Source organism: Sciurus carolinensis, chromosome 5, assembly GCF_902686445.1.
Source record: "Sciurus carolinensis chromosome 5, mSciCar1.2, whole genome shotgun sequence".
NCBI lineage: Eukaryota > Metazoa > Chordata > Mammalia > Rodentia > Sciuridae > Sciurus > Sciurus carolinensis.
Window position 1 is genome coordinate 41,174,433 of NC_062217.1, and position 102,029 is coordinate 41,276,461.

Genomic DNA, 102,029 nt, shown 5'->3' on the forward strand with positions numbered 1-102,029 from the left:
GGATATAATTCAACCCATATCACTATCTATTCCTGTTTTTTGAAGGTTTTTTATTTTTAGGTATTGCATTTTGTCATGTCATTTTTCAACCTTTCTTGCATAGGAATTTCCATTTTTATTCTTGATGGAGTTTGACCAGTTAATTTTGAGTTTCTTCCATTGTTTTATTTTGGCACCATCTTTTCTGGTTTAATGATCTGGTAATGCCAGGCTGATACAATAATTTGTGAATTGCTCCCTGCTTTGCTCCTTCCCAGATGTGATTGTATAGGATTGCACTGAGTCATCTTTAATTGTGCAGTAGAATTCTCCAGTGATATCGTCTATATTCAGATATCACTTTGGAGATTTTAAAATTAAGAACATAACTTCCTAATTGTCATTGGGTCCTCGAACGTTGATGTCCTTGGGGTAGTTCATGCTTTTCCAAAAAGTGCTTTAATTCATAACAATTGTAATTTGTGGGTTCTGTTCTTCAGGTGTACTACTCCATTTTCTATTACTCTTATGAGAGTAACAAGTTCTCTCTAAGTGGCTCAGACTTGGAGGGAATACATGATCCCCTGCCCCAATGTCTGGAGCAGAGAGGCGTACAGCCTTTTATGCTTTAAATATGAGGTGTTTCCCAAAAGCTGCTGTGTTAAAACATGAATGTTCAATGGGAAAATGACTGATTTGCAAGAGCTATACCAAATCAGATCCTTCTTTTTTCAATGAACTAATTGGGTGTAAACTGAAGGCAGGTGGAACGTGACTAGAGGAGGTGGTCACTGGAGTAATGCCCTGAGGAGGTGCATCTTCTCTGTGTCTCCTTCCACTTTTCTGCTCCCATGTTACCATGAAGCAGCAACTTTCCTTTGCTTTTGGCCCTTGCCCCATGATGTGCTGCCTCATGTTGGGCTCAAACAATGTTTTAGGCTCTCTACCAAAGGTAACCTCCGAATTCCCAATTCACATAAAGTTTTTGTCCCTTTGTTGTTCTTGTTGGTATTGTGGTTATAGCACCAAATAAGGCTAACCAAAACTGAAATTGGTACTGAGAACTTCACTACATCTGCTCATGCCTGACACTCTTGAGGATGCATTGGAAAACAAGGAACTAACTAACCTGGCAGGGGAAATTCAGGACAGCACAGCTTTCAGTTACTGGCATGGATAATGCTGGTAACTTTAAGACTGATTTACTCTGAGAATGGGAGAGGAAAACAGAGCTAAAAGAATTTTAAACTTGTAGCCTGGACAGACCTTGGGAAAGGGAGGAGTTGACTGTGACCATTTGCTCTTGGTAACGTGGCATTTCCATCCTATGATTTTCTTTTCATGTCTGTTAATAGCTGCAACCTGCTAGTTTTGCCTCTGTAATCATGCTGGCCCAGCAGCTGTGGCAGGAATGAGACCTGCCTGGAGGAAGAGGGTGAAATCAAGAAAGCCTGGAAACCCCGTCGGTACTGTAAGAAAGATACTGAGAACAAGTTCTATGCTCAGCCTTTGGGAAAGACGCCACTGGGCCCACATTGGTGCTGAGGAAACCTGCTCTTCTGCACCTCCAAGTGCTGCTTGTCTCTTTCCAGTGCCGTCATGTTCCCTATTTTCCACAGCATTGGCTTGCAGACATGAGTACTTGGTGCTTTACAAGGTCATTCTCAACCCTGAAATTCACACCCAGTGCTGAGGACACCAGCTCTCACTCATATTATCCTCACTTTTACATATTTTACATTTACAACTCTTTTACTTTTCACAAGTCCCTCACATGGTAGGTGCTAGTCCCTCCCCCATTTTATAGATGAGGAAACTGAGACACAAATAGTTAAATCACGTCCCATCATCGCAGGACTAGAAAATACAAGAACCAGGATTAAAATCCTAGTGTTCGGAACCCTGATGTTCTTCCCCACCCCACCCTCCAGCTCCTCCATGACTAAACACAGTCACAGCAGCATTATGACAACAAAGACAATTGGGATTAACAGGAAGACACTCATAGTACAGTACTGTGCTTTGAAATGATCAAAAAGGTAGGAAAAAAAAAAAACCAACTTTTTATTTGAATAAAGAGGCATGTTGTCCCCATGAGAATAAACAAACTCTGGTCAATTTGTTTAGTAAAAAATTACTCAGTTTAGCCCAGTTTCTTTAACTAGATCCTCTGTGGTATAAATGAGGAATGCATTGTGTGTTGCATTATGGAAATGCTTCATGGTTTCATAGGGGTATTCACTTGACTATATATATTTGTCAAACTTCTTAAAAATGCACTTAAATGTTATTTTGTGGTATGTAAGTTTTAACTCAATATAGTTAATTTCTTTTCAATGTTCTGTATGTGGGTCCTAAAAAAAAAAAACACACCATCACCAGAACTTTCTAGACAGCCAAACAGAGCAGTACCCTGTTAAACAGTGCTTCTGAGACAGTGAAAGTTTTAGTGTCCCAGTTAAGAATTCAGCTGTCATGCACACACATACAAACTGAGAACTTGAGATTTCTGCCAAGAAGTCAGCCTGAACATAACTTTTCTTTTATATGTCCCTCTAATGAAAGAGCAAAAAGATTGCTCAAAAACAACAATTAAGGATTAAAGACCTGAATGGATGGTCTATTAGTAGGGTTCCCTAGAGGAAAAGAATCAACAGGATTGTAGAAAGGGGCTTTATTAGACTAGCTTACACAACCAGAAGCTGGGAGCCCACAATGGCCTTCTGCAGGCTATAGAACTAGATGAACCAGTATCTGTGTTGTTCAAGAGGTTGAAGCCACAGAGGGATCAAATATGCTAGCCATGTCTGAGACCAAAGCTTTCCGCTAACTCCCCAGAGAATCACAGGCAGGGTCTGCTGTGGAAGAATAAAGAGTCAAGAGTCTGATGTCCTCAGGGGATCACAGTTGCAATCAGGAACCCATTCAAGAAGAATGGTTCTTGCATCTGCTGCTGCTTCTTTGTTCTTCCAACTGTTATTCTAGCCAAGCATTCAGTCCATTAGACTGTGCTATCCCACATGCCAAACATTCCTAAAGTCACCCTCAGTGACATACCCAGAAGCCTCTTAATCTGCAGCATCTCTTAATCCAATCACATTCACCATGACAGATGGGGAGGAGATATCACCAAGAAAACTCAGGGAGGTGCAAAGCCAGTATCTATGCCTTAACTGAACCTGCCATGTCTGGAGCCAACCTCCCATTGTTGTTGCTTTTCTTCTCTGCAGGGAACTGCTGGGGAGGTGTGGAAACCCAACATGGACCAGCTACCTGGAGGGGCGAGAGGTGGGGGTCTGGCAGGGGGCATCTAGGATCAGTCCTGCCAGTTTGGCCATCTGGGAACTAAAACAGAGACACCATGTCACATGCTCATCAACTTCAGGATGGGGAGGAGAAGACGTGGTTAAGAGAAGGGACCTAAAACTTGAGGACAGCCTTCCCAACAAGGAGAACTCTGTGCAGATCCACATGCCATCATCATGCACAGTTGGCCATGGCCACCGTGAGCAGCCCCCTGGCATAATAACTGGCTAAGAAGTGACAAGTGCCCTGGAACACTTAGCTAAGGAGAAGCATCCATCCAGCTTCCAGGACAGTTCAGGCTTGCCAGAAATACACAAGGATTACACAAGACATACTCATAGTAAAATCATACTCATTTTTCTGATGTTCAAATTTAACTGAGTGACCTGAATTTCCCTTTGCCAAATGTGGCAACCCTGATAGGACCTGTGCACGACCCACCCCAATTCATTAATTCAGAGGTGAGGGGGAAGATAGGTTGAATGTGGACAATCTGGGTTCCAACAATGACCAAAGGCTGCCTGAAAGTGGCTGAGGGAATCCAATGGCAATTTACTTGTGCTCTGAGGTGAAAACCACCAGGGCCAGGTTTTCATCAGAAGGGAGTGACTAACTCTTCAAAGTTACCCCTTTAGTTTGATTTCCATTGTGACACTTTCACTTATATAAACTTTTCACTTACATGACTTCGATGCCCACACCGCCCTGCAAACTCGGTGCAACATCCAATGTCAAAGCCTCAGAGAGGTCAGGTAACTCGCCCCAGCTGCACTACTGCAGTGTCTGAGCCCCACTTGACTCATGGGTTTCCTGACTGCTAACCTTCTGCTCTGTGTTCTCACGATGCTCAGGCCAAAGAATCACCTTCACATCCCAGAGACAAGTTCTCAGGGGGAAAGGAGACGTTGAGTCACGGATTTCCTTCTTATGGAAGACTCCTAGGGTCAGGTCAGAAGGAGGGAAGGACAGGGATTGAGATGTGGGAATTAAACCAGGACTGAATCAAGAGGTGAGGGAGAAGGTCTGACATGGGGCTGGGCAGCAGGGCTGGGAGGCCAGAGGATGAACCCTGAGTTTTATATACAAAGTGCTAGACATTTTTCATACATTACATTATTAATCTACCCCAACCGCTGCTGAGATAGTTATCATTATTGTACAAGTAACCAACCTGAGTCTCCAGAAATTTAGCAACCTATCACAGGTCACTGAATTGGAAGGGGAAGTCCTATCTCATTCTTAACCTGGTCACTGTAACTCACTATGTCCCAAAAGAATCTGAGTGATGATTTGAGAGGAAACCGTGGAAAGGGCAAGAGGAAATTACCAAAGAGGTACCTGATAGTGGAAATTTGGGAAATTTGGTTTTGTTTTTGTTTTGGGGGAGCACTGGAGATTGAACTCAGGGGCCTGAGGGTCACTGAGCCTCATCCCCAATAGTGCCTCATCCCCAGCACTACTTTCTATTCTCTTTACAGACAGGGTCACACTGAGCTGCTTAGCACCTCACTTTTGCCGAGGTTGACTTTGAACTCCTGCCTCAACCTCCTGAGCCACTGGGATTACAGGATTGTGTCACCACACCCGGTGAGAGTGGAAAGTGTTTGCATGTCATTCATAAAGTAAGAGAAGCAGGAGCTTTGGACACCAGGCAGCACCTCCACCATCATACCACTAAAGTTGGGGTTGAAGGTGGTACCCAAGAGAGGACAGAGAAATGGAAGCATCACTTCTTTTAATGCAGCTGGCGCACTGAACTCATCCTTAACGTGTTAAATATTCTGTACAGTAAAACTCAGAAAATTTCTGACAATAATTCTAATCCCACTTTACAAAGAATTATAGCAATTATTAAAATATGGGGAACTTCAAGCCAGGCAGAGTGGTACATGCCTCCAGTCCATGCTACTGTGAGGCTGAGGCAGGAGTGCCTCAGCCTGGAATAATTAGGGACCAGCATGGGCAATAGAGTGAGACTCTATTTCTAAAAATAAGTACATATAAATAAAACATGGTGAATTTCATAGTAGCTAGCCTGTCTACTCTGTTTATCATTATGTGTTTTTACAATGGAATTTGATGGTAATTTTTTTTTAAGGAGAATGCAGGTAACTGTGGCAGATATTCCTGAGACAGAGGCAATGAAGCGACTGTTGGATTTGGTCCTGAGGGCATTATTAGTGAACTGCACATTCTGATGGGACAGGTGAGACAAAAACTCTAGTGGAACATGTTGAGAAAAAAGGAGGCGTGGAAGTGAACACAAAAGCACAGACTTCTTTGAAAGTGTTGCTACACAAAGAGCAGAGTAGTGGAACTGAAGGTGACTGAGGGACAGGGAGCTGCCTTCCCTCTGCTCATTCACTGGTTTCCAATATGAGGAGGTCCAGACATAGTGGGTAGAGGTAGGAGCTCTTGGAGTCTGTGTGCTGCTAGGATTGACTGTTTGTGTCCCCACTTATGCCCAGGTTGAAATCCTCACCTCTGAGGTGACAGTATTGGGAGACAGGACACCTTTGGAAAAGTAATTAGGTCATGAGAGCAGAACCCTCCTAGGTGGATTAGTGCCCTTACAGAAGAGGCTGCAGTGAGGCCTGTGTCCCTTCCATGAGGTGAAGACCCAGTGAAAAGTCAGAAAGCAGACCCTGAGCAGACAATGGTCATTTAAAGGGTATTCATCCAAAGCTGGCAACCTGCCCCTTCAAGGCTTGGTGAAGACACCAAGATAAAATAACTATGTTATCCAGGATTTTCAGGGATATCCAACTGCCAATAAATAAAGCATCCTGTTTCAAATCCCCAGAGTGGTGCCTAGAAGCCTCCAGTCGCTCCATAAACTTACACTCAGCCTGATTCCAGGAACCTCAAAACCTTACACACAGATTGCCCTCCTCAGTGGGAGCTGTTGGTCCATCATGGGAACCAAGGTTCTCCCTCTAAACACAGGAATCATCTCAGGGAACCCACTTACACCTTTGAGTGATATTGATGACTTCTCCAGACCTCAAATAACCAGACTTGAGATAGTGATCAACCACACCAGTTTGACCAAGACTGCTTACTTATGCACACAGCTCTTGGCCTGTCCCAATGCTTCCTCTATTTAAACATGAAGCTCTTGTCAGTATCCCCAATGACAGGGTTAAAGAGGCTGGCCCCTTGTCTCCCAGTTCAGTTCTACAGATGTAAATGCCTTTCCTGCCTTCACCACTGCTCTTTGATTGGCATGTTAGCACAGGAAGCAGAACCTAGTGTTTTGGGACCTGCTGGTGCTTGGACCTTTGCCCTAAAACTCTCATAGCAAAGGCTCTGAGGAAGAATCTCTTCCATGCCTCTCACCCAGCTTCTAGTTGCTGCCAGCAATTCTTGCTATTCCTTGGCTGGTTCATATGTCACCCAGTCTCTGACTCCATCCCTCTCTGTATCTTTTGTATCTAGATCTTTGAACCAAATCCCCTCTTCTTATAAGGACACCAGTCATTGGATCAAGGCTGATCCTAATCCAGTATGACCTCACCCTAACTTAATTAACTCTGAAAAGATCCTAGTTCCAAATACATCAGGAAAAGGTGCCTGGAGTTAAGGACTTCGATATATTTGGGAGACACAATTCAACACACAATAGCAGGTAATGTTCTAATCTTTAAACTGTGGACTGTAAACTGAGAGACAGTAATTTACCTGCAGATATCCAAAATAGATGGCTCAGATTTTAATCTTTCTCTATCTAATTATTTTGGCTTATTGGGATCTTGCTGGTCGTAGGCCCTCTCCTGGGTGATTCATTTCCATTTCTAATCCTCAAACAACTGAATATGATTATTATTCCTCAATTTTATAAACTGAGGTCAGACCACCGAAGAAGCTTGACCAGAGGTACACAGGTAGGAAGCAGGATATCTGGACTCAATCCAAAGTCCTGGCCAGTAATTCCCAACCAGGTCAACATAGCAGAATGTCTTTGGGAATGCTTCCCCTCTCACCCCACACCCACTTCTTCAAAGTAATATAGCTCCCCCCTTCCTACAGGTGAGAATCACAACTGTAAGAGACACCTTACCAGAACTGTCCAAGAGACGAGTGTAGAGACAAGAAATTCATCATTGAGGATCACAGCACTGCAACCCGACGCCTCATGTGTGTGACGATCTGATGGGAAACCTCAAGTACTCATCCTCCTTACAGAAGCCAAGGGGGAATTCAATGCAAAGACACCAATGAGTAAATCTCAATAAGCAGCAACACAGGCCACAATTAATCACACCCCTACTGAGTGCTGCACACATACTGAGGATCACTTCTGTCCGGGCTCTTCAAACAAGCCTCAGCCTCAGCAGCTCCCTTAACACAAGGGAACAATGGGAAAACACCCCACCCCATGCCAGCAACAGAGGCTTGACTAGCATGAGTTAGAGTAGGATCCGCTTAGATTATCTCAAACAGAGCCCACAGAAGTTGGGGCTGGGAACACAAACTTTGGAAGCAGGCAGACTGGAATGCCAAAACCAGTCCTAATATGCACTGACCAGGAGAACACAGCCCAGTTACTTCTCCTCTCTAAGCCACACTTTCCATACTTGCAAAATGGAGATACTCACACTTGCCTCAGAAAGGTGTTCCCAGGGATACAAACGTGCCGCTCTGACCCTTGATTCCCAACACAGAATATGAGCTATGCTAAGAATGAGACAGTGCTTGAAATTTGATATTATTTCCCTATGTGCCTAAATTTCTACTTAAAAGAGAATCTGGTTCAAGGGAACAATGTGAACACAGCTTTGGCTGAAGGACTGGAGATGATGAGAAAACAGCTCAATGAAAAGTCACCAGACTGATAAAAGACACTCAGTAGCCTTTCAATAGTCTTAATATTGTCTCACTGAATACAACACACACAGGGCTGGGCAGGTGTAGGGGACAACCTGTAGCACTTTACTGCCTGCCTGGGCTGCTTGAGAAGCTCATTCAGAGGAACTTTACCCAGGACATGTGGATGCCAGGGAATACCACGCCCAAGTCTGACATCAAGAATCACTTGGTCTGAAGATGTCCCAGGAAGGGACCTGAGGCTGGGTCCCTTTCTCAAGTGGGTGAATGTAAGCAGGAGACAAAAAAGAAGTTCACAAAATTTTCTGATTCACCTAATTTTGTTAATTGATACCTGTGATTTTAATGTCATTACTAGAATCACATTGTTCATTAAGAGTATTTTCCCCCAGTTTTCTCAAGTCCTCAAACACCCATGCTTGATTTTGTGTCTATGTTCCAAAGAGCAGGGATGAAGTTTTACTGCCAGGTCTCCCTTGACTTAGCAGGAACTCATGTGGAACAGAGATGGCAAACAGGCTGTGTGTGTGTGTGCCATTGCAACACTGCCACCTGGAGGCAAACACGTCTAATTGCACCTCTGGACCCTCATGCGCATGCTAAGTCACATGCACTTTGGAAGCAAAACCTGTAATAGGTATGGAAGGCTGACAGGATTACACAACGGCATTTAGGTAGGAGTCTGTTTCTTGAAGGAAAAAAATCTTGAGCAAACAGATTTTGGGTTGCATTTTTGTTCATTGAAAGTACCAGTTTCACCAAACAAGCTTTAAAGAAGAGGCACCGAGGAATTCATCTGGTCACTTACAATTTATACAAGAGGCTCTGAGAGTAACTAAAGACAACTATTACAATACAACTTATGAATTGTCCAAAAAAACTCTTAAATAATCCTAGCAGCAGCAAAAATGTCACACGTGTAAACACACCAATATATTACTGTGTAAACACATACTAGTAACAAAAATATGCTTCATAACAAGAATTCTGCATTTTTAAAACATTAAATATGTACATGTATGTACATAGTGAAGTGAATTTGGCCCATCATTTTCCTTAAATTTAAAATTCCTGATACCAAAAACGAAGTGACAGTAATAGACACAAGTCGTTTTTCTCATAAGGCATGTTGAACGATGGCTCGCAATGCTCAGGGTCATCATGTTGCTGCAGAGGGCAAACTTTCCAAGAGTCTTCTCCGAGTGGTGATCCTGGCACATCGAGGGCACCTGGAGGACTGGAAGCACTGTTTGTGAAAGCAAGCCCTGCATGCTGCAAGCAAGAAGATCAGTTGTCAGCAAACGCACCGTCTTGTTTTCTCATATATGAACAATGCTCATTCCCCTCCCAGGCAGGCAGGGGTGTGAATCAGAACCCAGAGTCTTGCAATAGGTAATCAGTCAGGTTAAAACTCACAGGGGTTATAAATTACCCAACAAGTTAAGAATATGATGCCCAGAGGGTCTGATGGACATAGAAGATGCCACACAGTGTCCTCAGATCTTCCCAAGCATGGAGGCACGGGTTCCCCCAGCCCTTAAGAGAATTGGTGGCTGATGGCCCTTGGGAGGTGGCACTACTTCACTGGCAGTGGCCCTAAATGGGGAGAGTTGCCTCATTCATCATGCCTCCTTCCTGGCAAGAGCCTGCATCAAGTGACTGGTCACTGTGCAGCTCGGGACCCAGCCAGCTCTCTGTCCCCAGATTGGGACAAGGCTGAAAGGCACCCCAGGTCCAGAATTCCCCATGGGATGGGCTTTGGCTTCAGTGTAACCACGTGACACTTCAACTTTTCCCCTGTCCACTCCCACTGCCTTCATGGCTCCCATAGAGATGTTTTCAATGCAGATTCCTGCCTCTGAGTCTCTTGCTGGGGAACTGTCCTGCAGGCCTCAACACTGCTTAAACGGATAGGAGACACCACCCTGGGATGGCCTCAGAGGAGGGTGCACCCACACTGAGGGACTCATTGCTAAAATCTCTCCTGTAAAACATGAATCCAGAGCACAGGATTCCCTTGGGCACGGACACCCTAGAATAATCAATCACCTCTGGTCTTTTTATAAAGACCAAAAAGTAAAGGCCATGTGGCTCTATAACAGCTCCTCAACTCCTCCAACAAGACACAAATGGAGCAGGAGACAATACTTCAATGTTCAAAGTGGCTGTGATCCAATTACAAAACAGGGGCAGGCCCAGGCAAAGGCAGGAATGTGTCCTCTCTCCAAGCCCCCAAGAGACCTCATCCCTGTTCCACCAAATACTCCTCCTGTGTACCCCAAACTGAGTCATCCCCAACCTACAACACAGCCACACACTAGGATCATTGTACTTTTAAAACATACCTGTGCCCAAGTTAGTAAGCTATTATGCAGCTGAAGTTAACTTTGTGATTCAGTCATTAAACTTAAATGAAGTTTGCAACAAAGCTAAGCTATTAGTAAGCTGGTGCTCTCCACTCATTAAAATACCTGAACATCTTCTACAGGTTGCCGTCTGAAAAGGGAAGATGACAGATGTGCTCCGGCAAAATTCGCAAATGAAGCCCTTTCCCTGACAGAGCTGTAAAAGAAGGCACCAGAAAGTCAGGAACTGGAAATGCTTCTCTTGACGCAGAAACTGAGTTGCCACATTACAGAACTTGATAATTGTCAGTTTATGAATGTCTATGATTTTAGCCTCTAAAAGAACAGATCAGAACCGAAACATAAAAGGGCACATACATCGATTTCTCAAGAAGACACTTTGAAGCAGAGAAAGATCATGATTTTATTATTCATGTGTCCCTTCTAGTTGCCCAGGCTGGCCTCAAACTCCTGGGCACAAAGGATCCTCCTGCCTCAGTTGGGACGACCGACGTGTGCCACCACACCTGGTGCTAAACTTGTGTTCTTACAGGATGGCATTTCATTTCCATGCTACACTTGAATCCTCCAGTCCATGTAGACACAGAGCTTCCTGCTCTGTTACATCCTGAGTCCACGTGGCTACTTCAAGCAGATTGGGATCCAAGCAGCACCAGCACCCAGACTAAGTCACAAGGCCTGGCTTGCAGCCCAACTCTAGCAGTAACCAGCAGGATGATTGGGGCCTGTTACTTCACAGCTCTGAATGTCAGTCTCCTCATCTGTAAACAACATCCAGGGCACTGCATTCTGGGTTTGTGGGAGTTAGTGGGCTCATGTACTGAGCATGCTGCACAGGCCCTACCTAGCATGGGAACAGGTCGGGGACCCACCTGCTTCAGGAAAACCCTCACCTCACAGTCAGCCACGTGCGCAAGGGCTGCTTTCAGAACGTCCTTGAGCCAGGGTGCCAGCAGCCCTCTCTTGGTCCTGAGGAGGTCCTCCAGGGAGAACAGGTGGAGCTCATCAGTCAAGTGTCTGGGAACCTGCTCCAACTCCTTTAATGCACTGCCAGAGAGGAAGCAGAGGAATTCAGGAAGCCACCCACACAGCACACAGGGATGGGAAGGACAGGCCACGTGCTTTTACTTAGAACTCACCACAAATTTTTTTAATCAATTTTTTTAAATTGCCATGAGAACACCAGTGAATCTTGCGTACCACTCTACTGAATGCAAGAGTGCTTAGGTGGCCGGGAGAAATTGAAATTGCATGAAATGTGATTCCCAGAAAGGAATGAACAGAAAATGCAACTCTGGCAGGTTGTTCAAGTTCTCGTTGCCCAGGAGAAAACAGAACTTGATTTTATTTTTCTTTCTTTCCTTTTCTTTCTTTTTTCAATTTTTTTTTATTTTTACAGACTGAATTTTGAGTCACTGTACACAAATGGGGTATATCATTTCGTCTCTATGGTTGTACATGATATAGATTCACACCATTTGTGTAATCATACATGTACATAGGGTAGTGACGTCTGTTTCATTCCACCATTTTTCATACCCCCACCCCCTCCTCCCTCTCATTTCCCTCTATATAATCTAAAGCCCCTCCATTCTTCTCTCACCCCCCAAGCCCCCACCCCTATTACATATCATCATCCACTTATCAGGGAAAACATTTGGCCTTTGGACTTTTGGGATTGATACTGGAGATGGAACCCAGGGTTACTGTATCACTGAGTTCCATCTCCAACCCTTTATATTTTTTATTTTGAGATGGGGTCTAGCTTATCTGCCAGAACTGACTTTGAACTTGTGATCCTCCTGACTCTGCCTATAGGATTACAGGTATGTGCCACTGTGCCTGCTGGAACAATTGATTTTCAAGGCTTAAAAATACGTAGCTAGGGGCTGAGGAGATAGCTCAGTTGGTAGAGTGCTTGCCTTGCAAGCACAAGGCCCTGGGTTCAATCTCCGGCACCACAAAAAAAAAAAAAAAAAAAAATACGTAGCTAGTACCTCTTGATTATCATGAAATCAAAATGTTCACGCCAACTTGATCCCAAGGCTACCAGTGCCAGTGACGGTTGTCTCAGCCGGCAGGAGAATGACTGCTCACAAACAGGTGTGTGACTCCAGAGTCACGAGTCCAGCACTGGACCAAGACTCAGGCATCCTAGTGCCAGCAGTCATGGCCACCGGAGTGTCCCAAAGGCAACTGAGCCTTAACCTGCTCTCCTCCTGAATGTCCTATATCAGTCGTGATGGCATGGCTCAATGTCTTCCAAGACAGCCAGGGTCTGTGCTGCACCTGGAACTCTATTAACGCCATAGTGGCCTTAATTCCCCACCCAGCATGGGGCACTCACCGACGCTGCACCCTTCGGGGAAGGTTCTGGATCCCTCTTTTTCATTCCTTCTTACCCTTCAGGCTCAGGGTTTTCCCCCAGGAAGCCTTGCCTGCTCCCACCCCCACTCCACCCCTGAGTGAGCTCCATGCTGCCTCTGTGTCCTCAGGGCACCAGGAACACATGTGTAACACGCAGTCTGACAAGGAGCTGTCTGACTTGCCCCCTGCTGCTCATACAGATTTGCTAATTTTTTAATTTGAAGCATGGAATTGCTACTCCAGAAGGTTTCATAGGAGGGAGAATGTGGGGGTTCTGCCAATGTCATGAACGAAAACAAACGGAGGCCCTGAGAAGCATTAACCCGTCAGGCTCCTGTCCAGCAGCCACGGATCCACACACACAGTCCTTCCAAGGAAATTAAATCCAAAAGCAACCTATCACCATGAACAAAGCTATAAATCTAAAAAAAAATATTTTAAAAGCCTATGACCTCATTTATTATAAGGAACATCTTAACCCCCTTGACTCACTGACTCTTCTTCCACTTAAAAATCAATTGTGTTCCTATACATCAGTGATGAATCAACCAAAAGCAAACTTAGGAAAACCATCCCATTCACCATAGCCTCAAAAAAAAAAAAAAAAAAAAAAATCATTGAGAATCCTAACAAGAGAGGTGAAAGACCTCTTCAATGAAACAACAGAACACTAAAGAAGGAAATTGAAACTTTAAAAGACAGAAAAATCAGGGCTGAGGAGATAGCTCAGCTGGTAGAGTGCTTGCCTTGCAAGCATAAGGTCCTGAGTTTGATCCCCAGTACCGCAAAAAAAAAAAAAAAAAGACAGAAAAATCTCCCAGGTTCTTGGATAGGTAGAATTAATATGTTCAAAATGACCAAATTACCAAGAGCACTATGTAGATGTAATGCAATCCCTATTAAAATTCCAATGATGTTCTTCATAGAATAGAAAAGGAAGTCATGAAATTCATTTCGAAAAGTAAGAGGCAACAAAGCAATCCTTAGTGAGAAAAGTGAGGCAGGAGGTATCACAATACCAGACCTTAAATCATACTACAGAGCTACAGTAACAAAAATGTCATGACGAGGCACAGTGACACATGCCTGTAATCCCAGCAGCTCTGGAGGCTGAGGCAGGATGGCCAGTTCAAAGCCAGCCTCACAAAAGCGAGGCGCTAAGCAGCTCAATGACACCTTGTCTGTAAATAACATACAAAATAGAGCTGGGGATGTGACTCAGTGGATGAGTGCACCTGAATTCAATCCCCAGTACCCCCCAAAATGGCATTGTATGGCACCAAAATAGACATGAAGAACAAAAGAGAAATACACATAGATACTGTTCTCTCTAATAGACAAAGGCGACATTAACATACATTGGGAAAAAATAGCCCCTTCAAAAATGGTGCCAGTAAAACTGGAAATTCATATAAAACAAATAAAATTATACCCCTATCACTCACCCTACACAAAACCCAAATCAAAGAGGATCGGGACATAGGCATTAGACCAGAGACTCTGTGCCTACTAGAAGATAAAATAGGACCAACTCTCCATCATGTTGGATTAGGAACTGAATTCCTCAACAAAACTCCTGAAGTGCAAAAGGTAAATCAAGGATCAATAAATTGGATCGTAGCAAACCAAAAAGATTCTTCACAGCACAGGACACACACGTGAAGAGAAAGTCCACAGAATGGGAGAAAATCTTTGCTACCTGATCCTCAGATAAAGCCTTAATCTCCAGTGTATTCAAAGAACTCAAAAAACTGAACACCAAAAAAACAAACAAACAAACAAACAAACAAATAAGCCTATCAATAAATGAGCGAAGGAACAGGCACTTCACAGAAGAAGAAATATGATCAATCAACGAATACATGAAAAAGTATTCAACATCTCTAGCAACTAGAGAAGTGCAAATTGAAACCACATGAGATTCCATCTCACTCCAGTCAGAATGGCAATTATCATGAACACAAGCAAGCAACAATAAAAGCTGTCGAGGATGTGGGGAAAGAGGTACACTCATACATTGCTGGTGGGACTGCAAATTGGTGCAACCATTCTGGAAAGCAAAGCTTGGAATGGAACCACTGTTTGACTGAGTTATCCCACTCCTCAGCATATACCCAAAGGACTTAAAATCAGCTATACTACAGTGATGTGCCACATCAATATTCATAGCAGCTCAATTCACAATAGCTAAGCTATGGAAACAACCCAAGTGCCCCTCACAGAAGAATGAATAAAGAAAATGTGATTATATACATACAGATTATACATATATACAATGTATATACTAATTGTAATTAGTATATACAATTGTATATACTAATACTCAGGCATAAAGAAGAATGAAATTATGGCATTTGCTCATAAATGGATAGAACTGGAGAGTATTAGGCTAAGCGAAATAAGCCAATCCCAAAAACCAAAGACCCAATGTTCTCACTGATATGTGGATGCTAACACTAAAGGGGGAGAGGGATGAATAGAAGTTGATTGGATTCAACAAGGGGAATGAAGGGAGGGTGGGGCGATGGGAATAGGAAAGAGAGTGGAATGAATCAGATATAACTTTCCTATGTTCATATGTGCAAAAATGATCAGTGTAACTGCACATCATGCACAACCACAAGAAAAGGAAATAATGCTCCACGAACATTTACTATGTCAAAATACACTCTACTGTCATGTATATCTAAAAAGCACAAAAAAGGAAAACCTCTCAGGGAATTCACACCTAAACCTTTACTGACCGTTTGGCATTTCATCCTATGAAATGTATCAGTGTGAGTACCATCCTATAACTGAACACCTGGCAGATTTTTAACATAATTTCGTATTCTAAAAACTACATCAAAGTAAAACCTCTGTCCATATCTGCAAGCATATGTTTAGGATAGGCTTCTAGAAGGAGAATCATGAGGCTGTGATCCCGCCCAGGTTTGACGTGCCTCCTGCCTCTCTGTCTGGGGATTTATACAGGCCCCACGCTCATAGCAGCAATATTCATAAAGGAGGGAAGCCACCCAAGTGTCCTCAGTGCATGGTTATAGACACACAGGAATATTGCTCAGTCTTATAAAGGAAGGAAATTCTTTTTTTCATATTCTTTTTTTTTTTCATACCTGCATTTTATTTATTTTTGCGTGGTGCTGAGGATCCCACCCAGTGCCTCACACATGGTAGGCAAGCCTTGTGACTGAGCCACAAGTGCAGCCCCAAAGGAAGGAATCCTGACACATGCTACAGTATGGATGAACCTTGAGGACGTTATATTAAGTGAAATAAGTCACAAGAAGACAAACACTCTAAGATTCCGCTTATCTGAGGCACTGAGAGTAGTCACATTAATGGGACATAAAGCAGAAAGGTATTTTCTAGGGATCAGGGTGGAATGGGCATTGTGTTGATGCATATGTAGCTTCAAGTTTGCAAAAGAAAAAGAGTTCTGCAGACGGACAGTGGTGATAAGAGCACAGCAACGTCACAGACTTAGCACCACTGGACTGCACGTTTAACATGATCAAGGTGTAAACATGAGGTCATATATATCTACCACAATTTACTCATAATGACTCAAAGGCCACTGGCTAGAGTTGCTTCATTCTTATCCTGACCCACTCTTCTTACTCCACTACTGATTTAGCAATTTTGAGAGGTGGTCTGCGATCCCAAGGACAGCCATGAGGTAATCACTGTGCTAAGAAGCCCTGTGAACTGGGGAGCAGGTCCCCAGAGGCACACAGAGGACCAGCAGCTGAGGAGGGAACATGGACTGTCCCAGGCAAAAATCATACCTGGCAGCAAACCTGCAAGTCTTCAACAGCTTCTTGATATGAAAAAGCTGTTCCTGGAAGTCCTAAGGTGAGAAGCCAAATGAGGGGAGTTAGATATGGTCAACAGCACTGGCAATGTATGTGTCAAAGTGAGAGGCTACTTCTCACCACTGAGGAATGCCACCCCTGGAGAAAACAAGACTTTAAAGCAAACTCTGTCTATAGCAGGGATTCAGAACAGAGTTTACGGATCCACAGAGGATTCTGCATGGATCCAGGTTTTGTGGAGCCTGAACTTAAACAACTTTGGGACTTTCCTCAAGAAAGACACCAACTATGTATACGTGTAAAAATTCAGGATGGGGCTCCTTAGGAAGAAGCCCATGTAGGTGAGGGACCACAAAGACCAAGCTCCATTTACTTCACAGTTCATTGGCCTTTCAGAGGACCTGCCTGGGATTGCCCTGAAATTAGAGAGAGGTACATTTCCTGCCTTGGGACATTTAGCAAAGCTCACATCCCCTGCAGAGGCACCTGCTCACCTTCACCCTGTCCAGTTCCTTGACTTTTGCAGACAGGTTCTGGCTGACACTCAGCAGATTGAAAATGGGTCGGTGCCATATGCTATCCAGCAGCTGTTTGGAGAAATTGCTGACAGGGTACTTCCTGAAGTCCCACATCTTCAGGATCCGTGCAGGGATGCAGGACTCTGCATACGAGTGGCAGCAGTCACAGAAATACTTCCCCAGGTATTCACAGTACCGGAGCCTCTTCACAAACTCTGCCAAGCACATCAGAGACTTAGTGTCACACACCAAGGCTGGAAGTCCACCCAGATCTGCCTGCTACCTCCAATTCCTGTGCAAGGTTCACAGACTCCAATGGCTGTTTTTAAGGTGGTAAAGCCATACTTGACCTCATGGCAGCTGGGAAAATTCTGGCAAGACTTGGGAATTTAAATTGTGGGGAACGGATGTTGAAAAAATAGAATCCTCCCAAAATACTCCTGGATTAGGAAGGTGCACAAAGCAAACTGTAATGTAGCAAAGAGAACATTCCATTTGGGATCTGGAAATTAGGTTGGGAGAGCAGACTCCACCTGCCACTAACAGGAACACTTAAGACAGATCAGAATCTCTTCAGGTCAATTGTCCTGAAACCACAAAATGCAACTCAGAACTAGATTCAAGATCACACACAGGAAGAGTGCTTTGTAAATACTAAAGCAGTGCACATACAATGCCAGGAAGCAGCATCCAAAAAAGTTCCCTGACACATCAGAGAAAAATACAAACCTGAACAAAGGATGGGAACAGGTCATATATGGAAAGAAAGGCAGATAACTAATAGAGACATATAAAATGATCTCCATAACAGTTAGGGAAATGCACATTAAAGCAGTGAGATACTCTGTTATCCTCTGTAGGGTCACACATCTAGAAGATCCAGGGCAAGTGAGGTGCAGGGAGGCGGCTGCAAATCCCTGCTGCTGAGGGAATGACCTTTTAGGAGGACATTGCTGGGCACGTTTCCCTGTCACCTGTGCAGCAGTAATCCCACTTCTGTGACTCCATCAGACAAATGCCAACAGGCACATGGAGACACACAAAGGTACTCACTATGGTACCTCCAAGACTGGGAACGGGGCTGGGGGATGTGGGCAACCACAGAGTGCATCCAAAGGTGACTTGCTGCATATGTGCAGCGCTCTCAGCGTGAAGTGCTACAGCCCAAGACCGAGCGGGTGGTCTCAGGAGGCGCACCCCCGTTACAGGTAGACATACTGTGGTCTCAGTCTTGTTTTTAAATAATACATACATACGCAGTCTAGATGACCACCAAAAGCCAATGCTGAGAATTTCTGGAGAGTGGGTGAAAGTGATTGGTGCTCTTCACACTTTTTATTGCTGAAGCGCACAGGCTTTTTTCAAGAAACCCCTCTCATAAGACATCAATAAACGAAAGATGTAGAGATGAATGTGACAAATGTGCCCACGCTTCCACTAAGAGGAAAACGGTCCAGCTGGAGTCTCCTAGGTGCCCCTCCCTCACACTAGGGTCTGACTGAGCCCGGGTGGAGAGTTGGGTATTTATCATCCTTGGTTTGACTCCTGCCTCTTTCCAATTAGCATGCCTTGAGGGGAATACCAGGTGACATGCTCACTGACCTACACTGAGAGAATTAATGAAATAATGATTGGGAAAGCAGCTACCACAGCACCAGCACACTGCAGATTCTGAGTAAGGTCCCCAAAGAGTGGCCTGGAAAATGTCCAAGGCCCAAGGGCCACAGGAGCAACCTTTCTCCCATACTTCCTCTGCGCCACACACGGCTTGAATATCGGACATACCTTCTATCAGACTTGAAACCGTGTGAGGTAGGGACTGTTATCTCCTTATTTCACTGATGAGAACACAAATAACTGGAGTCAAGTCAAGGCAGGGGAAGCAAGCAGGAAGCAGGCAAGCAGGATTCTAATCCAGGCCTGGGCCGCCATGCCCGCTCCTCCTGGGCTGCATCTGGTGAGGGAAGGGGAGGAGTTGGCACTCCTGCATCTGCCCACACTATCCCTCAGGCCCAGGGCACCCGAGAGCTGATTTTTAAAAGCAAGCTAATACAGCGGGTCCTCACCGTGGGCACTGGTGTGCTCCACAAGGTGCCGTGGTGCTGAATTCGCCAATGCTGAACCCCTGCTCCTGGGGAAGACAGGCCAGGCACTTATGAGCAGCCGGTAATCACGCTTCCAGCAACTGATCAATTTATAACCTTATTTCATGTATATTTCTGTTTAAAGACACCGTAGTTAATATATTTTGTTGAATCATAACATTGAATCCAGGGCAAAAGCATTGTAAACCGCATTTTCTCTGTAAGTATAGTCCTAACCTTATTGTGCTTAGGGACACTATTTAGCATCTCAGCACTATGCTCAGGGGTCATTTGAAAAAAAAATCAACAACAGCAACAACAACAAATCACAAAAATGCTACAAACATGGCAGGAAGTAACTACAAAAGGTATCTTCTGGCCTCTGCACTCTACATTCCTGATCAAACTTGACAAGAATGGAGAAGAAAATGGGAAACAATGAACCAATAAATTTTTCTCATGCAATTCATCTTTCCCTAACATCAAAGACTCTAACCGCTCCATATCTGTTCACTCATTCATCAAACTCCACTGACTACATACTAAGTATTATACTACTAATACAGAATAAATTATGCTTATTTCTTCTGGTCTCCTAAGACTTTTAATTAAAACAGAACAAAGTGTCCTCAAATTGTGGCTCTCAGACCTCCAGGGACTTTTGGAAATACCTGGAGACATTTTCATTTGTTACCACTAGGGGCTCCTACTGGCAAGTTATGCTACAAAATATCCTACAAGGCACAGGACATTCCCCACAACAAAGGCAACAGCACTGAAGAAGAGAAATCCTGCTCAAAGAGACAACTGCTCTTCTATCATGAAAAGTTTATAACATGGAAAAAAAGAAGGGAAATATTCTAAAACAGGGTTGTCCAAATAGAACTTTCTGGAAATGGTTTCTATCTGTGCTTTCCAATACCTTAGCCACATATTACATGTGATAGTCAAGCAAGTGTGAGTACGGAACTGGACTTTAATTTTACTAAGTTTAAATTTAATTTTATATAGCCACATGAGCAAGTGACTACCTTATTGGGTACAGAAGTTCTAGAATACAGCTAACTAAAGAGAGAAGACTAAATGCATGCTGTGAAATTCAACTGAAATCTGAATGGAAAACAGACATAATTGAAATCTTAAGAGCAGCAAATAAAAATGGATTATTAGCTGACAATATTTTTTATTATTTGTTTTGGTGTGACAATTGTTTATCATCCTCATTTTTAGGATATGTTGCAATAGTAAAGGGTGAAATGTCACATTCAGATTGTGAAACTGGAAGAATGACAACTAAATTCAGTGTGATATTCTGCAATGGTTTCTGCAAAAAAATAAAGGACAGTGGTGAAAAGACTGAAAAAAAATCTGTAAAATCTGTAATTAGTGGGATTGCACCAATGCTAATGTCTCAGATTTAATAATTACACTCTGATTATATAAGATGTAGACACTGGGGGAAGCTGGGTGAAAGGGATTTGGGAACTCTCTACTATTCTTGCAATACTTTTACATATCTAAAATAATCTCCAAATATGAAGTTAAAAAATTATCTCAAGAGCTAGAGGAGGTTTGCAGGAAAAGCCCCATTTGTTAAGGTCACTCACAACCAAGCCCATAGTTGTGAAAGTCATCTACGATCTGCCCCTGTCTACCTCTCCAGCATGCATTCTCTCTCATTCACACTCTCCAGTCACGCAGGGCTTCTTTTCAGCTGCCACACACACTCTGTTCTTGTTGAGCACCCACCTTCCAGAGGACAATCCCTTCCTTAAACCTTTCATTCCCAGCACAGCCCCCCTACAACCCTGATTAAGTTTCCTTGCTGTAATGGAGTTTTACTCAGCCACAAAGAAGAATGAAATTATGTCATTTGCAGGACAATGGATGGAACTTGAGACAATTATCTTAAGGAAAATAAGCCAAACTCAAAGTGAAGAGCCATTATGTTTTCTTTCATATGTGGAGGCTACAGAGGAAAAAGAAAAAGAAAGGTGAGGGCTGGGGACATTTCATAAAAATCAAAGGGAGATCTGTAGAGGATGGGAAAGAGGAGGAGGCAGAAGGGGAGGGAAAGGAGAAATACTGGCGAGTGATTGGTCAAATTATATTGTTATATCATGTGCATTTACAAATATGTAACAATCAATCTCACCATGATGTACAATTATAATGCACCAATTATAAACTATGGGAAAATAGTTCCTTTGCTGTAAAATCCCAGAATAGTCTCGCCTTTCTCTTTCCTTACACATAGCACCCTTGGTTTTCCTTGCGTGGCTGATGATTATGTGGACTCCATGAAGGTAAGACCTTGTTTAAGATTTGCCACCGTGCTGATTCTGTGGACACACAGCTCTGTATTTAAACAAACTCAGAAATACTTAAAAAGTTAGTGGGATTCACAGTCACATGTCTAGTTTCTGACTCATGACTCTGATATTTACTAAGGCACCAGGACACAGCAGGTAACCAACAGACATGGTCCCTGCTAGACTAACTGGGTAAATGAGTCAGTTAAAGAAAACAAGATGTAACTGTGATGCCTGTCAGCACTGTCATTCAATAGAGTAGAGGAAGTCCAGACAGATTTCTGCTTTCTATTTTTATCTCTTGAGGGACAGTCCTGATTGGGTGAAAGGAATTCCCAGTCCCAAGTGCAAAACTTGCATTTCCAGCTGGGGGAAGCCTGACTTTGTAGGCCTCAGCCCAGAAATGATTCCCTCACACTACCTCCCCAACTCTCTCCAAAAAGCAGGCCAGTTCCTTGGCAAGACATTCATTCTGTCAACAGAAAACCTTTGAGGACCAGCTATGAGCCAAGCACTCTTCTGCAACATAACTGCCTTGCAGATTATAATCTAGTGATGGAGATAGTTAATGAGACAAATCAGTGAAATCAAAGTATTCTAGGAAGAACATGCTAGAATAAAACATAATGACAGTTAATACAAAGTATTCATGGAATTGCTTATAGCCAGTATGGAAAGCTGGGCATTTTCCATAGGGCAGCCAGGGAAGACCCCAAGATTTTTCAGCAAAGATGTCACAGAAGTAAAAGAATCAGCCATAAGTATGTTGTGGCGTGGGGTGGACGCTGGAGGGAGAAATCCAGACACGCAAATCCCTAAGAGTGAGCTGGTACAACAGGGAAGCCATGTGACTGGAGCCAAATGCTTAATGGAGAGACAGCTAGGACTCTGGTCCTTCTGGTTCCTAGTCGATCACACAAACTCGTGGTTGCTCTATCATCGCCGAATGGACAAGCAATCCATTATGTATACTTACTAGGCTCTATTGGAGTTCCACAGCCAGCACAGAAAAAATTCTGGGCCACTATCACCAGCTCCCTCCTGAGGACAGAAAATGGTTAAAATTACATTTCAGAGGTGGCCAATGGAACATTTTTCACCAATGGACTGCATGATGTGTTTGTAAGCTTGGGACCTTAATTTTGTCACCCTTCCTTTGGGAAAAAAGTTAGATTTACTCAGTAAAAATTTCTAATTGAACTATCTGCATCTTTTAAAGCTAGAACCCTTTAAAACTCTCTTCTTTCCTTAATGTAGGAGTCAGAATCACACATTTCTATTCTACCAAGGGGTCTTTAAGAACTTCTCACTACCAATGCACAGAAGTCTATCTCCACATTACAGTGGAAGACAGCTCAGGAAGAAGGACACCAAAAGATGATATCTTTGCAAAAGTCACAAATGGATCCAGAGAAATTCAATGAAAAGAAGTAATGCAAGAAAAAGGTATCAAACATTTCTGTGAAGAATTATTCCATGGGAGTGCTTTTTATTGAACTGCTATGCACAATTTCACCTGGGATTTGGAATACAGACAAAGTGGTTAAAATTCAGTTGTAACTCAATGTCAGCTAAAATGGCTAATGCAAAAATATGCTGTCTCTGTCCATATGTCTTAGTGAAGACCTAGAGAAACCGTAGAGAGAAGACACTCCGTGCAAAGAAAAGTGACCTCTCACAAGGTCTAGAGAGTCAGAGAGGACTTCTGCCCAAGCAGCTCCAGAGACCTTCTTATATTCCTCTCTAAAGAAAAAGACAGAGTGAGAGCCTTTCTGACCAGAACAAGCTCCAAGTCCTGGAGCCAGCGCAGCACAGCGTACTCTGGCACACAAGCAGCTTCAGGGACTAGGATAGGGCAGCCAGAGACCTCCCCAAGTAGCCTGGACCCCTGCGGTGGGAGGTGCCTTTCAAGGCTAGCTTCTCAGACCAGACCGCCCAGTGAGAGGTTTTCTACATAGAACCAGCCACAAGCCCCCGAACCAACGGAGAGCTTCGATCCGCAAGCAGCCTCTGGGATCAGGGCAGGGCAGCCAGAGACCTCTTCAGGCGGCTCTGCCCACTCTGGCCGCAGGCTCTCTTCACGGGGCGATTCAAGATGGCGGCCTAGAGGGTGACTGCACCCCCAGTCGCTCCAGAACCCAGGAGTTAAGAAGGGGAGGCATTGAGAGACTCGGACTGAAATAGAGCCACAGGTGAGTCTGCCCACTGGGTAAAGCTCGGCCCGGTGGCAGGCCCAGATAGAGGTGGCTTATCGGAGCCGGGCAGGGCAGCTAGAGTCTTCCCAAGGTAGCCTTCCACACTCCGGCAGTGGGCTCCTCCCACACGGCCAGCTGCACAGTGCAGGCCCACAGTGAGAGCCTTTCCGCACAGAGCCAGTTCCAAACCGTGGAACCAGTAGGGGGCTAGGGGCAGTTTTCTTCGGATGCGCTGCTTTATCAGATTCCTCCAAGACATCAGGCTACTGAAGGCTGGGAGGTGATACACTGGAAATCTACCAGGACACTATAAGCCAATAGCGGAAAACTGCAATATCTCAGGGTCCCACTGACAGCTGACCAATATGAGAAAACAAGGGAAGAAAATGTCCCAAACAAACCTAGATACTACATCAATAAAACCCAATGACAGCACAGCAGAAGAAATGTCAGAAAGGGAGTTCAGAATGTACGTAATTAAAACGATCAGGGAAGCTAATGAGGAGATGAAAGCAAATGCAGGCATTGAAGGAGGAGATGAAAGAGCAAATGCAGGCATTAAATGATCGCACCAATCAACAGTTAAAAGACCAAATACGGGTAGCAAGAGATCATTTCAATAAAGAGTTAGAGATACTGAAAAAAAAACAAACTGAAATACTTGAAATGAAGGAAACAATAAACCAAGTTAAAAACTCCATAGAAAGCATAACCAATAGGATAGAACACCTGGAAGACAGAGCCTCAGATATTGAAGACAAATTATTTAATCTTGAAAGCAAAGTTGGCCAAACAGAAAAGATGGTAAGAAATCATGAGCAGAATCTACAAGAATTATGGGATATCATGAAAAGGCCAAATTTAAGAATTATTGGGATTGAGGAAGGCTTAGAGAAACAAACCAAAGGAATGAACAATCTATTCAATGAAATAATGACAGAAAATTTCCCAAATCTGAAGAATGAAATGGAAAACCAAGTACAAGAGGCTTATAGAACTCCAAACATACAAAATTACAACAGACCCACACCAAGGCACATTATTATGAAAATACCTAACATACAAAATAAAGACAGAATTTTAAAGGCTGCGAGAGAAAAGAATCAAATTACATTCAGAGGGAAACCAATAAGAATATCAGCAGATTTTTCAATCCAGACCCTAAAAGCTAGAAGGGCCTGGAACAACATATACCAAGCCCTGAAAGAAAACGGATGCCAACCAAGAATCTTATACCCAGCAAAACTTACCTTCAAATTTGACGATGAAATAAGATCCTTCCATGATAAACAAAAGCTAAAGGAATTTACAAAAAGAAAGCCAGCATTACAGAACATTCTCAGCAAAATATTCCATGAGGAAGAGATGAAAAACAATGATGCAAATCAGCAACAGGAGGCGCTAGCCTAAAGGAATAGCCAAATAAAGGAGAAACCAAATCATGTCAAAAACAAATATGAGTCAATTGACTGGGAATACAAATCATATCACAATAATAACCCTGAATGTTAATGGCCTGAATTCATCAATCAAAAGACACAGACTGGCAGATTGGATTAAAAAGAAAAATCCAACAATATGCTGCTGCAAGAGACTCATCTCATAGAAAGAGACACCCATAGACTAAAGGTGAAAGGATGGGGAAAAACATACAATGCACATGGACACAGCAAAAAAGCTGGAGTATCCATCCTCATTTCAGATAATGTGGACTTCAAACCAAAACTAGTCAGAAGGGATAAAGAAGGACATTACATGCTGCTTAAGGGAAGCATAAATCAGCAAGACATAACAATCATAAATATCTATGCCCCAAACACTGGCTCATCCACGTACATCAAACAAATCCTTCTCAATTCCAGAAATCAAATAGACCACAACACAACAATACTAGGCGATTTTAACACACCTCTCTCACCACTGGATAGATTGTCCAAACAAAAATTGAATAAAGAAACTATAGATCTCAACAACACAATCAACAATTTAGACTTAACGGACATATATAGAATATACCATCCAACAAAGAACGAATACACTTTCTTCTCAGCAGCACATGGATCCTTCTCTAAAATAGACCATATTTTATGCCACAAAGCTACTGTTAGCAAATACAAGAAGATAGAGATACTACCTTGTACTCTATCAGATCATAATGGATTGAAATTAGAAATAAATGACAGAATAAAAAACAGAAACTTCTCCAATACCTGGAGATTAAATAATACACTATTAAATGATGAATGGATAACAGAAGACATCAGGAGGGAAATAAAAAAATTCTTAGAAGTAAACAAGAACAAAGACACATCATATCAAAATCTCTGGGACACTATGAAAGCAGTACTTAGAGGAAGATTTATTTCATGGGGCGTAGTCAAAAAAAGAAGTAGAAATCGACAAATAAACGACTTAACACTACAGCTTAAAGCGCTAGAAAAAGAAGAGCAGACCAATGCCAAAAGTAGTAGAAGACAGGAAATAGTTAAAATCAGAGCCGAAATCAACGAAATCGAAACAAAAGAAACAATTGGAAAAATTAACAAAATAAATAGTTGGTTCTTTGAAAAAATAAATAAAATTGATAAACCCTTAGCCACACTAACAAAGAGAAAGAGGGAGAAAACTCAAATTACTAAAATTCGGAATGAACAAGGAAACATCACAACAGACACGAGTGAAATACAAAACATAATTAGAAGCTATTTCGAAAATCTATACTCCAACAAAACAGAAAACCTTGAAGACATCAACAAATTTCTAGAGACTTATGAATTACCTAAACTGAACGAGGAGGACATACACAACTTAAATAAATAAATTTCAAGCAATGAAATAGAAGAGGTCATCAAAAGCCTACCAACAAAGAAAAGTCCAGGACCAGATGGGTTCTCAGCCGAGTTCTACAAAACCTTTAAAGAAGAGCTCATTCCAATACTCCTCAAACTATTCCATGAAATAGAAGAGGAGGGAACCCTCCCAAACTCGTTCTATGAAGCCAATATCACCCTGATACCTAAACCAGACAGAGACACATCGAGGAAAGAAAATTTCAGACCAATATCCTTAATGAACATCGACGCAAAAATTCTCAACAAAATTTTAGCAAATCACATACAAATATATATTAAAAAGATAGTGCACCACGATCAAGTGGGTTTTATCCCAGGGATGCAAGGTTAGTTCAATATTCGGAAATCAATAAATGTAATTCACCATATCAACAGACTTAAAGTTAAGAATCATATGATTATTTCAATAGATGCAGAAAAAGCATTTGATAAAATACAACATCCCTTCATGCTCAAAACACTAGAAAAAATTGGGGTGGGGTAGTGGGAACATTCCTTAACATTATAAAGGCAATCTACGCTAAGCCCATGGCTAATATCATTCTAAATGGTGAAAAACTGAAAGCGTTCCCCCTAAAAACTGGAACAAGGCAGGGATGCCCTCTTTCACCGCTTCTATTCAACATCGTCCTTGAGACTCTAGCCAGAGCAATCAGACAAACCAAAGAAATTAAAGGGATACGAATAGGAAAAGAAGAACTCAAACTATCCCTGTTCGCTGATGACATGATTATATATTTAGAGGAACCTGGAAATTCCACCAGAAAACTTTTAGAACTCATAAGTGAATTCAGTAAAGTAGCAGGTTACAAGATCAATGCTCATAAATCCAATGCATTTTTATACATAAGTGATGAATCTTCAGAAAGAGAAATTAGGAAAACTACCCCATTCACAATAGCATCGAAAAAAATAAAATACTTGGGAATCAATCTCACAAAAGAGGTGAAAGACCTCTACAATGAGAACTACAGAACACTAAAGAAAGAAATTAAAGAAAACCTTAGAAGATGGAAAGATCTCCCATGTTCCTGGATAGGCAGAATTAATATTGTCAAAATGGCTATACTACCTAAAGTGCTATACAGATTCAATGCAATTCCAATTAAAATCCCAATGATGTACCTTGCAGAAATAGAGCAAGCAATTATGAAATTCATCTGGAAGAATAAAAAACCTAGAATAGCTAAAGCAATCCTCAGTAGCAAGAGCAAAGCAGGGGGTATTGCAATACCAGATCTTCAACTCTACTACAAAGCAATAGTAACAAAAATGGCATGGTATTGGTACCAAATAGACAGGTAGATCAATGGTACAGAATAGAGGACATGGACACAAACCCAAATAAATACAATTTTCTCATACTAGACAAAGGTTCCAAAAATATGCAATGGAGAAAAGATAGCCTCTTCAACAAATGGTGCTGGGAAAACTGGAAAACCATATGCAATAGAATGAAATTAAACCCCTATCTCTCACCCTACACAAAACTCAACTCAAAATGGATCAAGGACCTCGGAATCAGACCAGAGACCCTGCATCTTATAGAAGAAAAAGTAGGTCCAAATCTTCAACTTGTTGTCTTAGGATCAGACTTCCTTAACAGGACTCCCATAGCACAAGAAATAAAAGCAAGAATCAACAACTGGGATAGATTCAAACTAAAAAGCTTTCTCTCAGCAAAGGAAACTATCAGAAATGTGAAGAGAGAACCTACAGAGTGGGAGAATATCTTTGCCAACCATACCTCAGATAGAGCGCTAATTTCCAGAATCTATAAAGAACTCAAAAAACTCTACACGAAGAATACAAATAATCCAATCAACAAATGGGCTAAGGAAATGAACAGACACTTCACAGAAGAAGATGTACAAGTAATCAACGGATATATGAAAAAATGTTCAACATCTCTAGTAATAAGGGAAATGCAAATCAAAACTACCCTAAGATTTCATCTCACCCCAATTAGAATGGCGATTATCAAGAATACAAGCAACAATAGCTGTTGGCGAGGATGTGGTGAAAAAGGAACACTCATACATTGCTGGTGGGGTTGCAAATTAGTGCAGCCACTCTGGAAAGCAGTATGGAGATTCCTCAGAAAGCTTGGAATGGAAACACCATTTGTCCCAGCTATCCCACTCCTTGGCCTATACCCAAAGGACTTAAAATCAGCATACAATGGAATATTACTCCGCAATGAAGAATGATAAAATTATGGCATTTGTAGGCAAATGGACGAAATTGGAGAATATCATGCTAAGTGAGATAAGCCAATCTCCAAAAAACTAAAGGACGAATGATCTCGCTGATAAGCGGATGAGGACATATAATGGGGGGGTGGGAGGGGTTAGCATTAGGTTTAGGGTTAGGTTTAGGGTTAGGGATAAGGAGAGCGGTAAGAATGAAGGAAAGAAGGACTGTATAGAGGGAAAAGAGGGGTGGGAGGGGTGGGAGGGGTGGGGGGGAAGGGAAAAAAAATAAACATCATTGCCCTATGTAAACGTATGATTACACAAATGGTATGCCTTGATTCTATGTACAAATAGAGAAACAACACGTATCCCATTTGTATACAATAAAAAAAATAAATTAAAAAAAAAATAAAGAAAAAGACAATAGACTGAGTCTATGAGGCTTCTCCATGGGGCCAAGTCAACAAGGCTCCACAGTCCCTTTATGACCCTCTGGAATGTGCTTGTCAAATTTAACACAAACCAAAGAGGAGTAGGAAAATGACCTGGTGAAATGTTTATCCTGTAACCTTTGTGTATAATCTCATATACTCTAAGAACAAATTAGAATTAAACTACTACTAGAGTGTGTGTGTGTGTGTGTGTTTGTGTGTGTGTGTGTGTGTGTGTGGATGTGCACGCGTGCATGCACACTATCATGTGAATGTATGATTTATTTACTTTTCTGCATCATTCTAGATGTTTAGTCTTTTTCAGAATCACTATTTCTTAAACACTGAAGATATTTTCATTAACTATATTAAATGTATTAATATATAAATATATAATATTTAAATATATAAATATAAATATATTTAATATATTATATGTATATATAAACATATATATTAAAAATATATATTATTTTCAATTATAGGAATACTCCTCAAGATTAAATCTTCCTTTTTGAAAAGTTACTCATTCATTTTTAGGACACACTAACTGCACTGGAAAAATGAAATGGTCCAGTCTTTGCAAGTTGTAATATTTGATTTTTTTGTTTCATTATTAACCACTTTAAAATCTCCTTTCAGCTTCCTTAATGTGCAGTTACTATGGAATACTCATGGTTAAGGATGCATAGGCTCATTCTCAATTTGTCAAAACTCACAGAGCCCCAAAAGGCCCATGATAAACAACATGTCAGAAAAATAAAGCCAGAAGGTATGCACAAATTTCCTTTACCAATTTCCCTGTGTCCCTCAGCATATTATTTTCTCATTCCTCTACTTCAATAAAAAATTGGTATAGCCAGGCATGGTGGCACTCGCCTATAATTCCACGGACTTTGCAGGATGAGACAGGAAGATCACAAGTTCAAAGCCAACCTCAGCAACCTAGTGAGGCCCTAAGCAACTTAATGGGAACCTGTCACAAAATAAAAAATAAAAAGCGCTGGGGATGTGGCTCAGTGGTTAAGTGCCCCCAGATTAAAGCCCTGGTATTGAAAAAGAAAAGAAAAAACAATTGGTGGGTTCTCTCACATTCCGTTTTCATGGACTGGAGTCCAGGCAGCAGTCTATACTTACTTCAGTGGTGGATGAAGATTAAGTATGATTTGAAAACTAGGGGGGTCCCAGTCTTCAGTCCCTCTGATCCTAGACTTAAATTTAATGTCCTGTACTATATCCACACTGGATTCAAAGTCTTTTCGAACATTTTCTTCATTTACAACCTGCATAACACATAAGAGAATTTAGGAAAACCTTAAGTAGGCATATTTTAAGAGTTTAAATAAAAAGCATTCAAATGTGTTTCCTATATTAAAATATATCATGACAAAAAGAGTTTAAATAAAGCACATACAAATGTGTTTCCTGTATTAAAAGGTATCATGAGAAAACTGTTTTTACCTGAACTATGGCAAGGGCCCTGCACCTCCACCTCACCCCCATCTACTACTACTAAGCTCACTTTTCTTAGTAGTACACTTTTAGTTTCTTCCAGAATTGGAACTACTGCAACTGGGTCATTTTGACCTGGAATTCTTTTCAGAAGACAACAGAAGCCTCCCTCCCTCAGTCAACAGACTGGGAGGTGCTGACAATCAGCATCCTCTTGTGGTCTGATTCCCTAGACACAGCTCTGTTCAGATGCTCCTGCCCTATCAATGTTCAGTGGCTCCACTCTGAAGCATTACACTTTCCCACTGCCATTCCTCAGATTAGCCTCCTGAGTCCTGCACAATGTGACCACAGCCATTCCATTCTTATTCCCATAAGATCACCGCCCCTCTACCCCGACCCACAGATGCACACAAACATGCATTATCAAACCACAAGTCACCGTGCTCAGTAGGATACCAGGTCTCTCCACTGATGCCCTTTGCCTAAAGTACCCATCATCCCATGCTCCTACCTGCCATAGTGTGCTCCAGACTATTAATCGCCAATCAGCCTTCCCAGGTTTCCCTGATAAGATTAAATTCTCCCTCCCCAACATTCCAGAGTGCTTTCTCCCTCCTCTTATTTTAGCCTTTGTCACAAAGTGCTCCACCACCACCCAACTGCATGCTCAGAGGTACTATGTGCTACAAGGAAGCCAGCCTGCATTTTCAAATCAGGCAGCCTGGGACATGACTCCTGCTTGACCACTGACCAGCCCTGCTGAGGTCCAGGTCCAGCATTTTAAAATAACAAAGATAAGAGCATCTACCTGATAGGACACATGGGATTAAAATGTGACTCACAAGCACAGTCCCTGGGCCACAATAAGCACTCAATAAATGCTGGTTTCATCTTTGGTTTCAAGTCTCCCCCATGGGGCAGACCATATAAGAAAACATAAATATTTGAAATGAATGGGCTCCGTAAATGGAGAATTTAGGAATTTTTAATTGAAGGTCAATTTACTTTAATACTTACTACTGAGTCACTTGCATTCAGGGAATCTGCCCGCTGACACTTAACTGCTGACAACATGCAGCACTTCTGGAATACTCGGTACAACTCTTTGGCTAACACCTCAGCAGAATTGAAGTCTGTCTCATAAGAAACACTGAAACAAGAGAAGTAAAAATTGGGTGACTATGGACATGAGGCACAGGCTCAGAGTCTTCCTCAGGTTTCCAACAGTTCTTTCTACCTGCAGCTCCAGGGAGGTTGTTGGGTGAAAGCACTATCAATCACTGGTTGGGTATCTTAAGCAACACAGATCATTCATACGACATGCACAGAGCATCATTTATGTATTAAGGATCCTAAGAATTGAAGGTGAAGAAAACACTAAATTTCAAGTCACAAGGTCTGAGTGAAGCCCCACTTCAGCTATATAGCAGCACTGTGACCAGAGGCACATCCTCTGTGGCCTTAATTTCTATGTCTATAAAATGAGGTTTAAAAATAAGAAACCTGGCAAGCCCACTCATGAGGATCAAATGAGAATGTATACAACAGCCTCACACATGCTGGAAAACCTCGTGGAAACTTTGGGACTTGCATGACTTGAATATATGTAGAGTCCTCCAATGGCTAAGGCCTTGGCCCCCAGGGTGGCACTACAGTAGAGGCATGGGACTCTTGGAGGGTGGAGCCTACTGGGAAGTCCTTAGGTCACTTGGGGTGTGCCCTCAGAAGGGAGTGGGACCCTAGGCTTAAGTTGTGAACGTTCTCCCTGACGTACACTTCCACCATGCTGTCCCTCCTTCCACCTTCCTCACCAGAGGACTGTGCAGCTCCCATGCCTTTCAACCTCTCAAACTGTGAGTTAAGTAAATGTTTTCTAAGTTAGTTGACTTGGCTGCTTTGCTGTAGGAACACAAAGCCCCTAACTGGGGTGGTGGGGAGGGGTGATGATTTATTTAGATGGTAACCCCCATCTTCAGAGCTGGCTAAACTTGGTCTAAGACCCAGTGTTCACAGAGCCTCCAAGATACCCAGCCAGGGGCCTCAGTGCCTATGGAGGACAGTTACCTCTTAGAGGACCTGTAGGAACAGCTACAGGTTTCTCGGATGTCATTAAACTCTCCAACTTCTGTGGGAAAATGAAAGAAAGAGTAGTCAGATAGTTCAGTCTGTTTTAGTTAATAATAGTCAATTTTGCAAGAAGAACACAAGAACAACTCCCTGCTTCTCAGAAAGAACCAATTATTCCCCGTCTCCATAGTTTAGTTTCTTCTGAGTTTCTGTTATGAGACTCCGGCCAATGATCATAGATGGGATTTCATCTGAAATCTCACCAGAATACAATTGAGAGATCATTAGATCCTAATGAATATCTGCTTTTTTATTCAATTCTACAAGCAGGATGAGGGACTAGCTATGAAGACATTCAAACAAGACAAATAACTTTTAAAAATATCAGAGACATAATTTGCTTTTGGGAGACGTTTCTTTGCACGCCCCTACAGTGGGGTGCTGTAATACGTGTTAGTAAGTGTGTGAAGAGGGGTGTGGGGATGGCAGCCAGCAGAGCCAACGAGATCCAAACCTTACCTACAATAACGAACCCATCAGAGTCGCATCTGCAGGCCTCTTGCACCACATTATAGTGAGAAGGCGTTTCAACAGTCGAGCTGACCTGGAACACCGCACAACCTAGAGAAAGGAGGGAAGGGGATTTTCACCATCAAAAAGAGAAAGAGGGATTGGGGATGTAGCTCAATGGTAGAGCACTTTCCTAGCAGGTGAGGCCCTGGGTTCAATCCCAGCAGTACAAAAAATAATAAAAATAAAAGTGCAACCTGTAACACTAAATTAAACAAAAGAAAGGAATCAAAGAGCCAAGAGAAGAGATTACTTTAAATTATTTTTAAATTCATTCTAGAAATAAAAAATCAGGAAGCTATTTTTGTATTCTTCTTAGATTCACAATTAAGAGAAACAGACTGATTTGTAATTCAGAGTTCCTAACAGTAATCTACCTACTTTTGCATATGTTTGAAATTTTTCTTAACATAAGGTTTTAAAAAAAATGAAAGAGGGTTTAAAACTGTCAGCTTCACAGGAAGGCAAACATATAAGTGATGTAAATACTGTACTGGATTGAGTAGTGTGCCCATCAAAATTCATGTCCACCTAGAACCTGTGGATGTGCTTTATTTGAAAAGAGTCTTTGCAGATGTAATGGTGGAAAAATAAGCTTCAGTTTTGATTTTTTTTTTTTTTTTTTTTTTTTTTTTTTGGCAAGGAAGCAGGTTGTAAGGGAGTATAAGATGACTAGTTGAACATGTTCTGTGAGAGGTTAACTATGCCCACTATGATTATATTATATTATGATTATATTATATTATATTATATTATATTATATTATATTATATTATGATTATGGCCATAAAGAAAGTAGAATGTTTTTAAGTCACCCAGAAATGAAGTGCAACATTACAAGCTCTGGGGGTTGACCAGATGGACAAGTTCATTGGGTCCCAGCCTTATGGAGCCAACACGTGGAAGAGAGGTGCAGGACAGAAAACACAAATTTGGGAGACTGCAACGGAGAGGAAGTAACTGAAGCTGAGCAGTGACTGTCAGGAAGCCAGATATGGTGCTGAATGCCTGTAATCCCAGTGGCTCAGGAGTCTGAGGCAGGAGGATCACAAGTTCAAAGCCAGACCCTCAGCAATTTAGCAAGAACCTAAGCAACTCAACAAGATCCTGTCTCAAAATAAAATATAAAAAAGGGCTGGGGATGTGGTTCAGTGGTTAAGCACCCCTGGGGTGAATCCCTAGCACCAAAAAGAAAAAATAAATAAATCTGCCAGGATGCAAATATAGAAAATAAAATAGGACTCAGTGCAGGATTCAAATTTAGGAAATGCTATGAGAGTAACAATGCTCACATCAGCTGCCAGCTTAGGGGCCCTTTCCTCCTGGAGAACTCCTGGACCCCACAAGAGGCAAGCTGCTCCTACTCAGGGGCCATGTGCTGAGTCCTCCCCTCTGCCCAGCAGGTGAGCTCCTGGAGGGAAGGGTGCACCCTGTCCACAGCTCACCCTCAGCACCCACCCACCCACCAAGCACGTCACAGGCTCACTGTTTGCTGAATGAAGGAGAAAGAACTACTTGGAAAATGATAAAAATATATAGATAGAAAGCTAAGAGAATGCTCTGTGGGAAAGAAGGAAAAGGAGGAGGGGGTGGGGGAGGAAGAAGAGGAGGAGAAGAAGAGAAAGGACAATAGGCACTGAAAAAAAGAAATAGAAGTCCAAGAACAAAACAAAACAAAACAAAACAAAACACAGGATCTGAAAATTGGATGGAGCGTGATAACCAAGCCCAAGGCAAGATGGCAGCCATGCGAGGCTTACATGGGGTACTCAAGAAGTTTTGAACAAAAGGTTGAAAATGGACATACTTCAGCACAGAGGGGAGGAGAAGAAGACGGAGACAGCAGCATCAAGGTTCTCGCATCTGCCCAACTTGCCTTCACAGCCACTGTCGGAGGAAGGGGAAGACCCGGATTCTTGCTTTGGGTTGGTATAAAGGGTCACTTCAGAGTCAACTTGGTCATTCCCAAGGGACTCGCTGGCTTCCTCTATGCTCCAGCTCTCTGCCTGCTGTTGACTCACGATGTTGCACTTCATTTTCTCCATGGCTGATATAATCATATCAGCAACATGAAAGTGGGCATTCTCCTGCAGAGATAAAAATCAATTGAAATATTCACAAGTAAAATCTACATTTTTAAATGGAAAGTATGTTAGATTTGAAAAATCTAAAAACTCCACTGAAGTGAAGTTAATGTATGTTTAACTAAGTGTTTGTAGGTCATCTATGGCTTATACCCACATCATCCAGAGACATACATCTGCCCCCTGTAGTCAACAGATGACCCGAGTTGAACTTGTTATCATCCTGCTTCAGACTCTTGAGCCACTGGGGTTACAGGCATGCACCACCGTGCCTGGCAATTAACATTTTTAATGGAGAGTATATTCAATCTAAAAAAGCAAAAAACTCCACTGGAGTGAAGTTAATATGTATCTTTTTTTTTAAGCAAGTGTTTATCGTACATCTATGGCTTATATCTCATCATCCAGGGACATACATCTGCCCCCTGTAGTCAACAGATGACCCGAGTTGAACTTGTTATCATACGAAACCCTGCGTTGGTGGTGGCCCCACAGCTGACATTACTCATCAAGCATGGAGGTTTTTCCAGCTGAGCAGACCCTGCCTCCAAGCCTCTGCCAAGCACTCTGGCATCCTCTACAGATCAGACTTTGAAATGAAACCTATTGGCTATGCCTCACCAGGGTGGAGCTTCCAGATTGAAAACAGAACAGCACTGCCTAAGGGATTAAGACTGGGTGTTCAAACAGAGGCAGAAGAAGAAAGCATTCACCTTTTCTATGTCAGCAGGCAGCACAAATGGCTCTGGTGAGAAGGAATTCCAAGAAATGGCTCCTCCCCTGATTTGAACAGCACCTGCAATACAGCAAGTCATTGGAAATGGAGGAAAGGAAGTTCAAAGATTAAGAAAACAAAACAATCCTAGGGCTTAGGTTTAAAGCACTGCAAATAAATAAATAAATAAAACCTAGAACGATTCTATAATAAATGAGGGCGGCAGCAGAAGGACCCTTGTTGTGGGAGTTCTTGCAGGTTTTGCATTAATGGGAGGCTATTGAAGGAACTGGAGGAACTGGGAGGAATCCCCAGAGAGCGCGCAGGAGAGCCACTGGAGTGGAGAACAATGAGACAAATGGAGAGAAGAGGAGAGGAGCCACGAGGTGGGAAAGTCAGAGGAAACATTCCAGAAGCACACTATGAGAATTACGGTTCACGTCTTTGACTTACCCCAATTGACCCCAAACTTCCTGCTACATACACAAAACCATCTGAAAAAGATCAGCATTGCTTCTCTAAAATGGTCTTCCTCCGGTTACAACCAAGAAGAAAGTGCAGAAGGTACCTCCTGCTGAATCGTCCATTCTGCACCCTTAGCCCCTCCATTCCTGGCAGTGACCAGCCTCAAACAAGCACATTTCTGCCATGTGCTTTCTTACTGTGGCACTGAAGGCAAACATTTCTGTGACAGTCACAGGAGTGAGTGTCTTAACCTGCTAAATGAGAACAAAATGCTGCAAATGTCCTGCTAATCATCCACTTCAGGATGACAACCAGAGGCAAGTGGGATCACTCAAGTGCCTTTCTTCCTGTTCAAGAAAGAGGCTGATGCATGGAAAACTGGGGCCTTTGGGCTTTAGAAGGCCTTCTGGTGCTGGCGAACTTGTTTTGGTGAAGGACTAGGTAAGTGAATGTTGTAGGATTTGAGAGCTATACAGTATCTGTGGCACTGTAATAAGAAAGCAGCTATTGAGAAAACGTTTTTTGTTTTTTTTTTTTAATAAAAAAAGGAAGCTCACAGGGTATGGTTGTGCACACCTAAAATCCCAGTGACTTGGGAGACTGAGGGAAGAGGATCACAAGTACAAGGCCAGCCTCAGCAACTAAATAAGGCTCCAAGCAACTTAGCAAGACCCTGTCCATAATAGAAACTAAAAATGGCTGTGGATGTGGCTCTGTGATAGAGCACCCCTGGGTTCAATCCCCAAAAAAAGAAAAAAGAAAAAAATAGAAGCTGGCAGAATTTGGCCCACAGACCATAAGTGTAGACCCTAAGTACAGAAGAAGCAGAGAAGAATCAGACAGAGTGGATTCCAGTTCCAGTTGTTCATTAGCTGTGCCTCGGCCATGCATTTGCTCATCTCTTAAATTGGGATTATCACCTATTAGAACATTAAGGAGAAAAGGAATGTGAAGGTGTTTTGTAAATGTGCAGATCTTGTGCAAATAAGAAGAACCAGGGGATTGTTTCCTACAGCCTCAGGAAATGCTTTCAGGTTCAGGGAATTCCTGGAAAAAGAAAACTCCCTTGCTGCCATTTGAGGTGCCCTGGTCCTAGGAATATCCATGTCCTGCTGGCCAGTACCCATTTTCCTCCTTGCCAACCCAGTACCAAATGGAGTTAAGAACCAGATCATCAGGACTTTTCTTTCTTAATTCCAGGGAAGGAACCCCTTTACCAAGTTTAAGAGAGACTTTCAAAACACTAAATGGTTTTTAGAATCACTGAGAAGGAAGCTGCGAGTCCTTGTGTGTGGACAAAAGGGATTGTTGGCATCTGCATTTTTCTCAGGAGAAAGACAAGAATATAGGATAATTTTAAATTGCAGAACTACTTCCTATAGAGGGGTACAACAAATGGTTTGGGACAGGAGTATTCCAGGCCCTAAAGATCTTCCTCAGTCAATGACACTTTATAATTTGTCACTCTGATGGTTTGTGGGGAAAAGGGTTGCCTCCATAAGACACTCTAACAGGAGACTAATCTCTTACTCAGCAGTCCCTAAATCTTCAAGTGGCTCTCCTGACAGGTGGGCAAAAGACAGAAAAAAGGCCTGTAATGAGAATTATTTTGTTCAAATTTGATTTTCATCTCAAATTAGAAATTGAAAGACTTTCCAAAATCTATTCTTGTTATGAATAATGTGTTGAAGATTATCATCATCTTTGATTTTTTCCAATATTTCCAATAGAACAAACAAACCCCAACTTTTGAGGAAGGTGGAAAAAGGGTTCCTGCTAGGGAGAAATACACAAAGAGGCATACAGGCAGCAGGGAGACAAACAGGTTTTAAAATTATTTTGAAGAATAGAAACCTAATGCAGAGCATGAACAAAACATAATGGATGTTTAAAAATAAAATGAGCACTCCACACTGAGTTGAGAGAGAGTAAATTGACTCACAGACAATTTCATAAGCTGTAAATTCCAAAGTAGACACAAGCTCAAAGATGGCACGTGGCATTGATTATCAGCTATGTTGAGCTAAAAAGATGACTCCTATATCCCTAGAAGAAAGCAAATACTTGATTCTCCTGTTGTGACCATGCAGGTGTCTGAGCTTGTGATAATGTTAAACAAGCTAATGTACCAGCTTCTTGTCAAAGTGGAAGCCCATGAACTTTTTTCTTATAGGGAAGACAATAGACAGACTTTTGACCCAAACCAACAAGCATGTGAGCAGATGGGAATAAGGGAAGTCACTGACTAAATACCTTCATCAGCAGAAGCAGTCAAGTGGGAAGACTCAAAAGCAGCACTTTCGATTTCAGGAAATGGGGCAGACGCCAAAGTCGCAGGGCTTTTGAGCAGAGACACTTGCTGAGAAGGTGCTGCGAATGCCTGCAGCTCTTCTCTGGCGGTGAAGAAGTGGCTCTTCTTTTCACCTGAGCCCACGGAGTCCAGAGTATCCTCAGACAATGGGGTCTCTGCCAGGGGATCCCCAAGAGATGATGGTGAAGGTCCCAAGGAAGAGGCAGCATCCACCACAAAATGCTTCCCACTGGTCTCCACTGCTGACACCTGGTGGGGTAAATCCGGCAGTTGTTGCTGCACACACTGGGGGTTAATCCAGGCAGCTTTGTGCCTTGTAAGCCTGATGTCTAATTGGCAAGGAGGGTGGTCAGTGTCCAGGAGGTTGGGTGAGCCGTCAGTGTCATGGCTGATCCCTTCCCAGAGGTCTGCAGGAGAATCCCGTGGGCCTGTTGACTGTGACACCATCTTTCCAGGCTTGGAGCTGGTGTGGACCGGGTCGGAACAGACAGGAGTTCTCCGATGGCTGTGGTACTCCCTGATCAGGTCTCTGAACTCACCACATGGCCAGCTGGAGGTCTGAAGAGCTGGCCTGAAATGAGCAAGAACCATTCAAGATCAATAAGGGTTCGATCAATTTTGATTTCAATTTATTGTAAGGAGGCAAAAGCCAAAAATTTAAGTTTGTGCTTTGCTCTATAGACAAGGTAAATTCCACTTGTATTTACAAGTCAAAAATAAATATTAAATACATCAGCCAGAAAATTAGCTGCAAACCTATAAGACTCAACATTGGGATACGAAAATTTTGCAAAGCATAAAAATAATTGAAGAAGCAACAAAGATCAACCAAAACGTATAAAAATAAATTTCCATATCAGAATTATTCCAATAAATTTAAATGAAAGTACCTCTGCTCACTTTTAAGCTCAGTTTTAGCTACAGTAAATAATATAACGAATATATATTAGTAAATAATATAAAAAATATAATAATATAAAAATAATATAAAAAATGAGTTGCACAAATAAGAAGCAGTCCTGTCACTTTGAGCATAGACTCGGCAAATTGTTTCTTTTTACTGTTTTCCCATTGTACTTGACATCGTGAAGTTAAAGGCAAAAGCAACTCCAGCAAAGGAAAAGCCTAGAGACAGAAGTGGTCGGTCTAGGTAAGTCTAGTCCAAATGAAGGGTGGCATAGCCCATGCCCAGCAGTGAACATGAGACCATGGAGTCAATTCAGGGCATTAAATACCATCACTACCTACATCTTCCCTCCAGACCACCCCCGAACTCCAGGCTGGCATATCTTACTGCCTATTTGACACCTGTCCAAGATACCTCAACCTGATAAAACTGATTTCCCCCAAAATCTGCTCCTCCCTTGCTTTCCTCATCCCAGGAAACACATCCCCTGACCTGTGTTTCTATTCTTCACTAACTGTCCATCTGCAATCCATCAGCTCTGCTACCCCCCTCTTCTGTCACCTTCTTCTTCCGCCTGGACATTCATCCATCCTTCCCAGTGCGTTCCCCTGCTTCTACTCTTGCCCATCCATAGCAACAGATATTCAGAGAGATCTTTCATAAACTGAAACCAGCAGGTCATTCCCCTAATTAAAATCCCCCAATGGCTTCCCATCAAATGCTGGACAACATTCATACTCCTTACCTCATCCTTATGGCTTGACATGATCCTGTCCCTGCTGACCACTCTCATGTATCTTCACCAGGGCTCCTTAAGTCCCAAACACACAGCAAGTGCTTGAACTTGACACAATTCTAGTTCCCTCTGCCTGAAATGCTCCTCCTCCAAATGATCACTCACATCTGGTCTCTCTCGTCATGTATGCCATGGTTTCTGAATTTACTTCCTCAAAGAAGTCTTTCCTAATTACCACTATAAAAGCATTTCCCTGCTCTCTCCCTATCACATCACCCTGTCTAGTTGACATCACAGGAGTGCTCACTTCCTGATTTTTTCTTTACTGTCTCCTCTCACCTCTGCCCCTGCCTGATGGGAAGTTCCAACAGAGCACGGGGGTCGTCTGTTCTCCACCAGCTTGCATCCCCGCACCTAGAGGTGCAGAGGGGGCTCAGTTAATGTTTACAGATAAAATGAAACCATCCAACAGAGAGGAAATTAAGTCAACAGATAGAAGACCTCTGGGTAGAAACAACTGTTCCACTATTGTGAAAGAATTATTCATTCAGGGCTGGGGTTGGAGCTCAGGACTAGAGGGCACGCCTGGCATGTGTGAGGCAGGGTTCAATCCTCAGCACCGTATGAAAGTAAATAAAGGTATTGTGTCCATCTACAACTGAATAAAAATGAAAAAAAAAAAACCAAAAAAACTAACATATTTTTTAAAAAAGCATTACACATAAAGAGATAGAAGAGAATCCATGCTTCCAAGAGATATGAATTTTTTCTCAGCCCATGCTTATATTGCTGCAAGTTCAAATTACCCCAAAGGAAACTATGTATGAAAATTGTTCTTATAAATTCTTCAGTTTTCTTTATTTGGGAGTCCTGTATTCTAGGTCATTCCTTTTGGAGTGATATGATATATATATGTATATGTGTGTGTGTGTGCATGTGTGTATACCCATATATACAAAAATACACATATATCTCCTGAAAACATTGTCCAATCCCCAAGTCACCATTCATAGAATATCATAGGATGAGGGCACCGATGTCAACTGCCAGAACTCGCTACCCCAAAGTGCCTCATCTTCCTTCTCCTCGCTCGATTTCCATCTGGTGCTCCAATTTCTCTTAGCCACACATCTTTTTCTCTGCAGTATTTTTGGATTTTAAAATTACAAAAGGAAACCATGATTATGTCTTCATAAAAACTCCCAAACATGGAAACCTAGAGCGAAAAGGGAAGGGCTTCCAACACACCCACCCCCATCAACCCTAGGTCATTCTCAGAAATAACACTGTTAACCATTTTATTTCTTCCTGACCTTTTTCTATGAATTAACATACTTAGGTCAGATCCAAAGATCTGTTTTATTTTCTCTTTTAAAAAAACACACAAGATCATATTGGATACATTCCATAACTTATCTTCTTTTTCTCAGTAGTGGCTCTGGAGGGTATAACATTATTCTTAATTGTTTGATCACTTTCTGTAGTACAAATGTACTGGCATTTACTTAAGCAGATCCTATGGATACAAATTTATTTCTAGTTTTTCACTATTATAAAATATACTTTAGTAAATATCTTTGTTTAGGACATTTTTTTTGTTGGCTTTTCCTTAGTAGTTCCAACTTAGTCTGAGTCCATAGTTTATGACAACCTCATTATTTCCTAAAAGGTAAAGCTAAAGTCATGGTTTACTCTTAATTTTCTACACATCACCTCTTGTTTTTGTGGTATGCAAGGGGAGATGATTATAGATGTAAAACCACATGAAAAATATACTATCTCAAATGTTAAGTAATCCCAGTGTGTTCTTTAAAAAAAAAAAAAAAAAAAAAAAAAAAAAGACTAATGTCAATAGTTAAAAGAGAATGACATTATTTGCAAGCTTCCCATATATGGAATTGACCTCAATGCACTAAGCAAAAACAGACTTCCTTAGAAAAAGCAATTTTCAGAAGTAGGTGCTTGTTCTGCTTTCTTCTATAAAGGTATTTTTGTTTCACACAAATAACCAGCGAGTGTTGGCTTGGCTGGATTATAAAATCAGAGCACATTAAAGCTGGGATAGGCCCACAGAGCTTCAGTATCTGATGTCACAGCTGGGCAGTAGCAGAGAGAGGACAAAAAGCCAGATTGTACACTCATTGGGGACTTGAGTTTCTCTGCAAAGCAGATTTGGCATAAAGGAGAACGATAAGATTGGACAGAAAGTCCAGGCCCTGGTGACAGGAGATCAACAGCTCCATTTCTTTCATCTTTCTGGGAGCAAGTAATTCATGAGGTTCTATCACATAGCTGCTGGGTATGGTGCTTGTCAAACTGCTTGCAGTCTGTTATGCAATTAAAAATACAATGGTGGTGACTGAGACAGGGTCCCTGCCCTCTGGGAGTCTCTGTCCTCATGGTGTAGGGAGAGAGGGCAAGAAGTAGACACAACATTCACACAGTCAGGGACTGACAGGAGGAAGGTAATATGGGTCTAAGCAATACCTGGCATCTTCTTAGAGTACCTCCCTCTTCATAAATGAGGTCCTCTGACTCAGAGATGCTCAGGTACACGGACAAAATCCAATTCCCAAAGCATTTTAAAGGAAGAGAAGTCAAGTCTCAGAGTGTACTGTCATTCCTACTGAGATTTTCATATTGGGACCAAAGGGTAAACACAGTCCAGACTACTAGTCAATACTTGCAGCAGCAAAAGCCCTGACAAAGGACAGAGGACAGAGGACAGAGCCCGGGACTCCCCAGCCCAGCCACTGTGACTCCATCAGGGTAGATGCCCCATGCAGAATGACTACAGCACTAGAGCCACCACAAAGACGCAGCAGCGACTTCAAAGATGCAAACTTTGCAAGAGGGGCAGATGCTGCAGTTAGGCACAGCCACCACGGCTTCTACAGTGACCTCACAAAAGTCTCTCAGATGATAAGCAGCTAGCACTTAGGCGGCAGAGGAGCTTTAGCCCTAATACCCTTAACAATCTTAAACTCGCTTCATGAATAGGCACAAGCATATCCGATTTAGGATTTAGGATTTTCTCCGTCCCATACCTAACTACTCATTGGATACATAATTGGGAGCACTGGAAAGAAAACCCATCTTAAATGTCACCTTTTCAGCGAGGCTTCCCTGGAGACCCTACCCTATAAAAAAGGGCAAATTCCCCTCCCCAACGGGTTCATCCCCCTTCCTAGTTCTATTTTTATCCTTAGCATGAATTCCTGTTTTACCTAACTTCAATCATGAGTCCTCCTGGGAATGTAAAATTATGAAGGCAACTTGTTTAAAGTTGTTTTAACTTGTTCAAAGTTACTTTGCCTGCCGCTGTTTCTAGAACCTAGACACCTGCACATAAGAAGTGCTTAATAAATGCATTAAGTGTTTTTTTTAGTTGGATAGTCAAGTTTATTTGTCAATTTAGTCAACACACATAACTGACCTGAAAACTTCAATAAAGGATAAATTTAAAAACCATTTGGAAGGCCATCTCTATACAAGGGAGTTTCCCAGGACAGTAAATAACCAGATGTAACCTAGCTCAACACCATCTTAATTTGCAGAGATCCAGTAAACCTGGAGCTGCCTGCTCCTCCCCGCAGCAAGTTTACACTGAACTCCACAAGGAAAAAAATCAATCCTTGGTAATATTTCCTCTTAGAGGAAAACCTAGTTCTGAGAACAACTACGACCCAATGAAAAGCTGAACTAAATTGCCGCATCTATTTCCTACCACTCCAACACTTGTCACGATTCTGTTGGAGTAGAGGATTCAACACTTGAAACAGTTCTGCTGAGAGATCATCCTCCTCTTGGGGGCCATAGGTGTGGCATGTCTCCATGTGCAGTTGCTTTTAATACTAATAATCAATATATCCTTAGATTCAGATTATAGAGTATACTGGGGAGATTTCATGGTACTGAGACACAAAATAACATACAATAAAGTTTAATTTAATACTTAGATGAAATAATAAGCAATTATGATTTTCTCAAATTTGTAAGGAGCCTGTGATTTCTTTAGTGTATAAATTCTCTAAAAGTTTTATATAGGTATATGGGAGTATATTCCTCTGAGCTTTGATGTGGTGTTTGGTCTTCATTGCTTTCTTAGTGTTTATGATTAAGTTTAAGGATATTTTTTCCACCTAATAAAAAAAATAAGTAGGTTAATCGTTAAGTATAATTTGTATTCTTTCTATGTCTAGTTCTTTAAAGATCAAAATAGAGTTTTAGTCCGTCATTAAGTATATGAAATAGAATAAATAGTAACTATAGGCTGATTCCACTATTCTCTGTTAGTAATAACAAAACCTTTCCACTGTTAATAACTAACATTAGAGTTCTTGGAAAGGGTAACTTCTATAGAAACTTAATGACGTATTCTTTCAGGGAAATTAAAACTAAATGGAGCAGGGTGCCCTCTACCTTGCTGGGAACTGGGTTTTTTTTATTTAAGCTATCATACAGTAAGAATGTTTCTTGAATAAGATCATTAATTATACTCCTGAGGATTTTTTACTTAACCTTTCATGGTATTAACCATGAAATGATGTAACCAATACCAAAAAAAAAACATACAAAAAGATTCTGTGAACAATAAAGATTCAGACTCAGCCTCAGAACACTTGGTGTCTCTGTGTGCTGTTTCTCCACCAGGTTGACGCCCCCCATCTACCTAGGACCCCAGACTGCTGCTAGGGCTGGACCCCGGCACTAAATAGAACATTAGTTAACAGAGGATGCTGGTGTGAATAACTTATTTTATTTAAAGCCCTTATAAATAAAATACCCCAGTTAGTGTATGTCTTATCAGCTAGAGGGTTAGTTAATGTGGTAGAATGAGGACTTATGCAAGGTATATTACACGTAGCATTTTACTACTAGGAAAATAAGTGCAGTCTCTAGTTAGGAGAAAACTGGACTCTAATTTACACACACCTTAATGATAAGATTTCCGACCATGTATGAATATAAAACATTTAATTTTAAAATTTGACACTATAATATATAAAATAGCTATTATAAATGCACATAGTGTATTTTATAGCTGCCAGGTTTACTTTTATGGGGGGGGGGTGTTACTGGTTGTAAGTGACACTGTGGTTAAGACCTGTATCTTCATCCTTGAAAACGCCCACATTCTATCACAGCAATGTGTGGGACAGCCCCAACTGTTAAACACTTGGATCAAGTCATAACCAGTATTATTGCAAAAGAACCCTGTTCATATTTATCAGTCCTAGTACCACAGCAGCACCCTACAAGTCATTAACATACAGAAACATGCATCATGAGAAGAATTATCACCCATCCTTCTGCACATGAGCAACCTGTGACTCCTGAGCAACAGGGCTCAATCACTGAGGCCTGTCAGCAGTCACTTTCCCCACTCATCCTGAGTGAAAGATGGAATGACTGAAGTACAAATGCAATATTATAAACTATTTCTTACTCAAAAAAAGTCACAAATTAAACCGAAGTACTTTACAGAACTTACTACAAAACGCCATAAAAGCTGCCTTCACTTAGCTTTCTCCCCCGTATCCGGCGAGCCACCTGGGGGTCTCTGGGCATGATGGGGCTCTCTTAGGAGGGTGGCACGCAGATTAACATCTTCAGACACACCCACTAGGAGGCTCCGTCAGCCTCCCGACTGTGCCAGTGGCTGCACTCTGAAGCCCCAAGTCGGTGTTGAATCCCGGAGGATCCCTCAGCCACATCTGGAGAGGCAACTTCGGGATGAGGTGCTGGGTGGATTCCTGGTAAGGACGAACCTCCCCTGGAAGCGCCTGTCCCGGGCCCCCAGCGGAGAGGCCGCTTAGCCCGCCGGTAGAGGGCGCGCTCTTCCAGACAGCTGGGCGGCCGGGTGTCTGCAGGGCCCTTCTGCTTGGATCCGGCCATTTTCTCTGACCCAAACCCAGTTTGAGGCCGCTCCTCCAAACGGGGTGCCCAGCTGCTGCCCCAAGACCCCCAGCTGCGGAGGGGAAGAACCACGCGACCCCAACCGACGACCAACGGTTCTGTGCGCTCCTGAGTGTTTTAGTGAGAGAAAGAGCAAACGAATGGAAGGCACCTGGGCAGGTTATGTGGGTTATATCTGCTGCCGGCCAAAGGAATTCAGGAATAGATATCACTGGAGAAGAAATTCAACATCGTGGCCTGATGCCTACTAAGTACTTCTTTAGAATAAAAGAAAGGATGGAACACAAATCACAAAAAACATATTCAGGGTAAAAGATAAAACTCATTTTTAAATGAATAGATAATTAATTTTGTTGTGCTACTGGGGTTGAACCCAGGGACACTCTACCACTGAGTCACATCCCCAGCACTTTTTATTTTTTATTTTGGGACAGGGTCTTGGTAAATTGCCCAAGCTGGCCTAGAACTTGCCATCCTCCTGCCTTGACTTCCTGAGTTGCTGGAATTACAGGCATGTGCCACAGTACCCCGTGCTAAATTTATTTTGAATTAACAAAAAATGCATATATTTATGGTGTACAAGACAATTTTTTGAAATACCTATGCATTATGAAATGGCTAGCTTGAGCTAACATATACATTCTCACAGACTATTTTTTATACATGTGATGAGAACTTTTAAAATACACTCTTTTAGCAATTATATAGTTATTAATTGTAGTCACCTGGTTGTATAACAAATAGCTGGAATTTATTCCTTCTAACTAAAATTTTGTACTTTTTGATCAGCATCTCCCCAATTCCTTTCCCTCCCTCGGCCCCTGATAACCACTATTCTGCTCTTTGCTTTTAAGTGTTCCACATTTTTTAAATTCTACATAGGAGTGAGATCTTGTAGTATTTTTCTTTCTGTCCAGATTTTTTTCATTTAGAAAAATGCCCTCTAGGTTTATGCATGTTGTCACAAATAACAGGTTTCCTGTTTTATGGTTAAATAGTATTCCACACTGTATATACACTACGTTGTTTTTATTCATTCGTTGATGGATACTTAGGTTGATTTCATACATTGGCCACTCTGAGTACTGCCACAGTGAACAGGGCAGTACAGACATCTCTTTGACATACTGATTTCATTTTCTTCAGATATGTATCTAGAATTGTTACTAGATCATTCGGTAGCTTTATTTTCGATTTCATGAGGAAAATTCCATAGTCCATAGCAGACGTACTAAGTCACATTCCCCTCAACAGTGTAAAGGGATCCCTTTTCTCCATGTCCTCACCAATGAAATTCATTGTAACCAATTTTATGATATCTTGCTAAGTACATCCACTTCTAAACAAGTGCAAGTGATCAGAGAAGGAAATCTTACCAAACCCTGTGAGCTTATTGTTTAATGCAGTTCCTCATAACTTTTTTCCATCTCTCTCTAGATCTACTTCCCTTTTTGCTCTGACATGAAGCAAAGATTCACATCCCCAAAGATGCCAACAGGCACAAAAATCATCATACCTTATGTCAAAGAGAAACCATGAAGATGCCCAATAACATGTCTCCACAGCTTCCACAGTGACAGCCAGGAATCGGGGTAAACTGATTTTCATACAGTCGCAACTTCACCACAACATGTGAACAGTGTTGCAACAAAGGCAGCAGGAAGGACACAGCGCCCTATTGCAATGGTGCCTGGGTGCTGTCAAGAGATTCCTGACTGATTTAGTCTTCAGCAATGACTCTTAACCTTGACGGTTGAGAACACCAAAGGACAGAAAGCAACCAAGAACAATAGGCACAGTGGAGTAAGGAAGGGAAGACCCAACAAAGACCCAGATCAGCGAACACTAAATATTTCACTTAACCACAGATTGCCTACGACACACAAATGACCAACTTCCTATGGTCACTGCATGGGTCATACTTACCACTCTCATTCTGCACCATGAAAACTCACATTTCAGGTGATGATGTGCTAATTTGAGAAGTGAAATGGATACCACTAAGGAACTTGCCCAAAGTTTCACCATTAGTAATGAGCAGAAGTAGGACAAAAATAAAAGTCTGACACCCGATTCAATGCTCTTTCCCCTGGAATTCACGTTGCAAGTGGGCTGAAATTAGAAGATTATCTTCAATTTCATTGGCAAAGTATTTCCAAGAACTTTTCTATCAGATTTGTCACAAGACAGGATTAAGAACTACGCAGCTATCTGGTGTGGCAGGGCCCACTGCCTGGAGTCCACAGCCTTGAAAGGCTGAAGCAGAAGGATCACAAGACCTCATATCTCTCAATGTGTCTCTCTCTCTCTCTCTCTCTCTCTCTCTCTCTCTCTCGCACACACACACACAAAAAAAAGACCTACAAAACTATATTTGAATTCATGTATCTGTAAGAGTTGACCCCAAGATTTTATGATTCTTCCATTCTATTTATATAAAAACAAAAAACCTTGAAAATAAAACTGTAATATAAGAATATTTACAAATCTTCTACCTTTACAGCTATTAAAGACACTACACAATTGTAAAGCACACATGAAATAGTATTTTGTTCTTACTTTCCAATGAACTCTCTAGCAAGGTTCATACTTTCCACTTTGGGGACCACGGCTCAATTAAAAGCATTACATCTACTTAAAAGCATTACAACACGTGCACACACACATGCACACACACACATCAGTAAACAAACAACAGCAGTGACAAAAACCGGAAAAGAACATTTTAGAGGAGGAAAAGTTTATTTGGCTCATGTTTACAGAGGTCTCAGTCCATAGATGGCCAATTCGACAGCTCCGGGTCCAAGGTGAGGCTCAACATGAAGATGGAAGGGCCTGAGAGGGGAAAGCAGCACAGAAGATAGGAAGCAGAGAGAGAGCTCCCCTCAGCAGGGACAAAATGCATATCCCAAAAAGGCACACCCTTAATCAATGCCCTCCTTCAACCACATCCAACCTGTCCTCAGTTATCACCCAGTTAATCCCTAGCAGTGGATTAAGCCATCAGTTAGGATAACCTAATCATTTCTCCTCTGAATGTTCTTGCATTGTCTCACACAGGAGCTTTTGGGGGTCACCTCACATGTAAACCAAAACAAACATATTTACATAACTAAGATTTTGAAAAATAGGTATTAATCCCAAAATTAACACAAAGTAAGGGTAGATACCTACACTTGAAAGATGGCTAGATTTCCGTGTATGGGAAAAATAAAATGAGATGCCAGAAAACATCTGGCAGTTCCAATAGTTAACATAGAGCTGCTACTTGATCTTGCAACTCCCCTCATGGGTATACGCCTACAAGATATGAGAATATACGTTCACACAAAAACTTAACCCTGAGTATTATAGCAGCATTACTCATTACAGCCAAAGAGTGAAAACTACCCAGAAAATGTCCATCAACCAAAGAATGGGTAAACACTGTGCTATGTCCATATAATGTAATGTTATTCAGCCATAAATAAAAATGAAGTACTGCCAGGTACAGTGATGACATCTATAATCCCAGTGGCTTGGGAGGCTGAGGCAGGAGGATTGAGAGTTCAAAGCCAGTTTTAGCAACATAGCCAGGCCCTAAGTAACTCAGCAAGACCCTGTCTCTAAATAAAATATTTTTAAAAAAGGACTGGAGATGTGGCCCAGTGGTTAAGTGCCCCTGGGTTCAATTCCCAGTATCAAAAAAAAAAAAAAAATGAAGTACTATTTATGCTAACCCAGATGAGCACTGACACATGATGTTAAGCTAAAGGAGCTGGACACAAAAGACATTTTTTATTTTATATATTTATAAAGCATCCAGAATAGGCAACTCCATAGAGACAGGGAGTAGATCAGTGGTTATTTAGAGTGGGGGAAGGATCAGAGTAGCTAAAGGGCACCAGGTTTCCTTCTGAGGAGATGAAGATGTTCTGAAAACCATGGTGGCATCAACTGGTGAATACCATGAACATAACTGACCATGCACACTAAATCATACGGCATGTGAATTCTACCTCAATCTCAATAATGCTATTTTAAAAAATGAAATGGGGAAAGTGTTCATCTCTCTTCAAAAAAGACCTAGGAAGTCTAGAGTGAGTTGGTGTTCCATGGGCTACACCAGGCAAAGAAGCACCAGGTACAAATTGGACTTTGAACAAAAACTCCAAAAGGATGGGAGAAAGCTAAAAGGTGGGGGAGAGTAGAGAAAAAGGAAGGCTAAATACATGTCTAAAATTGGTCTGGAGAAGAGAGGAAGTAAAAGTGAAACTTCCACAGAACCATCTAGAAAAAGAAAAATACATCATGGACTGGTAAGGCAACATCATCAGTGCAAAGTTTACCTATCAGGCACCACCACAGGAGGCTAGATGGTCTGACTTACAGATGGGAAGCAAGGCCAAAGAAGTGAAGTGTTGTGGTTCTGTTTTGCTAAATACCTGTCTTGTAGAAATCTATGCAGAACAATTTAGAAGTAATTGACAGGATTTTTTGAACTTGCTATACAATAATGCCAGCAAGAAATGAGATATGAATAAAACCCAACTGATTGGGTTGATAATTGCTAAAGTTGGGAGAAGGGAGAGAGTTGCTTGTTATATTATTCTTTCTACTTTTTAAGTGTGAAATTTTACATAAGAAAATTCCAAAAGTATGTTATTTAAAACTTTCAGCATTTGCTAGATGTGTCCAATATGCCCCAGTGTGGCCCCTCTGACCTCCCTCCTTCTATCTGAACACCACTGTACCTCTCTCTCTGTACCCACTGCTGGCTCTTTATTTAAATGCTATCTGCTGACTGAGATTTTCCCATCATGCTTTTCAAAACTACATCCTTCCAGGTATATGCTATTCCCATTTACTGCCCTATTTTCCCTACAGCACTCATCTTCCCACATGTCCTCCTCATCTGTTTATAACTAACATTTCTATGGCATCTATTTTGTGCCAGGCACTACTCTGAATTTTACAAACACACACACACACACACACACACACACACATACACACACACATACACACACTCACATATTTCCTTATTCCTTGATTAGGTCAGACCCCCTTCAAAGTGTTTCAAATTAGTACCAACTTAGCCCAGCCCTCAATTCAAAATGAACTCCCTTGGTTTCTAAATAGCAACCTTCAAAGGGGAACTGCAGGATGATGATAAGGTAAAGATTATTAAAGAAATTTAATTAAGTAGTAGTTGATATGTGAGCAAAGCCCACAAATCCAAGGGGCATTGTTTGGAAAAACAGCAAGAAAACTAACGTCTTTGTCCTCCTGGAAGAGAGAGACTTGAAGTTAATAACAATTGGTCCTGTATTAAGGCAGTAGCCAATCTGCTTGAGGGCCGGTTTTCAAATGAGTAAGACTCAGAAGGGCCCATCTAAGCTCATCCAGCTTTAATTCCTCAGGAATAGGGGGTGAAGGGAAGACCTTTAAATCTCATGATCCAAACATCTCTCCAATATACCAGTATTCACCAAGCATGGAGCAGGCTGCCTACAACTTGGCAGTGTCAGACATTAACAAGTTTACTTCCCTGAGCCTGAATCTCCACAAAATCCAAAGTGTAAGAGTGAAGTTCCCCCCACCAATCCAGATTTTATATAGGTCATAGGACAACTCAAATGACTTGATAATTTAACTGTATTATAAAATACTCTTTAAATATGCATATATAAAAATTCAAGACTCCTTACCAGAGTTAAAGCAGCCATCCCAAAAGCTGTCTTCTAAAAATAATTTCCAAATAAAGCAAGAGAGTAAGGAAGTACCCTACATACATTTTCAGAACTCAGTTTTCAGATCCACTGGAAAAAAGTGGAGAAGCATGAGGAGAAAAAATATCTCCACCCTCCAATTTTCATCACCTAATATCACCTAGAGATAGATAATATTACCTGCCCACCAGGCAGGATTTTCAATGTTATTGCCCAAACAAAACAAAACAAAAAGGTCTAATTTACATAATTCTCTTTTAATAAATGTAAAACTAAGGATCGGATACCAGAATTCAAGCATTGTTTTAAAAAAGACAATTTTGAACCTAAGTGTTAAGCAATTCACATTAAGTGTATAGCTTTTCAGCTTTTATTTGCCATTTTCCAGCTTCATGTTACAGATGACAAACACACTTGAATCCAAAATTTCAGATTACATTCTGAGAAGTTTTCTTCTCAGTTCATACTTCATGTTCCATTAGAAATAAAGCATTCACTCATTATGAGATTATTACCACTATTTTGTGGATCAGAAAATGGAGACCCAGAAAAAGTGATTATTACAGTCACTCAATGGGCTTCTCAGGGTGCAAACCCTGGAACCTTGCTCCACAGCCCCTGGTCTCATCCTGTATACCACCTTCCCATGAGTAATAAAACCCAGTGTAGAAGTTAAAATACACACACACACACACACACACACACACACACACACACAACCAACCTAATCCATAATTTTATGTCAAGGGCCAAAAGCTTGGGCTTATCTTAGTAGAAGAATGCTTGCCTGGCATACACAAGACCCTGGGTTTGAGCCCCAACCACACAAAAAATAATGATAATAATTTTATGCCAATCTAGGTAAATCACTTAGCTATGTAACCTTGAGCACTTAACTTCTCTGAGCTTTAGTGTTATTAAAGGATTATTGTGAGAACCAAATGAACTGTAGCATATGTATCTCAGTCTGGTACACAATATTCTGTAAAAGTTAACTTTAACATCATCAGCATTATTAATGCATAAAGACTTACAGTTTAGTATAAGAGCACAACTAAGGAGGCCTAGTTTTATTTCCCAACCTCTTAACTGAGTCATCCTTTAACTCCTTTTTAATTACAATGGAAAAATCAATCAGAGATCTGATCAGGTACCACGAAAAAGCACAATAAAATTGAGAGGCACCAGGGTTGCTTAAATTTATTATCTCTGGGAGTCAGAACCCACTTACTTAAAAAGAAAAGCTTAAATTTTAACAATAACACAACCAACCATGTGAATCTCTCCTTTCCATTTAGAAAAATGAATCTAGATTTAGTAACAAAGGAAAGTATTCAAATTTGTCAGTGCTATTATCTCTGCACCTTCAAATTCTGGGGTGGGAGGGTAGGGAGATTGTAGGGTGTATCTGAAAGCAATGCATTCTTTTCTTAGCTCTTCTCTTATCTTCCCCTAAAGACTAATGAAAATGCTTACCCTTGAATGTTTCTCCTTGGCTCTGATAGAACTTCGCTGTGTCAGAAAACAAGAGCTCAGAAAGGGACATTTTCAGAGTTCAATTGTTACATGAAGACTATATCTAATCATATTTAAACGCCAGGGTCCATGACCTCAATTTTCAGCAAGGATCCTAACATCTCCCGTACTTGGTACAGATCCTAAGGAAGTTGATGAAAAAGCCAAAGTTCCTGTCTTCTGATGTCACACTGTGATGAGCAGTTTCAGGTGGCAATACGAAAAGGAACTTCAGCGATGGAGAAACTGGTGCTCCCTGACACTTAGGTAATTATGAAAACCCCAGCGTTACCATGAAGTCGCTGCCTTTAACCTCTCTCCATAGGAGGTTGTGTTGGAAGCCGGGAGGAGAGCGGTGTGGACAGAACATGGTGATACCCTCACTTCTAGAGACCATAATTCATACTTTTGAAAAACACCTCTCTCCCTCTAGTCCATTTATCTTTTAAACTCCGGATCTTTCCTCACCTCACGCAAGGAACAAAATTTCTAGGACCTGTCAAGACCTCACGGCTATCTGGCTTCAGGACTAGGTGTGAGGAACCCAAATTGGCCAGTTCTCAGTCCTCCGCGCTTCCCACTACGTGTCACTTCAGGCATCCTTCCAAACTCCATGGTCAATAACAGTGCAAGCTGCTTGAGCATGCTCTTTCCTTTGGCTCTTAATTCTAATTTAGGGCAAAAGAACCCCTCCTCTGAAGGTTCTCTTCTTCAAGCAGACTGACAGCCTTCACAGCGTCGCCGGGCGGCAGGGGTGGGGGTGAAAGCAGCAGTTCCGCGTTCCAGGCTGCAATCTCAGCAGGTGGGTTTCCCCTGGGGGCGATCTGACCCAGCAACATGCCGGTCTTCATACTCCCACCTAGCTCCGGCTTAAGTCGCAAAATGCTTTGCTGCCATCGCCTATGCATGGGTTTGCGAGTGGGGTGGGGGTCGTCTGCAGGCCTCCGCTGTCTCTTGGGGGAACCGAGAAAAGCCACCACGCCGGGAGAGCAGCGCCCGGAACCACGCAAGGCGCGGGCTCCGCTCTCTGAGTCGCCCTGCCAAAAGTATCCTGAGGCCGGACTCCTCCTGCTGCACCTTCCCAGCCCGAGCCACGCACAGGGTCGCCCTCGCTTTGCAAAGTCAACGCCGCAACAATCCGCCTCCCCGCGACGATCCCCTTCCAAAGGGCCCCTGCCGTTGCCCCGGCCCACCCTGAACTCCCAGGTCTGCGCTCAGCACCGGGCTCGCGGGCGCCCCTCCCGCCACCCCACCTCCTCCGCGGCCTCTCCATCCCCATCTGCCAAGCAGGGATGCCTGGCCCGCCTCACCCCGGCCCGGAAAGCTGCGCCAGGTGAGCGCTGCGCGTCGGGTCCTCGCTGGCGCGGCTCCCAGCAGCCTTCAGTGGTCACAGCGTCGCCCAGGGCTGGGGGGAGACCTAGCGACGCCGGATGGCCGCCGCGCCCCCCGCCACCCTAGTCTCTCCTTGGGGGCTGCCGCAGCGATCCCAGGGAAGCGAAGCGCCGCGGCCGAGCCTGCTGCACGCAGGGAGATGCGGCCAAGCCTGAAGGCACGTGGGTCCCCCGTGCCCCCACACCCGCCCGGCGGCGCCCCAGCCATGCGCGACGCGGCAGGCTCGCAGGAAGCACCTGTGCGCCCCTCTTCCCCTCCTACCCCCGGAAATCACGCTCTGCCCTCCCGCGGGCCCAGAGGCAGCCGCCCCTCAGTGGTGGAAATGAGAGGACCCGGCAGAAATGAGTTCCCAACCCCGAACGCTCCAAGCAGCGGTATGTAGCATTCGGTACAAACGCTTGAAATGAAGAACGAGTGGCCCAAGTTTGTGCTGAAATCAAGCGGCCCAGCGGAGACCGGCGACTCACTCACCCAGAACGTCGAGCCTCATCATTCAGACCTCATCTGGCTTCTCCACCCGCAGCCCGACCCAGAGCTTGGTCGTCAGCGTTGGTCCAACCTAATCGTCACCGTGTCCTCTTGCACGAGAGTTTGGAACACCATCACAGGGGTGCCGCAGATAGCTCCGAGATCTTGATGGAACTGAGAGAAGCTGCCAGTGAATACAGAAAGTTTTTGAAAATAGAAACAACCCTGCCTGATAGTGGGACTGAGCGCAAGGCGTCCCTCCGCCTCTAGGAGGCTTAGCGCGCTCTCCAAGTCCCCTGACCCCTGTAGGGAGGGGATCGCTGAGCCACCTGCAAGCTTAACCGGCCCTGGCTTTCTTAGAGGAGTCCTTTCTGCTTGGTAAAACCAAACTGTCTCACTCTCCTTGTTTCCTTAGCTCTGTCCTTTCTCATTTCCAGGTTATGGAAAAAAAGCACTGGTATTTTGGGCATTGCTCTGCCCCACTGCCTGGCACATCCTGGCATGGAGTGGTTAAGGAAAGGCATTGATTACTAGTTTCTGCCTTCTTCAGAAGTTAGAAATCACTGTGACAAAAATCGGGGGAATACTAGCTACCAGTCACTGCCTCCCGCTTCTGTTGTGGGCAGTCCGTTTGGGGCCTAGGCAAGCCGAGACCTGAAAGAATTCTGAATTCTTGGGGTTCTCCCTCAGGAATTCAGGTCAGCTGAATGCCACCTGAGAAGAGCTTACATTAAAAAGAAAAGAGCAAGTGAGTGCTAACATTCGCCCAGTACTACTCCCTATGTGCCCAGTACTTCTGATTATTTTAAGCAGGGGAAAATGCTCTACCACTGTAACCTATCTGGGACACTAACAAACCATTGCTTCCACTTCACAAACGGGGCATCTGTGGCTTAGAGGCTAAGTAACCTGCCCAAGGTCACTCAGCAAGTAGTTAGCACAGTCAGGCTTTGAAGGCAGAAGCGTCTAACACTAAACCCCATGCCACCACAAAGACAGAGAAACAGTGAAATAAAGGGTCAAGCAAGAACTTGTGTAAGGAATGTTTAAAAGGAAAGAGTAGAAAGGAAAAAGAATCTCAAAATAAAAACAAATGTAGCCGAAGGTAATCAGTGAGTCTATTTGTCAAAGAACAAAAACAAAGGTGCTGTGGGCTGGGGGGATACCTCCTGGTGGAGTGCATGCTAAGCATGCACAGTCCCTGAGTTCAACCCCAGCCCTGGCGGACTGTACTAGGTAGTAGACTAGACATAGTCCTACTCAAGAAAAGCATTCTGGGGCTTGGGATATATAGCTCAATGGTAGAGCAAGCCCTAGGCTCAATCTCTGGCCCCACACAGATAATAATAATAATAATTGCCAGGCACAGTGACACATGCCTGTAATCTCATTGACTAGGGAGGCTGAGGCAGGAGGATCTCAAGTTTTTGAGGTCAGCCTCAGCAACTTAGCGAGACCCTGTTTCAAAATAACACATTAAAAGGACTGGGGATATATCTTAGTGTTAAAGCACCCCTGGGTTCAATATATCCATTAATTATAAATTATTATTATTATTAATTATTATTTATATTGTTATTATTTTGATACTGGAGGCACTTAACTACCAAGCCACGTTCCTAGCCTTTTTTATTTTTATTTTGAAACAGGGTCTCAATAAGTTGCTTGGGGCCTGTCTAAGTTGCTGAGTCTGGCTTCAAAACTTTGGATCCTCCTGCTCAGCCTCACAAGCCACTGGAATTACAGGCATATCTACCATGCTCAGCTATTATTATTATTATTATTTTAAAAAGTAAAGAAAAAGAAAGGCGTTCTTGTAGGGGGACTAGGAAGTTTTGGTTCAAGATGATAGGATTTGGTCAGTCCCCTCTGATGCCACATTGAAATCACTTTTACCCAAATTGCCATAAGGTTGGCCTGGGTGCTGCTATATAATCATCCTAACAAACTCGAGTATATTATAGTCACCATCTAGTTACAAAGATCCAAATTCTGAAAAAAGTATCTCTGGGACTAAGAAGGAAAGTTCAAAAATAGATCTGTAAAGTTAGGAATACTCACTGGACATCTGCTTGCTCTGTCCCATTTGGGATCTCGAAGGAGTATTTCCCAAGTACTTCAAAGCTGAGAGGTAACTGCTGAACTGACTGGTTTATTCTCAGAAAGTCAAGGAAAAACACAAACCTAGTACCACCCAGGAAAAGCACGATAATGTTGTTTTTTGTTTTTTGGTTTTTTTTTTTTTTTTGGTGGGGGGTCGGGTGGAGACGTTCTCATGAGGAAGGTCAACGTCGAAGCCATAGTGCCCTCCAAGACCTTGAACTTGAAAAGTCCTAAGAGTGCCAGGGCCACCTCACCATGTTAGCTAGCCTAGCTGGGCTCATGCCCAACAGCAGTTGGAAACACACAAAGTTCTGTTGTGGTCAGGACAACCTCATAGAAGACTGAAAGCCTGGCAGCTGCCCCCGCCCCACAAACCCCCCCAGGCCTCACAAGAAACCATTTGTGCTGTGAGCAGAGTTTTGACCCTGGCTTTGAACTCAGCTGACAGAGTCAGCCATGGGGAAATCAGACTGTAGAAAACAGGAAGGAAATAGATGAAACCAACTGCATAATAAGCTATGAGAAGGAGTCTAATGGTGTCATGAGTACACAGAAATCCCAGGAAGAAGGAATAGTGATTGGCTTGTCTATTTCTTTTCCTCCTATCTGCCTATCTTAAACACCATATTCTGCAAAAGGACAAGTGGTTGTGTTTCCACTTACATAAGGGACCCAGATAGACAAATTCAGAGAGACAGAAAATAAAACAGAGATTACTTGGGGAGAGGGGAATGGTGAGCTGTTTTAATGGGTACTGAGTTTCTGTTTAGAATGATTAAAAAGTTCTGGAAAAGGATAGTTGTGATGGTGGTGCAATATCATAAATGTACTCAATGCCTCTGAACTGTACACTGACCAATGGTAAAGATAGTAGGTTTTATGTTACATACACTTTAACACAATAAAAACAAACATGTGGCTGGAGCTGAAGCTCAGTGGTACAGCACTTGCCTGGCATGCATGAGGCACTGGGTTTGATTCTCGGCACTGCATATAAATAAATAAATAGAATTTTTAAAAGGTAAAAAAGGCACATATATTAAAATCTATTATCATGATGCATACTTGCTTGGAGTAAAAGCCCAAGTGAGACAATATGCATACACAACACACACACACACACACACACATACACACACACACACACACACACGAGCTAAGGATCCCTACCGACTGAACCCAGAGACACTCTACCCCTGAGCCACATCCCCAGTACTTTTTATTTTTTAATATTGAGACATTCACTAAATTGCTAAGGCTGACATCACACTTACAATCCTCCTGCCTCAGCCTCCCAAGTCACTGAGTTACATGTGTGTGCCACTGTATCCAAAAGGCAAATCTTTTCTTGAATGTTACTAATCTTCCTTAATCTGCCTTTTGTTAGGGTGCTTCTGCTGAGAATAAGCAGCTTGGGGCTTCAGGGACATATTCAGAGATGCTGTGCCCTGAGAGAAGCTCTTTACCATTAAGAGATGGAAAAAGTTAAAACAAAAGGATTATAGACACATGGCAAAGCACTATTTGCTTCCAGTCAGCCAAGAGTAACCCTCCATACAACTTCAAGACAATCCTGATCCCCAGGGTCACCTGTGAGGGAGATAACGAGGTCCTTGAGCACTTGGTCTGACAGATAACAGGTAAACTTTGTCTTTCAGGCCTTCCTACTCTCTCTGTATTACATGGATTCTAGTTTCTACTCTTCCTCTTTGAAGATGTTTTTAGTTGGACTAAACACTCAGAAGCTGCACCTGTTTTGAGGTCTAATTTTAAGATTAAATATGCAATATACAGAAAAATTTGGGATCCCACCTGAGTGTAACAGTAATCTGCCATTAGAACTACAACTTGCACTGGGGTGTAGCTCACTGGTAGAGCACTTGCCTAGCATGTATGAGGCCCTGAGTTCCATCCCAGCATTGTAAGAAAAAACAAAAAGGAGAAAAAGAACTAAAAATACTGTTTTTAGTCTGTCATGCCCACTGGATTGTGAAGCAGGAGCACCTTACTCATTCTTGATTCCTTCCCCCACATTGCTCCCCACCCAGCAACTAACCCTGTGTTTTATATGTCTTAGGAGTTTTATAAATGTTTGTCACTGCTCACATGGCTTGTGGGGTGTGATTTGAACCCCCTCCTACAAAACAGAAGGGCTAAGATTAGCCAATGCTTAGAAATAAGAATATGTCCAAAGTTCTGTGTCTTGGACTAGCATTTAAGGTGTTCTCTACTGTGATCTGAGCCCCATTTTCCGTCTCTTCTCTCACCCCTGCCTCGATTATCCTAAGTCTGCAATGGCCATCCACAGCTCTGGGAACAGGATCCAGATTTTCCCACCTTTGCCCCTGGGGCCATGGACCCATCTTACATTCCTCACATTCCCCAGCTGGCTCTGACCCTTACCTTGGTGTCTCATGCCTGACATTTCACTCATTGTATGATAGCCTTCCAGCCCTGCTCAGACAACGTCCCCAGTCATTTCCATGCGAACTGTTTCTTAAGGAAAGACTGAAACACAATAAAATTCCAGGGAGCTGGAATGAATTTTATATATGACTCTGACGCAAAATTTTAAAAGTCACATTACATAATTTTTCTGAATCAGAATTGTAAGGAAATTTCCATGGAACCACACCGGACACGGGAAATCACATAAGGGAGTTTATTAAGCAAACAGAGTGTCTCCCTGCAGGGTAAGAGAGAAAATGAGAGGAAAAGAGAAAGGAAAAGAAAGGGCATGTGCTAGAGAGAATGTGAAAGCCAGGAGGATAGAGAAAAGTGAGTAGGACAGACAGAAGAATGGGAAAAGATGGTGGGGGAGCTATAGTAAACAGTTGAATTCCGATGGGCTAACAGGGGACCAATATCAGAGAAGGATACTTGCAAGCTGACTGATGAACCAATAGCTAGCTAGGATGTTCACAGATTGACAAGTGGTTGGGAGGCGGGGAAATGACTGCACCTGATGGGTGGGGGAGCAGCTTTATACATTACAAGAATAAGGTGACTTTATACCCTTACTTAAACAAGTGGCAAGAAATTATCTGTTGGGTGGAGAGCCTCTGCCCACTTCCCAGAGATTCCCAAGGGCCCAGGTGCTTATGTAACATCTGGAGAAAGGATTCTAGTCTTTGTTCAATCATAGTCACCACAGAAATTTCCAATGATAAATTCTGTATGTATAGGGGTGCCAGGCTAACTCAGGCACAAGTAAGGGCCGCGGAGTCAAGATCCCAGACTCCAGGAGTTGGGTGGAAGCAGGCGTGTGGCGAGCAACCTGAAATTCCTTTATTGCGGGAATAGCCATACATTTTATAGGTTTCTTGCCCAATCACAATGTGCCATGGTAGATCAGACCACCAGTCTCCTATACAGGTTCCCTTGATAACATTAGGTCAACTTGGGGCAGTTGTTTACTTTCCTAGGTAGGAGAAGCAGAATGCTCCTCCCTGCAAGTTTACACACTTGAGACATTAACTGCTGTGAGCCAAGAACTAGAATTTCTCCCAACATTTCCCCCATTTTTATTAATTTGGACAAGGGATTCCTTCAGGAGGACCTGATTGACCTGAACCCTCGTGAGTGTCTTGTTGAAAATGGACCACAAACATTTAAGAACTGCAAGTATGATAAGGAAGAGTATGCAGGCTAATCCTAACATTACAGTAGGATTTAGTATATTAAGCAGGTTCTGTTTAAAGGTAATAACACAGACCTCTCCCAGGAGGGAGAAGGGGCCTACAGTTGATGTTCTAAACCCCAAGAAGTGAGCACACCTTACATACTTTATAGGTTAAGTTCTCTTTTGTTCTCCAGTTCTTTCCTCCTTATCTGTCCTTCTTGCCCATGTGATTAGGCCTAATTTTGCAGGTGAGAAGCGAATGGGCAGGGGAAGGGCCAAAGTGATTCAGGTAAATCTGGTAATCAGTGGGCTCTGCAGATCCTTGACATTCCATTCTCCCAGGGGCAGTCTCCAACTTCCAGAGGCAGATGGCTTACATGGCCTCCGTTTCCTCCATTTGACTTGATCCTCTATTTCTATACTAACTGCCTGTCCCCAATTCTGACTTTATATATGAACGGGACAGTTCCATCGCTGTGCCAAATGTGGGGATAGAGTCCTTCACCAGGCCCTTGGGGGTTCAGTTACTCAGAAACTAGATGCTTTCCCTTTGGAAAGTCTGTCTCTCACTCCCAGGTCTCATTCACTGTTCTCATCAAACATACAAACACGAAGATTCCTTTTCCTTAACTCCTATTTGAAGAAGCTACTTCCCACTTGGGCAACTCCTGTTTGCTTACCATGCCATAGAACTGCAGTTAAGCTGACTCCAAAGATCCTTTAACTGCTCCCAGGGGACTCAAAGTCCTGCTGGCACTCTTCAGGGGGAGGTGAGAGAAAAGTGGTCTCATTGATTCAGTTTGCTGCAAAGCAATAAGACACAAATGCAGTTCTTTATAAATTATCAGCAAAGACAAAATGCCAATAAATTCCTCCATAAATTAAATTACCACAGTTCAAAAACCTTAATTCACCAGTGTAATGAATACCAATAGGTATTGGTCACTCATCTAAATAGAAGTTAAATCTCTATAATGTAGATGAATCCAGTCATCAGTTTCTCTCTCATCCATTCATTTTGCCAACATTTAAAATCATTCAGCTTTATTTCATGCTCTGATTTCATACTCACCCAGTCATTTATCTTCACTTAAAAATGCAAGTTTTCTGTGTCAATTTGCCTACAGGGACAGAAGGCACTGACCAGTCAACTTGGGCTTTCTGAACCACTCCACTCCTCTATAGTTCTATTTTCATAATAAATAGTAATAAATGACCATTCATGCCTGTACATTAATCTCTAGTGAGTGGTATGACTTCATCAGACCCAGTGGCAGGCAGAACAATAGGTCCTCCAAAGATATCCACCACCTATTCCCTGGAACCTGTAATTATGTTACAATCTGACAAGATAGAATTACAGTTGCAAATAGAATTAAGGTTGCTAATCAGTTGACTTAAATTAAGATTACCTTGGATTATCCACATGGGTCCCATGTAATGTCAAGGGCTTATACAAAATAAAGAGGGATGCAGGAGAGCCAGAGTCAGATGAGTTAAGTGAGACGGTTGGGGTCTGTCATTGCTGGCTTTGAAGATGGAAGTAGTCCATCCATGAGGCAAAGAATACAAATGCAGACAGCTTCCATAAGATTAAAAAAACAAGCAGGCAGATTTACCCTGAAGCCTCCAGAAAGGAACTCAACCCTATTTGACACCTTGATTTTAGCCTGTGTCAAATTTCTGGCCTTTCGGACTATATGATAATAAATTTGTATTGTTTTGAATCACTAAATTTGGAGTAATTTGTTATAGCAGCAATAAGAAACTTAAAACAGACCCTAAGTGTGCTGGTCAACTTTCTGACACTACAAAAAATACCTGAGAGAAATCAACTGAAAAGGAAGAAAGATTTAAGGTTTCAAATCATGAATACTTGGCCCTGTTGCTTTGGGCCTGTGGCAGCACAGTGCATCATGGAAGGAACACCAGAGGAGGTCTATTCACATCATGGCAGCTGGGAATCAAAGGAGAAAGAGGAAGTGTTGGGGGTTCCAATATCTCCTTCCAGGGCACACCTCCAGTGACATAACTTTATCCCACTAGGTTCCACCATTTCCTGATTGCACCACAGGCTGGTGGCCAAGCCTTTTACCGTATGAGCCTTTGATCAAGAGACTGAGTGATTTTGTTAGCACTGGTGAAATGCACTTTCTGGAACTACAAAAGAGTTCCTTCACCAAGTGGTTTCCTGGATCAGTCTGGAAATACCTAATTTTTTCACTCTTTACTTTTCAAAGTGCTTTGAATATAATGTAACTCTTTAAATTATCTGTTGAATACATGAATTTTGGCAAAATATAGAGTCTGAGAGCCATGGCTGGTATATTTTTGACTGAAAACTTTAAATATCTTTCTCTCTAACTAGTTATAAATGAATGCCTCTAATATCAATGTAATAGTTAATCTTTTGCATCATCTCGACTAGATCAGGGGATGCCTGGATATCTGGTTAAAAATTGTTTCCTGCATATTTATGAGGGTGTTTCTGGATAAGATTAGCAGCATTTGAAGAAGTATGGATGGGCTAGCTGCATCTAAACCCTTGAGAATGTGATTAGAAAGGAAGAATTTATCCTTTTTTCTTCTAGCTTGCTGCTGGAGCCAGAACATCTTGTCTTTTCCTGCCCTTGGACTTGGATTTACATGATCATCTCCCCAAATTATCAGATCTCCAGACTTGGATTGCGTTACACCACTGGTTATTCTGGGTCTCCAACTTGAAGACAGTATATCATGGGACTCAGCCTGCATAATCATGTGAGCCAATTCCTCCATAACGTCATCAGCCAATTCCTTAAATTTCTCTCTCTCTCTCTCTCTCTCAGTAGAGTAAGTGAGAATGCCTGGTTGTGTGTGTGTGTGTGTGTGTGTGTGTGTGTGTGTGTGTGTGTGTGTATGTATATATTTGATCCTTAGCACCACAGAAAAATAAATAAATAAATAAATAATGAAGGTATTATGTCCATCTACAACTAAAAAATATATTTTAAACAAACAGTTAACTAGTGATGGTGATATCCAGCTTTATTTTATATATAAATATATATAAATAAATATATATATATATATATATATATATATATATATATATATAAAATTGCTTGGTGAGCATGAATCCAAGTGAATGACAAATGGTTGAAGAAATGAAGTGAAGGGAGAGAAGCACTAGTGGATTGATCCATCTTCATAGAGAAGCTACTTTTTTGATGTTTGTTTGTTCATTTGTTTGCAGTTCTGGGGATGAAACTAGGGCCTCAAAAATGCTAGGCAAGTGCTTTTCTGCTGAGCTACATACTCAATCCTAGAGAAGCAACTTCAATTCAGACCATACACCAGGATCTGTTGGTATTCATTGTACTCATGCATTATAATTTTCAAACAACTGGGTCCATTTAATTTATTGAGCAATTAATTTGCATTTTGTTGTTGCTAACAATTTATTGAAGAATTCATTTTTGCTCTTATAGCTTTGTAGCAAAATCTGAATCAAGGAGACCATATTTAATTTATTGACTCAGTTTCTATAAAGAACCCTAAGAATCAAGAAATTAGTAATTAAATTATATGAACTTAAAATAAGAGTTAACTGGGGCTGGGGTTGTGACTCAGTGGTAGAGCACTTGCCTGGCACATGTGATGCACTGGGTTTGGTCCTTGGCACCACAGAGAAATAAATAAATAAAGTATTGTGTCCATCTACAACTAAAAAATACATTTTTTTAAAACAGTTAACTAGTAATGGTGATATACAGCTCTATTTTCTACTTACAAAGAAAATGTGGATTCAATTTACAAATGAATGTCTAGTCTTGGCATGCATGAGTGACTTCCTAATGCAAGAGGAAGCTTCATTTCCACTGCTCTTTAGGCCAGCTAGTTAAAGAGCTGGTGACATTCTGGTTGACACAACTGACACCCATGTCATGTACCACACTCAAGACTGGTCATGTGAAGAAGGAAAGACATACTTGTCATGTCAATGAATGATTACAACACTTGGGCAGCTGAGAAGGACTCCCAGGAGGCGTCTTGTCATTCTCTGATATTAGTGCTGCTGTCAGAGTCAAATCAAGGAAAAACAAAAAGATGCCTATAAAACTGCCCCCCATGGAAAGCTGCTGGCTAGAGTACCCCACCTGGGAAGAGTTGTGCTTCTTGTGCTGAGTTGTGAACTCCTCGTAGCCAGAGCTGATGCTCTAGCCACACTCTTGGGGGGAAGAGGATTTTTTTCAAATGTGCTTTGTTCCTAGCTAGTGCTGTATTTCTGGAACTATTTAACAATAGAAGTCCTATTTGTTAAAATAATGAAAAGCACAGCAGTCAGCAGAAATATGTGCAAGACACAGAGCAAAAGAAAGCTTTGCTGGCTTGTGTTGCTTCTCTAAATTGAGTATGGTTAGAAGAAGGAAAAGTGAGGAGAGAAAACTGGGAATGAGTGTCTTAAGCCAAGGAATTGAAGCCTTGTTCTAAGGGCAGTGGGAGCTACTGAAGGGCTCTGAACAGTGGAATGATCCTTTTGGAAGCCTACTGATATCTGCCTTTTCCTGCTGTTGTAATAAAATATTCCCTAAGGCAGTGTGTTATGGTTTGGATGTGAGGTGTACCCTAAAAGCTCACGTGTGAGACAATGCAAGAAGGTTTACAGGATAAAGGACTGGATTATGAGAGCCTTACCCCAATTGGTGAATTAATCACCTGATGGGATTAATTGAGTGGTAACTGAAGGCAGGTGGGGTGAGACTGGAGGAGTGGAGCATCTGACGAGTGGAGTCTGCTTTCTGATCCTCATGTGAGCCACTTCCCTCCACCACACTCTCCCACCATGATGTTCAGCCTCACCTCGAGCCCTAAGGGATGGAGTCGGCTCTCTTTGAACTGAGATCTCTCTCTAAAATTGTTCTTGTCAGGTCTTTTAATAACAGTGGCGAAAAAGCTAACAATGCTTCACTTCTCCAACCAGAATGTGCATAGGAATCAACTGGAATCTTAGTGAAATGCAGGTTCTGATGTAGTAGATCTCAGGAGGGACTCTGGGTGCTACAACGAACTCCTAAATGATGCCAAGGCTACTGAACCACGGACCATGCTTTGAGTAGCAAAGTCTTAGGCAGAATCACTGTGAGCATCCACCATTCACTTTTTAAGAGCCTGCAAGAAGATGAGGGAGCAGCTGGAAGGCATTTGCAAAGCTCTTCTCCATCCTCAAATAGCTATGTGTTTTCCTGGGGTGACCTAATTGCCTGGGGAAGAGAATATTGAGGCAATATCATTCACCATTTCTTCTGAACACTTCTTTTGTTCTGAATCATCCCTTTGACTCTCTGCACTTTCAGTTCAGAACTTTCTGTCTCGCCTTAACTGTGTGCTCAGTTACCAAATTCCTTTTTCCTGCAGACCACAGTAAGATCAACTTCCTCATTTTTTGAGGTTGACAACAAACCCAAAACATCAGCTTCTCAGGTCGGGATCATGAGCCTCCATTTGAATAAATTAGGAATGTGAAGAGAGGTTGCAGAGATATAAAATAGATTCTTGTAAATTGGTGTTACAATGAGGAAAATACAGGGCTCCTCTAGCATTTGTTTTGGCCAACACAGCATACGCACACACACACACACACACACACACATTCACACATTGTGTAGCATAAATGATCATAAATGTAAAACATTTTACACAATATTCACACACCAATGGACAGCAGCTATTATTTTCAAAACACATACATTATCGGGATGTTGTGAGAGTCCAGTAAAGAAACATGTACGGAGCACTTAGCATCGTTTGTGGCATATAGTGGATGCTGAACACATTGTAGCTTTCATGGAGTTGGTGGATGATGATGTTGATGATGGAGGAGATGGTGATGATGGTAGTGGTGGTGGTAGTAGTGGTGAGAAGAAGCAGGAGCATAAGACGGTAATGAAAAGAGGAGCACAAGAGAAGAAGGGAGGAGAAGAAAGAGGAGGAAGAGACTGAGGTGGTGGTAGGTGCAGAGTTGAGGTGAAAAGAAAAGTAAAGTTTGACTGAAACAGGGTTAATAATAGTGGTATCCTGAGACATGTTTAATAACTGGCATTCAACACACAACTGGATAAAGGGTGAAAAAGATCAGTTCCGAGATGTGAGAAGGTATGACAGGAACACCAGGTTCTGGGATTCTACCTTCATTCATTTCAACAGTAATGACAGTTACTCTCTCATTAATACTGAGTGTATTCTTACAGTGAAAATGGAAACATTTATCTTACATCTATTTTACCCCAAGAGAATATGGTTAGTTTTAAAATAGCACTGAACAAGAAAATTGGTGAGTTTGAAATAAATTCTGTAGTTTAATAAACAAATAAAAAGACTGAATATATCCTTCTGATAACCTTGTTTGGAGTTAAACTAGAAACAAGAAATCAAGTCACTGTATTTTAAATGTTCCCCTTCAAGAGTCCCTCCATTGCCCTCAGTTTCTAATCAATTTTCTCTTGTTTTCTTGTTCATCATCAGACAGGTCCTGAGATCATTGCCTCACTAGGGGTCTCTGGGGACCCAATTCTTTTTGGTCACCTTTGCTGAGGTCAGTCTGGCATGCAGACAGTTGGTCCATGGTCTGTTTCTCCTGGTAGATCCACCAAATCTTAGCCTGTGTTCCTCCAAGCCTTCAGGAAGTCAGTAACTTCTCCTAGCCCTTCTGACCAAGAAGTTTGAAAATCTCCCTCTTCGTGTGCCTGACGTCTGCTTCCTCAGCACTCACACTGCCCTGCTTTATACTAAATGTAGTTGTGTTAAAGTCTTTTTCTGCTTCCTAGTGATTGGGGCAGAAACATAAGATTTGAATCCTGAAAGTCTTAGCAAAACCTTGGCTCCATTTTAGGCCATGTATTAAACTCAGATGAGCTTCTGTTTCCTCTTTTTTCAGTAGAATTGTTTTTCCATGATAAGATTTTTTGGGGGCGGGAATGAAGAAGAAGGTGAAACAATTTATGTAAACATATTTCAAGAACCAGCCAGCAATCACCACGATGCAACCAAGACCCTTTCTCTGCATTTCTTGGTGATGGCACTCATAACTCAACTCTCCTCTCCACTCCACTTCACTGTGTTCCTTTTCCCCTCTTCCTGGATTCACTTACACCCAGATCATCTACTCCCAAGCATCCACATGTCCCACCCCCAAACCCCACTAAAGGCCACTCATTCAGTGAGTTAATTGACGAGTGTGTCTGAATGTCCCACAGCACCCGTCACACAGCCTCCCACATAATGACTAGGTTGTCAGCCTTATTTTGTGTTACAGGGCCCTCCCAGCTGCAGGAAAGATGATTTTGCCTTTCCCAAATGCTCCTCGGTCAGCAGTTCTCTATCAGACTAAAGGAGGAAGTTGTTGGCATTAAAGGCTAGTGATTCCAGGAGAGTCTTTAAGTAAAGCGCAAGACCACCATTTGTGTTTGTATGTTGGATTCTTCGATCAGAAAAGAGGATGATAAGATAGGTAATTTCTGGAAGCCCTGTGACACCATGATTCTTATTTGATTTGTTCCTTAACTGCTGTTTTCCTAAAGTTCATATAACACATTAGAGTTACTAGCTTTTCTTCTTTATACTTTCTTACCCATTTTGATTTCTTCTACAAATCTTCATCTTCCTCTTACTGTTTTTGACATCTTCCTGAAATCTTTTAAAAGTTGATAGGTAGAACAAACCAGAACAGGACTGGTATGTAAGTAAATTCAGTATCTTTCTCAGCCAGCAGCTTTGCCTCAGCCTAGTCTTCCACGTTGTAGTAGAGTGGGCACTTGATCCTGAGGTACAGGAACAAACATCCTCCCAGTGATGCAAGCTGCATGCTTTGAGCAGGAAACTTCCCTCTGAGCCTTTCTTCCCAACTTTGTCAAGTGGACAAAACACTAGAAGCATCTAGCACATGTGGTTGTTGTGAGGATCAGTGGAAACAAGTACTAGTTATCAGATCTTAGCACATGCCTGGTATGGAGAAGACGCTAACTGTTCATGAGATGAGGATAGCTCTCTCTACGGTCCACCCACAGTCTACTATTGCACCATGCACATATTCTTTCAGGACCAACCTCCAAATGCTTCCCATCCAGATTCCTCCCAACTCCCGGCATCTAAGCTGCCAAACATGAGTGTACATAGCATAATTGTGGAAACTAAGAAAACAGACCAAGATGTAAGTTTGAAGATAAAGAATCTTCTTTATTCCAACCACTCACTGATGATCATAAAAGAAAAAGTAGCTTGCCAAAACTTCTCTATCTGGAATTGGTATGCTAAGAACTCATGGGGGCTAATTTTTGTACCATGTCAAGAACTCAAAACAATAGATAGTCTAAGTGATATATGTTTATTTGACATCATCCAAGATATGGAAGGTCTTTAAACCTCAGTTTGCTTATTCAAAGTGTGCATGATAAGTGTATCTATGTCAACAGTGCAATTTTAAAACAAATAACACAAATATTTAGTACAGTAAATCATACATAAATACTCAAACACATTATCTATTAACAGTGATAATTTCATTAATACTTTATACATATATATATAATTTCTCTATCTATAAAAGAAAATAATAATATCTATTGTATAGTTTTTATAAGGATCACATGAGATAATTCTTAAATCATGTGTAATATAACTTATTGGTGTGTGTGGTGCTAGGAATCAAACCCAGAGCGTTGTACATGCTAGGCAAGTGCTCTACCACTGGGCTACATCCCAGGCCCACATGTAGAACAATTTCTGAAACATTTTAAGAACGTTTTTTTTAACATCTCTGGTAGATGCCTACTTCTTTAGCCACATACACACACACACGCACATACACACACACACACACAGAGTTGCCCTTGGTCAGCTCTGTTACCACTGCCTAAGAAGGTAAATCTCTATGTTGTTTCATGAACCCTTGCAATTCTTAACATTTTAGGAATAGCTCAGTCCAGGCATGAAGATTTATGCCATCAATCTTATCATGTAGATTAACACAAATATTTTTTCTAATAAATCTTTTTCCTTGAATGAAAGTTGTGCTTGAGGAGAAAAAGCTGCAGTTGCTATTTATCTCGTGTCCAAGGATTTTTTTCCTAATTTATAAACTACATGATATGTTTGAACCACAAAGATTCCTTGGTAGTGCTGTTTTCCTCTGTGTGGTCATCATCATACGCAGCTTGTTATTTCTCTTCCTGATTCTCACAAAGCCCAGCTGCTCTTTGTCCTAACCCATCAGATCTCAGCTCAATCCTCTTTTGGCGAATCAGACAATAGCATCCCTTCTTTTTACTGACTTTCATACTTAGATTTATGAGAAGCTTGGTAAAGTGTTCAATAAATCTCTATTTTTTTTAGACAAAGAGACATTTGTGTAAATAGCTAAATATAGTAATTGCTTGATACATTTCCCCCTTGGTCCCCACACTTGGAGCCAAGGAACTATGCATTGTGTCAGACACATAAAGCAATCAATAGTATAACAATGTGTTTAAGATTTCTAATCCTGTTTGCTCATCTATTGAATGTACATAAAAATATCTCCTTAAATAAGATGATTGTGAAAATTAAAATAGATAATGTAAATATTTAATATAGTGCAATTTTGCTTTAAACAAGTAGTTATTTTTTAAAGATATCTAAATAATAAGAAAAAAATTCTTTCTATTTGCACCATAGAGTTGCCTTGTATTTACCTATGGCAACTCAGCATCCTTACCTGAAGCATCTTGCCCTGCTCCATTTTGGTGAGGTGGAGATTGTATGGACTAGATTTCAAGGAGGACTAATGGAAATGAAGTAGAACTATTTGGGAAGGAAGGCTAAGGAGGGGGCAGGAGGGGACAAGGAAGGATATCTATCACCTAACTTGGTGCTAGGATTTGCCTTTACTAATATGACTATAGTCAAGGAGAGGACAGAAGAGAACTCCTCACAGTCCCACTTGGTATAATCCCAGGTTGCACAGATAAAATTAGCTCTGAAGTTGAGCTCCTCCTCACTGACTCTTTGAAGTGTATTTTTACACAATTCTGTAGTGTGTGGCTTTCCAAAAGCCATGGAACCCTATCTCTGGGTGACTTCCCCACACAACTTTTAGCTGCTTTTTGGAGTCACCCAACTCCCTAAGCAGGAAGTCATTCCAAGGGCACTCTCTCCAGGAAAGAGGGATCCTGACGTGAAGTTGGTCTGAGCACCATGAGATTGTCATAAACTTCAAGGTACATTTCCTCCTGTTTGCAAAATCTGAAATCCCTCTTGTGGTTATGTGAAGTCTTCTATGTTCCCTATCTTATTGGTTTCTGAATGTTTGTCTACACAAGAGGTAGAAACAGAGGTAACAGGAGTTTGGGGGTGCATCTGAGGGTTCTGGACTTTTGTTGTGGGGTGCAGCTTAAGAAGTAACCGATCACCACTGAGAAGTCCAAATTTGAGAGTCTTCATTAACCGACTGGCTGACTTCTCATGCAATGCCCAAAATGGCTATTGGGAGAACAGCCCCAACCATAAGGTTGCATGGGTTTTTAGACCATAAGTCAATACATCAATCATAAATGTCTGTTGTTATTATTTAAAACTACAAACTAACATCATGAGATCTAAAATTATAAGTAGAAGAGCAAGTGGGCCAAAGTGACCTTAGTTGGGTACAAGTTAAAAAATGGTTACTAACATCTAGACAATCATCATTGACATGGTACATTGTCTAAGGAAAATAGGAATCAAAAAGAAAACAATTTTACATTATATAAGAATTGTCATTTTGTGTTGTCAAACATGCTGTGCTAAGCAACTGTCAATGGGTATAGAGGTGGGATGTTCCCACGGGAAAAGCATTTCCTACATATCATGCAGTCTCAGGATAAAATGGAGCCTGTTTAGCCATTGCCCATATAGTCTAGCCTATAACATTTTCATGGAGTTAAATATGTCAACCTGTCACACTATGGGCATTTAGTCCTGAAAAGTCAAAGGGAGTATTGAGAGTTTTAGGTAAGATTCCCCTATTCAAACTTACTAGTGAGATTCTTTTTTGCTAAAACACACACATATACAAACACACACACAGAGAAGTATACATAGCCACACCTCTTCAGACCCTGGATAAGAGAGCCTGGATAAGAAATAGAACCTGCTGACACTGCCATTTGCAATTACTACACAGTGTGCAAACCACCCTAGTGCAGAGTATGAATGAGCTCAACGTGGGGTGAAGTCATGCCATTTCTCAGAACCTCAGTGAAAGCTTCTGACTTGATTGCCAAAAGAGAAGTCGGGTTTTTTGTTTACTTGTTTTGTTTTTTCTTGTTATGGTTGAGGTTTTCTTTGTTTTGTTTTATCTTATAAGTCAGTTCCAGGCAACACTACTGTCTTGAAATTCAACTGCGGAACAATAGCAGCCAGAGACTTGACTTCCATGACTCATTTCAACCCAGAGAAGATGTTCAGGCCCTATTTACAGAATGACGTGACAAAAGAACTGCACAAACAGAACCATATGATTCAACTTGACTCACAGATACATTCATAGCCCTGTTTTTTTTAATTCTAGAATTAGACCATTTCAATAAGTGATATAATGCACTTCCAGAATTGGAGTACTTTAAAATGTGTCCGTTTATTCCCTTTTGAAAGCCCAGCATAATAGTCTTTCTTTGCAAGGGATTACCAGTGTTTTCATTCCTGATTGGCAGACTTTTCAACGTTCTTTTCCTATTTCAGGGAAAAGACCCCAGAAATTCTCCTAGTTATCTATAGGACAAGAACTTGCTTATTTGCATACAAGTTTTCAAAGTAAGTCCTATACCATTTCCATCTCCATCATTTATGTGAAAGCATCTGTTTCACTTGTTTGGTGGGTGGGTGGAAATGCTGGGCAGTGAGGAGGAGTTAGGCCTGCATACCAGAACTGGGCTCACTATAGAGTAGCTCGAACACGCTACTAAGCTCTGACGGAAAACTGAAGTTACAGTTAAGAAAGTCTAGAAAGAGAAAAAGGTAAATTTAGTAATAATGTTTTTCTAGACCTTGATGATATGAGCAGAATGATAAAAAAAAATGTGTTTTGAGAACATCATTCTCCAAAAAAACAAAAAGAACTGCCATCAAATAACATACACAGGGCTGAGGATATAACTCAGTAGTAAAGGGCTTGCCTAGTAGGCATGAGGACCTGGGTCTGAGCCCAGTATCAAAAAAAAAAAAAAAAAAAAATTGAAAAGAAAAGAAAGAAAGAATGGAGGAACTTTAGATTATGTAGAAGGAAATGAGAGGGAGGGGGTATGAAAAATGGTGGAATGAGACAGATGCCATTACCCTGTGTACATGTATGATTACACGAATGGCATGAATCTACATCGGGTACAACCATAGAAACGAAATGATGTACCCCATTTGTGTACAATGAATCAAAATGCAGTCTGTAAAAAAAATAAAAAATATTTTTTTTAAAAAATAAAGAGAGCAAGGATAAAAGAACAAAAGTAGACATAAAAAGATACAATCTGCTTTCATTTATATAAAATACAATATAGGGAGTTGGGCTGTAGTTCAGTGATGAGAGCATCTGCCTAGCATTCACAAGGCCCTGGATTCGATCACTAGTATGAAAAAAAACAAAAATCCAAAATAGATGATATTCAACTCTATTTTTAGAGATATATACATAAATGGCACCACAATGAAGAAATAAACACAAAAGTCAGGGCAGTGTTTCCACTAGAGGGTGGGTGGGCACAGGTTATAACTGGGTAGAAGCACAGGGAGGTTCTGGATTCCTGGCAGTGCTCTCATTCTTAATCTGAGTGTAGTTATATAGGTGTCTTGGGGTCTGAATGTGAACTTGATCCCTAATGCAACAGTGTTGGGAGGTAGGGCCTAATGGTGTTTAGGGTATGAGGCGCCACCCTCATGAGTGAATTAACATCCTCCTGAGAAGAGCTTTCTGGAGTGTGTGTGCTCTCCTCTGATCTTCCACATACAGCAGCAGCAAGAAGGTCCTCACCAGACACCCAATGCTGGCACCTTGATTTTGGACTTCCCAGTCTCCAGAACTGTAAGAAATAAATTTGTTCTTTATAAATTATCCCACTCAGGTATTCTGTTATAGTAGCACAAAACAGCTAAGACAAGACATTTGCTACCTAAGTATTTATTAAATGATACATATACTTTAGGCTTTTTTCTATAAGCGTATTTTATTCCAACAGTTAAAATATATTATGAAATAACTGGCAACATTGATCATCCCTAGGGAGACAAACATACTCCCAAGGATGAGACTGGGCACAATTAGATACTTAGTGACTGACACACTCTGCGTCTTACCAGAGTGAGATTCCACTCTTCATATTAGGATTAGAGGCTAAGAGAGCCACAGACTTTGATGCTGGTTTCTCTGTGGCAGTCCTGGGACCACAAGTTGCAAGGGCAGCAGGTGGGATAAGGAGGGCTGGATGGATTCTGGGGGAGTGAAATAAGAGAAAAGAAGACATAGAGTAGGGTGGGAGACCAGGGGCCACAGTGGGAGCAGGGGATCAAGTGGGCAGAGCTATGAGTGGTAACAGCAAAGCTATGTGTCAAGGCCAGGCAGGTAAGCAGAGGTCTAGACATGGGCCCAACTGGGCTGGGGAGAGGCTGGATGGACGGAAACTGGAAATCACACACACCTCCTGTGATAGCAGCAGTACTTGTTTAAGCGTAGGACAGGTTAGCCTAAGGATTTTGCGTGCATCTATTTATTCATTCAAATGTCTGCTGGAGAGTTTACTGTGGACCAGACACTGTCCTAGGTATCAAGAGATCCGGTAAGACAACACAGTCCCTCTCTTCCTGAAGGTTGTGCTCTAGGAGTTAGCAAAGGAGCAGGAAAGACAGGTGGTCAGTAATTACACAACTAAAAGGGTAAGTCCACACAGTCCTGTCAAGAAAATGAGACAGAGTAATAGAGATGGCTTGGCAGGATGGGGTACTTCTCAAGTTTGATGAGAAATGCTATAGAAAGACGAAAGGTGAGATGTCACCGGCAGTCTACAAGGTGCTGTCAAGTGTCCCAGAGCAACGGAATTGAGGCCAGAGATTAAGGTCCAGATGCTCAGCACATCTCAGGCCCAAGACTCCAACTCTTGGGTAGACTGGACAGATCAGTAAAAGCTCAGTTCCAGGGGGTAAGTCACCTGACCCACTATTAAAGTGGGGCTTGGGTTTGCCAGAGGCCACCAGGGAACATGACTTCGAGTGGGGTCAACCTGGGGCTTGGTCTTAGGATCATCTCAGAAGTCAGAACCAGGGTGCAGAACCAGAAAATTCTCCACTTCAGACACATGGTTCTATTTCTTGAACCAATTGCTTTTTTTCTCCAAGAAGCCTCAGATCTCTGATTTGGAGGTTTCACCAAGATGCACAACAGACCCCTTGAAGCACATGGAAGCACACGCCTTGGGGAATACTACTGGATTCTCTTATCTTGGCATAGGATGCTGCCATATTCCAATTGTACTAGATTTGTTACTGAACTCAGATGGTTGGATCCAGAGTTGTAGAAATGAACACTGAACCCAGAAAGAACTTAAGCATAGGCAAGGGTATATTAAGGGTCTTCTGTTCCAGACAGAAGGGAGTCACTGCACTGGAAGGAAGAGTGTTCTGCTGGCTCAAGTAAAGAACAATGGGAAATAGCTTTTATAGTCCCTGCAGAGTAGGCAGGAGCTAGTCTCTTGATGTCACTGCATGTAGACCTGGTACTTCAGTTGCACCTGCCCTCATTTTCCTTATGTCACATGCCTCATTACCATCTTAATTTTCCACCCAGGCGTGTGTCTTACTAAGTTAATAAGGAAAAGTATCCTCTGAGTTACTTCCATGACTATTCTACCCTTGTGTTTGCCCCTCAAGAACTTGAGTTTCCATTACCATCCGGGAAAGTGTCTGATGTAATTATTTTCAGGATAGTGTAGATCCTGCTTTTCTGGCCTGTGCTGGCATATCTGCTGACCACATAGTCTCAGAAGGCTGAATTGGCTTTCCAGGCTCCTGTCTCCTGGCATGTTCTCTCACTCCCGTAGTCTTGAAGACTCATTCTCCTTTAAACCCCCAATCTTATGATATGGTTGTTAACACCATAAGACTAAGAGCTAGCTGGGCTGCCCTCTTTCTTCTGAAAGGTGTTCATCCCTTAGTTCTAAGGAGTCCAGTTTTCGTGGCGGTGCCTGGGTGTGTCAGGTCCATTCATGGACAGAGACAGGCAATGTGGAGCTAAGTCCCTTGGGCTCCAGACAAAGTCGGGAACACATAATTCTTGTGAGTAGATTCATTGTTTGAGACTCCTGAAAAGATAATGTCTTTTAGAATACTGACCATTGAAAGTCACGGAATTAAGCAAGATAAGGTTAGTGATCTCTTCCAACCTATTTTCCTTGTGACCTGCTCTTTGACATATTTAAAATTATCCTTTGTCTGTTTTCAGATGCATTCTGGGAGGACCACGCAAGACTACTATTGCAACCAGTTTTGGGGCTTATTCTTCAAAAGCTAAAAACAGCTTCAAAACAGGCAAAGAGAATGATTCCAGGTGAACAGTCAGGTCCACTCAGTGACAGGGAATGAGAAATTCTTCCCTTTTCTCCTACCATGCCATCCTGGAGATTTCCTTGATTATGTCCCTGGCAAGATCATCATAAAAACAGATGGCCTTATCATCTTCCTGGACAATCCACAGGTCTATTCAGAGATCAAACAAGGAAAGTGCTGAAGCATTATGGAAATATAAGAGATCTCTATTATTATTTTACAGTGGAATCAACTTTAGAATCTATTATAGACACACAAGTTCAATGGTTTGGAAAATAAACTGCTTAAGATTAAAAGGACATGCGATGGTGTCCAGAGGGAAAATCCCTGATCTTCAGTGTTTACCAATTTCTGTGGTATAAATATTCCCACCACGGTGAATATTAAACTACCCATGTAATGTCACTGAACACAAAACTGGACAGAAATAAGCACACTCTACCCTGGCCAGCTGGAGCATCCCTGGCCAGAGTGACCTGCATCCCATCCTCTTAACATCTGCTCTCTCCTACAGCTCCATGGCCATATGTTGGCTGGGGCAAGGAACAATGAGGTCCAGAGGGGCTGGGAAGACATGGAAAACTGAGAACCCAAGAAAAGAGGAGATGAGCCCTCAACATGTGTCCTGGTTCAGCCATAAACCCTAATGTGTGGAGAAGTCTGAGAGAGAACAGTTGTTGCACAAATAAGAAGCTGCCCTGACAATCTTTGTTCCCATTCCTAGCTCTACCTAACCTTAGGGTAGATCTAATCCTTTCTCCATTCCAAAAGTATTTTCTTGATCACAATTAAGTTTTTTGTTTGTTTGTTTGATTTCTGCTAACATTATGTATTGGTACATGGGAATAAAATTAGACGCACATTATAAAATTAAAATATATGTTGTTGGCCACAAGGGAGGACATACAATTTAAACAGTGAAGGGAATGTCACCTACATTTCATCCCAGGAAAACACAGCTGAACTATATTTATCAGCTGTCCTCCTCTGTGGCCTTTCTTAGAACTTCTCAAACTGAATATGATTCTAATGTTCAGGAGATGGACTTTCCCATCAACATGACTTGCAAACGCAAGTTCATAACTTCTTCTGGGATTCCACTGAAAAAATCCCCTTCATTTCCATGATCTTGGGAGACTCAGCAGTGTGGGATTATGAAGGCATCCTCCTAAAGTTGTTTTAAGAGTAATTCTTAACTTTCCTTTATTTTCTCTTTACCTATCAGAGCCCAAAGAAGATAAAGCTCCATGCACATGATTTGTGTCATTTATTATAATATTTTAAATGGTAAATTGTTTGTTTGCTTTAGCCTCCTTTATGGTGTATAAACTCATTCTCTGATAGAGTTAACATAAAAAAATATCTGTCAATGTGTGTAAGCCAGCGCCATGCATCAATGCATCAGTCATTTACTGGTAACAGAATTACCCAAATCCATATGACTAGAACTTCATTCCTGCTCCTAAAGAATTTATGATGTAGCACAGTAATTCTCCAACTTGGCTACAAATTGGAATCACCTAGACAAGTTCTGATTTGATTGACCTGAGACTACTAAGGGAAATCAGGAATTTTAACTCCCTGGGTGATTTGAGTGTGCAAACAAAGTTGAGAAAGGTTGTTCTGGTTGAAGAAAAAAAAAAACACATTTAATTTCAATATAATACTCCAAATGCTATGACCGAAGTCATCATAGTGTACTAGGAAAACCCAGAGAAGAATCACCCACCCAGACAGCCTCAGTCCTGCTTGATAGAATCACTTGTGGAACTTTAAAAAATGTCATATGGCCCCACTCCAGCATGGCAGACTTAGAATATCAGCCCCATAGGGCATTAGGTATTTTTTAAAGCTTCCTAGGTGATTCTGGTGCTTAGAAATGGTTAAGATAACCATTGGAACCCACCTAGAGAGTTAGAATGAAAGAAGACTTTTTTTAAAGTCTTTCTTTAAATATGTTTTTCTTGGTGCATTATACTTTTACACAACAACAGGGTTCATTGTGATGTGTTTATACATACACAAAGCACAATTTGGTCTGTTTCATTCTTTGTGTCCCGTCCCCCAGATCTCCTTCCTCTAGTCTACTCTTCTGTTTTCATGAGGTCCCTTTTCTTTTCTTCCTCTTTCTAGTTTCCACATATGAGAGAAAGCATATGACCCTTGACTTTCTGAGACTACCTAGTCTCACTTAGCATAATCTTCTATAGTTCCATTCATTTTCCTGCAGTTGACATAAAATTTTGTTCTTCTTTATGGCTAAATAAAACTACACACACACACACACACACACACACACACACACCACCACATTTTCTCCCTTCATTTCTTCCTTTTCTTTCTTTCTTATCAGAGATGGAACCCAGGGTGCATTATTACTGAGCTACATCCCCAGCTCTTTTTATTTTGAGAAGTTCTCACTAAGATGCCAAGGTGGCCTTGAACTTGACATCCTTCTGCCTCAGCTGGCCTTGAACTTGCCATCCTTCTGCCTCAACTTCCTGAGTAGTTGGGATTACAGGGAAGCTCCGCCCAAACACCTGGCCCACATTTTTTTTATCTAGTCATCTGTTGATGTACTCCTGGATTGATTCCATAATTCAGCTATTGTGAATTGTGCTTCTATAAATATGGGTATACATTCATCACTGAAGAGTGGCATAGCTGGGTCATGTGATAGTTCCAGTTCTAGTCTTTTGAGAAATCTCCATACTACTATTCATAATTCTACTAATTTACTATCCCACCAAGAGTGCTTAAGTGTTCCTTTTCCCCTGAATCCTCTCCAGCATTTATTTATTATTACTTATACTCTTGAGGATTGCCATTCTAGCTGGAGTGAGATGAAATCTCAGCGTAGTTTTGATTTTCATTTCTCTGATTGCTAAAGATGTTGAACATCTTTTTCATTTATTTTTTGGACATTTGAATTTCTTCTTTCAAAGCATTTCTTCTAAAATTAGGAACAAAACAAGGATGTCCACTATCACCACTCCTGTTCAATATAGTACTTGAAATTTAAGCCAGAGCAATTAGACAAGAGAGGGAAACAAAAGAGCTACAAATAGAAAAGGAAGAAGTCAAATTATTGTTGTTTGCAGATGATATGATCCTATACTTAGAAGACCCAAGGAAGTCTCCATCAGAAGATGTATAGAGCTGACAAACAACTATTGCAAAGCAGCAGGTTACAAAATAAACACATAAAAATCAACAGGTTTTATACATACCAATAATTAATCTCCTGACAAAGAAATCAGGAAAACAACTCCATTCACAGTAGCCTCAAAACAAACAACAAATCTAACCAAAAAGGTAAAAGACCTCCACAATGAAAATTATATAACACCAAAGAAAGAAATCGAAGAAGACTCTAGAAGATGGAAAGATGGGGAAGGCTTTCTAAAGGGGGTAACAGCTAAGCAAGACTTGGAAAGTGCACCTGAGTAGTCCAGGCAAAGAAGAAGCCCTTCTGGTGAGAATGTAATATAAACAAATGACTTTAAAACTCAATTTGACCATTTCTCTTTTCTTTTTCAGTGCTGAGGATTGAACCCAGGGTCTTGCACATGCTAGACAAACATTCTGCCACTGAGCTACATCCCTAACCCTTTGACAGTTTCTTAAAAAGTTAAACATACATACCTCATGTGATCATGATTTTATTCCTAGGTATTTATCCAAGAGAAAGGATAAAGTCTTAGTCAGTTTGAGCTTCTATAATGAAGTACCCGAGACTGGTGCTGGTGAAGTTCCTCCTGAATGTCATTTTTGCTTTGTTTCTTTCATAATGCCTACACAGGCCCTGGAACATTGGAACTACTTGATACACTTTTGTTAAATCAATGTTCAGGATCTAAATGATTAATAACACACGTGGAAGTCTCTGTATTAGTTTCCTAGGGCTTCCAGAACAAAGTACCACAAAGCTGCTGTGTTAAAGCACCAGCTAATTTGCTCTCAGTTCTGGGGGGTAAAATCTGGAGTTCAGGAGTTGGGCAAGATTGGCTTTGTTTTGGAGGCCCTGGGAGGGACTACTCCATGCCTCTCTGCTAGCTTCTAGTGCTTGTTGGCAATCTTTGGTGCTCCTTGACATTAGAAGAACCACTCCAATTTCTGCTCCTATCATCACATGACCTTCTTCTCTCCCATGTGTTTCTGTGTTCAAATGTTCCTCTTCTCCTAAGGACAGCAGTCTTTGGATTAGCTCTCCTGCCCCAACCCCGCATAATCTCATCATAAATTGATCATATCATTCAAGATCCTATTTCTAAATAAGGTCATGATCTAAGGTAGCTGAGGTCAGAACTTCAACATATTTGGGGTGGTGGGCCGAGGGAGACACAGTTCAACTAACAGTATCCAAATATGTCGTGAGAAACCAGGGGCCACAGGGCGGAGAGAGATGTGCAGGGAAGGAGTCCTGAACTCACGCTGGCATCTTTCCTGATATGGCTGATTCTCTTTGCTTTCGTGAGCAGCTCAGACACATTTTGTTCTTATGAACCCCTAGTTTTGGTATGACTCCTCCAAACATACCACATTGTTGCCTGTGAAATTACACTTCTCATTTTTAGGGAGATATGAGAAATATTCTCTAGACCAAATTAGAGATTGTGTGACATCTCTCCTCCATCCAAGTCCTCAGGCCTTATTGATTGAATTCTTGCTCCAGTTTTGACTGAAGTATGCCACGGTCCCGCACCCTCACACACACAGAAAAGTCAGTGCTAAAACTGGGACAGTCCAGACAAACCAAGACTGCTGGGCTGGTCACCCTATTTCTCACTGGCTTTGTGACTTCTTTCTGGTCTCCTTATTTGTCTTCTGTCTGGGTGTTCTCTATTAAAAGAGGATAAAGATCATGTGACACATTTAAAACTTTGTTAAAAAGCTGTGAGAAGTTCCAGCTGGTTTTTATCCAACGTTGACACTTAGTATTATTGCAGAAGCAACGTGGCCTTGTGATTTGGTGAAATTCAAAAAGAAACATTTTGTCCTGTAAAGCCCCCACCAAACTGCCCAAACTATGATCTTGGAAAATAGTACACTTTAAAATATTGTAATAAATGTAGAGTGACCCTATTTTAAACATAAGACCCTGACTTTTACATGAATTTGAAGCATCTTCTTAGAGGCGACAGTCTCCGAAAGCAATCCTCACTCGCTGTCTCCACAGCCTAACTCCTGCCCCTCCTCCTGGTCCAGCCAGTCAGGTGAGGGGTCACCTACAATGCAGCTGCTTTCTAAAGGTTGTCGGCACTTTCTGATTGTTAGATTTCATAGACAACATCTAGTAGAATGGAGCCTGACTAAAATTGAAAAGACCAGCCACACCAAGTTCTGGCAAAGATGTAGAAGAACTAGAACTCTGAAACACTGGCGGTAGGAATATCAAATGGTACAATGACTTTGAAAAAGTTTGTAGAATTTTAGTCAACTTTTTCACTGTGGTGACCAAAAGACCTGGCAAGAACAATTTCAGGAGAGGAAAAATTTAATTAGCATTCATGGTTTTGGAGATCTTGGTCAGATGGCCAATTCCATTGCTCAGGGGGTGAGGTAGATGAGGTAAGACAACATGGCGAGGTGAGGTAGGACAACATGGGGGGAAGAGTGAGGGGGAAAGTAACTTAGAACACAGTACCAGGAAGCACAGAGAGCTCTGCTTGCCAGGCACAAAATATAAACCCCCAAGCATGCCCTACCCCCACCACCTACCTTCTTCAGCCACACCCTACCTGCCTACAGTTGCCACCCAACTCATCTATATCAGTGGATTAACCCACTGATTAGGTTAAGCCTCTCATAACACAATCATTTCACCTTTGAAAATTCTGGCATTGTCTCACACATGAGATTGGGGTGTTACAGAGCTGGGGACTTTTGGGAAACTTAGGCAACTTGAGACCCTCCACGCACACACTTCAAATCCTGACTCTTACAATCAAGCCAGAAAGTTTTCAGACATGTCACTCAGAGTAACAGGAATGAATTTATTGAAGGGATAGGAAAATGGAAGAGGAACTCAAGGAAGAGAGTGGGTCCTCTCAGAGAGGAGAGGGACAAGGTGCCTTTTCTACACTCCAGTTTTATTGGCTATCCCAGGTCCACCTCTTGACTTTTGACTGACAGCAGGATGACATCAGACTTTCAAGTCCTTATTGCCATGACAACTCTAGGTAACCTTGGCCTATGCTGACCTATTTTAATTGGATTCCTTTTTTTAAAAAAAAATTTTTTTTAGTTGTAAATGGACACAATACCTTTGTTTTATTTATTTGTTTTTATGTGGTGCTGAGGACTGAACCCAGTTCCTCACATGTGCTAGGCAAGTGCTTCACCACTAAGCCATAATCCCAGCCCTTAATTGGATTCTTAACTATTAGTTCTTACAGATTTTATGGTTAGGAGGAATTGTCCTTATTTCCCTGAGTTTCAGGATCTGGTGCCAAAAATCTCCCCCTTCAAGGTAACTTGGGTTCCTCTTATCAACATTATTTTGAGTTTGCATTTCTTCTGCAGTTAGCAGGTAGTTTGCTAAGGAATGTGACATTTCCTGTTCACTTAGACCAAGCAGGGCTACAGGTAGATTGCTTCTTGGAAAAGAAAATATATGGGGGATCAGCACAGTGGGCCCATTTTGTAGAATTTTCCTCTTAACCTCTTTTTTCTCTCTCTTTCTCTTAACCTCTTAATCCCACCATTTACATCTATCTGTTCCCTAAATGGGGAACACCTCAATATCTCAACCACAACAAGCAGTTTCTTAAAAAGTTGAAGATATGCAGACTATATGATCCAGCCATTTAATTCCTAGACAAAATAAAATATATCGTCTCAGTCAGTTTGGGCTACTATAATAAAGTACCAAATACCAGGTGGCTTAAACAAAATACATTCATTTCTCACAGTTCTGGAAGCTAAAGAAGTACAATATCAAGGTGTCAGATGAGGGCCCACTTTCTGGTTGTTAGATGCCATTTTTTTCCGGTATCCTTGATGGAAAGAGAGCAAGAAGCTTTCTGGGGTCCCTTTTATGTGGACATTAATTCTGTTCATGATCTAATTACTTCCCAAAGGTCCATATCCTAATACCACCACCATGGGTGTTAGATTTCAGCAAATGATGTGGGAGAAGGGGAAAATACAAACATTTGGTCCATTGAATAAATATTCATACAAAGACAAGAGCACAGATGTTATTTATAATAACCCCAAACTTTATAATAACCCCAAACTGGAAACAACAGAAATGTCCACCAACAGATGAATGAATAAACAAACTGTATTATATTCACACAATGGAATGTCACTTATAAAAGCAAAAAATAATGAATGAGCTATTGCTGTATGCTCTGACATGAATGAGTCTCAATTTCAAAAAAATTAAAAATTAGACCAAGGAAACATAAAAACCCTATAACCTCCCCTCCCACACACATTGTTTCATTTATATAAAATTATAGAACAATGAAACTAACCTATAGTGACAGAAAGCAGATCACTGATTGCCTAGGAAGGAGGGCTAGGGAAAAGTAGAAAGGAAGGTTTATAAAGGAACAGGAGAGAAAAATTTGGGGTGACAGAGTTGCTCATTATCTTGTTCTTATTGTGGTGATGGCTTGGGGGTATGTACATATGCAAAAAATCTTATTGAACTATGCACTTTAAATATGTTCGTGTGTGTGTGTTTGTGTGTGTGTGTGTTGTTGTTGTTGTTGTTGTTATTTGTTTAGGTACTGGAGATTGAACATTTTTTTTACTTTACCAGTAAGCAACATTCCCTGACCTTTGATATTTTTTATTCTACAACAATCTTGATCATTTGCCTAGGCTGACTTTGAACTGGTGATCCTCCTGCCTCAGCCTCCCATGTCACTGAATTATAGGCATGCTTTGCTATACCTGGCTAAATATGCATATTTCAATATTTATTGTATGTCAATTATACTACAACAAAGCTGGTTTTTTTTTAATCAAATTGCATATACATGTTTAAGTTCTAGATTTATTTATCAGTGTCTGGGAAAACTGATAATGTCCCTGTATTTGAAATTTTCCTTTCTTGCCTTCCAGGCCCCACCTTTCCCAAGTCTCTTCCTGCAGTACTATACAAGTAGTAAGCAGTTACAGCATTAACTAAAGAGATGAAATTAGAATTCCTTTCTACAGATTTTTAAGCAGATAGGCTATTTGTCTATCACTATCTTGAGCATCCACAATAATCACAAAAGATCAGGAAAATTTCTAATCAACCTACAAATCCAAATGTCTCATTGAATTATTTTGTATTTGCTGGCTCCTGTGACACCAGAAAGGGAGGTAGATTAGAGTGCTTGGGGTTTTTGGTATATTTCATGTGTGTAAATAACTGCCTCTAGAAAAATAAGGGGAAAAAATCAGGAAAGATAGAAGATTCCAAAAATCATCTGCCAATGGACAAGCAGATTTCCATGTGCCCCTAAGATCTTCAGAGAAACAGTAGTTTCTCTGAGCAGATGCTCAGTTGAATGTATGAGAAGTTTGGCTTTTTACCCATCACTCAAACAAATATGGCACCAGGGTAGAAGTTGACTGGGCTTTAACTTCCTTAGATATCAAGTAAACAAACATCTTTGACCTGACCTTAACCCTCATCTTCACCCTGCTCATTCAAGGAAAGTAACTTTTTCACAGTCTACATCAAGCCCTGCATCTCCTCACACACAGAATATCCAGAAATGGCAAGTTGCTGAGCTTCCAGAAAGGCATTCTGCCTTCACAGACAATGATTGAGTAACTTTTTTAAAGATTTGTGGCCAACTATTTTTAGTTTGCCCAATAGTTACCCAAACATGTTATGACACATGCTTATTTAATAATTTACTACATGTGGTTTGAATTTCTTTAAGAGAAGACAAGAATCTTCCAGATTATGGAAGATCATGGAACTATGGCATTTTACCAGAACTCTGAAGCACAAAGTTAGTAAACACCAGCCCAGGCTTCCATCTAAACACCTGAGCCATAATTGCTATTCTTTGTAGGAGGCATTTGCTTAGGTATTGACATGCACCTGTCTTGAGATTCTTCTCTTTTGCTAAATAGCAGGATGTCATCTGTAACCAAGAAATTTATTTACCACCAAATTTAATTTTTAATTAGTCTTTTCCCAGGAACTTTCAGCTGAGTTTTTCTTTGAAATGTATCAAAAACGTAGGAACTTCTGAACTGGGATGATAGTTCCGTGGTAGAGTGCTTGCCTAGCACATGTGAAGCACTGGGTTCGATCCTCAGCACCACATAAAAATAAATAAAATAAAGGTATTGTGCCCATCTACAACTTAAAAAAAAAAATTTGTAACTCCTAAGACCTTTGATTCAGAGATATTTGTATCATGAACTGGTATTAAAATTGATGCGAGGCTAGAGATGAAGCCAACTCCAGGGGGGGGAAAGTAACTAAAGACTTTTAGTGCCCTTTAGTAAGACAATCATCTTACTTACAGAAGTTCCTATGTTTTTGATACATTTCAAAGAGAAACTCTGCTGAAAGTTTCCTGGGAAAAGACTAATTAAAAATTAAGTTTGGTGGTAAATAAATTTCTTGGTTACAGATGACATCCTGCTATTTAGCAAAAGAGAAGAATCTCAAGACAGGTGCATGTCAAGACCCCTAAGATCCAGCTTCCCTTTGGAGTATAGGTATTCCAAGAACAGTTACTTCTAAGAAGCAGGCAGGCAGGACTTCCTTCTTCCGTGGTGACAAGAGCCTCAGTCAGTACCTTAAAGAGTTACCTCCAACCCCTAAACCTCAGAAGCAGATAGGCTCAAGAGTAAAGAAGGGCTTACCTGCTATGATGGAACCAAGACAGTTTCTTAACTACGAGACCAAGAGAGAAGGGCCCGAGGTGGTTCTGCTGGCATAGATAACATAGTAGGTGAGACGAACTTTTTAAAAGAAATCACCCATCAAACACTGTAGCTAATACAAAGAAAAAAATAGAATGTTGTGCAGTGAATATCATCAACATGGATAGTCCAATCTGGATAGCTGAAATCATTCTTTAAAAATGGAAATTAGTTGACAATCTGCTAGTTTTTTTTAATCTGTGCTATACAAGCAGTAAGAGCATTATATGAGAGGAAGTTAAGACAAAGAGGAGTCAAGTGCATAGGAACATATAACTGGTAAATGGCAGAGCATGGGTCCAGACTCCTCAACAACATTCCTGATACTCTGTGGAGCCCAGGGCGTGTGGTTTGTGCTTTTGTTCATTTGTTGGGGCCTGGGGATGGGGATGCCTGGTTAATGAGGGTTTCCTGTAGTATCTAAATAATAGTTTAACATTTACTGAAATATTTTGTGTATGTGTTTTCACAGAGAACTGAAATACCCAGCCTAGGTGTAGAGATTCCCGCCAAGAGGACATCCTGAACCTAGTGGGGAAGTGAGAGTCAGGAGCGCACATTCTGGTCCTGGCTCTGTCACTTTGGGGTTGTGTGACTTGGAACAAGCATAGTCTCTCTGAGCTCATTTTCTTTATCTGTTCATTGAGACCTATCTCTTCACATTTTTGTATTAGAGAAATAAAGCTGTACTTTTTTGCTAAGTTCCAATTGTAGTCATCCCTCAGTGTCCACAGGGGATTGATCCTGGTATGCACATGGATATCAAAATCTGGGTGAAGCTTTTATAAACGGAGTGGCATTTACATGTCACCTATGCAATCCTGCATATACTTTAAATCATCCTAGATGATTTATAATACCCTATAAAATGTGAATGCTTGTAAATAATTGCTATACTATATTGCTTAAGGAAGGATGACAAAGTCCTGTACATATTCAGTACAGATTTTTGATTTTTAAATTTTTAAAATTTTTTAAAAATATTTTTGGTCCATGGTTGGTTGAATCCACAATAGTGGAACCCACAGATACGAAGCACTGACTGTATCAGTGTTTGCCTGTTCTTTGCTTCTGTTACTATTTTCTACCTTGCTACTCAATTTATAGCAATTTGATGAACATTTATTGAACCTCTGTGCTAAACACTGACTGAATGAGAGTGAGAAGATACTGGTCTCAAGACAGAAACTCTGTCAAGGAACACAACTATTAATGAAGGGTTCAGATAAATACACATCCAAGTACACAAGAGTTTGCCAGTCATTAGAGAAGACTTGGAGGAGGTAGAGGGACCAAAGAAGAAATAAACTTTTTGAACACAGAAAATATTTTTTCCAGGAAATGATGCTTAAGTAGTCTTGAAAGATGAGCAGGTGGTCTTCTAGGAGTCAAGAGAACAGGAGGATGGGGAGGGCCTGAGAGTGGAGAGGCAGGAGAAAAAGATGAGCGCTGATCATGAATATCCTTGGATGACATATGGACTTGACTTGCTGACATTGTAGGAAATCCTTATAAAACAACTTTCATTTCTGATCTCATATATGTTAATTCTTTTTCTGGAGAAAAATTCCACAGGACTTCTAAGTGTATGTATCCTGTCTTCTACAAGAGAAATTGCAACCAGCCCAACTACATATTTGGTAAGTAGAATATTCTGATTTGAAATTGTTAATAGACATGGCTAGTGTTAAAAGCAATAAGTCTCTCCAAGCACTGTGGTGCACACCTGAAATCCCAGCAATTCTGGAGCCTGAAGCAGGAAGATCCTAAAATTGAGGCCAGCCTCAGCAGTTTAGCAAGACACTGCCTCAAAATAAAAAATAAAAATGACTGTGAATGTAGCAGTAATAAAGTGTCCTGAGTTCAATCACCAGTATTAAAAAAAGGCAACAAGTCTAAAGGAAGCAATATTTCTTCAAAGAGAAGCAAGATGTTATTTCCATACAAATTTCTCAGGATCGCAAACCTTTTCAATGCACTTATCTTTTAAAAATGGAAGACCACAGGAGGGCGCCAGACTTCACCATTCTCGCTTAAGAAAAGGCCCGTTGCAAAGTACAAAATGAAGAGGTTACAGACCACGGGAACAAACTCTTACTATTTTTACTCTTTAAAATTGTAAGCTTATATTTTCATATTATTTTGCACAAATGTGAATATCGATTTGCTTTACAAACTCCATCTGCTTCTTGTGATTGGATTCAGGTTCAATATTCAAGGACTGCTGAATTAAACAGTGACACTTCCAGGCCATCTGCCTGATACTCATCTTTCAGGCTGAGTAGCTGATGCCTGCTGATAGGTGTCTTGTTCATTTATTTATTCATCCACTTACCAAATTTTTCTTCAGGCTTTATTATGTATTAGGCAAGTTGCCAGGTGTTGAAATACATATGCATTTATGTAAAGACACGGATTGCTATGATCTAGATATGAAATATCCCCCAAAGCTCATGTGTGAGACAATGCAAGAAAGTTCAGAGGTGAACTGATCAGGTTACAAGAGCCTTAACCTAATCAGTGCTTTAATCCACTTGAATGGATTAACTGGGTGGTAACTGTGGGCAGGCAGGGTGTGGCTGGAGGAGGTGGGTCATTGGGGGCATACCTTTGGGATATATATTTTGTCCCTGGTGAGCTGACCTCTCTCTCTGCTTCCTGATGCCACATCCTGGGCTACTGTCCCCCACCATGCACTTCCGCTGTGCTATTCGCCTCACCTCAGGCCCAGAGCAGTGGAGCCGGCTCTCTCTGGACTGAGACCTCTGAAACTAGTAGCCAAATGAATTTTTCCTCCTCTAAAATTGTTCTCGTCAGGTCTTTTGCTCACAGCAATGAAAAAGTTGACTAAAACACATCTTGCTCTCAGGAAGCTCATAATTGGGGAAGAACCAGACAAATAAGAAAATGTGCTCAGTGCTAAGGAGGGTACGTCAATGCTGTGCAGTCCTGGGCAAGGGCCCTGAGCCACCTGTAATTTACGTGTGTCCCAATAGGCTGTTGTAGGAAGAGCAGGGACCTGGGAGGCTTCTCTAGCTTTGATTGGTTGTGGCCAGGCCTCTGACTGAGAGCTTTCTGATGCAGCCCTTCACCTCCTGAATCTCACTGTGCCCACCTCTGAATGGACACTACCGTTCCCGACACCTGTGAGAGACTTTCTAGCTTCAACATCAAATGTACCCTTTCAATTTCAGTGCAAAGTTCTTTCTTTATCTCTATTGTGGTAAAAGATGCATACATAAAATTTACCATTCATATCCCTCCTCCTTTTATTTTAAGGTGTTGGAAATGGAACCCAGGGACATCTCCAGTCCTAAACCATTTTAAATGTACTTTCAGGGCTGGAGTTGTGGCTCAGTGGCAGAGCACTTGCCTAGTATGTGTGAGGCACCGGGTTCAGTTCTCAACACTGCATATAATAAAATCAAGGTCCACTGACAACTAAAAAAATATGTTTAAAAAATGTACAATTCAGTGCCATTAAGTATGTTCACATTGCTGTATGACCATTATCACCATCCGGAGCCTTCTCATCATTCCAAACTGAAACTTGGTACCTCTCAAATAGGAACTCTTCTTGCCTCCTTCGTCCTTGGCAACCACGATTCTTCTTTTTTACTCTATGAACTTGACTGCAGTAGGTACCTCATATAAGTGGACTCATAGAGTGTTTGTCCTCTGTGGCTGGCTTATTCCACCACCATAGTGTTTCCAAGGTTCGTCCATGTTTTAGCCTGTGCTAGAATTTCCCACCTTCTCCATGTCAAATGACATTCCATTGCCTGTATCTGGTGAGCTCCTTTTGAAGTGCCTGTTTCTGACCCCACCAGCTGCACAATGGACAGATGCAAAGCCCTGGCCAAGCTGGGTCCTGGGTCCAAGAGGGCCAGCTTAGAACTTGGTGCTCAGAAGGACTTGTTCCTCCTGAGCTGCTCATCCTACTCACAAGACAGGCTTCAGCCCCCATTGTCAGTCCATCATTCATGCTGTGGTGACAGAATACAATGGATTGAAGGGTTTATAAACAACAAAAATGTGTTGTTCCCAGTTGGGAGTTTGGAAAATCCAAGATCAAGGCACTGACAGATTTGGCCTCTGGTGAAGGCCTATTTTTCTTGTTCTCTAAACAGCTGTCTTCTCCCTGTGTCCTCTCACGGTGGAAGAGGCCATGAGCTCTCCGGGATTTCTTTTATAAGGACACTAATCCCATCCATGAGGTCTCACAGCCTAATTGCCTCCCAAAGGTCCAACCTCCCAATACCATTACCTTGGGTATCAGGATTTCAACATATAAATTTGGAGAAACCATGTTCAGACCAGACCATCTACCTATGAAATCACTCTTTGTTCTTCTTGCTTTATGAGCAAGAATCCTGTCTCTTACCCTGGATGGTAAGAACACATTCTGTCACCCAAGTAGCCCAGGTAGGGAAGACCAAGAGCACGAAGGCACACTGCTCCCCTCCCTTTTCTACCTGAGAAGGCAGCAACAGGAGAGACCAGGACTGAATGGGCTGTGTGTTCAGAATGTTCAGAACCTGAATATTCCCCTCATGCAGTTTATCAGAGTCCAGAAAATCAAGTATGGAAAATGTGGTCTTAATTACTACCATGCAAAATTGTCCAGTGATGTGGTTGTGAGGAATTAGATTTCTGTAAGAAGGAGAAAATCAAAGCCAGTTTGTTCAAATAGAATTTTATGCCTTGCTCAAATGTAGACCAGAGGCATGGAGGTGACCGTTGGCTCAAAGCATCACTGTTGGAAACCAGACAAGGAATATATTGACTTTGAGAGCATTTGCCAAACCTACTCACAATAAAATAATATGGTTTCATTTTCAAAGGGCCTTACATGTGAGACTTTCTCGGAGGCTTGCAAAGCCTAAATCCTTGCTCTGCTTGAAAACGTTCTGGAAGTATCGAGTGAAAAGCAGACTTGGGGTCTGGACCCAGTTCACTGCTAGGCTCAAGAATTTCACATTCAGAATAAAGGACACCATTGATACAAGGCTCCACTCTTTTCCTAATTGAAATAGACTAGTAACATAGAATTTTATATTAACACACTCACGATGCAAAAAAGCATAAAATACATCAGGTTGGTAGAATAGAAAACAGATGGCCAGGCTTTTGCCTGCCTTTCTTGAAGCCTGATGTTGTGGGTAAGTGCCCCAGGAATAGGGTGTGCAGGCTCTGAAATCAAACTGACCCCAGTTCAGTTTTCCCCACGTGTGCAGACCTGGGCCAGCTTGTTAAGTTCTCTGAGGTTCAGTTTTCTGTGAGATGGAGATAATAATAGAATCTCTATCATATAGTTTTATGGGAATGAACTGAAATGAAATATAAAGGCCTGGGGAGGGTAGTCTTGTTGTTAGATGGCTTTAGGATTGGGTCTTTTTCCTCTTAGCCTGCTGGTCTCAAAGCAGATACAACATGGGAGGCAGTGCACAAGAGAGGAAAACCGTGGCACTGCCCTGAGGTCACTGCCTGACCTTACAGGCATCCGTACTTCTCTTCTCAAAGCTCAGCTTGATCATCGTTGTTACCCTGATGAAGTAGGCATAAACTTTTCCCCCTCAACGTGTGTCTACTAAACACCATTTTCCAGTTCCAAAGTGAAGATAACTTTGATGCTGGGCCCATTCGAGAGGCAATAAATGTGATCTTAGTCTTCTTCATTTTTTTTTTCTTGTTCTTTTTACATATTCATGACAGTAGAGTGTATTTTGAATAATTATACATACATGGAATATAGCTTGTGGTTATACATGATGTGGAGTTTCACTGGTCGTATATTCATATATGAGTACGGGAAATTTATGTCTGATTCATTCACCATCTTTCCTTTTCCCATTCCCGACCCCTTCCCTTCATTCCCCTTTGTCTATTCAATGAACTTCTGTTCTCTAGCCACCCACTTACTGTGTATTAGCATCTGCCTATCAGAGAGAACAGTTGGCCTTTGGTTTTTTGGAATTGGCTTATTTCACTTAGGATGATAATCTCCAGATCCATCCATTTACTGGCAAAAGTCATAAAGTCATTCATTTTTATGGCTCAGCATTATTCCACTGTTCATATATACACCACATTTTCTTTCTTTATCCATTCATCTGTTGAAGGACACCTAGGTTGGTCCCATAGCATAGCTATTGTGAATCGAGCCACTATAAGCATTGATATGGCTGCTTACTGTAATATGTTGATTTTAAGTCCTTTGGGTATAGGCCAAGAGGTGGGATAACTTGATCAAATGGTGATTTCATTCCAGTTTTTTAAGGAATCTCCATACTGCTTTCCATAGTGGTTGCACCAATTTGCTGTCCTACCAGCAATATATGAGTGCACCTTTTCCCCCATACCCTTGCCAACGTTTATTGTGACTTTTATTCTTGATAGTTGCCATCTGACTGGAGTGAAATGGAATTTCACTGTAGTTTTAATTTGCATTTCTCTCATTGCTAAAGTGTTGAACATTTTTTTCATATATTTGTTGACCGTTCATATTTCTTCTTCTGCGAATACCTGTTCAGTTCCTTTGCCCATTTGTTGACTAGGTTGTTTGTATTTTTGGTGTTAAGTTTTTTGAGTTCTTTGTATATCCTGAAGATTTATGCTTTATCTGAGGTGTAAGTGGCAAAGATTTTCTTCCATTCTGTAGGCTCGCTCTTCATGTTCTTAGTCTTCTTGGTAGTCTCCTCCCTTCCTTAGGAGCATTTGAGAAAGAGCCCTGTGTCTTCAATTCATGAACTGTGCAGGTGCTTGGTCCTCTGTGCTTGGTCCTCTGTCCATGTCCTTTGAAGATGGTCACTCTGATTCTTCTTTGTCACTTAAGTATAGTGTTTGGTCAGGAGTTGAAGAGCTCTAGAGTCATGTCCACCCACTGGTGGTCTTCCATCCAAATCTTTCTTTCTAATGTTCAGTCACCCCCTACAAGTGCTGCAAGGGTCAGGACTCAGTCTTCAGAGCTTCATCCTACCTGTATACAGACTTAGGAGAAGTCCTCTCCTCACACCCTCCTCACAGCTTTTCCAACTTTCCGCCTTAAAGGCATTCACTCCTTCTTTCCTCTCTTGGAAGATAGGGAAAAATCCCTGATAAACTGTTTAGTGCAAATTCCAGGAAGGAGACAGTGGTAGTGGGTTAATCTCTAAGAAATCTCTGTTTTGAGGCTTAAAGCAAAAAGAACACAAAGCTCATTTACCTTCTAGAATCAAAAGAGAAGGTGAAGATCCAATGAAAATGCACAAAATTTACATCCCAATGCATAGTAGTTTCCAGTTAGTTGACTATGCTTGATGATTCTTCATTTATTATCATCAATTCTATTTGGGGAATTGAAATAGATTCCTTCAATATTATCATCAATTCTATTTCCAGTGTCTTATCTCATAATCATACAATGTTTGAGATTTGTCTTAGCTAAATGTAGTTCCATTTTGCTTTTTAAAATAGTGACTCTCCTGTCAAAAGAGTCTCTTCCAGGCTACCATGAATCACACCAGGACTATCAGGACAAATTCTACAACATCATATGATATGGGTTCCAAAATAGCTTTTCTCACAGGGCAGTGTGACAAAGAGGACCACAGTCCCCAGATCTTTCCATTGCACCTAGATGGAGATCATTCCTTGAGAGGCATCCAGAGCCATAGATCCATTACAGGAGTCAGACTTTTCCCCTCTGTGTCCACATTTCGTATAGAACAAATGTGGCTAAGTGACCATCAAGGACACCTTGACTGCATGGCCAACCAGCTGCAGACTAGTCTCAGAACACCAGATCTGCAGCTGAGGTGGAATTTAGAGCAGCTTGGGTCCCAGAGATCCATGGACTATTACAACCACCTCCCTCCACTGGCACACACACACATGGCAACCTGAAGATGGAGGAAGACACCTGTCCAGTAGGAAACTGAGCTTGGGTGGGCCCCTCCCACTGGGAAAAGAGAATCCCTGGGGTCCTTTGTAACTGGTTGTCCAGTCAAACTTTAGTGAATACGCTGGCGACTTCCACAACATGGCTCCTGGAATAACAATGAAATTACTTCCAGACTTCCATTTCTGCCTTCAGAGATGCCAGGGAGAGATAATTCTATCAAAATGTAAAGGCCAACTAGCATCCTACACATGTCTGCTTCACCTGGGTCCTCTCCATTGTTATGGTTGATTCTGTCCCTTCAACCCTCTCCACAATGTTTTAAAACTTTTCCAGAATCATCCGTCCCCATTAGTCTATAGTCATACTATTCATAATGTGGTCCTCCTATCACCAGCCTTCCTGGAGCTTGGTAGAAATGCAGAATCTCAGACCCTACTCAACCTACTAAATTTGAATCTGCTTTTTAACAAGGCACTGAGTGATTCATGTGCACATAAAGTTTGAGAAGCATGGTCTATAATGGGGCCTCTCAAACTGTCAGTGGTAAAGAACCAGTTTTCTAAATTTCCAGTCCATGGAAGACCAGCCCTTTTATAAAATAGCTAACATGACTTATTAGAAAAAAATTCATTTTAAAATCCATGAAATAAATAAGCTCCATTTTCTTTATTAGAATCAATAGGCATAACATTACATTTCAGTAAAAATAATTAGAACAAGAACATAATAAAAAAAATTCCACAAATTACACTGGTATATTGAAAATGTGGTTTTAGGTAATTAATGACAAGAATCATTTTAAAACTCTTAAAATATTAAACCCACTTTGCTAGAGTTAACTTATTGACACATGAATTTTATTTTTCGTAGAAAAGGCATAGTGCATCTCAGTTTGCGTATATGCTCAGAGATCACTTTGAATTGTGCATTTCCTAACTGCAAACAGAATATAGCTCTTATTGATTTCGAAGCATAGAGCCAGCCCCAAAGATAATACATTTTTTTTATTCTTCTTTTTTTTTTATTGTAAACAAATGGGATACATGTTGTTTCTCTGTCTGTACATGGCGTAAAGGCATACCATTTGTGTAATCATAAATTTACATAGGGTAATGTTGTTTGATTCATTCTGCCATTTTTTCCCTTCCCCCCCTCCCCTCCCACCCCTCCCCTCCATCTATACAGTCCTTCCTTCCTCCATTCCTGCCCCCCTCCCTAAACCCAACTCCAACCCCAACACTAACCCTTCCAACCCCCCATTATGTGTCATCATCCACTTATTAGCGAGATCATTCTTCCTTTGGTTTGTTGAGATTGGCTTATCTCACTTAGCATGATATTCTCCAGTTTCATCCATTTGCCTGCAAATGCCATAATTTTATCATTCTTTATGGCTGAGTAATATTCCATTGTATATATATACCACAGTTTCTTTATCCATTCATCAATTGAAGGACATCTAGGTTGGTTCCACAATCTGGCTATTGTGAACTGAGCTGCTATGAACATTGATGTGGCTGTATCTCTGTAATATGCTGATTTTAAGTCCTTTGGGTATAGGCCAAGGAGTGGGATAGCTGGGTCAAATGGTGGTTCCATTCCAAGTTTTCTAAGGAATCTCCACACTGCTTTCCAGAGTGGCTGCACTAATTTGCAGCCCTACCAGCAATGTAAGAGTGTACCTTTCTCCCCACATCCTCGCCAACACCTGTTGTTGCTTGTATTCTTGATAATCGCCATTCTAATTGGGGTGAGATGGAATCTTAAGGTGGTTTTGATTTGCATTTCTCTTATTACTAGAGATGTTGAACATTTTTCCATATGTTTGTTGATTGCTTGTAGATCTTATTCTGTGAAGTGTCTATTCATTTCTTTAGCCCATTTGTCAATTGGATTATTTACGTTCTTGGTGTAGAGTTTTTTGAGTTCTTTATAGATTCTGGAGATTAGCGCTCTATCTGAAGTATGATTGGCAAAGATTTTCTCCCACTCTGTAGGCTCTTTCTTTGCATTGCTGATAGTTTCCTTTGCTGAGAGAAAGCTTTTTAGTTTGAATCTATCCCAGTTATTAATTCTTGCTTTTATTTCTTGTGCTATGGGAGTCCTGTTGAGGAAGTCTGGTCCTAAGCCGACATGTTGAAGCTCTGGACCTACTTTTTCTTCTGTAAGATGCAAGGTCTCTGGTCTGATTCCAAGATCCTTAATCCATTTTGAGTTTAGTTTCATGCATGGTGAGAGATATGGGTTTAGTTTCATTCTGTTGCATATGGATTTCCAATTCTCCCAGCACCATTTGTTGAAGAGGCTATCTTTTCTCCATTGCATATTTTTGGCCCCTTTGTCTAGTATGAGAAAATTGTATTTATTTGGGTTTGTGTCCATGTCCTCTATTCTGTACCATTGATCCACCTTTCTATTTTGGTACCAATACCATGCCGTTTTTGTTACTATTGCTTTGTAGTAGAGTTGAAGATCTGGTATTGCGATACCCCCTGCTTCACTCTTTCTGCCAAGGATTGCTTTAGCTATTCTGGGTTTTTTATTCTTCCAGATGAATTTCATAATTGCTTGCTCTATTTCTGTAAGGTACATCATTGGGATTTTAATTGGAATTGCATTGAATCTGTATAGCACTTTTGGTAGTATGGCCATTTTGACAATATTAATTCTTCCTATCAAGGAACATGGGAGATCTTTCCATCTTCTAAGGTTTTCTTGAATTTCTTTCTTTAGTGTTCTGTAGTCCTCATTGTAGAGGTCTTTAACCTCTTTTGTGAGATTGATTCCCAAATACTTTATTTTTTTCGAAGCTATTGTGAATAGGGTAGTTTTCCTAATTTCTCTTTCTGAAGATTCATCGCTTATGTATAAAATGCCTTAGATTTATGTGCATTGATCTTATATCCCGCTACTTTACTGAATTCACTTATGAGATCTAAAAGTTTTCTGGTGGAATTTCCTGGTTCCTCTAAGTATACCATCATATCATCAGCAAATAGGGATAGTTTGAGTTCTTCTTTTCCTATTCGTATCCCTTTAATTTCTTTGGTCTGTCTAATTGCTCTGGCTAGAGTTTCAAGGACGATATTGAATAGAAGTGGTGAAAGAGGGCATCCCTGCCTTGTTCCAGTTTTTAGAGGGAATGCTTTCAGTTTTTCACCATTTAGAATGATATTAGCCATGGGCTTAGCGTAGATGGCCTTTACAATGTTAAGGAATCTTCCCACTATCCCTATTTTTTCTAGTGTTTTGAGCATGAAGGGGTGCTGTATTTTATCAAATGCTTTTTCTGCATCTATTGAAATAATCATGTGATTCTTGACTTTAAGTCTATTGATATGGTGAATGACATTTATTGATTTCCTGATGCTGAACCAACCTTGCATCCCTGGGATGAAACCCACTTGATCGTGGTGCACTATCTTTTTAATATGTTTTTGTATGTGATTTGCTAAAATTTTGTTGAGAATTTTTGCATCGATGTTCATTAAGGATATTGGTCTGAAATTTTCTTTCCTTGATGTGTCTCTGTCTGGTTTAGGAATCAGGGTAATATTGGCTTCATAGAATGAGTTTGGGAGAGTTCCCTCCTCTTCTATTTTCTGGAATACTTTGAGAAGTATTGGAATGAGCTCTTCTTTAAAAGTTTTGTAGAACTCGGCTGAGAACCCATCTGGTCCTGGACTTTTCTTTGTTGGAAGGCTTTTGATGACTTCTTCTATTTCATTACTTGAAATTGGTCTATTTAAATTGTGTATGTCCTCCTCGTTCAGTTTAGGCAATTCATATGTCTCTAGAAACCTGTTGATGTCTTCGAAATTTTCTATTTTGTTGGAGTATAGATTTTCAAAATAGCTTCTAATTATGTTTTGTATTTCAGTCGTGTCTGTTGTGATATTTCCTTGTTCAGTCCGAATTTTAGTGATTTGGGTTTTCTCTCGTCTTCTCTTTGTTAGTGTGGCTAAAGGTTTATCAATTTTGTTTATTTTTTCGAAGAACCAACTATTTATTTTGTCAATTTTTTGTATTGTTTCTTTCATTTCAATTTCGTTGATTTCAGCTCTGAGTTTAACTATTTCCTGTCTTCTATTACTTTTGGTGTTGGTCTGTTCTTCTTTTTCTAGGGCTTTGAGCTGTAGTGTTAGGTCATTTATTTTTTGAGTTTTACTTCTTTTATTAAATGTGCTCCATGAAATAAATCTTCCTCTAAGTACTGCTTTCATAGTGTCCCAGAGATTTTGATATGATGTTTCTTTGTTCTCGTTTACCTCTAAGAATTTTTTAATTTCCTTCCTAATATCTTCTGTTATCCATTCATCATATAGTAGCATATTGTTTAATCTCCAGGTGTTGGAGTAGTTTCTGTTTTTTACTCTTTCATTAATTTGTAACTTCAATCCATTATGATCTGATAGAATACAAGGTAGTGTCTCTATCTTCTTGTATTTGCTGACATTAGCTTTGTGGAATAATATATGGTCTATTTTAGAGAAGGATCCATGTGCTGCTGATAAGAAAGTGTATTCGCTCTTGGTTGGATGGTATATTCTATAAATGTCTGTTAAGTCTAAATTATTGATTGTGTTATTGAGATCTATGGTTTCTTTGTTCAATTTTTGTTTGGAAGATCTGTCCAGTGGTGAAAGAGGCGTGTTAAAATCACCTAGTATTATTGTGTTATGGTCTATTTGGTTTCTAAAATTGAGAAGGATTTGTTTAACATACATGGATGAGCCACTGTTTGGGGCATAGATGTTTATGATTGTTATATCTTGCTGATTTATGCTTCCCTTAAGCAGTATGAAATGTCCTTCTTTATCCCTTCTGACTAACATTGGCTTGAAGTCCACATTATCTGAAATGAGGATGATACTCCAGCTTTTTTGCTGAGTCCATGTGCATGGTATGTTTTTCCCCATCCTTTCACCTTTGGTCTATGGGCATCTCTTTCTATGAGGTGAGTCTCTTGCAGGCAACATATTGTTGGATCTTTCTTTTTAATCCAATCTGCCAGTCTATGTCTTTTGATTGATGAATTCAGGCCATTAACATTCAGGGTTATTATTGAGATATGATTTGTATTCCCAGTCATTTGGTTCATATTTAAAATTTTTGACACATCTTGGTTCCTCCTTTATTTGACAGTTCCTTTAGGATAATTCCTCCCTTTGCTGATTTGCTTCTTTTTTTTTATCTCTTCCTCATGAAATATTTTGCTGAGAATGTTCTGTAATGCTGGCTTTCTTTTTGTAAATTCTTTTAGCTTTTGTTTATCATGGAATGATTTTATTTCATCGTCAAATTTGAAGGTAAGTTTTGCTGGGTATAAGATTCTTGGTTGGCATCCATTTTCTTTCAGAGCTTGAAAAATGTTGTTCCAGGCCCTTCTAGCTTTTAGAGTCTGGATTGAAAATTCTGCTGATATCCGTATTGGCTTCCCCCTGAATGTAATTTGGTTCTTTTCTCTCACAGCCTTTAAAATTCTGTCTTTATTTTGTATGTTAGGTATTTTCATTATAATGTGCCTTGGTGTGGGTCTGTTGTAATTTTTTGTATTTGGAATCCTATAAGCCTCTTGGACTTGATTTTCCATTTCATTCTTCAGATTTGGGAAATTTTCTGATATTATTTCTTCAAATAGATTGCTCATTCCTTTGGTTTGTTTCTCTAAGTCTTCCTCAATCCCAATAATTCTCAAATTTGGCCTTTTCATGATATCCCATAGTTCTTGGAGATTCTGTTCATGATTTCTCACCATCTTCTCTGTTTGTTCAACTTTGTTTTCGAGGTTAAATATTTTGTCTTCAATATCTGAAGTTCTGTCTTCCAGCTGTTCTATCCTATTGGTTATGCTTTCTACGGAGTTCTTAATTTGGTTTATTGTTTCCTTCATTTCAAGGATTTCTGTTTGGTTTTTTTTCAATATCTCTAACTCTCTATTGAAATGATCTTTTGCTTCCTGAATTTGCTCTGTTAACTGTCGATTGGTGCGATTGTTCAATGCCTGCATTTGCTCTTTCATCTCATCGTTTGCTTCCCTAATCATTTTAATTATGTACATTCTGAACTCCCTTTCTTTCATTTCTTCTGCCATGCTGTCATTGGATTTTATTGATGTAACATCTAGATTTGTTTGGGGCATTTTCTTCCCTTGTTTTCTCATATTGTTCAGGAATCAGTGAGTCATTAAGATATTGCAGATTTCCTCTATCAACTTATAACGTCCCTGAAGATTGCTAGTATATCCCCTCTTATCCTTCAGTAGCCTGAAGTCTTGGAGGAGATTGATAATGCAGAGCTCCACGAAGAAGCTGCCTCGCTAGGGGTGGTGACCCTCAGGTGGTGTATATTCCCTGCTAGTGGGCAGAGGTGCCTCCACTTGTTGACCAATGGTCATCCAATGGGGAACTAGACTGCGGGCTGAGGCAAGGCCTGTTTGTGCCTGTGTCTCTGGTTTTACCGTCCCTGTGGGAAAACCTCCCCGGGTCGGGAAGACTCACTCGGTGGGGACGTCTCGCTGGTCAGTTGCCCTCCTAGAGGTTCCCCTCAATCTACAACTACCACCTGGGCTGGGCTGTCTTCCTCTGCAACGATCCCAGGGGCCCGGACCTACGTCCTGGGCCTGGGAGCCTCACCCTTCACAGGCGAGTCTCCTTAGGCTGCCTCTCCCAGAGAATCTGCCCGCCGCCCTGGAAACTTCGCTCCGCCCCAGGCGTGTCTCTGTGCGGCTCTTCCAGCAAGAAGCCACCTAGCTCCTGGGACCCTGCTCTGCACCAATCGCCTGGCTATGCAGCCCCTCCTCTGAGCCACCACCTGGAGCCCTGTACAATAGCTCCAAGACCCAGAGACCCGCCACACACCACCTCCTCCGGACAGCCGCCCGGTTTCCGACGCAGTCACTAGGAGTCCAAACAACTCACTTCGGGTCTCCTCCTCCCACCAACCACCCGTAGCCCTAGGCAGTCACTCCAAGTCCAAGTGACCCGCCCTGTTCTTCCTCCTCCTCCTTGGGGTCGCCCCCCGGGTATTCAGGAGCGGTGGCTCCGAGACCAAGTGACTCACCACGCTCCTCCTCCAGGCAGGCCACCGGTGTTCAGGAGCGGTCGCTTTTAGTCCAATCAACTCACCACTCGCCTCCTCCTCTGGCAACCACCTGTGGCTCTGATGCAGTCACTCCTAGACCAAGCGTCCCACTGCTCTCCTCCTCCAGGCAGGCCACCAGTGTTCTGAAGCAGTTGTTCTGAGTTCAAACAGCTTGCCATGCAGCTCCTCCTCTGGCAACCGCCTGTGGCTCTGATGCAGTCACTCCTAGACCAAGCGACCCGCGGGGCTTCTCCTCTTCCTCCGGGCAACCCCCCCGGTGTTCAAAAGCGGTCGTTCCGGGTCT

General features: G+C 41.5%; 1 protein-coding gene across 5 annotated transcripts; it reads right to left on the reverse strand.

Moving 5' to 3' along the window:
- Positions 1-8,466: 8,466 nt before the first annotated feature.
- Positions 8,467-55,778, reverse strand: Rubcnl (rubicon like autophagy enhancer). 5 transcript variants are annotated; one of them, XM_047553649.1, is made up of 14 exons: positions 55,566-55,778; positions 38,857-39,485; positions 36,137-36,219; positions 35,216-35,426; positions 33,289-33,390; positions 32,767-32,827; positions 31,720-31,852; positions 30,385-30,530; positions 22,551-22,615; positions 17,155-17,393; positions 16,634-16,695; positions 11,372-11,525; positions 10,584-10,674; positions 8,467-9,349 (listed from the first exon to the last, which is right to left on the reverse strand). In XM_047553649.1, the coding sequence occupies exons 2-14, from the start codon at positions 39,359-39,361 to the stop codon at positions 9,108-9,110; spliced, it is 2,094 nt and encodes a 697-aa protein (XP_047409605.1). In that variant the 5' UTR covers positions 39,362-39,485; positions 55,566-55,778; the 3' UTR covers positions 8,467-9,107. The 5 variants fall into 5 exon arrangements, with proteins under 5 accessions (XP_047409605.1, XP_047409606.1, XP_047409602.1 ...); XM_047553650.1 differs by lacking the exon at positions 55,566-55,778 and adding an exon at positions 55,013-55,258; XM_047553646.1 differs by lacking the exon at positions 55,566-55,778 and adding an exon at positions 47,993-48,174.
- Positions 55,779-102,029: the final 46,251 nt, after the last annotated feature.

What these genes read in the sequence shown, in the direction of transcription:
- Rubcnl (XM_047553646.1), bottom strand. Translation starts at nt 48,084, where the DNA reads ATGAAAATCAGTTTACCCCGATTCCTGGCTGTCACTGTGGAAGCTGTG. An exon ending in TGGTTTCTCTTTGACATAAG is followed by an intron (nt 39,486 to 47,992) that starts GTATGATGATTT and finishes TGCTCATTTCAG; the next exon opens with GCCAGCTCTTCAGACCTCCA. An exon ending in TCCTACAGGTCCTCTAAGAG is followed by an intron (nt 31,853 to 32,766) that starts GTAACTGTCCTC and finishes CTCTTGTTTCAG; the next exon opens with TGTTTCTTATGAGACAGACT.